The sequence below is a fragment of the Diadema setosum genome, chromosome 5 (assembly GCF_964275005.1).
Source record: "Diadema setosum chromosome 5, eeDiaSeto1, whole genome shotgun sequence".
NCBI classification, from domain to species: domain Eukaryota; kingdom Metazoa; phylum Echinodermata; class Echinoidea; order Diadematoida; family Diadematidae; genus Diadema; species Diadema setosum.
The window spans coordinates 44,482,160-44,626,338 of NC_092689.1; the positions used below are offsets into that span (position 1 = coordinate 44,482,160).

Genomic DNA, 144,179 nt, shown 5'->3' on the forward strand with positions numbered 1-144,179 from the left:
TTGATTTGATTTGATAAGATTAAACTTCAATTAATTACTAGGATGAAGTAAACTCAATGAAACTGATGGACTGGTCATATTGCTACCAGAACACTATCTACAGAATAACAACCATCATCTGTAATCAAAATATTCAATCCATTAAATCAAAGAAGTACAGCATACCATTCTTCATTATATTTGAAACTGCAATCAATTGACAATTCATGTAGAATACAATATCTCAGACATTGCTTTTACCAGATTGCTCATAATTTACACTGGAAAAAAAAACTAATAAAACTGGATGATTATACAATCAAATTTTGTAAGGTAAGCAGGAAAGAAGGAAGTTACACAAACTCAAATGTCTATCATAAGGATGTTTCTCTCTTTTCTATGCATCTGGCTCCAGTTTGTCTAGTAAATTCATGAATGAAAAGGGATTGTAACCATTTCATCAGGCATGTATCAGATACAAAATGTCATTCTGGAGTGACAACCTTGGTACGGTATGGGTATAACAACCAGAAATTTTCGCAAGCATTAAAACTTTCTCAAATTTCATGAGCAGCCAAGATCAGTGAAAGTAAAATGCACAAACAAGTGTCTTTTCTATACAGTCCATTGTAATATACCAGTGGCGATTCATGAAAGTTTTATGCTGTGAGAAAGGCCGTCAGCTCCAACTGGTCCACTGTTCATCACGCAAATGTTTTTGGTTTTACAGCTAGTACATTACACTGTGTTGTAGCTGCATGGTACATGTATAGGTCTGTTATGGTGTTTGTGTTCATCATCAGCCATCATCAGCAAACACAAACTGACACTGTACAGGTGAGGGCAGTGATGGATAAGCCATGGCCCGTGGAAGTGACTGGGGTCAGGTAGGGATGAGAGATATGAAAGAGGTGTGGGGAAGATAGCGGTACAGTATGCATCTCTCTTCAACCCCTGCCCCCCATCAGCTCCCCTCCCCTCCCTCTCCATCTTCTTCTCTTTTTCAGATCTCTCTTGCCTCCTATCTTTCTCACTTTTATCATCCCCCTCTCCCTCTTTCTTTCATTCATTTGTTTTATTTTTTGTCTGAAATGCTCCAATCTCCATGATTCTTGGTACATTATTGTATCTTGGGATTCATTCACTTGGGTCCATGCTATCACACTATATCAGTCTGTATCTTTTAGTAGCAAGAATACAGTGTTGATTTCTTACATTGTATGTCATTAACCTAGAGCTGTACATGCAATATTGACCTTACTTCTCTTGATTTGTCTTGAGTCTTGATTGAGTAATCCCTATAGCAGACTGCAAACACAGCTAGACTGGGCACTTCAAGCACTTTTTCTTTCATTTTTTTTCTTTCTCCGTTTTTCCTACTCATATAAACACCATAATTTCTTCATTTCCCTGAGAATATCTCAACACTTTCCAGTGTTTTTTTTTTATATTTTTTATTATTTCATCTCCATCTCAATCTATCTAACAGATATAATGCTAACCATCTTTCTTTGTCTATTGTGTTAGTCTGGAATTTATTTACTTCTTCTTTTCTGATCAAATATGTTTCAGCACAACACATACCATAAAAGAAAGGTAATCGTGTAGAAATGCACACCTACCGTTCGCTTCGCTGTTTGTCAATCAAATTTTGTGCAGCTATTGGAGATGCTAAATTGAACCATATCAGAGAGTTTTCATGGAATTAGAAAGCCGAAAAGGTAAGAAAAATGAGAAATCGGAGTTGAAAAGTACGTCGGTCGCGAACATAGTCTCCGACGTAACTAGTGCACCGATTTCGCAGAGAACGATGTCAACGATTATAATCGATTCTGGTAGTCTCTAATTAGCCGCTTACTAACAATATCGAACTCGACTCGTGCAATACGTGTAGCCCCAAGGCCCTACTTTCTTTTTCGTATTTTTTTTTTCTTATTGTTAGCTCACCCGAGTCGAAGCAGGGAGGCGTGGGACCACCTCCCTGGTCGAAGGCTCAAGTGAGCTATTGTGATAGTTCTTTGTTTTCATTGCCACTATCATGATTACCACTATTCAAATTATTGATACGATTATTCATACCAGGATTAAGACATCGATCCTTTCTTTAAAAATTGTGGCAAGTATTGATTTTATCAATGAAAAAGTTGATAATAATCTAGATTAAATTATTCAATTTGAATAGTATTGAAGGGAATAGAATGTGGTTGAAGGAAAAGTGGAAGAAAAAAGGTTGGGCTATTAGAGAGAGAGAAAGAGAGACAAAAGAAGATGAGAAGGAAGTTGAATTCAAAGGGGATTTGTTTCTAGTAATTTTCATCATTCATAGACCTGATTTAATAAATTAATGAGAATAGTATTACAAAAAGTGTATGTTATACAATCATGTATTAATATTCTGGACTTCTCATAAAGTGCTCATTTTACCTAAAAAGAAACAGAATATTGAAATTGAAATGGTAATATGTTTTCGATTGATAAGTTCAACTTACAGTAGAAAGTAATTGTTTTTATGATAGTATTTATTTTTCCATTTCATTTTTTTATTATGTATACAAAAACAGCAACCCAGTATTTGCTTTTGTTTTGTAGTAAAAATCCATTTTATTGTGCAATATTCATGATGGATAATTCCCATTTTTTCATATATCTTTTACTGTTTTGTACACATTGTCACATATTATCCGTCCATCATTTAGTCAGCGAAAAATGTTGACAGATATACAGTCACATGCAGGAGAAAATGAACTAAAACGATAAAAAAAAAACAAAGAACAGACGCATCAAGATTTCTTTTTTCCACATTACTGAGTATACTGTCGAGCCGACGTAATTATTGTGGTTAAACACCAAACAAGCGGCTGTATTACAGACTACAACGATCGATTATTCTCGTTATATCACTCTTCCACATAATCGATCATCCATCATGCTACGCTGAGACAGTCGTCGATCGGCGTACTTTCGAGTCAAAATTAGCTACTTTTCTTCTGTAATTGACTATGAAATTTCATGAAACCGTCAGATATGGTCCATCTTGACATTTCTGATAGCCAAAAGAAGTTTTCATTGACAAATTAAGGAAGGAAATGGTAGATGTGCATGGTGTGCATTTCTACATGATTACCAAAAGAAATACATTGTAGAAATTAAATAATTCAATTGCTCGGTCTCAGTTTAAAGTGGTTCATGTTGAAGATGTTCCCCCCAACCCCCCCCCCCCCCCCCCCCCCCCCGAAAACAGAGTGAACAGGGAACTTTGAGGGATTGGGCCTATGTGTATCACTATCAACAAAGCATTTCTATCCGAGACATTATTGAATGGCTATTCAGACGTCCTGTTTATTGCCCAGCAGTACCAAGCGGTACAACAAAAAAAAGTGAATAGCAACAATTATTTTATTCTCTGAAAGTGAACTCTGATTGAACAATAATGAAGGCTAGCTGGTCTGCTCAACAATGTACATATTATGTTATTAGTGGTATAAAGTGCATGGTAAGAACCTTTCAATAGTCTGTCTAGAATCGTACAGGTTTAGAAACTAAGTTAAACCTCAGATCATGTCGTACATATGTTGTTAGACCGAGTAACTTGACAAAACTCATCAACTTTCTCAAGTTTATTGAAGTTTCATACCTTGTAACATCTGCTCCAGTTTTCGACGATCTACGCGAAAGCGTTCCTCCACGCGATCGGGGTCGCTGGCTGCCGTGTCTTCCGCCTGATCCTCCGGCGCGGTATCTGAGCATGGGCCGTTCTCGGACTCATCCGAGTTCGAGCCGCAGTTGTCCTCCAAGGAAACCGAAGGCGGCGGAGAAGCATTTTCCTCTGCAGAGTCTCTCAAATCGGACACTGCGTCGTCAAAATCAGCCATGACTACACTTAAATTTCACATCTACCAACTTACAATGACTGAAAGTTAAACATACGATCGAGGCACATACACTGAGACATCAGTTATTTCTAGCCCAGTGGCCACGCGCTTGATGCACGAGTTCTCTTTTTGGGCCGAAGATGAAGGTGTCTTGGAAGAATGGAGCGATCTTTTGATGGATGTGTCTCCTACGCTACACACAATCCCTCTGCTCTGTTTGCCCGTGGTCAGGCTACAGGTAGTTCCCCTACAGCCTCTCTGATCCCACCTCCCGCAGCCAATGCAACTATTGTTTTGATGTTTATTTTTGGAAGCTACTGCGTGGAGGATGCGGTGTGGCGATTACAACAGCAGCGGCGACAGTCATTGCACTCAGCTCAACTCACATCATTCACACATACACGAGGTATCTTTGCGTTGTGGAGCTGCGTAGCAGAAGCACCTTTTGATGAGTGAACTAAAGAGGGAGGTATATCGTTTGAGAAGTGACCAACGTTTTCGACTTTGCACTTTTATATTTTTATACCGAAGATATTTTAGAGTTATTTCAGTTAAGCGTCTTTGATTTATACGATACAAAATGTGGAGAAGGCCTACCAAATAATGCAAAGTGTGATGTCACAGGCATTCATCGCCATGGAAACTGGTTCTAAAACAACCTCATCTGACCAGAATATATATCTGTGATCATGCTCGCACCCTGGTTCCAACCTAAGCTATAACAAAAGAATGTGAAATCATCACTTCAGTACTCTATTATAATACTTTAAGAAGAGATAGATAGAGAAGATAGGTAGACCGATAGATGGTTAGTATAGCTATCTAGCTAGATGGATGGATGGATGGATGGATGGATGGACCTTTTTCATGGATGTAAGTTTTACATAAATATCAATAAATATCTCTGCACAATCTCGCACTATTTAAGGGCCATTCCATCATCGGGAGCTTCATTCGCCCGAAGAAGCCAATTGATAATTGGCGAAACGTCGCAACAGTGAGTTTATTTCCAGTTTCTTGATTCAACTAATCTTTGATCTTGTACTTCGACTGGATGAATGAGAAGAATTTACATCAGTCTATCTCTCAACATAGTCTCATCTCTCCTCGACTTACCTTTCCTTCGGGATTATTCATCCTTTCTCCATTTGATTCTGCATTCCATAGTCCACATTGTTCGCCGACATCGTTCTCTCTGCTTTCATGAATCTTTACTTCTCTCTCCTATCTCCATGATTTTCCAACATTCAACTCCTCTCTCTTCCCCTTCCCTTCCATTTCATTTTTCTCCTCCTAACGATGTCCGAACATCTTACTTGATTCTCACTCTATTCCTCCTAACCACTCTCTCTGTTCCCTTTTCTACCGTCCCCACTAGTGCAACTTCAACTTCCAGCCCAGTACTGTACCCCACTCTTCACTATTTGCCCTCCTTACAACCCCCATATGTCACTTCCCTCTTCAATTCTCCTCTTTCTAGGCTCTTCTTCTGCCAAGCAACAATCCGGACTACATACTACATAATACATAATAATGGTGTTACCGCAAACCTTTTTCTCTCATCCTTTCACCTCTCCCTCGGTAATTCAAGCTGAAAACATCATCACAGTTTTCTTTTTCCACATCACCATCACCACAATCCCATAATGTGGGAATCCAGCTAAAAATTAAGAAGGATTTCTTGATATAATTACCAAATGAAACAGGCATCATCTACAATGCATCATGATTATTTGTGTTGTTGGTCTTTTTTTGATATGTGTGTCAGTATAAAATGTGGGAAAAAGGTTTGCGGTGACATCATGTGTATGTAGTCCTTAACCGGATCGGGCTTGGCAGAAGAAGAGCCTAGAAAGAGGAGAATTGAAGAGCGAAGCGACATATGGGGTTTGTAAGGAGGGCAAAAAGCGAAGAGTGGGGACAGTAAAATGAGCTGGAAGTTGAAGTTGCACTAGTGGAGAAGGTAGAAAAGGGAACAGAGAGAGTGGTAAGGAAGAATAGAGTGAGAATCAAGTAAGATGATTGGACATCATTAGGAGGAGGAAGATGAAATAGAAGGGAAGAGGAAGAGGGAGGAGTTGAATGTTGGAAAATCATGGAGATGGGAGAGAGAAGTGAAGATTCATGAAACCAAAGAGAGGAACTAAGTTGGTGAACAATGTGGACTATTGAATGCGGAATAAATGGAGAAAGGATGAATAAAAAAGTATAAAAAAGAAAGAATAAAATGCATTTTAAATTGTGTATCATGTTAATGGACCCCAATCACAAACTTTGCTTCTCAGGGTTCCAGAATCATCATGCACTTGTCATGTAAACATGCATGTAGTGCAATTAATTAGATTGTTATTTAATACTATTCATAATTACCTCCAATAAGGAAGGGGGTTATGTTTTCATCTGCATTGGTTGGCTTGTTTGTTAGCTTGTTTGTGGGTAAAATAACTCAAAAAGTTGAGGACAGATTTGTATGAAACTTGCAGGAAAAGTTGATGATGACGCAAGGAACTGATGATTAAATTTATGGATTTTTGAAGGATTTTTTTATCTTTTTGCAGTAATTGCAGAAAGGGTCAATAAACTTATGAGTTCAAGCTGCATGTATTTGAGGTTTGCATATTTGCTCTACAGCATAGGCTTTGCTTGGGCAAGGCACCGCACAGCTGGAAGCTGATGACATAAGCAAAAGGCTTCTATATTGGAAAACTGGAAATTTTTCAGCATGCACTTGGTGGAAATTAGCTGCTTGGCAGAGGTCTGCACTCTCAAAGTGCTTTTTTTAGCTGTTACTTGTATTAATCAACGAATGACTGGTACAAATAAATTGGACTAAATCCACTATATCATCATTCCTATCTAGTGAACAGCAACATGCTCCAGACATATAAACAAGGCACAAACACCAAATAGTTACCACACAAACAAATAAAGATCAGACTTGTATCAATCTCCTTTTCTACACATATATATTTTTGTCTGCATCATCTGACACTTTGTACACAGTAAATCTCAAATGCTGTTTCATTGCACAGAACACCAAATGCAATTTTAACATTGTAAACATAATTACCTAAACACAATCCACACCAACTTTGATAATAAATCAATTGTTAATGATGACATACTATTGCTACATGGTTTTCTTTATCATATCACACAAATTATAAAAATACTTCTCAAGATAAGAGATAAGATTCTAACATGGTGTGACAAGGTGCATGGTGCAGTGCAGACTTCATTCTGCAATATTTGACTGCTACGGCAATTACTGCAATGAACAGAATCTGCATTGAAAGAAGGTTGCCAAGCCAAAGAAGCTGTTTCTAGAGACACTGTACTGGATTGGTTTGATTCCAAGAAATTCAATAAACTGGGAAAACATTCTTTCAACATATATATGTGCTTTGAATTACTTTCTCCTTTTTGTCAACTGTCTAGGACCTTTTACAGTTCAGGAATTTTTGGAGTAACAAACAATTTGTTTGAAGGGTTAGAAACAGAGAAAGTCAAATGTGCTCATACTAGAACTTTGTAGTGAGAATTTTACACAAACCTCATAGACAATGAAAAAGTGAAAAAAGCACAATCTTTCAAAACGGTTAACATAAAATATGGCACACATACAGATAAAACTAAATTATCAACATCTTTCAATATTACATTTAGAAATATACACTGTAGTTCTATATTTCTTATACAAATAAAGGTGAATGAACACAAAAATAAAAACATACCATAGAAACTTGAAAATTTATGTGGCCTCTCTATGAAATACGAGCCCCATTTGGTGTAAAATGTATAAATAATCTGCATTTGGGGAGATCCAACAATACAAAAAAGATCAGGATAGTACAAAAGTATGCACACCATACAATATGGATTTTTTAGAATACTTTTTTGAATTGAGGGTTATTATTATCTCCTTTGCAAGATGCATCACAAGAGCAAATGGACAAAGATAACAAAGAGAGATCACCAAAGATTCATCCGATATGTGGCTCTCTAGAAAACGTCATATATAATTCTTGTAAACTCCTTTAACAATTAAAAAATATAATAATAATAATAATAATAATAATAATAATAATAATAATAATAATAATAATAATAATAATAACAATGATAACAATAATAATAATAATAATAATAATAATAATAATAATAATAATAATAATAATAATAATAACAATGATAACAATAATAATAATAATAATAATAATAATAATAATAATAATAATATTATTATTATTATTATTATTATTATTATTATTATTATTATTATTATTATTATTATCATCATCATCATCATCATTATTAATAGCAATAATCATAATTGATAATAACAACGATAATGATAGTAATAATAATTAAAAGACTTATACCTTTGACTTGTTTCTTCCTGAAACATTCAAACTGAGAAGAAAGAATAATTTGCAGGGGACAGAACTATCTATCTACTTTTCCCAATCAAACACTGCCCTACGATTGGATGAAGTGCTGCTTGAGCAAGAAATTGAAAATTTAATCAAGGCCTAGCAAAAAATGTAAAATGCAGAATAGCAACTGTTACCAATGTGAAGCAGGAGATAAGTCTTGAGTGTGTTCAAAATCTCATGATCATACCTCAGCTGTTGCTATAGCTACAACCATTCCATACTGCATCAGAATATCCAACACGTGTTTACAGCGGCGGCCCATAAACCATCACAAGATACACGAAGTACCATAATTGGCAACCATGTTTTCTGTTTTTGTTCACATAATCTCCATTCCTGCTAATGACGTTCGATTCTGAGTACAAAAGCCATATATTGACAACACATGTAAAGATTGTTAGTCATTGGATGTTATTTTCTCACAGGAATTAGAACTGAGGAATAAACAGATGCAATCACATAAGCCTGTTACCACATACACAGTAGGCTCAACACACAGAAAAGCAATTTACGATTGTTTAATGCAAATCCTCTACAATCTCAAGGATTAACTTGACCATAGACTTGACTTGACATATGAAGAATATTCCTCTCTCTTTTTTTTTTTTTTTTGGCAATTACTGATCATTTGGTCACTGCAATTGATAAAATATAATTCTTTAGAGTACTGTACGAGCTGAAATTTTCGCGGTGGTTTTATTTTCGTGAATTTCGCGAATCACCTTTGAACCGCGAAAATAACAACACGCGAAAATAACAACGCGCGAATAACTAAGTTATTCACGCGTTCAGTTAGACCCTCACAACCATGAAATTAACAACCAAGATTAACATTAACCTCCAAGTAGCAATTCGCGAAAATATCTGTACGCGAAAATTTCAGCTCGTACAGTACTTGATTTGCAAATGACATGGCATCAAGCATACTTATGACATCAATACCTATATCACATCTAGTTCTGAAATATAACAACTTACTTGGTGCCATACCAGTAAAACAAAAACCTACAAATTTAAACAGCCTTCACAGATTTACTTGTGTCAAGAGATTCAATTCATCCTAGAATTCCCGTTCAGATATTGCTTGCTATTCTAATAGGGTACAAAATGTTCAGAAATCTCTTGTTCCTGGCTGTCATCAAAACAAATTATGAATTCTTTTCTCACAGAACAGTCAGAAAACAATGAAACACAATGAAAATGAATGTACTTGAAAAGACAGAAACATCTTTGTGGCCACGTGACTTCAGCCATCTAGAGCAATTTAAGCAAATATTTTATCCCATACTTTGTGTCCTATTTCTACACTCACACCCAAGCATTAACACAGCCACACAAACATACACCCACATATAGCAAAATATACTTGGTATGCAGTAAACGTGTTAGTAGCACTGTTTGAGTTTCCTAGCTGCAACCTCACTCTCCTGCATATCAAATTACATAAAATGGATACCTTTGAATTATTTTCAGCTAAAATGGTGAAACTCACACACAGAGATCTTAATGTAATGGATATGAGCCAATTACATGATAAAAGGTCCTTCGATAAAAAGAATAGAATGGCATACATACAACACACATCATTACTTTGACTTCTTAAAATCTTTCAGACTTCAAAGAGATTTTTTTGAAGACTAACTTCATTCTTACGAAGGACAGTACTCACATGAATTATGGCAAAGCCTGCCACCTTGTCTAAAGCAAGCTTACAACACGCAATGAGCAATGGAATTTTGAGATAGTGGTCTTAACGTATGATCTAATGGAGAGATGTGGTAACATTAGCAGGAGACTGAAAGATGGCGTCAGCTGAATGAGTCTCCATGGAAACGGTGATCCATTGATTTCATGAGATGAAAGTGCATTGGCCTTTTTCTTTATAGAGTCTAGTAAATCTCAAAGCTGGTCAATGAATTCAAAAACCTCATTTGTCAGCGCTAACTGCACAAATTATAATGAACAAAACTATCAATTGCTTTATCATTTGAGCTGGGATGACACCATGGTAACACACTTATACCATCGCACTGTGAGTCACAAACCACGTTGAATAAACACATTTTTCTTCCCAACTATCTCTGCCATCAATAAATATGCAGCATACACTTTACTCAAGGAAACTTATATGAATCACTAATAGACACATATTGATTTTAAACAAAGGCAAATCACTAAATCAGAGAATTCGATAAGTCCCTCTTTTTTTTGTGTTAAAAACAGAGACAACATCCACCACCAACACTATATAACTCTGGATTGTAATACTGTTGTCTTTTTTTTTTATATTTCTGTATATTTATTCCTATAAAGTTATTGACGAAAGACAGACACTTCTATACAAGAATGACATAAATGTAGAACAACGCAAATATGTCTACAAACTTCAAACAACAAGCACAAATATAGCTCACACTTGAATTCTTGCAACATGTAACAAAAGAAATCATATCAATTTGTGTTTTTTTTTTCTGTATTCTGTACAATGCAGACACTAGACTGACTTGTACAAAATGCTTGAGAGAAAAAAACAAACAAACAAGTGTTCATACATGATCCACACTCCAGCGGCATATTGATTAAGCCTGATGGAAGTAGCACATTGTCAAATTTTGACACATAGGAAAGTCCACAACATATCTTCCAATATGGACCAGGCAGATTCATACTCAACTTTTAATATTATTATTATTATTATTATTATTATTATTATTATTATTATTATTATTATTATTATTATTATTATTATTATTATTATTATTATTATTATTATTATTATTATTATTATTATTATTATTATTATTATTATTATTATTATTATTATTATTATTATTATTATTATTATTATTATTATTATTATTATTATTATTATTATTATTATTATTATTCTGAGACACCAAAATCATGAACTTGTTTCTGCTCTTCTGTTCTTACAAACTAACGGATGAATGTAATGATTTGTATTACTTCAGAATACTTCTCTCAGCTTTGTTTGAATTGAGACACTCGCCAAACAACAAACTGCCAAGCAGCAATGCGCAGTCACATACATTGTTTCCAGCACATATGAATCACCATTTTGATATACCGGTATATTACAATATCATATTTTTGGGGGGAGTTTTGTGGTTCTACCTACTGGAATCTAAGCCTGCTGTGAGTTCAGATTATATCCACATAAATACTCTGATAATAATTACTTTTCTTCTCATACACACTTCAGTTCATATTGACAATTTTTCCATGTTTCTTAAATTCAAATCCAAGGAGAATTCAAATCTCTTGTCTTTAAGAGACACTCTCTGTCTGTCTGTCTGTCTGTTCTTACCTGTCTCTGACTGTCTTTAGGACATTATTATTCCTTCATGTCTGTGATTCAACAGGTTGTTTTTTATGTGCAGGATCTTTGCGCCAAAAGACATAAATGCTTTACAAATTCAGAGCTAAAACTCACCTATTGAACACAGCTAAAACAATGATTCAACATACATCAACATATTGTACAATGATTAATTTACAGCGTGCATACTTATCAGAATTCCAGAATAAATCTCCAATTCAGCATATATGGTTTACCCACTGAAGACAGCTTGGTTTGCTACATCATACATTTTCCACACAGCCTCCCACATGCGTACCGATACTCAAGATTTTGCTGAAACAGAGGCTAGCAGACTATATTAACAGAAACACATGAAGCAATCCCAGTAAAGTCCATATCATTATTTTTAATCTAAAAAGAAATTATTCAGCATCTTCCTACGTGTAAGTTCCTATCCACATGCCGAGTAAAATTCAGAACAATTTTTTTCACTGTCAGTAAAAGCCACAAATCTCTTTACAATGATGCCAGCATCAAATAGACATAATGAGTTCGGGCCATAAATACATTTTTTTTTTTTTAATTCTTCATAATTACTCCTTTGCATTGTAGGGATAATTTTTTCCCCATCCTGACACTCAAACCACTAAAATATGAAATGAAAGTCACATGAAACGAGTGGACATTGTCCCTTCAATATTTAGCGTACCATGATATCTGCATTTTGTACAAACAATCAAATCAAACAAAAGGGACTAAATCTTTGGACAAAATTTCCAACCATCACACGCAGGTGCATTAAAAAAAAAAAAGTAGAATTAGCCAAATACCATGGTAAACAACACTCTTCTTGAGTGTGACTATCACAACTAGCCGCAGAAAAAAGAAAAATCACTAGAATTTGCCAATCAGGAGCATTTTGTAAGAATATTCTCTTTATAGAATGTTCGCAATCTCTTTGTGATACCTGCCTATGCAATCTGTCATGAAGGAATTAAAATCAGAATAATGATATGCACATTTGTAATACAACATGCCAATGAATAAGCATCCGTTTCATTTCACAGTATATGTTATATATGTTGTAACAAAATAATAAACTCCACACCTATCTTTGCAAGATAAATAACCCAGAAGTATCTTACCACACAAACTTTGCAAATATGGACATTTTTTTACCCTTTGTGAGTTTCTTCTTCTTCCTGGTGAGTGACCAAAATCAACTAGATGATTATTATGTCACTTTCAAGCAGGTCAGCGTTGTACAATGCAGTAACTTATCTTCTAGATAACTTACATCCTTGTTTGATGATAAATAAATAAATCTGCTTTGAGTGCCACATGGCACAGAAAACCCCACAGCGTCGTACACACTGTGCAAAGTTGTTGGCACAGAAAGGGTTAATATGAATAGTCAAACAGACTTGTGAATGAAGGACAAACTAATATATATATCATGGCAGTACACTGTACATACTGTGAAAATTGTGAATAACAGCCTGTAAAGTAAATTAAACCCTGAGTGGTAACAGAGAAATCTTAAAATCCATTTAAAATAATTACCATAACATCAGTAACTCAACCTTTCCTAATCATAATTCCACAAGCATGACTAGAATGAAAGATAACTGAAGTGGGAAATTAGTCAGTTCTTTTGAGATGGCCTTTTTATTTATTTATTTTTTTTTTATGGGAGACCCTAAATAAGTGCTTTAACCCTATTCTAACTGGGGGAGGGGGTCAAATTGACCCCCCCCTCGACGTTTCGCGCCACGATTTCGCAACGCGCAAAGATTTTGCCGCGTCGTTCCACGACTTTTTTCATTTGAGTCTCCCGCATATTTTGAGACCAAATTTGCGAGGTCCGGATACACCGTTCTGAAGTTATGCAATGTTTTGCATATGCATGTCAACCCGAAAACCGCTCAAATTCATGATTTCGTGTGCAAATCCAATGCAAACTATGGTTTTTTGTTTAATTGATATAAATTAGATTATTTCAACTTTTAGCCATTGAAATAAATCAATTCTAATGTAGATAAGCTTGAAAAAGTGCCTCCAACAAATTTTGGCAAAAAAACAATAGAAAACAAAAGAACGAAAAAACAATAAAATACATAAGAAATTAACAAAACAATAAAAAACAAAAGAAAATGATTTTGATTGCGCTATTTTTGTACAAGAAAATTGTTTGATGTGTCTAGAGGAACTTTGACACAAAAATTTAATAATCCTTCAGTCTTTTTGATGGAGTTATAGGTGAAAACATGATTTCATGTGTTAATTTGCATAATTAATTTATTAAAAAATATGAAATCAAAATTTTTCTATTGTATGACCATGTAATCTTGTAGTTGACATCCAGCTCTATGTTCAGGCAAAATTTTGCGGCGATCGCGTGATCGGCGGCCGAGATCTGAAGGGGGGGTCAAATTGACCCCCCCCCCCAGTAAAAACTTGGTCTCAAATAGCCCAGTTAGAATAGGGTTAAGGAATGACAGGTGCATTGATGGGTAACAATACATTGCTACATCACTATTTCACTCACTTATTGCTTTCTGCAATACCAAGTAGTTATTAGGGCTACATAGCAAGTGTAAACACAAAATCCCAGTGGATTTCTGAGCAACTGACATCAAACAAAATTTTAAGCTGATGAAAAAACAGAAATAAAAAGAAAAAAAGAAAAGATCCATAATGAGTTTATTGATTCGCTGTTCAAAGAGGCCATTTGCACACAATTCAACACCCATATTGCACCAAGAGACATGTTGCTGTTTGATGTCCCTAATGTTGTTTGGACGATAGTTTGTTGTGGCTGGGGCACCACAATGTTTTCCACCTGGCACGGTTAATACTGAGTAGCTTCAACAACTACGTCACGTTTTCCATCAAACACACTTGACCATCCTGTCGTGAAGGCTTGCGTAATATAGCTTTGCAAAAACATGTACATGGCTTCAGGTACACATTGATACATCTGTAATATAACTCTGGCAGAACCTCTACTTCTACAGCACAGGCTCTGGCATGCACAGTACTTTTATCTTAGTGGCATCAGACATATTATATTTACACATTCCCACATCCGTTGACAGTCATCTTTTGCTCTTGGACAACACACATAGATCTAGACTAGTCTACTTGTGGAGTACCCACTGACACAGCTTGTGCACCTTTGACCTGTCACCTTTGACCATTTCACAGACTTTGCTGCTCCTCCCATGGTTGCTGCCTTACAGCTAGGACAGCCCTGCCTTTCAGCCCTGCAAGAGACCTCTCTTCTGTAACTGTTCCTGCAGCTGGTTGAAGATGTCGAGCTGTTCGTCAGGGGAGAGCTGCAGAATCTGTTGGGTGAGTTTCTGTGGGTTGGCAGTTCTGAAAAATGAGGACAACAAGAGTAACGATACTGATAACAACAGCCATGATTATAGAATTCAAAACATTATTGAATAACTATTTTATCCCTAAACACTCATTTATGATAAGCTGTCATGAGTAACAAAACATAGGCATATGCAAAGCTCAACATTAGCAGTGGCCTGATGGCCCTGGACCACTAGAAATAGATGTCAGGCCACCATTATTCAAAAATTGATAAATTTTAGTTGCGCCAAATGTCATTGCTGGGCCACCAATCAAATTAAATTTTATGATTTGGTCGCTAAAATAGGCCACTCCAAAAAAAAGTTAGTGTGGAGCATTGTTGTGTGGTGTATAAAAGAAAATTCCTGTACCCCACAGAGTAAAAGGAATTATGATATTACTGTTTTTTCTCACTTAAAAAAAAAAAAAGATAAAAAAGTAATAACAAATAAAATGTCTAAGAATATCAGTGATGAATACAGTTCTATAAGTGAAAAATTATGTTAACATTTTGTAACAATCACAGTTTAATAGCTGGATTCCATGTCACGTTTGTGTCATCTTAGAAATGACTGAATTATCTTACATACACGTAGGTCTATAGCACTGTGTGGTCTGTCACCAATCTCTCCATATATTAAGACGGTGTCTTCGGATAGGTCAGAGCCACTCATTAGCCACAGTCACACTGGCAAAACAGAACTCGTTGCGAAGTTTGCTCATCCGTTCACAGGCGCAGCCAAACTTCTTAAAGTTTCAGTTCTCAAAATCAGGGTCACTGGTGCGCACGTGCAACAAAGAAGAAAGTGTGCACTGTCTTACAGCTAATGATTGATAGACAATGCACACACGAACATCCCAAGGATCCCAAAGCCTGCTTCAGAGGCACCACAAACGGGCTGGTCAAATGACAACCTTCGCGAAGTTTCAGCTGCAAGCATTCAAACTGCACAAACTTAAAAGATTTGCCAGAGATCAGGAAATTTCCCTACTCTGAGGGGATATTTTCGTGAGAAGTTCTGCAAGAAATTTTGGGAAGTTTGCAATCACGCTGGCAAAACTGCAGGAACTTGGAACTTCCTAAAGTTTTGCTAGTGTGACTGCGGCTAGTGCGTGGCCACGCCCACTTTGTCTACTCACTTGAGAAACGTCTGGATGTAGACGTAGAGGAATGATGCCATGAGAAACTGACAGTCAAATCTGTCCATGATACCACCATGCCCTGGAAACACATCTCCAAAGTCCTGAGCAAAATGACAATAAAATTGCAACTGATTGGCAAACTGTCCTTCGGCAACGTAAATAAGCACCAATTATTTAGTGTTTTAGTAGAAGCCATGATTAAAATCATGCACATACATACTCAGCTTGGACTCAAATCTCAACCTCCTCAGCTGTGGGTTGTAAACCTACTTGACAGGTCTGTGTTTGAAAGAGTTGATGAAAGATAAAGGTTGAGGCTGTACGAAACACTGAATCTATCACACTACAATGGTCAAGGCTTGGACATACTGCATCACCATATATTTAGTGAGTCTAAATTTTGTGAGTGGTTAAATTTGCAATCGCAGAGTACAGTCCTGAATGGAGAAAATATGCGTGCACATCACATTTATGTCGGGATTAGAGTCAATATATTTGTGTGTCTTTAAATTCAAGAATAGCACCTAACTCGCGAAATTCAGGAAAATAAAAACCTCGCAAAATATTTGGTGTATATAGTACATGGAAGCATTCCTGCTCAAAGTTGTGTGTACAGCATGTTTCATGTGCATTGACATATGATTTTTAATCTATACAAATGGAAAGGTTTAGTGTGAAAAATGTCAAGATAATATTTCATAGTGTAAGAATCATAACATTTCTTTCTCTACTTTCACTTGTACAGAGATTTCAACTATATACATATGAACATGCAGGGAGGGGGAAAAATATTTAAGCAAATGCAGAGAAAATGAAGCTGTTTTGAGGACTTGATCATGTCATGTGCATTTATACCACAGCTTAAAATGACATCAAAATGCCACACTAATTTGACCTGTCATTCATTGATACATTTATTGATCATACTATTCAGCTACACATCCAGTCAGATCTGTATTAATTACTGCATTAAACTTCTCATCATTGGGAAATATATTTGAGTACGTCATGCAAAGTTTTATACAGAGTCACAGATCTCTGTATACAATGCACTCCCATTATAACGAGCATGGTTAAAACGAAATTCCAGATACAATGAAGTAAAAATTTAGGCCGCAAAATTATCAATTCTCTGTTTTCTATTGTTTATTTGTTCGGTTATAATGAAGTTTGGGTATAACAAAAGAAAACTGCCGGTCCTGAGGACTACTTATAATGGGAGTCCACTGTATTCATAATAAATCTGTGTTCATGTATGAAGTGATTGTGTCAGCATCACCAAACCATGATTCCTCATGCTCTGTTGGTTATCAATGCTCAAAGACCTTCCTACCTTGATTTTGAAAGCCCTCTTGAAGCCACTGGCAAAGAATCCTCCAAAGGGACTGACTAGGGAGGCAAAGAGGGCTATGATGAGGGCGTGGAGCTGGCACGGCATCAGGTTGACTGTCTCCCAATGGAGACCAATCTAGGGGGAACAGTCCATGGGGGTAAAGCAGAGATTAGAGGGGGTGTGATCTTATGGTTTGCAGTCTTCACTGGCAATGCCTCTTCAATAATAGAGCCCAACTTATAATATGTGACCTGCTACAACAAAAGGATCCGAAAGTCGGGGGAGGACAATTTTTTGAAAATGGCATGATATTATTGCCTTACTCTTCTACTTTAATTTCATTTATAGCACGACTCATAAAAGTACTCGCTTGCGGAGATAATGATGATTTTCTCAGCGCATGTCAAGCGGTTGAGGAAATCAGATTTTCGAGAAAAACGCCTTCAAAGTTGTACTTCCGATGCTATCACGGTCATGGGGAGGCGAGACAGTTTTCACCGCTTGACAATAGAAGGCACGCTCCTAGCAACCTCCGCCATGTTCAGTCAAGCTTAGCGCCAGCAGTCTACGCACGACCAATCGGTAATTAGGATGCCACGCACTGACCAAAAAGATCACTCCCTCGTTGCTAGGGGCAGAGTCTAGCTGTGGCGCTAAATCCAAATCTTCAGACACGTTTCTCTTACATTGAAAGTCGGAAAATCATGGCCCAGAAAAATGCTTATTTCTTGCCTTTCCTTTGATCATTTTGCTTCGAAATTTGGGAAGATGATGGACAAAACATTAGACTACAAAATTATGTCAAAAACAAAAATCCGATTGTTCTGACCAATTTTGACGATGGGACTTCAAACGATTTTCTCGGCTCAGCCGTCAGCGACTTAAGGATCCTTTTGTTGTAACGGGTCACATATACATGTGAATCTCTTGTGTATTACATTAGCACTAAGGATGTTTCCTCAGGCTTTCAAACACAGCACCTACGACAACTGAGAGAAACCTAATTTTTGGCTACTTGCAAGAGACTTGATCATATAATGATATGACACAATGAAGCTTATACATAATTCTGAAGATGAAGCAGTACTTTCAACAACAACAAAAAAAGTTTGCCCAGATCATGTGGGGAAAGTTTGACTGCTGTTTCCGAGATATACTTGATAATGCAGCTAAGAGCATAATTTTGATCAAGTTACATGACCATGCTGAAAACCATGGTATAAAATTCACATTCCTCTGTGACTGTACTGCACTTGTCATATGAGTTGATTGCAGGACATTTCCTCCTTTGACAAACACATGTGCATAATATGTTATTGAGTATCTTCTTTCATGCATCTGTGAAATATAAATAAACTGCAATATTTTTTCTCGTTGGATTCCAGAGACCATGCCTGGATGCTGTAACCTCATCTAAATACACAAACAACATCATAATGAGTCACAAAGACTCACTGTACATAAATTTCCGCTCTTACTACGACCAAGGAGGATTTATACATGGAGTTCCAACTGGCTGTAATTATTCAGTTGTCAGATTTCTATTGATGTACAAAAGAATTCCACAGGTGCACTTGTGCCTTTGATGATCGATGTTCCAAGCCGCTGTCTTGCTGAGCAATCTGAAGATTCATTTTGAATGTTATCATAATGTTGGCCATATTTTGCTTATTTATTTATTAAATGAAATGAAATTTCACTTAACAATAAAGCATGTAAAACAAAAGTCAGTTCCGTCCAGAAATTTGCACAAAAGTGTAAATCAGAGCTGTATCATGTGAAAATGTTTAAAACTGTACAATCCTGGAAAGCTGGTTTTATCACTTTTCGGCTTAATTTCCCCCAATTAAGAGTAATATAGAATAATCTTCAAGTATAATTCTTTATTGATAGATATATCAGATTAGTGCCCGCATATGCCCAGTCGAGTAATTTTCATCTTCATTTCAGCATTTTTCCCTCAATTTCTGTTCGCGTATCCTCGTGTCTGTACCACCTACCTTTTATAAGAAGGGATAGCGAAAAGAAATTACCATCACAAAGACATATATCTTCCTTTGAAAGTGGCTGGTGATTATGCAATGAGACACGAGTCAATTGTCTTCATATCGGCGTGGCAGATCCTGTTTGGCACATGCTTCAAATATTTTTGAGCGGCGGCTTTGAACATAGATCAAAGGGAATAACTCTGTTGTTACTCCATCTCTTCAACCTCCTTGCTACAACATACACATGAAATCTACAAATTGATTTCTTGCAGCTTTCATGAAATGTGTATATATTACACTGTAGTTGCTATGGAGGTTATCAAATCTAAGGCATTGAGTGGCCGACCAATGAAACTCACCAGACTCAGACCATTCTGCATGAAGCCGGGCAGAGTGTACTCCCTCACTTGGAATGTGGAGCTGGGCTCACAGCTCATTACAAACACCATGTTCTCTTGGTCATACTGGAAGGTCAAAGGTTAAAAGGTCAACATATATCAAGTGAGTAGACTCAAGGGGATGCAATATTTTACAGTATATCAATATATCCAATTGATATGCCTCCACATGGATACTAAGGTATGTGTACTACATTAGCAGAAATTGATATTTGGAAAAAACAAACAAACAAACAAACTACAAGTTAACTGCCCTAAAATATTACACATCCATGTACAACTCACTAAATATCAAGTTCAATACTTCATGTTGTCAATTTGACACTAATCTCTCACCTCAGTCATTAACAACCCAGTGTCAAGATTTTGCCCTGAAAATTATGTCTGAGGTATAAATCAAAGAATCTATATATACATTACTTTGAACACATTCACTTCATTCTCAAGTTAAGGACATAAGGTAGAAGTAAGGTAAATGCTTGCTTTGATTTGAACAATGTGAATACTACAGTGCTCACAAATAGTATAAAACTCTAAGTAACCTATGACTTCAACTTCTATTCTTTCAAAAATGTAGGAAATACTTGGTGTGCACTGCAAACAATATGAAACCTTACAAATAGTCACAAATGAAATGTGCATTAACCAGTTTCAAGGACTAGAGTATCTACGTCATATCATATACATAGCTTTTGTATACCATAATTGCCCAACAGCTCGAATCATTTCATTCATTTTTTTTTTTTTTATAAAAATCAGATCACTGCAGTACTTACTTCAGCTGGACAAACAAAGAACTCAAACTGAGCCAGAAAGCGAGCCAGCTGGAAGAAGAGGAGGAAAGATCAAACAGATTGGGTTACATTCACCACAACTGTGTCTAGTTCTATTTGGCAAACAGGGTGAGCTAAGACCTAGATTTTAACAAAACAAAATAATCTGAGTCAACAGCAGCAGTTCTTTATTGTATGAATGGTGCAAACACAAACAGTGATTATTACAAATATATAGCTTGAGTTGACAAATTAAACTTTAAACTAATATCATTTCTCATTGCCAAATAGGTCGAGGAGGCTGATTTAATTTGTCACATAACTCTAAAAGCAATCACAATCTCTCATTGAAAATTCAGAAAATGGAATGCAATCAGCACACAGCCATTATTTTTCATGGCCCTATCAAAACTTGGGAAACATAAAATTGAGATAATTTCTGCAAACTAATTTGTAGCTTAGGATGTTATGCAATTGTTAAAGAAATCAAACTGGCAAGGAACTTTCGTAATAGACAGGGCAGCACACATCATGACATTGATTTTATACAGAGACTTCTCTGTCTTCATATCCAAGAGAGTTAGCTTTGAAGTAATCTGTAAAAACTTAAAAGTAGAAAAGTAATCAGAACACAACTCACAAAGAAGCCATAAATAACAGTTGAAAACAGAGCACCAATAAAACCCTCCCACGTCTTCTTGGGTGAGAGCTTGATCAGTGATGTTCTACCAAAGAAGAAACCTGCAAACACAGAACACATAAACAAAATGTCAAAAAAAATATATAGGACACAAAGATATCTGCAGATATAAGCATTCTAGCTGAGTTATCTGAATATCAAACAGCAATGTACAGTCAAACCTGCCTCAGCAGCCACTGTCTATAGTGGCCATCTACCATATATGGTCACTAATATATTTCCTGTCGATTAACTTTTTTGTTAACGTTTTTGTTAAAACACTACCATGCACAATGTGGTTGCTAATCTTATTCACTCTGTTGAAATGAATACCAGGCACGACAGCGCAAATAAACTATCTATACCCAAAAATGCATTCAAGAATCACAAATAATGACTCTACTCTTTATTGAACATCCAGAGGTAGAACAATGTCTGACACAGTCAACTATGGTAAAGCTGATAAGCTCTACTATTAGATTCTTTGGAACAGTAGCTTAAAATGTTGAATGAATAGGACGGCTATCCCATACAATTTCAGGATTTAGGATTATCAAATGATTTCTGTGACGGACAATCTTATCCAGTTAAAATCAGGTGCGATGGTGCCTACCAAACATGTACGCCATGATGTCATTACAGATGACACAGGTGGTGGAGACAAGGAACCAGATCATCCCTTCAAACAGAGTCTGGACAATGAGGTTGGACTGAGTGACCACTATCAGCAGAGCTATGTGGGTCCAGCCAAACTGGAGGGAAAATAAAACACAATGGTAATGAGGTCATCAACATGACTATTGATTCAAGACTCACTCTTAACATATGACATGGGAGAGCCATTACAACTTTGATTTCAGGTCATCTATGTCCTCTTTGTTATCATATGACAACTACAGATTCATATCAAAGGTAAAGTGACATGTGAACTAAAAGAATTCAGCCATCATATCTTGTAGTCTCTTACTTCAGTTTGGTTTGGCTTCAAACAAAGCTTAAAGGACAAGTCCACCTTCGTATACATATGGATTGAGTGAATGCAACAATATAATTGGAACACATCAGTGAAAGTTTGAGGAAGATCCGACAATCCGTTCAGAAGTTATGAATTTTTAAAGCATCTGTGCAATCACTGCTGAATGAGGAGACTACTACAGTGTATGATGTCACATGCGTACAACGGTATAAGGAAAATAAAAAGAGAATCTCACAAAACTTTGTTTTTTGAATAAAGTGCACATTTCTTCGACTGGTTACTGACATATGTTATGGGAAATATTATTTCCCTTGCCTTCTGAAAGAGAGAAGTCCAGTGTTCTTTTGTTATGCGAGAAAAGTGAAAATATGTTGAAATTTCTTTATACTTTCTTTATATCGTTGTACTCATGTGACATCACAAGCTATAGTAGTCTTCTCATCCAGCCGTGACTGAGCAGAAACTTCAAAAATTCATAACTTTTGAACGGATTGTCCGATTTTCCTCAAACTTTCAATGATGTGTTCTACTAATATTGCTGCATTCACTCAACCCACATGTCTATGAAGGTGAACTTGTCCTTTAAAGACCCAGTAACGTGGGGATATCATGGAGCGGGAAGAATGGCCCGCCTCGGATATATTCAAGAATCCATGTAAAGATTGTGTACAGCTTTATCACAGATCTCTCTGCATGTACACACAGACAAAGGAGTTTGACTGAAGTCCACAACTACTGATGAGTGTATGCTTCAATGCACAATTTGCTGAAGGAACATTCCTGGTTGTGGAATGTACCCCGATGGACAAAAAATGAAGATTAATTCAACTGGACCACCAATGTTTTCCCCCGCTACTGGGTCTTTAATGCAACAGTAATCAGGTGATTAACCCGTTGAGGACGAGTCCCGTGTATTCTCGGGCAGGTGTGTACAAGAAATGTGTGTTGTAGCAAAATCAAACTGTCCTCAATGGGTTAAGGGTTGGGAGATCGATGATAATTTGACATGAGTAGTTTTGACTTATATCCACCTTTCTCCTGAAATGGCCAACAGGATTAAGAAAATAAAATTTTTTAAAATCCCTGATTTGAAAGACAGGAGAAGTATATTATTTCATTTTAAGACATCAGTGAACAACATTTCCAGTCAACCTTGCTTATTTAAGTCGACCTCGCATAAGTTGAATTATTGCCTACGTCGACGGTCTTTCGAAGTCCTCTTCCCTTTATATTCTTTTGACTTTAATCCCTCATAAGTCAAATTTTCTCCCAGTCAAAGCTATTTCTTCAGTCCAAATAGACTTGACTTAGGCCAGACTTAGTCTTGACTCAGACCACTTAGGCGAGGTTGACTGTAGCAGTACATCTCTCTGCATGGAGAACTGATGACAAACATATGAGAATACATTTTAATCCATACAAATGACAAAATCAGAGCAAACGATTATTGACACTGGAAGTTGACAGGTCTGCAGTTACACTAAAGCAAGAGGAAATACATACATGCACAGAAAAACAACCTCATTTCCAATGATAAGAAATATGGTTCACACTCTTAACCACCAGTGTTTACTGTGAAGCCTTCCTTGACTTACCAGAGTGAATTGCACAAGGTACTGCTTCTTCTGAAGGGACAGCACAAACATGATGAATCCTACAATGGAAAAAAAAAAAAGGTAAACAATTCTGAGAAGTGCAAATTCAAAGAATTTTGATATGGATTGGATTCCTATCTATTTATTCAATACTTCATAAAAACCATATACACAACAGAGAAAATACACAACATATCAGTACAAATACATTACATTCAGATTCATGTCGTCACGTGTTATTGACATGTCTGCAATGGATACAAAATATAAACATCAACGGAAGAAATTATGAAGCATTAGGAACTATCTAATGCTTCCCCAATCCCTTGCCTATTTGTTTGTAGAAAGAGCTGACAGGAATAGATTGGAGATCACCGCTAATTTAATCTACTGACTGTAGGAACCTGAGAGGTCTGTAAAAAGCCTATGAGAATTTGAAAGTCTGGTAGGGAACTGGTTAATTCTTTTCATTTTACTACTTAAACAAGTTTGTGCATGGTGCATGTGTGAAAGTGTTCATGCGCTTATGTGTGCCTTTGTATTTTTGTTTTCCTAAGGGATCATATTATGAAATTCAATCACATAATGTGCACAATTATCCCAACATTTGTCTGTGTGTACCTCTCCAATATGTGTTTGGTAAACTTGGTGTGAAATACCACTTCACTGAATTGCACTCAGATTTACCAATAACCATCATTATTCTCACACATATATTTAAAAACAAAAAAAGGAAGGTATAAGAGAGAGGAAGATCAAATGAGAACCACTTTGATAACTTTGACTATCTTATTAAAGCTACAATAATGGCAGAAATGCCTGTGAAATTAAGCCCTGATCACATATCATTTCAAGTATTAAAGTCTCTACATTTTTTTTTCACAAATCACATCGAAAAAGTCAATCATTTGAAATGAGTGAACTGAATACAGTGCTAGTTACAGATGGCATCAACATGTTTGCATGTACAGTTCCTGTGTTTTAGGGGCCAAATGTTAAAAACACTGCAGGTGATTTCCAAGAGCTGCATTTTATACAGTAATCCACAACTTACCCAGCACATAGAGGCAAAATGAGATGAATCTGTAATAGTCAATAAAGGGTTGCAGGGCCACCTGTGCAGAGAAGAAGAAACATCACATGAATGGCAAGAAAACAAATTAAAACAATTCATTAAGCAGTTCTTATAATTACAATCTCAGACTCTTTCAGTCTTCAAACCCCATACACCTACAATCATGTATTAAAGATTTATTTCTAAAACACTGCAAATATACAACTCCAGATTCCATACTGAGAAGTGAGTTGAGATTTTGATTTAGCAATCACTGAAGTAAGGCTGCGTTTATCTAACTTGAGATAGAGAATCACGTTTCAAAACGCGTTTGGAACGGTGTTTGCAAAGGTGGTTTGAAACGCGATTCTCAGGGAGCCACGTTTGTCTAACCATCACACAATCGCGATACGAGTGGTGTCACTGCGCAGCTGCTTTGTGCCGTTTGACCGGGGAAGTAAAGGTCAACTGCATACCACCAAACATGCCTCCTCAGTCACACACAAATAATGGGTAGAGAGCACAACCGGAAACAGCTGGGATTTGACCTTGAGATATAAATGCTTTTCAAAATGGCATTGCATTTATCTACTCACAGAATGGCGATCGTGGTCTCAAATGCGTTTCAAAACGCCCTTTGAAAGGCGTTTCAAAACGGCATTTCTTAACGCAATTGAAAACACGGTTGCGTTTTTCAAATTCATGAAAATTCTTCCGTCGAGGTGTTTTCATTGCAACTGATTGACAAATTGCCCTACATCGACGTAAATAAGCACTGAATTGATCAGTGTTTTAGTAGTAGCCATGATAAAAAACCATGGGCGTACATACTCGAGCAGGATTCGAACCTACGACTTCCTGATCACCGGACAGGCGTCATCTCCACTAGACCACCGAGCTTTCGCCCGACAGCAAGTGTTGGTTCTAATCCTTATAGCATGCAGCGGGTACTGCTTTTGTTATTCAAATTCATGAAAATTCTTCCGTCGAGGTGTTTTCATTGCAACTGATTGACAAATTGCCCTACATCGACGTAAATGTCGATGTAGGGCAATTTGTCAATCAGTTGCAATGAAAACACCTCGACGGAAGAATTTTCATGAATTTGAATAACAAAAGCAGTACCCGCTGCATGCTATAAGGATTAGAACCAACACTTGCTGTCGGGCGAAAGCTCGGTGGTCTAGTGGAGATGACGCCTGTCCGGTGATCAGGAAGTCGTAGGTTCGAATCCTGCTCGAGTATGTACGCCCATGGTTTTTTATCATGGCTACTACTAAAACACTGATCAATTCAGTGCTTATTTACGTCGATGTAGGGCAATTTGTCAATCAGTTGCAACGGTTGCGTTTATCTAACCCCAGAAAATGCCTCAAACGCGTTTAGGATCCTGATTCTGCCTCAGAAATTTTTTAGATAAACACAGCCTAAGACACTGAGCACAACTTAAAATGTTGTATAGATGTACGTACACTTTGGATATTTAACCATGAAATCTTTGCAACCAAACAAGGAATCTTTAAATCAACCTTACCAACTCTCTTCTGAGGACGATTCCAAAGTAATCCTTGACACTCTGCCCATAGACAAAGTAGTTGGCACAGAGGAGGAAATACCAGCTGAGTGTGCGGAACCAGGGCAGGTTCTGGGTGCGGTAGACGGCATAGCCGATGCTGATGATCTCTTTGAAACACATAACCTCAATCAAGAGGATCTGGGGAATTCAAATCATCAAATTCAACATTTAGAAAATGGACTTGCTAAAAGTACATCTAAAATATTGCGACTTTGAAGCCACTGACAAATTTCAATGGATAAAATTGCACTTTTGGAGAAACCAAATGTAAAATTTCGTGCATTGGGTCTAATTTATCACCAAAAAAAAAAAAAAAAAGAGACGAGAAGAAGGAATAAGACATCTACACAAGGCACCCCTGAAATTAGTTCTGTGCCGTAAGTACAATAAAATAATCATGCCAATGGAGAATAGCAATAAAAGTTAATAGATGTTCAAGGAGAATGCATGTTTTCCTTTTTTTGTCCATGACACATTGTTCACCTTTTCTATATAATTGTGGAATAAGACCATGCTACATTGTATGTACATACAGTTAAACTCGCCTAAGTCGACATCGCATATGTCAAATAATCGCGTAAGTCGATGATTTTAAAAAGTCCCGATTTTTCCCCATTGACTTACGTGTATTAATTCACTCACAAGTCGAATTTTGTAAGTCGAATACTCGCCTATGTCGATGAAATTCCAAGAACGCTTTCACGGAAAAACCATTGAATTCACTGTGCCTAAGTCGAATAAGATTTTATTGTGTAATAAATCACTGTCATTATTCATTATTTATTACTCATTATTATTTTGTTTGTCAGATGAGTTTGAGGTGACAAAAAAAAAAATGATCTAAAGTATCAAAATTCAAAGCGATCGCATGAACTCGTTGAACTCTCTTCTTGTTTGGAGGTCCGCTGGTACAGCCCTGTCAGCTGCCGCGCTATGTACGTACAGCGACTGGGCTGTGTATTGCTCCACTCGCAGTAAGGCGTTCGTACAGTACATATGCGTTCATTTACATGTACAGTATTGAGCTTGCAGTGTAGTTTGGGCATTTGCATTTGCAGTGCCGTGCAGTGGAGTGGTATGGACGAAGCTGCTGAGTTTTCAAAGCGGAAAGTAGGGGGAAAGTTACGGGCACGGGTAAATCAGAATTGCACCTCTACACGCATTTCAAGCCATGGTATGGTAAACTGGAATCAATCACTGCTCAAATATCGTTCATATTCACTTCCCCAAGGTTTAACAAGGGTGTAAAGTAATCGGACCTGTGCCAATACTAATGCACTGTCCATGCAAAGTTAGCCGCGGCCCTGCCGGGCGACCCGTGCTGCGGCACACCGCTCCAGCTCTCGGCTCCCGAGTAGACAACATACATGTACATTATACATATGTACGTGTGGTGTAACTGTAAGTCGATTTTTTTTTTACTTACGCACAAGTCGAAAATCGCCTAAGTCGATGTGTTTTGCTCAGTCCCGAGAAGATCGACTTATGCGAGTTTAACTGTACACACTTTAACATTACGCATATCATGCTACCAGCCTCTAATGAGGCAATGCACACATCACAGTAATGCTGATATAAATCGGAAAATAAACTCCAATATCAAAAACACATTCTGCTGGATTAGCTTAATATCAATTTGTTCTTTACTCATTAGTTCAATATTTCCAACATCTTCCAGAGACTGACGAGGTAATTTTCACAGCACAGAAATGACAACTTAAAATTACGCCACACACAGGTAGTTCCAGTGAGTGAAATATCTTCTTCTAGGAAACTGTATCTACAATTCATTTGCCTATGAAATCTCTCTTTTTTTTTTTTCACAAGGTTGCCAGTACGTGCCCTTACAAATCAACATCTGTTTTCCTTCCAATTCTTTCAGGAAAAGGGTAAGGGCTTGGCGCCCTTTGGCCCTCAAAAGATTTACACTTTAATAGCAATAGAGCAATTGCAGTAATGACAGGTGTGTCTGTGGATAGTACATATTTCAAAATGACATGTAAACATACATGGTATCTCTGCCTCTACCGGTTCCATAACATTTGCTCATCACTGCAACAATTGCTCCTATGAAATATCTGCATGCTACTCACGCCAAACATAAATTCTACCCACAAACATAACCCTAACCCTAATCCCAATCCGCACATCAAACTAAATCTAAAACCCTATCACAACCCTAACCCTAACCCTAAGTCCTTGGAGAAAATAAGACTGCAGCAATCGTCGCAGGAGCAAATATCATGTCATCGCCTCCTTGCTTCAGGCCATTTTTTTTTCATCGTTCATCTACCACTTCCACACTCGGGGGAAAGACTTGCATAAAATATGAGATTTGTGATAAAATCTCTTCCTCACCAGTCCTGTCAGACCCACAGGCCCCATGTAGATGACAACAGTGTAGAATATCACCATGGCGAACGACACGGCCCCACGGATCACCCAGTTCTGCCATCTGGCGATTCCAAAAATACACAAATATCCCTCATCAAAAAAAAGAAAAAGAAAATGCATATCCTACACACACACACACACACACACACACACACAAAATGTAGATATTCACAACATACAAAGTGACAAAAGGACAATATTAATTTATGTCATGTTGCATCCAATACACATACACATATATATCTATGTAGATATTCACAGCGTTGACATTTTAGATGATACACGGTCAAAGAAAATGAAATAAAAAAAAATCAATTGCACAATGTTTTTGAGATAACACAAGATATTCAGATAACTGTTTCTACGGTGTTCATGACATCATGTCCAAAGATAATAAAAACAAAAACAAAAATGTGTAATGTACATTGTATTTCCTCAGAGTCGTGCTATACACTGTACATATAAGCAATGATGACTTTGTCTTGGAATATACTGTAAAACGAGGAATGTTCGTGTGCATTTTAATTTCGCGAATTTTGCAAGGGCCAAAATTTGTGAAATTAAAATGCACACGAAAGTTCTTGTCTGCACTATATGCATTGAATGTTAGAGGCAACCCGCAAAAATTTCATGCCGCAAAAAAGGCCGTCGGGTCCAATTCGCGAAAATTTCATGCCGTGAAAATATCGTGTTTTACAGCATAATGATCCTTGTACACATTTCTCTGGCCTGGTATTTGAAAAAGGCCCATCTTTTTATCGCACCAATGATTGTTACGTTACACTTGTACGCGTACCTGGGGAGAAAAAGCACATCATCTCCTAATGTGTATGCATGCCACATCAAATTTCATATTTGCAGAGAAACCATTTTCAGAAAGCATTAATTATATTTTTGTTGGCTGTTCTGCAACATGATATGATCACAACAAGATTTGAAGAAGGATAATGTGTGGCTCACCTTGGTGGTAACCCTTTGAGAAAGAAAGGAATGTGATCCTTTTGGGGAGGAATAGGAGGCTCCTTGATCTCAGGCAGTCCAATGTCCTCCGGAGGAATGCATCCTGCCACTGGTTTCTATGGCAACAAGGAGGAAATGTATGCAGGGTGAGAATGCAAGTTGTTAAGGAGACACAAACATCCTTTAACAAGCAAGAACATGGAATGCAAGGCATGTCTAATGTGTTGTTATGATCCAACTGCAAAAAAATAATAATAATTATCTGATAATGGATTGTAAAATGATCCCGCTTACTTCTTCATATATCAATCTTTCTTTCCTCTTTTTTTTGTCTGCACAACTCAAGTTTGCAGAATCTGTTATTCAGATGTAAAGAAGAGAATCATTAAAAAGAAAGATGTCTCATTCTTCTGCCTACCAATACTTGACAGTTTCATCCTTCTAAAATTGAACATGATAACCTGACACTATTTAGCTGGGTCCTAGTCATTTCATTTCATTGATGCTCCCTATGATAACAGTCATCATGTAAAGAGTAACACACAACAAATAAAAAAAGAAGCATTTAGAGTGAGACATTAGCATTCCAGGACTGTATGAATTTCTCCTGCACAAATCATCCTGAAGCAAGAACAGAACCTATGGTGTGTATTCTCGGTATCGCCAATACGTAGGTTCCGTGCGCAGAGCAGCGTTTTAGATGCATTATGGGATAGCTCATGGGACAAACTTGCCCCGGTTTTGGCTGCACATGCACTCAGGTCACGCTATGTCTTTATCCAGAGGTATTTTTTGTCGAAGATTTCTTCGCTTTCCATCATGTGACCAGCACATTGAAGCCTTGCAGTAGTGAACCATGATTCTAGTAACCGCAAATCAGTAAAACTTAGACACTTTCAATTCTTTTATGCTGAATTACAGCCAAGAAAAAAAGGGCTGACAACGGAAATGCAGACAAATAACTCCATTGAATCGTATGGGAACTGCGACTCGCGTGAGACAACCGGAAGTGAACAAGGGCACCGAGAAATCCCACAGTGCATCTGTGACAGAGCTCTTCAGCGTGCGCAGAAGTTTTCTGCGCAATGGCGATACCGAGAATTGTGCATGTACAACACGTACAATGTTGTACATGTTTATGAAACTAGGGGGCATCATTTGATGTGAGATGATTTGAAAGACAAAGACTAGTAGGTATTGTAACAGCCATTCATTGGTTATGTCTCTGGGGAATGACAAAGAATATAATCATCTCTGCTAGTCATTCTAATTAACAAGGATCAAATTAACACTTTATCCCTCATGCATAGCACGGGGGAGACTTAGCGTGTGAAGGAAGCCATAAATGTTAATAAGATGTCCCATCCGACAGACAGCTAAACATCAGCCTCTGCTGAGGCAGACAGGGCTGACAGACACTGCAGTCAAGCGTTAGTAAACAATGCAAGATTCTTTTTTTCAAGGGAAACAGACTCCTCAGCCAAGCCTTGCTAATTTCCCCCAAATCTAAGCTGTGGATGATGGTCAGATGTCATAGATGAGATACATTGTACTGTAAACTGTCTCCCAATTTAAAGGTACTGTTTACCATTGGGAGCAGTGATTTAATCTTTTTTTTTTTTTGAGTTGTCACATTTGATGCATACATGTGTATTTCAGTTGTATCGCAAAGCATCCTACCACATACATGTATTACAATAGCAATGGTTTAAATGAAAACTATGTATACATGTACCAGTAATGGACACCCTAGCTTTATTCACCATTGATGGTATATTCTAGCTTCTTCAGTACTGGCTCAACTCTCCCACAAGACTAGGCTGTGAAATATTCATTACCCCAGCATGGCATCACATTCTTTTACACCTTTTACACCCGAGGCATACGGGGACACTTTTACATTTGATGTCCAAGTGTATTCACTCTGGGGTAGGAATACTGTACGAGCTGAAATTTTCACGGTGGTTTTATTTTCGCGAATTTCGCGAATCGCCTTTGAACCGCGAAAATAAAAACACACGAAAAAAAAAACAACTTGCGAACAGATAAGCACAGTTAGACCTCGCAACCGCGAAATTAACAACACGTGAAAATGTTCTCCTAGTAGCAATTCGCGAAAATATCTGTACGCGAAAATTTCAGCTCGTACAGTAACACTCAAGATCTCCTGAGTCAAAGTAAGAGCTTTGCCCCAACAATATCATGATCCTTTCCCATGAAAGTCTTTTCATCCATTTTAAAGGAACTGTACAGTACTGGTTGAGGTAGAGATTCTTGTTTTGAACATTCCTAACTGAGATAATGAAAAGCCTCTTATGAAATATGAAAGAGCATGTAATTTTAAGAAGGATTCAACATTTATTTGATGAAAATTGGTTTTCAAATGGCTGAGATATCCAAAAAAGTGCTAATAATAAAAGGTGACATGCCACAACTTTATTAGGATCTCTTTGTTTCACCTTGTTTTTGGATATCTCATCCATTTCAAAACCGATTTTCATCAAATAAACTTTTGATACCCTCTAGAATTGCATGCTTTTTGACATCTCATACAGTGGTTTCTGAATACCTCGCAAAACGTTAAAAGCTAAATCTACACCTCTCCCAGAACTGTACACACCCTTTAACCCAATTAAGAGTGTACAAGGTGGACAGCATTGACATAAATGCAAATGTATAAATGTTTAAAAGTCAGTTATAAATTTCCCTCCAAGTGCAAAATTAGCACATGAAAAAAAGTGTTTCAGTCACTTCATTACCATGTCACAAAACTGTCACTGCTTTATTAGATCTATTAAAAAACAGATAATTAGCTTACATTACTAGCTAATGTATATGATTTCCTTTTCAAAATTTGATGTCATGCTTTCCTTAATTGTAAGCCCTGTCCATATAGATATGAAGTTAATCACAAATGGTGTTGAAAATGAAAAATGGATTTGTACTACTATAATAACAGTTACACTGTAAGACGCAATAGCTTTTCAGTGCCAACATTTGATATTTGTCCTTTATGTCCTGTTTTAAATCAGCACCAGCAATGTTAAATACTTGCAATTGAATTATTACTGTTAATGGCATGACACTTGTCACATCATATCAGCCATAACTCCTACATACATCATGAGAAATATGCTGGTATCATTACACTTGACTAAACCACCCTAGTTGTCAGGGAGACCAAAAGGCAAAAATTATGCATAGTACGTTCTTGAACATATACAATGTAAGAATAGAAACATTGTTTAAGTTGGAATACAGCCAAGTTCTGTCCAAGAATATAATTTGATAACATGCACACATACAGTGTAGAAGGACCACTTCCTAGAAATTTCTCATTACAAAGGCTCCACAGCAGCAGTAAGATCATTACAAATTTCTCTTTCCATTTGTGTGTCATGTGCATGTACTACACAACATAGTACTCCCGATGCTGAATACCATGTATTTCATTTTTTTTTTTTAATGTTGCGTGTCAAAAAATTCGAAAATTTAACAACCTGTTAAAAGTATCGCCCTCAAGTTTATACACGAATACTATACATGACAGCAATGTACAATGTACAATTTTTTGCACACTGTACATGCAATGGGTGAGCAGCAGCTGCATAGAGATGCCTAGCCTACTACACTATGTGCACATTGTATGCATGCCGACACAACAGTTTTCTATGCTGAGTGCATGCAAGCACTACGATATTCGCGTTCCTGGTCGCGAATTCAACCATCCGTGAAATTGTCTTATAGCTTGTGGGGCACGAAGTATTACACCTGCGAAATACTTGGCATCTACAGTATAACTGAATGTGTAATGTATGCATACACCTCAGAAATTTTATTCAGTGCATGAGACATTGTCCAGGTGCCTTTTACAAGACGCAATGAAAGCAATTAATCTTTTATTTCCATTCGCAAGATAGATTACATACATTTTGTATTTTGACAATGTTTTATCTTCCCGTACCCTTCCCATTAATTTTCCAAAGAAGGTTTTCTACAATGTACTTTGAACATGTCAAAGGGTTCAGTAATGGGAAGATTGATATTGCTGGCATGAATTGGGATGTTCAAATGGTCCCAAAGCACTGTAATAGAAGCATGTTCACTGCAACTGAATAGCGGGGCATAAAATGTGCCTCATCACTCTTACAGCACACAGCACAAGGTGAGGTGAACACATGATTACAGGTACTGTAAATCTCTTGATGACATAGTCTACAGTGTCTCTTTATCTTTTCTTCAATCTACTGTGTGTCTGGTATCTCATTAATCTCAGCTGTAATACTAGCAGAAGGGTGATGCACTGCATGCAGTTTGCATAATCCTGACTTTGCTATCAATGAACGGTCACTTTAAAGGGTTTACTTAGACTGTCTTCAGTCTATACATAGATGGGACAAGGTGCATCAAAGCAGGGAGGTGGGAGCCCACCTCCCTGGTCAAAGACTGGGGCATAATGATGCACAGTTCATTTTCTACAAGCTGGCTAAGCATGCTGGCTCATACAAAAGCAGCATACACTATCTAGAACCTCAGTGTACAAGACTGAAATTACAATGTACAAAATGTATGTTGGGGTAAAACCTTGTACAACTGTGCCTTTGAATTACAAGCAGGCAGACATGCTGTACAATGTACTTGGCAGTTTGTCAAAGTAGTAATTTGTTGATTGTACTGCACAAAAGTGTCACATGAAATTTATAATTTGCTATCCAGTAGAACCCCACTGTTATGGAAACAGCATGTGACATAAAATAACAACTTTCATGATAGAATTTTTCACAAAAAAGACTATTAACTAAAAATTGTAATTTACATCTTTTCCTCTCTTTTTTTTTAAGGGGGGGGGGAGGGGACACAGCATAAAGTAGACTGGGTACTTAAAGTATAACATTACACTTTCTGTTTACGAGGCAGAGTAACGGTATTCAACACAACTGTACAATTGTATATGTACTGGGGTGTTCTTCATGTCTTTGAAATTCTACACCATACAGATACACTGTATCCTTGATATCTTGTGACACTGTAAACGAGGAATGTTCGCAGGCATTTTGATTTGATGAATTTTGCCAGTGCCAAGATTCACGAAATTAAAATGCACATGTAAGTTCTTGTCTACACTATAGGCATTGAATGTTAGAGGCAACTCACGAAAATTTCATGCCGCGAGAAAGGCCATCGGCTCCAATTCGCGAAAATTTCATGCCGTGAAAATGTGTTTTACACATGTGTTTTACAGTACATTGCACATACACTGTAACCCTCAATATACTTGCACATTGTATCATTTTCCTTCATGAGTGTATCGACCATCGTACATTGTATTTATACTATTACATTACTATCTAAGAATAGATTTTGAGCTCACGACATTCACTTTCATATTCAGGCAATGAATGAAAATGACTCTATAATTTGACTACCGGTATTTATTCCTAATGCTGAAGTACAATTGTATATAACACAACATCATGATAAAACAGTCTTTAAGAAATGTCTAAACTGTGCAGCAATTAAATGATCATGCATGCAACATCATTATCGGTGTTAGAGACTCCCCATATGTTGAACTGCATTTATGCCTAGTGTGGTATGAAGTGTTTGGGGTGGAATTCTGCTTGAAAGAGTCACATGTCATCACATGACGTCAAAGCCAAGACAGGCTAGTGTACTGGCCCCGCCCCCCTATTATACAGCAGGAGGTATGCACAATACCAACAGTAGAAACCATAGAAGCCTGAACTTGAGATTGTCTTGCTGATGGAAACACATTGACACACTGCTGGGTATGCCAAGAATGGCACATTTGCTAATGTATTAATAGGGTGCAGGGTTTATATCACTACTGCAAAACAAAGGAGATGCTCTCTTTGAATGCGCTGCCCAAGGGATTTTGAAACCCCCATAGACTATACACAGAAGTCATCTCGTATAGAAGCAGTGGATTACTGGAGAAGCAGAAATGTTTGCTTGCATTTTAATCTTATGAATCTTGGAAGAGCCAAGATTTGCGAAAGTTCTTCTACACTATTACAAACTACAGGAATCAAGAATGCCAGTGGAAATTTACACACACAAAAAAAAAATTCATGCTGCGAAAAAGACTGTCGGCTCTACTTCGTAAAAATTTCATGTCACGAAGGTCCAACAGAGCTGCCAACTCTCACGCATTGAGCGTGAGACACGCATTTTGGTCCTTTCTCACTCTAAAACGTTATTTCATTTGCATGCATTTCTATTGATCTCACTCATTTTGACTCCTAAATTGATGGCCTATGGGAGTCTCACTCTCAACTAGTTTCCAGTGTTGGCAGCCCTGGTCCAATGTATTTTGCTTTATACAGTAACCTGTGATATATACCTCAGCTGCCATCGATACATTACAATGTGTAATTTTATATTACCTATGTTGTACTACTGTATACAGTCTGTGAATACACAGTACACTGCTAGCACTTGAGTAAAGAGCTTTTAAACATTGTACACAATCACAAACCTCGTACAGTTTATAGTTGATACAATGTAGAAACTCTTGGTTTCCATTCTGTGAACAGCAGTCATTTCTACATATGCACACATATATACACATATTATATATGCACACAGACATTTTGTATACAAATATTGTACATGCATTGTATAATGTACATATTGTACGAATGTAAAATCATCTTGCCTTCATTTCCAGGAAATTATTTCCAAAATGATACCTGAATCAAGACTACAGTGTACACAGACAACAGTATTGGTATTCCAAATTAATCAAATATTAAACAAGCTACAAGTGTAAGTTCGGTTTTAAGTAGGTTCCATCATATTTCTTTAGCATTTATACTTCAGATTACACATTTGTACAAGTTTCACAGACAGACCACCATGTTATATTATGTTTGTAATATTTAATTGTGCACCTAGCCGGATATCCTTAGTTACTGTATATCTTACAATGTATGTATTTTTCATAGAGAAATGTGAAAATAAAATCAAGATTGAAATTGAAATTGAGATGTTTACATCAGTGATGAATTCCTTAGGTACATTGTACAATGTAGAAGCTTGGACATGAAATTGTATATCATGTACCAGTATTGTACGTCAAACATGCATTGTGCTTTCTACACATGTACTGTACTCTACGATGCACAATCAAAATTCCCTCTCTCTCTTCTCTTCAAGGTTTGCTGGTATTTTTAGAATGAAGGAAAAGTGCTACAACCCTAGTAAAGTGTATACTGGCCGTGAAATGGTCTGGACCAATATTAACTGGCTGACAACTGAGCACTACACAGTAGGGAGCAGCTGAGATTGCCATGTCAATATACACAAGTGTAATGACCTCAATCTTCATCACTAAGAAAGTTACAGAGATTTATGGAAATAATAATGATAATTATTGTCCCAGCACATGCAACAGCATGAGTATAGTGTACATCCATTAAATCAGTGTGTCTTCATACAATAAAAGGAATTTCCATTAGTTTCTTCCACTTAAATATTTTCCTGATTCACCATAAAAGCACATGTACCACAAGAGAACCAAGCAATACAAAGTACACAGAAAGAAGCCAATAAATTATAGGTGTATATTCAGTGCGCTCATCATACATGTGTAGGAATTTGGGTAGAAAAAAACAAACAAAGAAGAATAAACAGTGTTTATCATTATACCCTCACAATCTTTACAATACTTGATAGCATCTGGGTAGACCTTTAATGTAAATGATAGATGTCTCTGTCTGATCTGTCTATTTATATACATTGTACATGGTACAGTACCAATAACCAACTCTAACATTTCAGTGTTAACTGCTATAAATAGCACTATGTCTGTATTAAGAATGCCCTAAGGTTGGAATACCCAAGCAATGTTTACACTGTAATCTGCATGCATGGGCCTCAAATCTGACCCACTGTATGCATGATTAAGATTCTCAAGTTAGTAATACCGGTAGGCTATTTTTTGTAAAGTGTAATGATTGAGTGGAATACATACTTGATATATTTACCTGAAATTCTGTACCTTGTATGTGGATTTAGTGAATGTAGAAATATTAGCAGAACACATAAAAGTAAAATTTGAGCAATATATGCAGACAATGTGTTTAAACGTCAAAAAGTTTAAAAGTTTTGCTAAAAATTCATAAAATGAGATAAATAGATAGATCAAGCTACAGTACACAATGTCACATCTGCACACAGATACACACATTGTACATTGTGAAAAGGTCTGCCAGTATGAGAGATAGATAATGAATGAGGGAGGAGAGTACCAACCATTAAAACCCATTATCGGTGATGTGTGTATGGCATTAGCTAATGTGCTTTTCCTAAAATCTCACCATGCCCATCACAGTGGAGTGTGATATTCCTCTTGTGACTTTTCTTTCCTACTCCTTTCTACATGCTTGATTCTAAAGCTTGAAAGCATAATTTACATTCACTGTATCCGCAGGAGAGCACATTAAAAGATTCAGATACTTAACTCTAAAAATACCATTTATATGTGAGATGCAAAATGCATCAAATTCGTTTCCTGTTTAGTTAATGGAAGATTCAAATTATCTTACTTTTCCACTGAATTTTCCCTGCTTCTTATCAAACCTATCATGTTACACTTGATGTGTATGTTTGGGGCTCTAAAACTGTGCAGTTTTGTGAACCATGCTTTGCTAACTCTGGCTTTAAACGAAAGCATCATCCTTTTCCAGTTGGGTTTCACAATTCAAAAAACAGATTTCATCATCATAGTATGATGTGTTCAAAATCTTGTTGTTTTTCATTTCAAATGTATTTCGGTATCAACAACAATTTGAAGAGTCATCTTGACAAGGTCTACTGTATACATGTGTACATGGTATAATAATTTTGTAGAGTTTAACATTCATGTGGCGTATTGTTTTGCAATTTTGCGAGTCGACCAATACTTGCTAAAACAAAACTATGAAATAAACTCGCAAAAACATAGCCTCCTACATGTATTTCTCAAATGAGCTGTCATTTTTGGAATGCATGGATGGAAATCAGTACACGTGTACCTTTTCCTGAGACGGAATAATGTTTATTTCTCTTTCCATCATTCTGATTCTTGATCCAAAGTCAATTCTTCGTGAAATTGTCTTTCAAGAGCCAAATGCAAAATGATATACTGGTGAAATACATGTATACACTGTATGGCATACACTTGTATTATACAGTTTAACTCATGTGGGACCTCATCATGTCTGCAGTGCAATATTTTGTACATGTGTACGTACTTGAACACATAATGATCCTCTCTCACACACCCATTCCCATTGAGCAGAATGTTATACTTCTGTGAACCAGTACAATAAGAGGCTTCTAGACTACACCAACAGCACTGTATTGTACATGTATTGTACAGTACATTTTACTCTCTACAGGACATGCAACGATAAACACTAGAGACCTGTCCTGGATGGGTAGTCTCATCATGGAGGTGTCTTTTCTACCTCCATGGTCTAATCAACGGTTGAATGAACCATGGAGGTAGAAAAGACCTCCATGAATGAACCAATGAAGCATCTGTGGCAATTCAATAGCAACAGCTGCACGGCTAGCCCTGCCGAGTGAGCTGGGAGGTACTGTATCAAAATTTAAGCCGGTCAAACCCACATCTGTGCAGGTTCAAAGTGAAAGAGAAACTGTACCTGCCTGCTAACGACAATACCAAAATGTCATTCTAATTAGCTTAGTCTTCTCCATCAATATGGGTGAAAATGATTCCAAGTGGGCTCTGTTACTAGCCATTTGAAGTGCTCATACCTTACATTTTCAAAAAAAAAAAGAAAAAAAAAGAGGAACACGCATTGAAAAGCAGAAAGTCATATTACGATCAAATGTCAAAGACCTACTGTGAAACTTCAGCTGACACTTAGCATGCTAAAGGTCGCCACAGCTGATTAAATTTGTTGGAGTGTTGAATGGACAAGTTTTCTTCTTCTTTTTAAATTAAAAAACTGTCCATTTCACTTTGCTGGAATGAATGGGGGGGGGGGGTCTTCTTCTTCTCAGGATCCCCCTCTAAGATAATAGCATTCCAATAAATGTATCTTATAGAGTAATTCATCAATTATATTTTGTTTCATCATAAATATTTTTGTGTACTTGAATTTTTTTTAAAAGCTATTTGGATGCACTTTGTCATCTGAACATTAAATTGTCACAATTAAGCCTTTGGCTGCATGGACGTTGTTATCAATACACCATTTCATTTCAATCAATCAATCAATCAGAATAAGCAGTCATAAGTACAGCCTTTGCTATGTTATAAACTCTCAGCTGCGCGGCGCGCCTCGCCCAGCTGCAAAAACTGGAGCACGTACTTTAGTGCGCGTTTGAAAACCTCAGCTTGAACTCCCAAGTTCATTGACCCTACCTGTCAAAATATCAAAAATCCTTCATAAATTCTCCAAAAATTCCTGGATCACTACCAAAATTTAATCATTTGTTACAGGTGCTTGTGTCATTCTCAACCTTTCTTGTAAGTTTCATCCAAATCCGTTAACTACATTTTGAGTTACAGTGTATTTTGCACAGGGACAAACAAACAAACAAACCAATGGTAACGAAAACATAACCTCCTCCCTTGGCGGAGGTAATAATGATAGATCAAGTGATGGAAGCAGTAAAAGAATATGTAATAGCAGGCCTGGTAGTAGTTATATATTGTGGTAGGAGCAGTACTTGAAGTACACTCTTGTTCAACTACAGTAATAACCTAATTCACACAAATTTTGCAAGAAAATGATGCAGTAATCCAGATTTCCCAAGCTCTCTGGTTCTGAATATGTGGCACTAAAGGCATAAAGTTCATTTATTTGTAATGCATCAAATGATACACATACATGCATTAAAAACTTATCACTGGGAAAACAGGTATTTGAAATCATTCTCCTAAAAAGTATCTTTGAAAGGAGAATACTATAAAAACGCTAAATTTCAAATGTTCATTTCCTTCAACACATTGACGACCACTAGAGGATAATGTCTACTTTTGGTTCCCCACCTTTCCTTTTGGTACAGATCTTTAAAGTAAAATCTCAGTTCTGTGGTGAAAGTTGATGTTATAAAATGGGTTCAAGAATGTAGCCAATTGGAAGCGCTGAAATGAGTCACGTGTGCTTGTATTAATTTCTCACTAACATGCACGGCCGACGTCACAATGTTTGCACTAGCAGTGCGCACTCAATTAGTTGTTACAAGTGCGTCGCGCGCTACTATACGCGCTGTTAATCCTGTAAACAACTTCTAGTTCGGGCTGCCGGCCGGCCTTTCTTGTGTGCATAACATGTGTCTTATACGTACAGTACTTATATGTGTGCGGGATTTCCGAGTGCGACATGCGTAAATGTTTGGGACGAACATCTTCGGACATCTTGATCCATAAAGGTACGTGAAAAATGCTGTTAGTTTTTGACCCATTTTATAAAACAAATGATGCACAAGATTATTTCATGGCGTTAGTGGAGATGCAGCTCACTCTCGGGTATTTACAATGTAGTGCAACATGCACTCAGCTTCGCCTCGTGCATGTTTCACAATTGTAAATACCCTCGAGTGTGCTACATCTCCACTAACGCACTCTATCCTGTGCATCATTTGTATATTAGTACACAAGTAATCTTGTTATTACCAGAACAATGAATATTACAGCATGGGTTTGTTCGTTTGTTGGTGTTCTTATGGGGGGGGGGGGGTGTAACTACAAATAAATGACTTCCGAGTAAAATTTGTAGATGTTCCTCGTGGTTGTTGCTATTGGATTTTTTTGTAGAATTCCTAAAAAACCAGTTTAATGACACACGTGTCACTCAGGCAGATTTAGGTTAAATACAATAGTGACCTGCTACAACAAAAAGGTCCTAATGTCGCGCACGGTCGAAGCCATGAAAATCGAGTTTGAAGTCAGAGCATCATAATTGGTCAAAACTTACGATTTTCTTATTTTGACATATTATTGGAGTCTGACATGTCTTCTATCATCTGTCGAAATTTTGAAGCAAAATGATGAAAGGAAAGACCAAAAAATAGCGTTTTTCTGGGCCATGTTTTTGGCCTTTCAACCAAGCAGAAACCGGTTCGAAAATTTGGATTGAGCGCCACAGACAGGCTACGCCCCTAACAACGACCGGAGTGATCTCATTGGTCAGTTTGCTGCTTGCCGCTAACCGAAGCGTGAAGCTCGCACACTTCCAAGTCGATTGATGCGTGCGGGCGGGGTGCGCTATGCCCAGCCGCTTCTCCTGGCATCCTGGTCACTGATTGGTCGGTGAGGAGACCGCCGACGCTGTGCTTGAATAAGCATTTCGGGGGTTGCTAGGGTTTACCTTCTATTGTCCGGAGGTGAAAACTGACTACGTGCCCCTTGATCGCGATTGTGTCGCAAGGAAAACTTTTAGGGCGCTTTTCTCGAAACAGTGATTTCCCATACGTCTCGACATGCTCTCTGTTAAACATCGATATCTCCGCACCCGATTATTTTCATAAGATGTGTTATATATCAATTTAAAGCAGAAAGATTAGGGAATTTTGTCGTGCAAATTTCAAATAATCGACCTCTCCCGACTGTAGGATCATTTTGTTGCAGCGGGTCACAATAGTGCACGGATGGAACAGGGTTGTGTTTGGAATACGGGCACATTTCTAACTTATTGAATTTTATGTTAGCACCTAGCTCTGCCAAGAAGGTTTTATTGGGGTTGGTTGTCTGTTTGTTTGTTTGTCTATGTGCAAAGTGAAACTCAAAAAGTTGTGAACAGATATGGACAAAACTTTAAAGGAAGATAAACCCCAAGAACAATGTGGATTGAGTGAAAGCAGCAACATTAGTAGAACACATCAGTGAAAGTTTGAAGAAAATCGGACAATCGATGCAATTGTTATGAATTTTTGAAGTTTTGGTGTTGGAACCGCTGGATGAGGAGACTACTAGAGGTTATGACGTATGAGCGGACTACAATATCAAGAAAATATAAAGAAAATACTACAAAAATCCATTTTTCATGAAAATTACAAATTCCATCAGCTTGATATTGGCATATGTTAAGGGTAGCAATTATTCCCCCTGCTTTCTGAAAGCGGTTGGTCCACTGCTCTTTCATAATGCTAGAAAAGTGAATTTTTGTTGAATATCCTTTATATTTTCTTTGTATTGCAGTCCACTCATACGTCATATCCTCTAGTAGTCTCCTCATCCAGCGGTTCCAACACCAAAACTTTAAAAATTCATAACTTTTGCATCGATTGTCCAATTTTTCTCAAACTTTCACTGATGTGTTCTACTAATGTTGCTGCTTTCACTCAATCCACATTGCTCTTTGGGTTTACCTTCCCTTTAATACAGAAAAGTTTGATTATGACACAAGGAACAAATGATTAAATTTTGGTAGTGATCCAAGAATTTTGATGAATTTTTGAATGATTTTTTTTTGTCTTTGGGCAGATAGGGTCAATGAATTGTAGGCATTCAAGCTGCATGTATTTAAGGTTTGCATACATGCAATAAAGGACGTGCTCTGATCGGGTGAGGCACCACGCAGCCAGAAGCTGATGACAAAGCAAAAGGCTTCTATACTGGGAAATTGGGCAATTTTCAGCATGCATGTAAACGTACTATGAGTGGAAATCACTGATCTTTATGGAAGAATAAGATCAGTGGTGGAAATGAGCTGCTTGGCGGAGGTCTGCGCTCTCAGTCTTTTCTAACGGTTAGTATCTAATTTTGTAAATACTAACACTCAGCTACAAAACAGAGACAAGCAGTAAGATGACCGGACGACTAGCCCGACCAGACTGTATGCTCTGCACGGTGTCTTCATGCGCGACAGGGCTATGTATACGCTGTAGTTATACAGCAATACCGGATGACCAGATCCCCATAAAAAAAAAAATAAAAAGAATTAAAATGTAGAGTTTCTATTCTTCTTTTATCACTCACAAAGGTCAGAAACAGTCTTTGTGGAATAATCTCATTTTTGTAATTTAACATCACATGGTAGAGCCAGTGCAAATGGTAAGACATCTCAGTAGAGGCAATACCTGGTATTCAGCTGGCAAAATAAATGGGGGGGGGGGGGGAGCATAAGGAAGTCTTTCAACACACATTCTCGTCTCAGGACCTTGACCGAAAGATCGGTCTGTATCTGTCCGTCGGGGAATGTTCCGCGGAGACTACGTCTGGCTTCACGGATCCCCTCCGTATACGGAGGACAGCGTTAATGGCAAAATATAAAAGAGTCCTCCGGACAGACAGATCTTTCTGTCTACTCAGGACCAGGCTAATTGATCAAGATTCTAGCTCAATTCCATCTCCATACACACAACACCTGACTTCTATTTTGCTCCTTGAATTGTGCACTACTATAATAATTCACTAACACGTTAGGGCTCTACTTAGGATGGCTGCAAATGCAAGCGAGGAAGTAAATTTACTGATGCAGTTCTCGTTGCTTAACTGCCTGTGCTGTGGCGGCAGCCATGGACAAGTATCCCCGCCTACTCCGCCATAGGCATAGCGTCACTGAAACCTGGAATACGAGTCCGTACGTACCTCCTCTTCACCGTCGGTTTTGGCTGGTTTCTCTTCAACTTTCTCCGCTGCCTGAGTCGAATTTTCGGCCTTTTGGACCTGATCACCTTCTCTCTGACGCAGTTCACTCATTTTTAAAGGATGACAGCCAACACAGTTGCTCAACTGACGAAATATTGGCGAAAAGATACAGGTACAATGGACGCACAGAGCTACCAAAGAGTGGACAGCAGCCTCGATCTGTGTGATGTATACTGAGAGTACCGGGCATAGATCTATATACGCGCGGTGTACACTCAAGTGTATGGTGTACTGGGTAGTATTTTACAGTGAACTCGTATTGCACTGCACTGCTACATCCACACACGGTAAGAGCACTAGCAGCCACTCAGTTGCAAGTTGCAAATAGTTCTAGCGCCCTCTTTTGCTTCTTCGCCCACACTCTCAAAGCCAGACGGAAGGAGAGGGGTCCTCACATTTAATACTGCATAATCTGTGAAAGTTTTATCAAAATGTATAAATTATCCATTATAAGTCGCGGAAATCAATGATAACTCTCGTTTGATAAAATGGGACTCAGTTTTATATCTCTTTTATCTATCATTTGCTAATCTGTTTGTGAGAGTCTGCTTGCTGCTATCAGTGTTACGGTGATGTGTGGCTAAAAGAAACTCACATTTACAATACCTTCGTGTGAGATATCGCTTTCGGAGATATCATTTTAAGACCAAGTTACTGAAATTGAAGAGTTGCTCTCAAATGAATATGTTCCTTATGAAGAGGACATCGCCCGTCACAGAATCTTCGGAAAGGGATGAACAAAGACCCCCTTTGGTCAAAACAAGCAAAGCCCCAAATCGTCCCTCTACTCCGGTGCCACGCTGGTAATAGACGAATGAAATGTAATACATAAGGTCTTTTGGAACAGCGATGCTAAACTTAAAATACCCACCTGCCAGAGAACTCAGTGTGCATGTTCATGGTCCTCCTGCATGGCCGGCGGAATGGGGGGGGGGGGGGGGGGGGCTCGCACCATTTTTGCACCATACAAAGGAATACATAAGGTGTCACCACTTTGCCCCCCCCCCCCCCCACACACTTTTTTTTTTTTTTTTTTACCCCGGAAAAGCGTAAATGGCAATAGAAAGAAATAGATGGAAAAGTTGAAGCATGAGAGCGGTAAGGTTATGTTTTTGCGCTAAAGACCTTTTTTTTTCTTCTTGATAGCTGAAGAAACCCGGAAGTGGCACCAGAAGTTGCGCTGAAGGCCTTTTTTTTTTTTTTTTTTTTTTTGCTTGCTAAACCCGGAAGTGCCCCCCCCCCCCCCCACTTTTGAAAACGTTCCGCCGGCGGAGTCCTGTTCTTCTGTCCTTCCTCTCTCCTCCATTCCTTGTACTGATCTCTCTTTCCATTTCTTCCTCTGTCTGTCTCTCCCAGCATCTCTCCTTCTCTCTCTCTCTCTCTCTCTCTCTCTATGCCTCCTACTCTTAACAGTTCTGGCTGGAACTTATTTTTCTAAACCTCGAATTTGTCGTTAAGGACACTTTTGCTAATGCTTTGCTGCACTTTTAAGTGATAATGATTATGCTTTATATCCAACGGTAGATTAATTAATTGATTAATTAAATGATAACTTTAAATTGCCTAAATCATTGTCCAGGATAAAGAAAACGTGGCAATGATAGCTTTGCATTGTCAGATTTTTAAAAATAATAATATATATAATAATACTCTGGTACTATATCACTGTCATAGATTATGCAGTTCACGTTAGGAGATTATACGGACATGCGCTATTTGAAGGTGTTGGTATTTGATATGTGATAGGCCTACTAGAAGATTAGTAGTAACTGTTTGATAGTGTAAATTTGTTTTTTTTTTTTATTTGTTTGTGTTAGTCTTATGGATGTAGTTTCGTATTCTTTGTCTTTTTCCTGTCAATTGATTCGCTCTTTGTTTTTCTAAATTGTATTGTATTGTATTGTATTGTATTGTATTGTATTGTATTGTATTGTATGTATGTTGTTGTTGTTGTTGTTGTTGTTGCCCTCGTCGTCGTCGTCGTCGTCGCCGTTGTCGTTTTGCGGGTGCGGGTGGTGGAGTCGGTGCAAAATGTATCCACGTAAATCTGCAAGGAGACCTTGTACCTCTAATGATTACATCAGACGTCTGACCGAAAAAGGAAGCTGTGTAAAACCATCACGAAATAACCATTATGGTCAAGGCACTGACCACAGAGAATGCCCATTCCTAAAAATGTCGCAAGAATGGTCCAAAATATCAACCCATCGATCTGCAAGAATATAACGTTACAAGGTTCGGGGTTAACAGCGAATTCAGAATTATCGAACGACTTTTACATCATCCTCGCTTAGCAACGAACGCAAATTTTGATCTTGAGTCCTCTCGACAGTCAAATTTATGATCAAAATTGACCTCAATACACGTAATAACATTAGCTGTCATCAGAATAGAATATTCTGTCAGGCAGTCAAGTGACACAAGTCCTAGATCGTAAACATCTGTACTTTATGCACACTGACGTAACTCATTATTTTGATGTCAGTACCACATACATTTCCGATTGGCTTGTACATATCTTTTCTCTGGATTTCCTGTTTGACATGTAATCAAAAACTCACGTCAAATCTTGAACTTTTGATATCTATATATAGACTTGTATTAACTCCACAATGATGACTGGAGGAAGGAGGGGTGTACATTTGCCGAACCAGTGACCAAAACACAACGAAACCATATAAAATATGTAAAGTTGTTATAATGATGCCGTTGCATTTTAATCATAATGTATAGTACAGGCGATTCCCGTTAGAACGTATAACCCGTCCTCGCCATACCAGCAGTTTTCTTTATCATATAATCGAAATTTCGTTATATCCGAACAAAATTAATGAAGTGTAAATTAACAAACATGTCGGAAAAAAGGAACCGGTGGGACTCGAACCTGTCATCTACTGCTTTCCGGGCAGCGACACTACCACCAGGCTGTCCCTGGGTTGCCGGCAGTGACACGATGAACATGGAACAAAATACCCAAGCACCTAACAAATTAAATTTGTAGAGGGAGACAAAGTGAAGAAACTCGCATCTGAACCTTCACCCCTCTGAATAATATCTTTCTTTCAAAATTAATGAATATGAAATAATTATCAAGATAATAGTTTTGGGCCCTAAATTTTACTTTGTTGTATCCAAAAATGTCGTTATAACCTTGTTGGTTATAACGGAAGTGCATTGTCACTGTTATGACTGTAGTAAGATTATGTGGAGCCTTATAATTCTCCAGCTTTTATCATCTGTCTGATTGTAATTCAAATTCTACCGCAAGATGTTTGTTTAATTGTATCTTATCATAATACATTGTAGTATAATTGTACCTGGAGTGGACGGTCATTTTGATAAATGTTGCTAGAAATAAATGTTAGAGATAATGCTAGAGATAAATGTTGCTGGAAATTATCGTGAGACCGTTTGATTTTCAAGATACATACTAGAGTTGGTACAATAAAAAGATGAAGCAGAAAGACGGGACAAGATTTGTAACCTCTTACGTACAAGCTTTTATTACTTCTCAATCTAACAGCGCTGCATAAATCAATCAAATCAATTTTCTCTGGTGCAACACGAATATCAATTTTGGTAGTGTTCAAATAAAATGTAAGACACTCAACATGCACTGCGTCATATAGCCAGGATACTTCCGTGATTAGCATACATTATTAACAGCAAGCGGTTATCATGACACACAACTTTTGTAACATACACCACATAAAATGAATGAATACAAGAACAATACGGAATACACTCCAAATGAACAAGGTTAAGCCGAACTTGAGATATCTACCACGCCATACACTGACGATTGTCAAGCAAAGAGCGGAAGATGTGTAAAACTATCATGTTGTATTAGTATTTAATTCTAAGTCGTAAGAGGCAAACACGGGTTTAGCCAGGAAGGTCTTCTGAAGAAGCTGTCAGGTTTTTCCTCTTTTCTTAATATGTTTTGGAATATTTGATTACTTGGTACATTTAAAATTTTGTATAAAAGCTAACTGGGGGACCAGCCATAGTTAAACAAATCTACGAAATTCTAATAGATATACCGTTATAAAAAATATTGCTAAGGCTATGAAACTGTGACACTAAGTTTAAATGATTAAGTATTGTGTCATATCTGGTAAACTCACTTTAGAATGCAACGAATTTCGAACTAATGAACCCTCGGAATAAAACAACATATGTTCGGAAGTACGAACCTTTACTTTTCTGATTAAGGAAGCGTCAGAATAACGAACATCACCCGCTACCGGGGTTTCGTGTTTATCGCTCCTTTTCCGTTCACCGAAGGGAAAATAGCAAAACCAATAGATTACTACTTAGTATGTACTCTTAACGAATCCGAATCAGCGTATGTATGTGAACAAAATTAAGTAAGAAGTTTAATACCCAGGAATGATGGGGAAACAAACAAACAACAAACAAGGAACAAACAAACAAAGGCCACACCTTCGCATGAACCACATACTGGCCATAATTCTATAATGACTTTTGGCAACATTGCTCCACTCACACTTCGCTCTGAAGACACGAATCATGATGATTTGAAGAGCGCCTCCAAAGTTGGAAGCAACAGATTCACAACGAAACGGAAGCTGTTAGTTCTTTAAGCACATGCCACGTGTCGGAACCTCTCCTATAAAAGGAACACTTTAGAGCTTTGACCTCAAACCTACTCTAGAAAATACTGTTCTTCTCTTGTCACTTTAAGGAAAGAGACTGAAGACAAAGAAGAGGAGGAAAAGCGAGAGAAGCAATCGAAGCTTATTACCTTGAAAGGTAAAAAAAAAAAAAAGAAGAAGAAAAAAAAGAAACATGCTGCTGTCAATAATTGCAGATTCATTATGCCTTCCAATTTGGACCAGGAAAATCAAACTAAGAGACAGACAAAACCATAGGTACACATTTAACCCCAGGCATGGATAGACAGTACTTTTGTTCTACATAGGTCATGTTAACGGTGTTACTATCTACCTAGCCTTTTGTCAAGGCCTCTCGCTGTATAGTGAAGAGAGCCCAGCCGAGTGGGCCAGCTTACAGAGAGAGGACCTTGACAAAAGGCTACTCTCTACCATACATCAAAGCCAAGTACCGTCTCGACGTTATGATGACGTCACTCCTGGAAAAGAAGTAGCCTACATCAATTCATACTTGGTTTTTCGAGGAAATTGTTCTGGTAATTTCGTTCATTATCATGAAGACTTATAATCATAACAATAGAACTAGGCTGAAAACAATGGTGCATTTTCTATTACTTTTATCATTATTACTATCATATGGGTTTCGATCCTTATCATGATCACTGTAATTCACATGTATATCATAAGTATTGTCATTATTTTCACCATTAGTAATAAAATTTTCTTTTATATCCAGCCCAGTTCTCATGCAGCAGTATTAAATCGTCAAATTAAAAGAACTATGCATGCAGTGAAAATGCCTGTTGAGTTGTATTGATTCATAATACCCTCATCATTGCCTATGTGGCAAAAGGCATATGTAAATATGTGCCATATATTTTAAAACATTTCTGAAGTTCTTCTTCAGATTGTTTGAATGCTCCACAAAAAGCCCTTCTTAACTAAGATTCTGTCAGTGATATTATTTTGTCAACCATTGCTTCAATAATTACCACAGAACATGAATGATAAAAGACGTTGTAATTTCTCTTCCCCTAGACGGAGCATACAAACTTGCATGTTTCCTTATACCGTCTGTTGTTAATCATAATATGGAAACATGAAAGTTTATTATGCTCAGTTTATAGGGAAATGAACCTTCAAACGTCTTTTGTTAATCATATAACATTGGCAGTACAGATGATGTCACTGATAAAATCTTGGTTGGAAGGCTTTTTGTGAGTGTATCCAGGTAACCTGAAGAAAAATAGCTCGATGTATAAACTTATTCGAGAATAATTATGAGACGTTTATTGAGATATTCATTGCCCTAATAAGTGACGTTGAGGTTATCGTGAATAAACACAAATCGACATGCAGTACTTTTTAATTTCCTTTATTGGTATGGTCTGAGTCAACGAAACTGCGCCCTCTATAGGTGTTCATGAAGAAAATTCACTGAGTAGTTCTATTCTCGCTCGAGAATCGGGACGCAGTATACGATCTCGCATCAGTTAAGCTAGCATGCCGCTCTGATTTAAACACGTAATAATATTCGTCTAGTTTGGGTGCTGCTGCCGAAGATTTTTATGCATAGATAAGGCGTACTACAATTACAGATATTAAAAATTGGTAAAATCCATGGATTTTTCCGGTCCAGTGCTTTCGTAGGCGGGATTCTCGTGTGTGTTGCCTCCGTCACCTTGTACTTCGTAAGGGTTAATATCCTCTACTCCCTCAAAAGGTTGCCGATCTATCTGTGAAAGGTCTCCTTCGAAAGTGAATAGACAAGCAATAGCATGATGAGAATGGGAAAGAACGCTTCATCGTTTCACTTATGTGAAAGACACTTTCAGACGATGGGGATGAGGATTTGGTTTTAACTTTTTGTGAGATACCGAGAAACCACTTATGAAATAGTCCAGACTACAGAGCATACTATTCTAAGAGGAACACAAAGTTTATTAGATGAAAATCGGTTTTGGAATGGCTGAAACATCGAAAACAAAGTAAAACAAAGCGATCTAAATAAAAGCTTGGTCACATGTTTTATTCAGATTGCTCCGTTTTGGATATCTCGGTCATTTCAAGACCAGTTTTCATCAGATAAACATTGAATTCCACCTGGAATCACGTGTTCTTTAATATTATTTTCATAAGAGGTTACTAATTATCTCACCAGAAAAAAAAAAAACAAACTTAGAAACATGAAGTTAGGTCTCAACCAAATCAATACAATCCATTTAACTATAGGCGTCAAACAACATCAAACCATATCAAATCAAATCAAATAGAACCAAATCTAAATTAAGTAGTAATCGTGAGATTAGTCCTCATTTTGCTTCCATTGATAGCACGCCATTTTACGATCACTGGTTGATGTCTTTCGTGAATGAGAAACCTGAGCATTTCAGATGACTCCTGAATATGCGTTTCATTCTGAGACAATCAACACGCAAGCATTAAACTTTGCAAATACATTTGTACTATCATAAGCTTTCTTTGGTCGGTAATGTTCTCATAATGTGATACTGTTGATAAAGATATGTGCGTGTAAAAGTAAGTATCTTGTGGTACACGTGTACTATTAATGAATTTTGTTTTTCCTTTTATTTAAATAAATTAATATATTTATCACCGCAGCAACTAAAAGATAAGAACATCAAAATATAGATCCTAAATTGTATCGTTACAATTTGGATGCTTTTAGAAATGAAATGAATAACAAAGGTTGAATGAAGCCTCTGAAATGTTTTTGTGTTTAATCAGGTGAAATGTTAATAAAACAGAACATATAATGCTTCCTTTAGTGTTGGCTTACTGGAGGCCCTTGGGTCACCGCCGTACTCGCTCGACGTAACGCTGGATGACTCCCAAAACTCGTCGTGGTTTCCCATGAACAATATTTTGAGTTTGGGAATGATGAGCGCGAAGAAGAGGACAGTGGCTTGGACGATGGCGCCGATGCTGGAGACAAGACGGACGGAACCGTGTTCGACCAAGACTAGGGCAATAATCCATCCAACCATGACCACTATGCACACTGTGGAATAACAGTGATAATACTAATAATGATAATGATAATAATAATAACAATAATAATGATAATAATAATAATTGTAATAATAATTCACATTTTTGAAAATATCTAATTCAATGTTGCAGGCATCTTGAACTCAGGGTTGCTAGTTGAAAAAAAAAACCTGTATACCAATGGCTTCCTTTTAACTACGGTAATTATTAATTGTGAGGTATGATATACTAATGCTCTAGTTTTCATAAATTTTGAACCATTGCGTTATGCTAGTTTACCGTAAGTCGGTCTCCCACCTCGACTCTCACAGTATTTAATCGTTTAATGAACTCATTTGAGTGTAAGACAGCAAAATGTTGAGCTTGTAGGTTTAACTAACACACATCATAGTGGTTTTGTCGAAAATAGACTGATATTCTCTTTGATATGTATTATGTGGACGGAGTGAACGCTTAACTATATGTATACATTGAACTATATCAAATATAACGCATACACTTTCGTTCCTTACACCACTGTCTTCAAATAGTTTTACTTTCTTATCAATTAGACAACAATGCTTGAATTCATGTGAAATATACAAAAGTTGGATTTACCACTCAAAGTGATCATGTACACGGAGAATTCCCTACTGAAGACGACTTTCACCGAACACCAGGCTTGAACAGCTGCCCCAAGAGAGAGCGCCATCAGTAGATAAACATAGAGAAGGCTTATTGCCATGTCCAACTGTACATAACCACAGTAAACTTCACCAGCTTGCGAAGTGTCTTCAGTGGCTGTCACCATTTCCTCAACGACGTGCCAGGGAGGCTGCTGGACGAGCCACTGGACGAGGAACACGACCTCGATGAGGAATAAGACAGCGAAGAGCAATGATTGGCTGGCGTTGTTGATCATCGGCGCACGCTTGCCGGTGATTCGCCGCTCGCGGACGCCGATGCGGTAGAGTCGGGTCACGAGGAGGAAGACTGAGCTATAGCAGGTGGCGTAGGCGATACCAGTCACTACTCGCTGCAGTCCACAGACCGCAGTGAGTGCAGGGGCGTAGTAGAGTGGGACGAGGATATAAAGGAGTAGGATGCCGAGGAGAAGAGTGAGGTGGAGGAATGAGGAGACGCCTCTAACAGCGGGGTTGTTCCACCGGACGATGACGACCAAACCCACGAAAGCGGCAATGAGTGCTCCAACCGCGGCGATGATGATCAAAATGTAGAATCCGACACCAGAAAAGTACGAGCGGCGTGCGGCGTAGGACCTAGTCCCGGATGGTTCAGTGGTAGAAAGAGAGGCTGGCTGGCAGAATGAAGAGTCGCTACATTGTGAGCGGGCTGGGCCAGGGATGGAGGCAGACGTGTAGAGCTCTATGTCATCCACTCTCAGCTGTAGGTCTCCAATTTCCCAAGTACCAACCTAAATTAGAGGAAGAAATGAAAACTTTTTCAGACCAAGATGGACGATTGCGATATCTTATGTACAACAGATTCATGTCACGTGTCTCTCTAAATGGCTCCTGTATACAATATAAAACCAATACAAAGCGACAACCGAAAATTATGAATTCAGCAAATTTTAACCAACGAACGTTCAGATAATTGTAAAAATTTGTATCAGTTATAAATTGTTTCTTTCTAGCAAACAGATTTTGTGAAACTTAACTGGTATACACACGGACTCTACAAGATTATATTGAAAATACACCATCAACAGATGGTGTATAAGAAACTGGAAGTCCTTACCCCAGCAAAGTCTATGCTACCCTGAGATTCCTGTCCATTCCATACTTCAAACAAGGGCTCACGAACTTGGTCAACATATCTGACAGGTTTTCCGTCACTACCAATAAATGAAACACCAGCAATAGCATTCCGTAACGATTGGGGCTCAGCTTCCAGAAACGAGGTGCAGAAACCCGAATAGTTGTCCCCACAAAGTTGCCGTAAAAGGTTGTCCGTCCCTCGTGCGATAGTATAAGCCGCATCAATGACGAGGGAAGCCGCAGAGCCATAGTTTTCGACATCGGCAACCGACGCTCTCTCCGAGCCTAGACACGGAGATCGACGCTCAGTATCTCCGTCAGCGTCGCAGTCGTACTTGTCCTCGATGAAGTCAACGAACCACGGGCTAGTGTTCTCATCGTCAGCGCTCAGGGTGGTCACGTACTGCTGAAAATTAGATGGTGATGAAAGCTGGAAGAATGCAAGAGAACCTGCAAATTTCGAGGTAATTTCGGCGGCCGAAAACCTCCTTGGAAAAGCCAAGATAAACGTTAGTCGGCGCGAACCTTGTGAACCATCTGTGGCAGCACTGTCTAGGAAGGACTTAGATAAGGGCTTGTCTGCAAAGACGACAACAACATTGATGCTGTCACTGTTCTGGAAAGCTAGGTGTGCTGCCTGGATGTTATCGGTTGTTAAAGCGATCTCTAAGCCCAGGTAAATGCCCTGGTTGTCGGCAGCGTCCTCGAATGCTGAAGCGACTGTATTTGTGAAGAAGAACAAAAATGTCAAATACTCTCTCGATATGACCAAGATCGACTGATGCATACACAACCCACAAGAGAGACTACTGAGAGGCATAGTCCGTCGCTATACTTATAATATTATCGTTGTCTATCTAAGGAATTACGAGGTTCGCCTAGCACCTCCTTGGTCAATTTCAAACATTATGTGATGCAAATGATACCAGTGTCAATGGTCGTACATGACATACGCAAAAAAGCCTTGTTCCATTGAATCGACTAGTCCTGCTGTTCTCTGAAAATTCATGATATGGTGCCGAGGTTTACAACCAAAACTTTTCATATCTGCTTTCATGCTTCAATGTAATCTTCAAGTTTCACTCATATGAATTATTTTCTATTTCTAATGAAATTGATTCAATATCCGATCCTCGAGACAAAGACGGCATTTAGATAAGCGGAAATGTAGGTCATAGATTCTCATATACAATAATGAATTCGTCGATATAAGTTCCGTTGCAAACGTCAGTCTTGTGGTGTTATAGCGACATGCACTCAGGTGTTATAGTGGCATACACTTACGTTCTCGTTGTTGAAAATCACTTGCGTCGTACACGACACCGACTAGATCCCAGTTGTAGTAAAGTAGGAGATCGGTCAGTGCCCTGGCTTTGTGATTATTGCTCTCCGCTACACTCAAGAGACTGCTCGGATCGTCGTCCGTAGTGGTAATCGAAGAATACGTGGCCTATTCATCATAATTTCAAATATAAACAAAGAAAAGAAGTATTCAGGCGTTTATTCTATGAGGTATTCATAGCTTTTTGCACTTGATACATTCCATTTCGGTCTTCTGTAACTCTCACCCTTCCGTAAAGAGAAACATACTCATTCACATATGTTTCTATTTGGGCATCTTGGTAATCAGTACCGTTCCTCATCGTTGAGTACTGTAAGAAGAGAAATTGATGTACTGAAACTTGAAATTACCGCAACTTTGATCGAGTTATAACAACACTTTCATGCGCACATTTGAAATTATCTCCCAAAACCACTCAATGACAGTAACCATTGACAAAATATTATTCAACCTCTCATACATTCATAACAGCCACCTCCCCGTGGCAAATTCAATTTCTACGCCAAATGCTCAGAACAGCGTAAACTTCTACAGTCAACCTAAGAACAGTGCCTTAAAACCGTATCACCAGCAGCTTATGATGAGGGGTATCCCACTTTGTCTTACCAGTTTTATCAGGTATAAATATCATGTCCATTGATATGGAAGTCAAGGTCAATTCTCTTTAGTGATTCAAAAGACTTGCTGTTTAGTCGATTGGGGTGGAAGGAGTAAACTTCTACAGTCAACCTAAGAACAGTGCCTTCAAACCGTATCACCAGCAGCTTATGATGAGGGGTATCCCACTTTGTCTTACCAGTTTTATCAGGTATAAATATCATGTCCATTGATATGGAAGTCAAGGTCAATTCTCTTTAGTGATTCAAAAGACTTGCTGTTTAGTCGATTGGGGTGGAAGGAGTAAACTTCTACAGTCAACCTAAGAACAGTGCCTTCAAACCGTATCACCAGCAGCTTATGATGAGGGGTATCCCACTTTGTCTTACCAGTTTTATCAGGTATAAATATCATGTCCATTGATATGGAAGTCAAGGTCAATTCTCTTTAGTGATTCAAAAGACTTGCTGTTTAGTCGATTGGGGTGGAAGGAGTAAACTTCTACAGTCAACCTAAGAACAGTGCCTTCAAACCGTATCACCAGCAGCTTATGATGAGGGGTATCCCACTTTGTCTTACCAGTTTTATCAGGTATAAATATCATGTCCATTGATATGGAAGTCAAGGTCAATTCTCTTTAGTGATTCAAAAGACTTGCTGTTTAGTCGATTGGGGTGGAAGGAGAAATAAACTATAGCGGTTCCCAGGAATGTCACAGCAGAAATGGATATCAAAATGGCCTTCAAAAGACGACAACTCAAGTTGACGAACCTGCGTGTATTGATATTGACCGGCAATATCTGCCGACTCAATCGCGACATTCCCTCCGCCGATGACACCGGCAATCTGGAACCACGGCTGATGGTCTCCAGTCGTCGCACCACTTAGGAACCCGGAGAGCAGCCCACTCCAGCGACCTGCGCTCTCACAGGTGTCAAAGGTCACAGTGCCAACAGTGACCCCAGGCAGGAGGCTGTCGTCTTCGTTGATGGCATTAATGGCGAAGAGAAGAGCTTCTGCCTCAAATGCACCCTGGTAGCGCAGATCTCCGCATTCGCTGTTGATGTCGTTGGAAGAACCGTGAGCCGCAAACAGAGCTGGGATCTGGAGTTCACCCTGGCGCTGGATCTTCGTAGTCTGGACTGCAGATGCTGTCGAACATTCGGCGCAGCGACCGGAACACTGACTGACCAAAGAATTCACCTCAGACATACCGTCATAAAAGCGGACTGTATTTGGAAGGATCTGAAGGTTATCGGAGTTCCAGACACCGACCTTAATATGAATGGCAAAGTGATAAAAGACACATGAATTCGCTAAAATAAAACCACGCCAAACCTCTCAATGTGTAATTTGTTGCAATTTATTACAAAAATTACATGTAACATAAACATAAGGGGGTATATTAATATCAAGGAGTTGGATTCCTTTTATATGGAGAGTTAACGCATGCATCAATAACGAGGGTATATTCTACTGTTGTCATTTCACACGCATAACCGTCCAACTTTGATTATCAATTGCGCTGAACCAACCCGAGAGACATAAAAAAAAATGATAGGGCAGTATCCAAACGGGGCTGTGAATATTCATACCTTGTAGTAGGTCAGATTGCCGCCCTCGTCTATTAGGTTTATGACGTCATAGAGCGGTGGTCCATCCCCATTGTCATCAAAGCTAAATAGCGAGCCGTCGGCACCGGTGAACGCGGCCTGCAGGATGTGGTTGTGGACAACCGTTGGGTTGGAGTAGATCTCGTCGCAGCGTTCATAGACGTCAATATCTGGACAGAGGCTCTTAATAGCCTCGTCCAGTCCGATCGCCATTGCTCGGACTGCATTCATGATGTAACCCACTTCTGATTCGAGGGTGAATCTTCCCGTCCAGTCAGGGGCGAGAGGGTAGCAGAAGTTTGGGAAGCGGGTTGGTAACCCACTAAGCTGGCACTCAAATATGTCCATAATGAATCGCCTCCACCAGGGATTGCGGTTATTGCCATAAGGTGTTAGCTTGATGAAATAGTCGTAAAATGCCTGAATTTCTGGATTCGGTAACTCAACGATGAGGGCGCCTCTTGCCGTAGTCATGGCATCCTCCGTGATGTACTCCCGGGACCCCCACGTGTCCCCACCAATCCACTGCAGGTTGTTGACACCAAGTTCTTCTGCGGCATCTAGAACCCCCTTCGTGTGAAAGTCAGAGGTCAATAGAATCACGACCTTGGATTGAGGATTTACAGTTAGCTGATTAACGATCCTTGGATAGTCTACCACCCCAGTAGCCATGACACTGATGGCCATTGCTATGCATATACCCTGTTCCTGTGCCTGCTTTCGGAATATTTCGTAAATGTCATTTCCATACGCATTGTCGGAATAAACGACAGAAACATACGACCATTCGAATCGCCGAATGAGAGCAACCATCGCACTCGCTTGCTGTGTATCCGAGGGAACAGTCCTTAGAAAATAGGGATATTTTTCGTGATCACTGAGCTCAGTGCTTGACGCTCCATAACTGACCTGATTAACCATGAAACTATTCAAGGTATCAGCGATCGCTATCGAGATATCGCTTGTCTGGTCGCCGACGATACCCGCCACGCTGATGCTGGTAGTGAAGTAGCCCGACCGATACTCCACACTGCCGCCAACGAAGTTTGATATTTCACGACGGGCTTTCTCCGCGCTGCCGCAGGTATCGAAGCCAATGCCTCCTAGTTTGAAATTAGTCAGGATCGAGTCATCCTCGTTGACCTGGTCGATGGCGAAGAGGAATGCTTCGACCAGCTGGATGTTGTAGTCGTTGACCGTGTCAGAGCATGTGAACTGGTCAGCTTCAGGCTCGGTGATATCAAAAAATCCTAGACATTGCAATGGAAACCAGATTTTGGATATTAATCAATATTGATTCTAATATCAAGCCTATAGTGGCAGAGCAATGTAACATATTGTGATTAGAAGCTATAACGATGAAACGACTTACATATTATTCTATCAGATTAAATTGAACGGACAGTGGTCATACGCTGCTTGTTACTCTACGTTACGTTTCCGCCTCCGATAAGATGGCTGAAATGGCGTCTGAGAAATCATTTTCAGCCTGACGTTGACGATGTCTAGCCAAAGAAACACTGGATAAGCACTGTTACCACCAACTCCGTTCGAATTACTCAATTTGTGGGAACTTTTGAAGAGGTGACGATGCCTGTGACACAAGGCATGTTGCTTCTGAGAATGTCACCACTAGCAACATTATCACTGCCATTCTATTATACGCGGGGGGGGGGGGCGTGAAATGTGTCAGCCCTTTGGATTATTAAAGCTAAATATTCTTTGCAACTGTTGTTGTTGTTTTGTTTGCATTTTTGATAGATTAAGTATCAGCGAAGCTAGTCTAGGGGTAAAACATATATATATTTTTGTCGACAAATTTCTAAATACACAGTGTATCCCACCAAAAGTGTGCACCGGATTGTTGAATTTCAGTTATAAAATACCAACGCTCTGGTGCTGTGCTGTTATTAAGGTCATGGATGTATACATGCATCTTTTATTTTTCAGTTCGAGGTTATATTTATTTTCCCTTCAGTGTTTTCAACCCCCCCCCCCTCCTCCTCGCACTTTATGTTAAATCGCCGCCCACTCTTCTGAATGTATACCCCACTGCCACTGCTACTTACACTTCTTCTCGGTACCAATCTACTACAGGACAAGCCTATTTGTCAAGGCCTGAACGTAATATCTATCAGAAAGAAATGACTGCAATATAAATACTATCAGCAGAAGGACGCCTCCAGATGGTATTCCTAGGGTCCGTTTCATGAAGTCACCACATAAAAAGTCTTAACATAAATCTCAAAATGGCCAAAGTCGCTCATAATAGTTAGCTATGAGAGACTTTCAAAGAGAAGTAAAATCTATTTCATGAAGTCTCTCATAAGTGTGTCTTGTGAGCGAAAAGTCTCTCATGAGACTTTCATGAAACAGACCCCTGTCGTGTTAGTCGTCTCTTTCAAACTTAGCACTATGGCATAGACTTGTCAGAATATAACAGTAATATAATATTGATAATAATAATAATATATAAATATAATTATAATAATACATGTAATAATACAAAATAAGGTCTCCTTTCTCCAGGGTAGCCTCAGGGTAGCCTCTTCTGTTCTACCACAGGGTCCTGCCATTATCATTACCCTAGCGTTGCCAGGTACCCAGTTATACACCTGGGTCGAGAGGGACATTGTGGGTAAAAATCATCTTGTCCAAGGACGTAAGCACTGGGCTGGAATCGAACACGGGTCCTCCGTTTGGAAGTCGGGAGTCTTATCCACTAACCCACAGCGCCCCTACTCTACTGCAGGATATGCTACAGAAAATGTGTCCAGTTGATTGCAGAGTACCTCCTATCCAGATGTCAGCCTGCGTGGACGAGGTTGCTGTGGAACCCTTGTCGATCTTCGTACACTCGTCGCACAAACCCGTGCATTCGACCACAGGACCGTTGATCCGGGCTCCGTTTTCGTCGACTACCGTGATCTCGGCGGAAGTCTTGACGTAATTATACGAGATGTATGACGCAATCTGAATAACATACAACAAACAAAAAAAAAACAAAACAAAAAAAACCAACGAAATATCATCATTAATAACATCATTATCCTGGTAGCTTTTAAAGAGACCAGATGTGCTTTGGAATTATGTAAGGTCCAACTAAACAAGCAGCACAAATGACAAATAGTATGCGATTGAACGAATCAAAACAATAATTATTTAATCCTAAAAGGGCCGGGCTTTTTTGGCTATGTTAAGACCGGGGGGGGGGGGGGAGGGGCGGATTCCGCCCCCTGAGATCTCGGCCATCGGTGGTGCGATCGCGATGAAATTTTGCATGCGTGAGACCCACGTCATAATCTACAAGATTGTGTCATAAGATTTTTTGAAACAATCAATTTCTAATTTTGATTAAGTAATTATTCAAATTAAGCTCAAGTTTGATCATATTTTAGCCTAATTAAAAGCATCGAGAGTCTAATTTTTGATTTGTAAATCTGTTTAAGCATATTCAACATTTATTGTACATCACAAAAACTTCCAAAACTCATTTTAATTCTTATGTATTTTATTGTTTTCAGATTTTTTTAATGTATTTCTTTGTTTTTCAACTTTTGTTTTTTTCTTTGTTTTTTATTGGAAATTGTCACTGACCACTTTTCTACCATAATTAGCATAAAATTAATCGATGAAAGTGATTAATTGTAAAAATAATCAGGTTTTTATGACTTTCATGACAAAGCATTGTTTTCCATAGGAAATGTACACAAAATCACAAAATTGTGCCCGTTTTGGGGTGACATTCCGTTACAAAAATGGGCGTGGCTTCGCAATAGTATGCGCGGACGTTGCAAATTTGGTCTCAAAAGTTGCGCGAGACTTGAACAAACAAAGTCAAGAAGCTTCGCGACGAGGCCTTCTCACGTTACAGAATTATAGCGCGAAACGTCGAGGGGGGGGGGGGGGGATTCCGCCCCCCCCCGGCCCTTTTAGGGTTAATGTCTGTATAATTGTCATTTCTTTTGTATGGAACAGGTCGCGTCCGACAAAGCACCAAATATCCGTCATTGCTTCCACGAATGTTTGTGTGGATGTTTAATTTGATAGAATGTGTTGTTTTACTTTAAACATATTAATGATAACAAGGTCCTGTTTGCCCAGGGTAGCCTCCAGTGAAAACATCAATTTACCTGACGGCCTTGTCACTATAAGAACTCCAACATCGCCAGCTATATACTGTAGCATACTCATTTGTAGACCCAGGTGAAGAGAGACTATATTGTAAGAATATCTTGTCCATTTAACGATATACTGTATGCAGTGGACAGTTTGATTTCATTCCAACAGTTGGAAAGGTTACTATTCTCATGGTCGATCATCCCGGCATTTAGGAGCGGCTGGTGTGCAGACAAATCAGCGATCGGCGTACACCGAAATTATCTACTTTTTTCCATAATTGAATTTAAAATGCTATGGAACTGTCAGATATGGTACATCTTATTATTTCTGATAGCTACAAGAAAGGTTATTGACAAGTGACGACAAGAAAATGGTAGATCGAGGATTCTGAACGCCGACGCCGTACCGTTCATCTGTATAGATTCGTATACTGCATCAGGCTTGCATACACCATTAATTGCTACATTCACGGCATGCATAATAGCTCAAGCTACGCACATACACTATACAGGCAAGCTGTTTGCTTTCATTCCGTCTACGCCGAAAGTGATGCAAGTCCGACCATGAGAATACCATAATGCTCCAACCAAGAAAAGGTATGACTGAGCTAGCCGCTATATCTACATCAGTTGAAACGAACCAGCACTGACTGCAGTCTGCCGGCTCCCATGACATAGTTGTTGATGTAGAAACTTTCGACGGCATCCCCGATCGAGTTAAAGCGAATTTGTCGCTCGTCACCGAGGGAACTCCGTAAGTTCTGACTGGTTATGAGGCGGAAGAGATCGCTCCCAGGGCTAGTGGTCATCTCAACGCAGACCAGCCCCGCAGCATTGCACGACTCCTCCTGCAGAGCGTTGAGAGCTACGGCCATGATGTATGTTGCATCGATGACGTCACCGATGCCGTTATCGTCGATGTCGGAGTCGTCGAGCGTTTCTGAGCCTGGAGCAAGATTCGATTTGCAACGGAACAATGGTGAAGCATGAGATTCGTCATTACGAGTGTTTTTGTTATAAGTTGGTCGTGAAGAGTTAAAAGTATTATGTATTATGATGTAAATAGTTTTGAACAACGGTGTCCGACCTGGCTCAGTAAGACAGCATACATTCATAGAAATTTAATTCAAATCTTGATATTCTCCCGACAAGTGTCATTCTTAAAACCTTGTTAAAGCATCAACGATGATTTGTATATATTTGTGTGTGTGTGTGTGTGTGTGTGTGTGTGTGCATGTGCGCTCAAACGTAGCGAGAATGACTAGTGAGGGATTCGACAGTTACGTCACACTTTTGCTTTCACCGATTCTAATGAACGGTCCCTCTTCACAGAAACGACACTAAATGTACCCATAACACATCTACATATAGACACAGTACATTCGAAATGTTGTGCCTGGTACAATGTAGGTCTGCCGCATTCTAATGAATAACGAATGTTGTTCGTCCTTTGTTCACAAATTAATTAAAGCCAATATCATGGTTGACGACACACTACAGCAATCATATCAAAATTAATACCGAAATGACAGTGTGGTTGCATCGTGGTTATTTACCTGTACACAGGTTGGTGTATGCAGACTGAGACCCATCTAGACGACACTGGAACCGGTTCATCCAGAACTCCGCAAACCAGGGATTCCTCACATTAGTCTCCGGGCGCAGACCGAGGAGATATGAGCGAAGTGATGAGGGATACTGGCGATCCTGCCTCTCCACGATCGTGATACCTTGAGTCGAGAGGTGGGAGCCAATTTAGAATATTCTCGTGAAAGGGTGCTCGGTACAATTTATATGCTTTGTTCCGATCATTCCACAATGTGCCTTTGAATTCGGATTCAATGAGAACATGTGCTGTACTTTCGAACCGAATTCGGTCTATATTTAAGTTTGTTTTTTTTTTTTGCTGCATAACTATGCCCCTGTAACAGTGACACATGCATACATGTGTATGCAAACGCATAAATGTACGTATCACCTACACGGATAGCTAAGAGAATGCATGATTGCAACACACTGAACTAGGTCTACTTGAGATCAGGTATGATCGTTGTCTAGTTTGACCGTATCTGCGCCTTCAGTTAATTGTTCATACGTTTCTCTCATGATTGTTTTACATATCATCATTGAACTCAACACCATCGCATTTTGACGACAGTAATCTTAATCAATAATCAAGCCTATTTCTCAAAACACTTCATCTGCCTTCCGTTGCACCGGCACGAACCGTTTAGGATCTCGGGGTAGCTTTCGGAGACTTCGTCGAAGGGAAAAGCCACGTTTCCCACGAGGAAGAAGCGTCCAGTAAGGCCTCTGGTCTGTAGCTGGGTAATGAAGACCTGAGCTACCGACGCCTCGGTCAAAATCACCACCACTTTGGCCTCCGGACGTGAGTCCAGCTTAGAGATGACGTCATCCCAATCGGCTTGCGTCGACGTCTCTGACACCCTGAGAGCCTGCGACACACAGAGGTTATGCTGTGGAGGAAGACGTAAAAAACAATAACAACAACAAGAACAACATTAATATTGGTAATCATGATACCACTAGTACAAAAGATAATAACAATAGACCCATACTTCTAAAATGATATTGACAATAAATTATGATTTATATATCCAGGGTGGCCTTGTAGAGGGCTCCCTACAACTGACATTTCCACAGCCAGCAATGCGAGTCACGATTGGGATATCTGGAGCATTAGGGAAACAATGGTTCAGAAGGCTTTTCCAAGAAATCGTGCGTAATCAATGTTCTAAGACTATATAACGCGATAAATGACGCAAAATTGTACCAGGAAGTAACTGAAGTTGGTATTACGGGTATCCGGTAGGAGGTTGATGTTCTTGTTGAGTTTAACATGCAATAGATGTGTACTAAAAAGGAGGCAGTCTTGTTAGAATAATCTACGAAGAATGGAGTAAATTTACTCCCAGGAAGATTCTGATTCCGATGACCAAGTGTAAAACATGTTATATAAGTAAAGGCGTGATGGAAAGACAAACGTTACCAACACTATCATTACTATTATAATCACTATCATCACATTTCAATATATGTCCTTATGATTCATCATGCACACAAATTCTAGTTGGAACAAGTGCTGAAATAATCAATGAGATGGTGTATTTTGATCTCAATTGGTACACAATTTTAATTCTGCCGAATTTTGTGATATCAATGGATTTTAGCTGGTAGACTTACGGCATTCTTATCTGACCTCATAACCCAAGATTTATCATCTTATTTCCAAGATGGGGATTTCATTCTTACTTGATTCCCAATGCTGTTAAATACAGAGGAGGCGGAGCTGTACGAACTGGTGTACACAACCTGCACGTACTTGAACCCGCCCTCGGCAAGTGCCCGGGCAAGCGGTATTGTGTCGGCGTAGTTGACGGCTGTCACTCTGGCGACGTTCGGGTAATTAGTCGAACTCGACACCGTGGTGCTGCTCGACTCGTAGCTAATGATTGGAACCTCGTAGAGCGACAGCACACGACTTGTTGTGATGAGCTCCTGATCGCTGCTTGGCCCGATGACGCCGTACACGAGCTCCTGCTGACCGTCAGCTGTGATACGCTCTCCGGAACCACTCGTCCCGAACTCGGCACTCGTGATGAATCGCTGGCTTGCAAGACCTAACAATAAAGCAGCAAACAAAACAAAAGTGTATGACGTCATGACAATATCTTTCACTAGATAGAAAGACTAAATATACATAACACTTAGAGCAGCAATGACAGAATTGAGTATATGAATATAAGAACGACCCAAGTCCAATTTTTGGCCAAATTTAGTTTGACATGGGAAATTGTAGCTTATGCATAGACTCATCTTGTGTATAAATGATAAATCCTAATTACCCCCGGAAGTGCCTGAAATAAATGAGTTAAATCTTATATGAATGTAAACGTGAAGGACTTGGGTCGTTCTTACATTCATATTATAGTGCCCTCTCTCGTCCTTCTCTCATCTCCATAGCAGAATATCATGTATATGATTCAAAGAACGACCCAAGTCCATATGAATCAAAGAACGACCCAAGTCCATCACACAAAATGGCCTCTCCACAATTAATGTAAATGTTAATTGTCATAATAATATATGTTCTAAATTGTATATACAATGTTGCCTTCCCATCACAGTTAAATAGAATATTATTGGACAAATTAAAAAAAAAATATGAAGTTTTTTTAAGTTTATTTGAAATGGTCATCCATGGACTTGGGTCGTTCTTATATTCATATACTCAATTGCTCAGACACGATGTCTCTCTCCAGCCTACTCACAGAATATTTCAGTTTACTTGAGGTTGCCGGAAGGGAATGCGCCTTCACTTTAATATTTCTACATAAAGAGTGTCCTTCCCATGGCAGTCGGGGTTTTAGAGAACAGAAACGAATGAATGAACAGTGTGGTACTTCTAATTGGTACACCGCGAATTCATCTGTATAAGCAAAGGAAAACAGTGTGAGAATTACGTGGGACATAGATTTTTAGTTGCACGGCAGCGATCAACCTTCTGTAACACTCGCGGGTAGCACTCTGGTTCAGTGGGGATATTGTTCACCCTTGCGATGTATGTACCAACGAGTGTTTGGTTATGGCTGCGTGGACAACGAGCCAAGAAACCAACAAGAAGCTTGCCTGCTTGAAGTGCGTTGGAGCAGGTGTCGAAGGCATCAACACCCAGTGTGATACTAGGGAGCAGATCGTTGTCCTGATTGATTTGGTCCAGTTGGTAGAGCATCGCTTCGAGTCGCAGTACTCCCTCCTGCCGGATCTCACCACAAGCTTCGTTTACTGAGTCCCAATCGTGCACAGAGAACAGACCACCAAGAATCAGGTCCCCGGGCTGGTAGACCTAAGGGGGATGCATTTCAAAGACATCATACAATCAGCAACGGCATGCTACGTCAGTGGTTCATATATTCATGTGACGTAATTCCTGATTGTGAGCTTCGTGTACAACAAAAACAACAACAACAAAAATCGTATGCAGTGCATGTCAAAATACGCGATCACATATCAATAGCTTATTATTGTTGTTGGATTCAGTACTGCCATTAATCAAATCTCAAGATATCGAAACACAATAGTTTGGAATTTATGTTGTAAAGCCTAACCAGAACAAAATCAATGTAGACGAGCCAGGAATTGAACTTCACTGTCTGGAATAGATCTCTGGAAGAGACGTTATATTACCCTAGTTTCATCGACAATGAATCACAGTATAGAAGAAATGAAACGTCGTATGTCGCTTACATTGTCTACGTATGTGTAGGATCAAACTTTGATGCTATGATAGGTAGTCCAAAATTAAACCAATAGGTCATCATCACCATCTTAACAGGAAATGTGAAATTGAGTTATAAGATGGGTTAAAATGTTGTTCTCGTAAAAGTCGACTTAATATCTCGGCATTCGGCATTACCATGGTGTCGTTGCTTGTTGCTGAGACACAAGCTTGATCACGACATTCAGCCCCACAAGTGGATTGGACAGGCTGCACGTTCAAGCCTGTCCACACTTCAACGCCGTTCGGGTCAAAGGTCGACGTGCCGTCTTTCCAAGTTGATACCTGTGTGAGATGACAGACCGGAAGTAGAATCAAAATCAGTAACTGAGTTATTTTCTTCTTCCTCACCCTTTCACCTGTTCTATTACTATTCTATTCTATTCTATTACTAGTGTCTTTTCCGTCATGATCCCATTTTCCTTCAATGCCATTACCGTCTAGTTTTTGTATTCCTTTACCCCCTTCCTCTATCTTTATTTGGTCATTATTGAAGTAAAGTCTGTAAATATCAAAAGAGGTAGAATCATAAGATAAGACAGGCTGAATAAGCCCTACTCTAAACAAATAGCACTTGGTAATCACAGCACCTTACTATTAGTGAATGCAATTTGTATTTGACTTTGGCGCGTCTAAGTATATAATTTAGCTAGAGATGAAGTACCAGGCATCATGGATGATTACATCTTATCGAAGTAACACGTGATTCAAGATTCTTGGACTGTCTTATACCACACCTCTTGAAGGGAGTAGCCGGGTGTCGTTGAGGTCCTCATGTTAACAATTGTCAGCTCAGTGTCCAACGTGCTTCCGTCTGTGCGGAATCCCTCTATGCTAGACTGGGCCTGAAGTCGATACGCGCGTATGGCGTCGAGCCATTCCGTCGGAGAGGCGGTGGCAAAAGCGTCACAGAAGTTATCGCTGCTGCCACACTTTGACAGCTGGAAGATACTCGCGCTATGTCCGGCTATATATGTGGCCGCCAAGACCGAGGACACGTATGGGTTTCTGACGTAGGTGTCGCGATGTTGTTGGACATGCGTCGGGCCGCACTGGGGAGTTGTTCCGCTTGCTGAGCCGATGTTGCAGCCCAGCTTTTCCTGCCAATAGTCGAGGAACCATGGATCTGCCGTGGTGTTGACCGTGTCGGGCGTCAGGTTTTGGAAGTAGGTGTCGAAATTTGTCTGGGTATCGAGCAACGAACTTGGTAACACACCGAGAAGACCACGTGTGATCAAAGGTTGCTGGTCCAAACTGCTGGGATCAAGGAGAGTTCTGTGGCCGGCCATCTGTGTAAAACACAGCGGCAGTAAAGTTATGATCAGGGAAGGTGCATCTTCCATAAAAAGAACAAAAACAAAACAAGGCCTACTTTCACAACAGAAAAAAAAAAATCCGAGTGACACCAACTAGCAACCAGTTCAGATGTTGCCGAGAAATTTTCACAGAAGCAAACTTAATGACCCATGTGAAGATAACATGGTTGGTACTTACCCATTGCAGGTTGACAGCAGGCAGCCGACTGGCCGCGTCGAACAGCCCTCTTGCCAGGTCGGACGAAACGAACAGCACCACGACTCTGAGATTGCTATTCGCAGCGATGTCGGCCAAGGCAGTGTCGAAGTCGCCTGATTCTGTCGTCCCCTCAGCGATGACGTTAAACACCGACACGCATATGCCGTTTGCCTCGGCAACATCCCGAAACGTTTCTCCGGCTCCGTTGCCGTCGGTGGTATCTGAGGTAATCACCGCCACGTAGGTCCATCCCATCCGCTTGAGAACGTCCACCATAGCCTTGGAAACATACGGAGAGATTATGCATTTTACGAGACCACCTGCTTATGCAAATATCTATTATCAACTCAAAATTTGCCCAACATAGCGGCATCATATATTCAAAATCTTCTTCGTCTAATATAGGCCCTACCTTGTTTCCATTAAAATCGAGCACCCAGAGGAATGCAGTTTTGCTCATAACGGGAAAGACAGAAATTTACTATGCAGGACATATGGAGGATATTAACATTAGAGGGGTAAGCATCTAATTGACTGAACCCAGCTGTTCACGTTGCTTTCAAAGTAACGAAATTATTGCAATAACTAAAATCGACTAAACAGAATTATCCAAAAGACAAAAAAAAAAGTAATGAGACATGCACGGAGATATAAGCATATGGTATCGCGGACTAGAAAATAGCAAAGAAGAAAAATACGGGCAGAAAAAAAGAGGACAGACAATGGCATGGTTTGGAGGTAGATATGAGAGAACGAGAAGGAGAGGAGACCATAATACGAAATGAAATCCACTAGAGATGCACCCTCCAACTTAAAGGTATCATACAACAAAAGGAGTGATGGGGAAAAAGAAGACTTGTAATGCTAAATTTTTCAACCATGTTCTCCCTACCCGCGCGATGTCGTCATCTGATGGTATGTTACGGGAGAAGAAGTTGTACTCTGGATTAGCGGTCAGTTCGGTCAGTGTGGCGGCGTAGCTGATGACCGGCACCCTGGCATCGGTTAAGAGAGATGACACAGCAGGGCCAGCGTCGTTTTCCAGCTGACCAATGACAACTTGAAATGGGGTAAGGTGGAAGGATATGGCAGAAAATTGAAATGTGCCGTCTATTGTTTTGTTTTGTTTTCATAGAATACACGTACTCACCATGTTGGCAACAAGAGTATGCTTTCCAACAAAGTTTGAACTATGTTGCAGTGTGAGACTACTATCTGTAATACATGTATTATGTTTCTAGAGTAAATAATTGATTTATAATTATGTTTGCCAGAATATACACTGTAGGACACGTGTTTTATGTGTGTGATTCCTCTGTGTGTGGACTTGCTTGACAAAATTGAATTTTGCAAACTTTCACAGCGAAACAAAACATGTTCCTACCATGAAAATAATGCACTCTAGAGCCCTGCATCACATCGCAGGTATAAGGAATGAATACATTTTTCATCTTATGTGTAAAATCATGCAGCTCAACTGCAAGTTCCTGCAAGTTTGAATTGATTAAAGGCAGCCCTCTGAATGACTTTGCAGCTTGAGCTCACCTGGACGGTAGGCGGCGCTGTCGCACAAAGACAGACCGGACGCTGTTGGAGTCGCTCGCTCCGATAGGTATGCTATCGATTGCTCCACAGATACCTTGGCAGAATTGCACGTGTCCAACACCTCCAGACCTAGGAGATGAATCATTGAAGACATACAGGTGGACAAACTGTCCTGAATACATGATAGCCGTCCGTATACTCATACTGCATCACGAAATTATGTATTATTTCAATGGGTGATTTTGTTGGAATAATTATCAACGTGGAGATATACTCTTTGAAACAAAGGCTCCGTACTTTTCTTTTGAGAATAATTTGTTCTGAATCAAATACGTTTGTATCAACCATGTTGCACATTATTCTCTTTATGTTTCACTCACGAAAGTGTGCTCCTACCTTCTTTTATACGCAAGATTTCTTTGCGGATTTAGTGTTTTAATACTTGATTCACTCTTGATGTTGGGCTCCTCAGGTATATCGAGTGTTAGAGGTCAAAGCTTGTTTTGTAAACCAATTATAAAAACAAGAAAGATCGTGTTTCCTGATTGTCTGACTTGATATGCTTACAGTTATACCTACGCACCTAATCTAGGAATACACGGCGTTGACTTGGGACAATGTAGTCGTGACGAAAGGAGGCATTACCAGTTCGGTGTTAAGTTTTGGAGCATTATTACGTTTAATAATTCCTAAATTATACAAGTAATAAGAAGTATAATTAGAATTCTATTAGTAATAATGAAGTATAAGTCGAAGAGGTTAGCATTTCCCAGGTGTTTAAGGCAGTGAAGTCACATAATGAAATTCAAAGTAGGTAAAAATTCCAGGCAGTCCCAGTTGGCTATAAATACCCGTGTCAGTGAGCAGTAAGCATCTTTTCAAAGGGAATACGGCTTTAAACAGACAGACCAGCAACACCATGCAGTATTGGGTGCAATGCAGACAATTAGCTCACTGGTCCTTCTCATCATACAGACAAGCAATAAATAAAGCACAATCATTGCTGTTCCAAAGGCACGGAGCATTCTTATACGTATGGACATCTCAAGTCAAGCAATTAAGCAGAACATCAGCATACAGTATAAGGGCCCACCAGTTTTGACTTCTGTACAGTGTTGTAAAGGGAGGGTTCAGAACTGAAGAGTATCGATCAAATGAGATGCTGGGTGGGAACCTCTTCGACTTATACTTCATTATTACTAATAGAATTCTAATTATACTTCTTATTACTTGTATAATTTAGGAATTCTATTACGTAATACTCGTATAAGTCTTCAGAGGTTAGCATGTTCAAAGTTCCGTACAGAAGTCAGTCTAGTGGCATGAGTGAGGGCAAGAGGACAAGAAGGATGATGGACAGTTTTCACAACAAGGTTGAAACTTTGGTCATGACTCCTCATGCATAGAGAATGTCTATCGATGGTGACACACATTGTCGCAAACAAGAGAAGAACTCGAGCAAAGTTTGCTTGAGAACCTACTAGTCTAAGGTGCAAGGCATAGGTTTTGAGTATGATATCATTTTGATACCTTGCGTGCTTTAACTGGAGCAGGATTAAGCATGATAGCGCACAGACAAATTAATCAAATACAATGGGCCTCTTGTACCGATTTTCCAATCAAGACATAATCCTAATCATGTTCCTTAATATTCATGTACATTTGAAGGAAGAATTAGACATTAACCAGTTCATACTCGGCATAGTAATATTGCAGCAATAATTAGAGGCAAGTCCATTGCATTTTGGGTTGATATTAGAGTTTAAATTCATCAGTTTGGTGGACCGAATCTCCTAAACGAGTGGCCGAATAACGTGTCGCCATTTTCCAATGCACAACGTAACGTGATTTATGGTCTTGTGTCTTATCTGACTCGTATTATGACATTGTTCTTAACTGAGATATTAATATACAGGTATACACATACTAACACAATTTACATGTATCTTTCTAACTCAGCAGAACTGAGAATTGTTGAACTAATGTGGAATCGATTGTTAGAAGGTAGAAGGTGCAAAATGTACCAGCGTTCGTCCAGTCAGTTGTGGACAAGATTTCATTATGACCTTTATACTTCATGCGCGAAAGTTTAGAAGTTGCGGCGCTTCTGTAGCTATGAGCTGAGAATGTGATACAACTTTCATATTAGCATCCGTGGATGTCTTACCAGACCAGAGTCTGGGATGAACGCGGGATGACTGTGCTCCCAAATCCTTATGTATATGAACACGAGGTACGTCCTGTGGTACCCTATCATACTGATCTCGAAGACAGAACAAACTCGGTACATGTTCCCATAGCAACAATACATTCATACCTAATTGTATGCAGCAGTCAGTACAGTGTACAGGGATGTATACGTACAGCTATTGACAGTATATTAGTTATATTTTAAGTGTTTATACAAGCAGCTGCGAGGGACTGGCTTTCAGCCTCCGCTCCAAGGTGCTTGTCGTCACCGATTTGTTGGGATGTTTCGGAGAAATTATGAGTTTGCTTTCTGAACTTGCTCGTTGGAGATGTTCTGTGCATTTAATATACTCATGAAGAGTTGATCGGAACACAGAGTTTAGGGTTGGAGGTAAAAGAAGGCACTTTAATTACCTGGTTAGAGATATACCTTCCATATCTCTAATGTGCAAACGTGGCATCATCTTCCGGTAATGCCATAAGAACTAGATGTCTCAGCATTTGTGTACGTTTTGCCGAAACGAGCTAGGAAAATTGTTTTTGGCTCAAGGCACTGAAGGAATCTGTAGTTCATAGGTATCTTGAAACGATAAAAAGTGATTCAATACAATTGAGACATCCCAAGTGTTGTTGTATTTAGGCTTGCGAGGGTTAGATACGCCCTTCATAAGTCTGACTATAGGGGCTGTTTGCCTATGTCATAGCTCTCGGTTTCAGGTAGTATGGAAGACCGAGCAGGTCTATGAGTAAAAAAAAATCGTGGAGTGGGCTTTGTTGAAAGCTATGCTATAGGCTTAGATGTTGACAACGTGTTCTGTAGACGGGTTAAAAAGGATCACAAGATTGTTCAGAATACAGACATTGCTACTGTCTTCAAGCACCCTCATTTGTTTTGTTTATTGGTATTGTCTCGCCATGACGATGAAAGGAGTTTTGCAATGTGCTGCGATGTGTCTGCCACTTGTCATCGCTAGCAGAGAGCACCCATGCAGGCGGCTAGTGTGAGCTGGAGGCTCGTCGGTGGGTGAGGGTGTGGGGCAAGAATTTTCTCTTGGAGTAATAGAGGTGGGGCTATTCGCATTTTGAGCGATAATGAGACCCATGGCTGCCGCCACCATTGGGGCAGTGAGGATTGCTCAGGTCACCTTGTTCAGTTGAAGCTTGTGGGGGACTGAAAACATTCTAGGGTAAGGAAAAAGGCATCAAAATTCAGGGCAATAAAACTTGGCTTCCATTGCCATGAGGAGTGTTGCTAATCCATATGTAGAGTTTGTGGGTTGTGTGGTGAAAAACATGTAAAATAGTAATTAGTTGTTCATGTCTCTGCGAGACAAGCAGAAAACTTCAGAATTATCTACATCTGTTGAATGTGAAGCTGATATCCAATTGCTAGACACCAATGCCAATGTTGGCCGTGAATTCGTTCGGGTCAGGTATGCTACTAGCTGTAGAAATGTCTGACCGAATTATGAATAAGCACATTTTTTTTGTACACGAGCCACACAGGGCTTCAAGACCGTTCTGAATTGCAAGAGGTTCACACACATTGCTATGCGGGGAATTCTGTTTGGCACTCCAGACTCTCTGGGCAAAGGAATTGTCATTGTTCAGAATTAACTATTCTCCATACTGAGATGCAAGCATCGCTTGAAATTATCATGCTAATGAAGGTGGAAAATAATTCTTTGTCTTGCGAGACAGCCACCACCAAAGAATGTTTTGTATCGCATGACTAGATAACGACACCAAACTTCGTGTCGATGTCATCTTCTGCTTTACGCAGAGCATTAGTTGATTTATTTTTTCTAGTCCCAAGTGACGAGAATGTAAATTTCTTTGTGGAAGGCATTAAAATCCCGAAATTTGGTTTCGTTGCCATACAAGATTGAATTTCCAAGGGCAGTAACCTTGTCAATCTTGTTCTGAGGAAAAAACTGAAAATCATTTGCTGGGAATTAATATGAGAACCAAGGAAGGTCTCGACGTGCTTTGGGTTGAAACTGGATTTGTCGAAATCCTTACTGAAACTCTTTAAGGGTGACAAGTTGATCATTGGCTTTGTCAAGACACTCTTCTCTGGTGTGAGAAAGAATATGGATATCATCGAAATAGGTGATTGTTCTAATGCCACTACTCACCGAGGCAAAGACAGGTTTCATAACTTTAAGGAAATTCTGTGGGGTCGAATTAAGGCCAGATGAAAGGCACTGAAGGAATGCAGTGAAAATACTACTTAGTATTTCCATTTGAAAGCTTGATGAACAAGGTGAACGGATACGGATAAATATGCACCCTTTGGAGGGGCAAAATTAAGGCCGTAATAAAGCGAAACTGTTCCACTCTGCAGTGTTCGTATGTTACAAATTTGTTCAAGTTTTTCAAATTTATGATTGGACTTAGGCCGCCAGTCTTTGGTAGCGCTAGAATAGAGTTGATACTCCATGTGAGGAATCTCTCTAATAGCTTGCTTTGCGAGAATGTTCGGAGACAATTCTTCATGGGTTGCCTTTTCCTCCTCGGCTAGATGTACACTTTGTAGAGGAAAAATTTATTGGTATGGGGTTAAATGAAATTATTGGCTTCATAGCCAAATATTGTGGCCAATATCCAAGGCTCGGGAATTATTTTGACCAGTCATCTTTGGAAAGCTTGAGATTTCCAGCACTGAACGTTTTTGGACAGTACTCATCCTTTTTTTTTTTTTACTTTTTTTTTTTTTTTTTTTTGCTGGCTTGCGTAGAGACATTCATGACACACGATGTATGCTTATGTGACACTTGTCAATTTTTCTCAGATGTCTTTCTGAACAACTTTCTACCAAGTGGAATCGACTTGCTGCGCAAGTGTTGTTGAGAAGGGTTGAGAAGGGGTTTCAAGATACCTCGATGGTGCATGCTCAGATCATACGATAAGCAAAGCCCGGGAGTGTCAGGCCATCGATGGTGACATGAGTTGTTAAAATTCTCGTTGTGTCAATTGCATGGATGATTATCCGTGCATGATCTGTGGATTTCAGAAAGGATTTATCTATGTGGTAGAAGTCCTTTCACTACATTTTGTTGTAGAAGTTGGGAGCTCACAAGACCCAAGGCCTCGTGAAGGAGGATCGCCCAAATTTTGCTCTTAATTTTTGGTGTGAGAACTGCTTGGGCATTCGATGGCAATTGAGCATTTGCTTCGCGATTTTATAGAGCACTTACCTTCTGATATGGGCAGTGTGACTGCCGTCATTAGCAAATCAGCCAATTTTTTAATTTGGCCCAAATGAGATCAGAATTTAAGTTAAAATCAAATTTGGTACCAGGCTTTGAAAGAGTTTGGCTGTAAGGACATGGCATCCGGATCAATTCGGTTGTCAAAATGACCATAACCACAAGGGCAGAGTCAAGGTCACCCATACAGGGCAACGCAATCAGTTTTGCCAGGAAGGAGGCTGACATGAGAATATCGTCGTCTGTTGAGCTGCCGATGGGGATGGCTAGCTCGCTGAAGTCTTCGATGGGCGGGGCAGCGCCCCTGTCCCCGCGGACATGGCTCGCATGTCCGGACTAATCGCCGGGAGGAGAAGCTCTCCTGCACCAGCTGGCATGGCTCGCATGCCGTTTGTCATTACCACGGTGTGGCTCCGCCATATCCATGAAGCGGGAGAGTATCGGTCTCTCTAGTTGAGCTTCAAGGCGGCCTTCCATGCCCTGATCTCCCCGCGGGGATGGGGGCTGAGAGGTAGCGTCGTCTTCCTGATCACTAGACATTGGAGTTTGAGATGTATAATCAGGGAGGTGTCTCACCTCCCTGGTATAATTCACTGCCGTCACACTTGAAAAAGATGCTTACTGCTCACTGACACGGGTATTTATAGCCAACTGGGACTGCCTGGAATTTTTACCTACTTTGAATTTCATTATGTGACTTCACTGCCTTAAACACCTGGGAAATGCTAACCTCTGAAGACTTATACGAGTATTACGTAATAGGCTAACCTGCTAACCTGCTTTATAGGCTAACCTGCTTTATCAATCACAAGGTTGCAATTCATACGCCTCATCGAATTTCAAATGATGTGTGCAAATTCATTACTTTTCCAGTTATGGGCTATTGATTATACTTTATAATACAAAGCAGACAATGAGACAGATGCACACAGATACACACACACACACACACACACACACACACACACAGATACGACTTATAAAGATTTAGGAAAGAGGGACCGATGTGAACGCACAATACCTAACATACTCAGCCGAAGAGCGGTTATTGCAACGAGTGATTATCATAACAATGCCCGGAGGGATATTCTGATTTCTCAAAATTACGAATCTGAATTTTTCTAAATCAAAACCGGAGTATATATCTTTCAATAAAACGGAGTCTTTTTCCCCTGCGGAATGCTATCATATCGTGCAGAAAAGATAAAACATGACTCAGTCGCTGGAAAAGGAAAAAAAACCCAGACACAATGAAGAGGCACATGTAGGCAAACACGTGACAGATGGAAAGATATGAGAAAATATTTACTGAGAGAGAAAGAAAGGAAGACGAAGAGCTCGAGAGAGAGACAGAGATAGAGGAGACACAAAATACCACACCTATGTTCTGCCCTCCTCCTGAATTGGTTGCGTAGATAGCTGCCTCGATCAGTTGAATTCTGTCCACATCAGAAATCGCCCCATTCTCGTCACAGGATAATCCGTCCGCACTCGGCGCCGTGAACGGGACAAGGAAGCCCACGGTCACCTCGCCCGGTATCACGCCCTTCCTTGCACTCCGACACGGCACGTCTGCATCCACACTGACCGACGATAGGACCAAAATAAAACAGGACACAATCCCAAGCGACCCTCTCCACACTGGAAATATCGTACAGCGCGACTCCATTCCGATGCGTCCATTCAATGAAAAAAGATATATCAAAGAATCTGAAAGCGGATAAATGAGGAAATATTGGTAAGATGAAGCAAGAATTTCAGTGATATTTGGGCAATTTTGGTGACATCATCGCTGGGGCAAGATTCGTGAATCATGCTTGGACAAAAAGATAAATCAAATGAAAGTACAGAACGCACTGTACTACCATACATCATTCTATGTGCGAATAGCCTCAGGACGCAAAAGAGACACGAAGCAAGAGATCACGTGATTACACCATAATATGAATTACACTGAGACAATAATTTCCAGTAGTTCACATTTCCATTCTGCATACCAATAATACACATTCAACATCACTACGCTACACTGGAAAAGGCCTTGATTCATATCTTATATTCCATTTAAATCAGCACTCTGCAGATAACTATATTTCTTCTTATCAGTGGAACAGGTTGGGGGTTTCATCTATTTTACAGGCTATATGAAGCAAGCATAATGATTCTTGAATCACCGTAGAGTCTCTCTCCCATCTCCCTGGTTGGATACTTTGTTGGACATACATGAAAGGGTTGTGATCAAACTCTAAATCCCAAAAGGGTCGCAGAAGTGAAATACCATTCCTTTTTCTCTATTTACCTCACTGCTCTGAACATGTATTCACATACACGCTAAATGTTGCCCACGTACAAAGTCGATCAAACAAATTGCTACAATCATTGATGGAATTGGAGGCATAATATTTTTTTTTGTTGATTAATTCCAGAAAAGATGTCAGTCAAAATGTGCACGCGAGTCAATGGGACACCAGTGCGGCATGAACAATTGATTTGCGCCTGTGACTGGAATCTCTATGTCGCTGTCTCCTGAAAACGTAATATTTTTTTTTTATTTTTTTTATTTTTTTTATTTTTATTTTTTTTTTGGGGGGGGGGCTTTATATCAACTTCTGATACTGCGTTCTGTTTGTCTCATTTCACTTTGTACGTTGAAGGGATGGTATATTACTGGTTAAGGTAAGGATTCAGCCTTTTGAGAGACATGGAAACCACTTAATGAAATGTTAATAAGCATACAATATTCCAAGAGGAATTCAAAGTTTATTTGACGAAAATTGGTTTTGAAATGGCTGAGATATCCAAAAACAAAGTAAACCAAAGCGATTCTAATAAAAAGGTGCACAGAGCCCTACCTCTTATTAGGATCGCTCTAATGTTTTGGATATCTCACTCATTTCAAAACCAATTTTCATCAAATAAACTTTGAATTCCTCTTGGAATCACATGCTCTTTCATATTTCATAAGATATTTCTAATCAACTATCAAAAATCATCATCATCGGGAAACGATGGAAACCTGAAGCCCCATCTCAGCTGAAACAGTATATCATCCCTTTAAGGCAAGTTGAACGGGGCTTGAAGCTATATAGGTAAATCTACTGTTATACCCCCTCAATGGGTTGCGAACTACAGTCACTCACTACCAAAGAATAAATCCGGTAGCCATGAGCTGGCCCTTGAAAGCTGAGTGACATAAAATTCGACATTTTCGTTCTAGATGTTTATCTTATTTATAAACCTCCGTGATCCGTTTTCCTTCTTGCATCCGAACCAGATCGAAAATGGAAAGTCAAGGAAGACGCTTCTTCCTTCCACGATCCTTCGTCATAGGTGATTGTCATCGATTCTTTGACTATATCTTGAAATCACTGTTTGCATTGCATATTTCCTGCACATGCAGTTGCTGCTCTATACAAGGGCAACAGGACGCCCATTAAAGCTTCACATCAGTGAGTCACCTGTCTTTGATTACCGACTCCCTTAACTTTACTTTCTAACCCCCGAAACAAGATAGGACTAGGCTGCTAATGTCAAATTAATACCTGTAAACAATGCAATGACAAAAGCGTTTGAAAAGGGCGCTTCTATTACTTTGGCATTATTATATTTGCTATACAATACACGCATACCACAAAGAGTCATAATATATGAAGAGTTTGTTTGCAAAAACCGATAAGTCCATATTTGCCAAATGGAGATATTTGCGATTAAAGGTGAAGAAAAATATAAAGAATAATAAGACATTTTTTGCTTCTTTTGACCATAACTTCAAAAATGTACGTTTATATGTAGTGACCAATATATCATTTAAAAGGTATTATTTTGTACTTTATGACAGAGACCATACTTCAAAATCTTCAAAAATGGACTTATCGGTTTTTGCAAACAAACTCTTCATATGTTCAAATGAACTTGTCACATTACGTCTTGTCCCTTCAAAGGCAAAAATCAAGCTTTGAATACATAGTTGATATTCAGTATACACGAGTATGAATGAATGAAGAGGGTTTATCTGGACCAAAAAGACAGGAAAATGTATCATCTATTCGATTCTTTAAACTATCATTATTGTGAAGGATGTAACAAGGGCGATAAAACCACAAGCGGTAATTGTGGTGAAGAGTACAGGAAATATTCGTTTCCGAAGTGTGGACAAGCATTAAGTTATCTACCCCGGTTAGCTCGAAAACTAATCACAATGTATAATAATGGTTAGAATGGATCCATGTTCTTCTTTTTAATGCTTATTTGGGGGTATAGTACAACCACAAACAGTCTTTTTCGAAACATATCTCACTCTTGATTGATACTTTGATTCTTAATCACCATAAGTGCATAAATGAATCCATTCACTAGAATCACCTCTGAGTTTGTTGAACTGTCTATTTTCGTATTGTATCCTCAGTGTAAAACAAGTTTCTTTCTTTATTCGTTTGTTTGTTTTAATATGTATGTACTCTCATTATTGATTCTGTGGGAGAGTGGAATTGTGTTGACAACGCTGATTCAAGTCAATTCAATTTAATTCAACTGATTTTATTCCCATGTAAAGTAAAAAATTCATAACGCTCACATGAGTAAAAAAAAAAAAATCAAATCACACAAATTTCGATAATATGCATTACTATCATAACAATTTTGTCTTTATATTTTGGTAAATGAACCAAGTAAGCCATTAGAATTACACTGTTTACACTGCATATGGAAAAGAGGAATTCACAAGAAAAGCAAAACTCGTAAATTTTGAGAATACTCGGATTGTGGGCAGTCCCTTCGGGAGGTTTTTGTTTGTTTGTTTGCTGTTGTTGTTGTTGTTTTTTTGACGTTCTATACAGAAACAATACAATGATTCTGCGACTTGCAGCAAAAACAAATAGAGACAGTTAGTGGTTGAAGGGCAAACTGAACTCTGACGGAGGGGTGATCCATGGGCCATCATAGGTTGTGCAGGGTGCGTTTTGTATATATTGACATCGTAAAACCTACTGTATACATACGTTCTGACTCAGAAATAGTGGTTCGAATAACTGACGTAAAGCCAAGAAACATGTGAGGACAATAACACTCGTCAGACATTCTACTATAGGTTTAGTGGGTGCAGATGAACACAAATGTGAATGGAAAGATGAGAAGGGATGGATAACAAAAGAACGAAAGAGAAAGTCTCTTCTGAGTAAGTCTTCAAAGTGCAAAGTTCAGAAAATATTATTTGGACTGATCACCGAAAAATAAAAGAAATCTACTGTCTACTTTCCGCACTGTGATTACAATGCAAGTTTGCCAATTCTGGCTATTGTCATATTGTTTACCATTTGTCATCCTACAGCTGGTACTGTCCAGCATCTGCAAACATTACAAGAAGTTCATGAGGGCGTTGTTAATCCTAATGTCATTCTCGAAATATGCTGCAAAACTTCTTTGCTAAACTTAGAGGCATGTTGATATTTTCAAGGTCCCACTGCATGCTACAAGGATCTTTGATACTGCGTAAAGACCAAGCTATGGAAAATATAGGAGTGAATATAACCAACTTAAAGTGAAAATCTACGAACTACCGGATTTATCTTATTCGACGTATTCGAAGAAAGTAGTGATAGAATAATCCATTTCATTACTTTAGTAAACGGTGAATGATTTGGGGATATTTGGTCATAAATCACTTCTCAAAAACAGAGTAATTTAGCGATACTTCAAGACCGTAGTCACGAGAAAGCAAAGAAGTACAAATATCTATGTGACATACATAGATGGTATGAGATGACTCACCTCCCTCATGCAGTTAAAACGAACTCACAATGTCAATATGGACGTCAGTGATACAAAGATAATCATGTACTCCTTACTGTACTGAAAGTACATCCATTGATCTAACTCATTGGTGGAACAAAATTCACAAAATATATTCAGGTGATATGCGATATTACACATGATGGCAATCATCATTTCACATATACATAAATGCATCAGATTAAGACGTATTTGATGAAAAAATTGACACCAAGTGATTCTTTTAATGTCTTTTAGAAGTACTGAAGGAGGACATGTTTATAATAATATTATTGCAATGGTATATTCTACTCCAGAGTTTCGGAGTTCACATCCGGAAGGAAGGATTGGTTCACTTGTTCGCATAATGTAGCAGTACGGACTGACAAAGGTGTTGAAATGATCGAAGGCTGCGCGCTTGATTATGTTCATGAATGTGTTTTGGTGCTTATGTCAATCGGACTACAGTCCCAAGCTAAATTGTCACTACCAACTCCACCCCTTACCCCCATTCCCTCCCCCAAGGCCCATTCATTCCTTCATTCTCACCTCTAGAAAGACGTCCGTGGATTTTGTCGTTGCTGTTGTTGTTGTTGTTGTTGTTGTTGTTGTTGTTGTTGTTGTTGTTGTTGTTGTTTGAGGATCCGCACTGTCTTTATTTTTATTTGGATCTATATAAAGTCGCTGAGGCGACAAGATCTCGAATCTACAAAATGTCAAATGTTCACGAGAGCCAAAAGAAACAAGAAAACATGGAAACCAAAGCAAAATATCAAATGGGATAGAATTTCTTTTGACATGCCGTGATAAAAAGCATCTGCACGCGAGCTCTAATAATGTGTCTGTCTATGTGTGTTTGCTTTTTGTATTTGCCAATGCAATGTGCTTCAAGGAAACCACTCAAGTATTACAAGGTAAAATGTATACGGCAAACCAAACCTATCAAGCATAGATAATGAATAAATTATCATGTTTGGAATAGTTCGATAGCATTGTGGAAACGCGTTCATTTGCCCACATCTTTCATGCTCTGCATACTTTTATTATAAACACACAATCATGATCATATTATCCCCGACCCTCTCATTTTGATACCTCTCTCTCTTTCTCTCCTTTTTTCTCACACTTACACAGGCCCGAAACTGGGGCCGTTTCAGATTTTGAGTCTCCTTGGTGTTGCTCGGTATGTGTAAAATAACGGAGAACTTAATATAAACTAGAACTAAAAAGGTCCACTTTTTCTAATTCTGAACCCCCATAAAAAAAAAAAAATCCTAGTTACGGTTCTGTTACACGCTCGTAAACGCGGACATGCATAGACCTACATACACACATACACACAAACGCACACACACACAAACGCACACACACACACACACACACACACACACACACACACACATACATACATGCGCACATTGATTTTGCAAAAACAGCTTTTCCTCCTATTGATCCTATGTATCATCATGTCCGCCAAAATTCCAGTAATCTGTGAGCGATCATTTCTTGACGTCCGCAGTGAAACAATCCCATCGTGAAATCTCGAGTTCATTTCCTTCAAACCTTTCTCGGGCATCCGGGCGGAAGTCAGTGTAGCACATTCTTATCGAGGCTCGGTTGGCTTTGTTTATTTGTCATATAATAATGAGTCTGTCTAGAAAGCAGCAGGCCTACGTCCATCAAAGATTACACAGTACTTACACGCAACTTACTGGGGCGACGGAATACTGACATTTTTTTTATTATTTTTTTTTTAAAGAGGGGGAAGGCTGGGGGCGCTGCGGACCAGGGTAGTCAAGAATCAATGGTACCCATCCCTCACCCCCAGGGATGGGAAGAATCTCCTGACGAGCTCTTGTAATTTTGTTGACTTTTTTTTTTTAATGATGTGATAGATAGGTTGCTATGACAACCAGAGGCAGAAGTCATGTCCAGTAAAGGATGGACTCTCGTCTAGTTTTAATAAGCATTCCCGTTTTTTCATCTCCCTGTGTTTTAGCCAATGAGAAATAATCGCACTAGAGCAAGGGTCTTTCCAGCTTTCATACATTCAGTGACAATCATGTCGATTTTTTGTTGGAAAACAGACATTCCCCGAATTTCTGGCGATTTCAGGATGTAATCCATGAACAGTTTGACGCCGGGTAAGTCGCAAGTTGGTTAGATTTTTTCAAACCACACATTTTCAGAGTTTTGGTTCAGAATCCTGCGATTGTTGCAGAAGTAGATCTAATGTGCTCCTCTTTTGTTGTCTCTGGTTGTTTTTGTTGTAGTTTGCCCATTTTTATGCCATTCTGCTTGTCAGGTTTTTTTTTTTTTTTTTTTTTTTTTTTTTTTTTTTTTTTTTTTTTTACAGAATGGCTCGGGTATCAATAAGCATTACATTTCATTACACAGTGAGGAAACTTATGTACCCTTTTTACACTTCTATAACACTTCATGTATTGATAAGTAAATATGATTATTCCGCAGACCTTCAAACATTTATCCAACAATAATAGGAGGAACCAGGTGCAATGTCGTGTCATTGTCACACGATACTGTCTGTATATTCCTTGTAACAATAACAAAACATAAAACAAAGACGGTCATACACAAGGGGTGAGCGCTTAGCATGCAGTATCTGAGTTATCAATTAGTCAGAATTGTTTATGATGATGGTACATAAGTTTTGTTTTTGTTTTTTCATCCTTCCTAGAAGGACAAAATCATAACTTTATATCGCATTGTCCAATGCCACATTATGTCTTTGGGACAAACTCAAAGAGAACCGTGTCGTTATTGATCAGGACATGCCCACGCTTGCTACTACTTATACTTATACTTATATCACTTATACTTATACTTATACACACACACACACACGCACACGCACACGCACACGCACACACACACACACACACACACACACACACTAACAATAACACTAACACTAACACACATACGCAAAAAGATCGGTGGTGTATAAGTAAGAAAACATAAAGAGCTGATAAAGCAATGCTGTATAAAAGTACTTGTCTTCTACTCCTGCCATTTGGTGTTGCTGCTTCTTGTTCAACGATATTATTGCGACATCTTCTGCTGATGTCATTACAAAAACACCACTTTTTTCTACTACTACTATACTGCTGCTGCTGCTGCTACTACTACTACTACTACTGCTACTACTACTACTACTACTGGTACTACTACTACTACTACTACTACTACTACTACTACTACTACTATCTACTACTACTACTACTACTACTACTACTACTACTACTATATACTACTACTACTAGTACTACTACTACTACTAGCTAGGCTACTACTACTACTACTACTACTACTACTACTACTGGCTACTACTGCTACTACTACTACTACTACTAGCTACTACTGCTGCTACTACTACTACTACTACTACTACTACTACTACTACTACTACTAGCTACTACTGCTACTACTACTACTACTGCTACTACTACTACTACTACTACTACTACTACTACTACTACTAGCTACTACTGCTACTATACTACTACTTCTTCTTCTTCTTCTTCTTCTACCATCACCACCACCACCACCACCACCGCTACTGCTACTACCAGCTACTATCACTTCCACTTATACTACCACCACCACCACTACTACGTCCACCACCACTGCTGCTACTACTACCACTACCACATCACCACCACCACCTCTTTGCACTACTACTATTATACAAATGATACACAAGTATTAGACTGTTCCAAACTTAAACGAGAGCATCCACTTCTCACTGATCCACGAAATAGGCCTGTGCATCATTTGTGTTATAAAATGGGCCCGTAAATTCATGAAATAAAACCATTTTCCTCATCATGCGTCCGGTACACCTATACTACACTATACAAGACGTAAGCCATGCGTTCGGACTTTACCTGAGGCATGGCTAGGTGTGGATCAGTAAAAATCAATGCATGATAACTGACCAATCAGACTGCAGAGACTCTAAAGCCCATTTTATAATAGCTACTACTTATACTTATACTTATACGTATACGTATACGTATACGTAAACGTATACTTATACTTATACTATCACCACCACCACCACCACCACCACTACCACCATTACTTCTACTTCTGCTACTACATATGAAAGTCCCTCTCTATCTCTATTTCTTTCTTTCTTTCTTTCTTTCTTTCTCTCTTTCCATCACCCCCTCTTTGCGTTTAGAAACCTGCTTCTTCCTGATCTGTTGTCTTTCTTATCTACATCTCTACATGTTGCTCTCTGATCAGTGTCCCTTTTCTATTACTTTCTTTCCCTCTCCCAATAACTATCTTTGTCTCTCTTTCTCTCTCTCTCTCTCTCTCTCTCTCTCCCTCACATACACTCACGCAGTCAAACAGACACACACACACACACACAGACTGAAATACAATCAAACGACGTCATGTTCCTTTCTTATAATGTGACTTTGGACAAATCTGCAGTTGTCATTCCCATCACTCGTCCAGACTTTGCTCAGGTACTGGACACCCTCCAATGAACATTCAGGACTGAGCAGATGGGCGTAACGAAACTTCATATCGAGTTGTAATGGCCTATAGAAGAGTCTGTATAAATATATGGGTGTGTGCACCTTTGCATTTAAATTTTTCTCAATACAATCTTGTACTAATGAATTCAAGTCGAAAATGTTATTTCCTTCGCTCATGTTAGAACTGGTATAACATGACAATCTTGACTTCTTATATTGTGAAGTTGCTATGGGGCCTAGTTCTCAATCGTTGCCAAAATTATAACTTTTTTTTTTTTGATGAGAAACTACATGATAGCTACATGGTTTTATTTCCTGCACACTTCTTCGCATTAGTTTATACTTAAAGGGATTGTACAGTTATGGTTGAGACCTAATTTCAGGTTTTTAACATTTTTTGGTGATATAATGAGAAACTTCTTATAAAATGTGAAAGAGCATGTAATTCTATGAGGAATTCAACGTTTATTTGATGAAAATTGGTTTTGAAATGGCTGAGATATCAAAAAAGAACGATTCTAATAAAGTGTGGGACCCACACTTTATTACGATTGCTTTGTTTTACTTTGTTTTTTGATATTTCAGTCATTCCAAACCCGATTTTCATCAAATAAACTTTGAATTCCTCTTAAAATGGTATGTTCTGTACTATATCATAAGTGTTTTCTTGGTATCTCGCAAAAAGTTAAAAACCCAATTCTCATCTCCACCAAAACTGTACTATCCCTTTAAGGCAAGTTTTCCTTGATATCATGTCGGTTGGCTTTGTATGAAGAAGTCTCTCTTCTAAATAGTGGATTGCTAGGAAATTCTACCATAATTCTGAATTGCAAAAAAGTAGGTGTATAACTTGACGAAAATGCTGTTTCAAGCAGCGTCTTTGAAAACGATTAGTTCTAGGATGATTCTGCCTTCTGAAACCACGGACTGAAATCTCCTAAACTTTTGAACAAAACAAATCAAAGCATCGTACGAAGATAAACATCACTATACATAAACATTGTACAGAAATATATCAATCTTACATTTTGACACACATACACATACAGGGCCTACTTTTTTTTATAATATTCTTTTATTTAAGTTTCATTCAATGTGAAATCCATATTAACAATAAAATTAATACATCCACCAACAAAAAAAAAAAAAGAAAGCAGCTGTATTCTTCTTTCTTGTGCTGCTAAATCATTTTTCAAACATACAGTACAATATATTTGATTCTTTCTACCAAATCATACCCTGTTTTTATAAGGGAAATGACATAAAAATCTACATAATTCTCAGAAAAAACACGCACGCAAACACACGCAAACACACGCACACACACACACACAAACACACACACAAACACACACACGGTTACTAGGTTACGACAAAGGTACAAGCACTATGTAAAGACTAATAATGGACACAAAATCAAACTATGCCAAGGCCAAAGGGAACAAGACGGCAAACACAAGAAAGTGGAAAGAAAAACCTAAAATTGGTGTTTATAAGAGCGTGGAAGCCTTGACCTAATTCAGTGTCTGTAATAACAGCCCGCTTAAAAACAGGAATGACCTTTGTAAATACACATAATGGTGTGTGCTTTTGTTGTTATAACTAGAGTCCTTTCATGAAGGAACTCTAGTTATAACTGGTCCAACGCATCCAAGCTAACTGATATTGGCTAAACAACGAATTTTATAGAAAGGGTTAGAAATAGACTTGTTGTCGAATAATTATCATATCTAAGCTTGATATATCACACTTTCTTCAGAATGTATCTATACATCTATCATCTGATGAAAAACGTCGATTTTGAAGAGGATAATCCATATAACATTTCAGCTGTTGCTGCTGCTTGTCATACAACAGATGTACACATAACTGAACCTTGGTCGTGTCGAAAGATTGTAAAATCATCAACATGAAAGTGAAATGATTAATCCCAAATCACATATTATTTCTTCATACTTGGAGATAAAATACCGTTGCTTTGTTCCACGCTATCATTGAGAGGTCTTCGAATTCAAAACAAATTTGGTTTATACTTTTGAAACATTGCATACGGTACTTCTGCATAATTAACGATATCATATTAAGATGCAAGGCATTTCGAATCCACCGTATATTTCAGAAGTCGTGACTATTGGTGATACGCAAGTTTACAAACTTTACTGCGCACGCACAAACTGTACCTAGAAAATAATAATAACAAAATACAGACTGTCAAATTATCATCAGCACTGATCAATGGCACATGGAAAAAGTACAATGCCCTCCATTCGTATTCGCGACATCTGACTGGATTCATAGAAGACATCTGCTAAACACTCATTGACGGACCACTGAATTGACTTGAAGTGAATCCATCGTTTGTTGTCTTTTGGAAATGAAACTTGCACTTGTTCCTTACGAAAACAGAGACATGGTGCACTACGGAAAGTCATGCTCTCTGGATTTATTACTTCTTATTCCCCGTAGGTTCCAGTTAAAGCCTACTTTAAAGTACAGTCGCAGAATTTTTGGATCTAAAAGAAATAAAAAAAGAAAGAAGTGTTTCCTTCCTTTCGCAACAGTAAGATTATCTTTTCACTTAGCGTCACGTCAGATGTCAAAAGCATGTAAACTTTCAAAAAAGTAATAATATATACATACTTATAGGATATAACATAAGATATAAGATATAAAGATGTGAAATTACTCGCTTATGGCAATATACGGGGACTGCAGAACTGGAAGCCACACACTTTCTTGCTCTTTAAAAAAAAAAAAATCGAAAAAAAAAAGATGATCAGAAAAAAAAGAAAAAAACAACCCATGACTCCCCGAGGGCAACCCCTTCCCACAAAAAGACATGGGGATTGCCGCGGCCCCTGATATAGCCTATGTATGTCAGTGACTTGTTTTTGTTTTGTTTTTTCCAATTACCAGGTACCATCTTATAACAGGTACTTTTTAAAGTGTTTGTTGCACGAGCACAGGATGATATTTTCAGAACAATCGGGAAATAGTCTGTTGGTATACGGTGTATATTAATTGACGGTATATAGCGTGGGAACTAGAGAGAAAGGGGGGGGGGGGGAGATGGAGGGTGTCTCACTCAAAAATCAATGGACTTCACCGTGTTCTCATAATGACATAAATTGTCTTCTTCAGATAGTATGCATGCACTGTTCATTTATGGCGGCCTTCATAATAACATCAGCAACATTAACTCACTCCCAGAACGTGTTACTTTGTAGTGAAATACAATGGCTTCCACCCCCCCCCCCCCCACTCTTGATACATGACACTTGCAGACTTTTCAGTCCATTATTATTAACCTAAAGCGGACAGGCGGGGGATATCAAATTCGGACTCCCACTGATACCTCGCTTCAAATAGTACGAATGACAAGATAGTGATAGGTGTAAAAACAGTTGAAGCAACTTTTCCCGTAAGTGAAAACTCGTCGACGAAACAATAGAGAACAAAGAAAAATACAGAGAAAACGAGTAAGAGAAGTATAGTGCAGTAGCAATAAGTGGTAGTATACTAGTAATAAGTCGCCATGAATCACTTACCTGAAGTACGGGGGTCCTTACCAGAGCTTTCAAAGCAAAGCCAGAGAGGATACAGCAGAATTGATGGATAAGTTCTGGGATTTTCACCTTCTAGGGCTACCACGTGACTTGAGAAATGAAGATGTGGATGTTGCCAGCATCCGTTGCAGCACTTCACCTCAACCGTGGTCGTCGAGCCACGGGACGACAACCGTGTCACTGGCTACACCTGTCGAGCAGCTCACAGGATTGCAGATATCAAGTTTGAGTGCTTCGGCTTAGGCTGTGTCCCAGTCTATCGAGCACACAGCATGAACTTGAGCGGGCGACCTCACCCCACACTCTATTGTGTTGCACCACGCAGACCTGTATGGTGCCAAGAATTACCTGACTCTATTATTAATAACACACCCATTTCACACACACACTCACACGCACGTAAATACACAAAAACGCATACTCACACACAATACGTCCCAGCTCCATCAGTATTTCATTTTTTCTCTCTCTCCCTTCCATTGAGCAGTCACTCCGATCTTTATTCAGACCACGAACTCTCTTTAAAACAGTCTGTACCAGGACGACCACTGGGTCCATTGTTATCGATTTCACAATTATTTATCTAAGGTTAGCATGAAAAACCTCCCCTTCTTTGTTCATTTCATACTTGAATATTTTTGTCATACTCTTCGTTTTTTCTAGCTGATACCTGGGATGACATCCACAGTATTTGAAGCGTACAGTCATGCAATGAAAATGGGTTTCTCTTTTATTTCTGTTCTCACTCACTGTCTCTCCCTCGCCAAGTTTAGACCGTTTTCCCACAAGTTCATTGTCAGAAACGGAGATTCAAAGAGTGAGAGAGAGAGAGAGCGAAAGAGAGTGAAAAGCAGGTCTGTTCGCGAAGTCATAGTCATGTTTCGGACAAAAGCTGGCGTCCTTCAACTGAAAGAATGTCGATCACGAGAGGACAGTAGCTGCTATGGAAATGCATGTTGACTTATAATGATAATTCATACCCTCAGCATCACTTATGTTGCCAGATGAATATCAAAATACGTGGCGTATAGTTTATAATATTTTTTCGGTTATTTTTCTTTACATTACTTGGTTACACCCACCAAAACAGCAACAACAACAACAAACAAACAAACAAACAAACAAACAAACAAACAACAACAACAACAACAACAACTTTCCAGACGAAGATTCTGTCGGTGACATCATCTGTCAATCATTGTTGAAGTACATAGACTGTATATGATTAACATTAGGACACTACAGGGATAATAGCTTACAACTAAAACAAAGATATATCAGGTACTGAATGAAAAGAGAAATGAACACCAAAGTAAATAGTTTCTATTAGAATCACAATTATATATTTATTTTCATTCCGGATTGTGTGAGTGTGTTGCTTTGTTCGACGGTTTTGTGGATTCATTTCACTAACACTTTTCATAATATTTACAATAAGAATTATTCTGTGGGGAATAGGTCATATTGTCCTTTCATGACACTTTTTCTGCATCCGAGTTGACCCAGTTTTGAGGATTTTGTTCCCTTTTTTTTCTTTATATTTTTGTTGGAAAGAAAATTTTTGTTGGAAAGAATATTTTTGTTGGAAAGAAAATGAGAATGAAATAAATGAATTGAACTGAATCCCACTGGCGTCCCCTTGCGGACGCCACAAAATTAGCACAAAGTATTTCAATGGGAAATTGCCCATTTTGTATATATATTTGTATGTTTCTTATTTCTTTTTCTTTTTTTTTTTCTTTTCTTTTGAGATTCTGAGGCTGCCATCACTATCAAGCATGTGCTTAAAGACGGCAGGCTCCTGCATGTTTTTTTTTTCCTCTTTATTCTGAAACAAGTGTATCCTCGATTCCTTTGATAGCATTGTTATGTTTAATGACCCTATGAATGTAATGTTTTTTTTTTTCCTATTCTGTTGTCAGATACACGTGTTGTCATTTTTTGTCGATATTTGATTTCCTTGAAAAAAGGCAGAGATAAAATCGAACTGAACTGAACTGAAATCGTGCAGCCGGCTGCTCTCTTTCCATGTTGGCTGTGTTGGAACATCCTGGACAATCACACAGTATACCATGTGGCGGTCCTTTCTCCATCCTCCAGGGATGAGCTGGTGATCGTCATCCTCTCGGCCCACGAGCTGGCTCTGCGTGGTTGGTCGTATCATGGACCCTAGGATCCATGGTCATATCATCCTCGTTAGGTTGTGATTTAGCACACAGGTAGTGGTGATCGATCAGGCTCACAGTCGCAGGGTCGTGCAGGTTGCATGGTTTTCAGCATGACCCTGAATAATATGTTCGTAACCATTCCGAACGCATTCTCCAACACTCTTCGACTCTTCGACAGCCGGTAGGACGGGTGGGGATACGTTCCTCCCTGGTAAGATTCCTGTAGCCAAACAGTTTCTGCTTGCACTGGCAACCCGCCATTACCTAAAAAGACATAATATTGAACAAAATTGTCACATAACAGTTTGGTAAAAAATAACATACCATGGAAAACTGCACAGTTTAAGAAAAGACAGAGTGTTCATAGCAATACGTACCAAAGTAAATGCAATAGACCGGCTGAGTGTCATTCGCAAGCGGTCCTTGCCAGGGGTGTCTGATTTCTCCACACACGGTTGCCTCCTTCAGATCGAAATCGTTCCAGATCTGGGCATCTGATGAACCCCAACGACCTCGGATATCTTTCCAGATTAACGACTTGTAGTCGGCACCTGAACCAGAGATAGCAACACGATGGAGAAGAGCATTTTGGAGTAGAAGTACGTGGATCCAGACATGGGCGGATAACGAGCTGCAGTGTGCTTCCATTGTGACATCCAATGCACCGAGCGTGTGAGACAAATTCCGTTTTGTCAGAGAGCCATCTGCAATGACCCTATAATCTTCCTATGATGTTGGCACTGGCATCAGCTCGTTCATTTAGTCGTCAAAGATCACCCCGCAAACCTATAAGAAAAAGAAGAACAACAACAAAGCAAGAAAGGTAATATTGGAACATCACAACCCCCCCCCCTGAACATCAGCATATTTGATATTGATACCTCTCTCACAATAATTTTACTGAAAGAACAGGATAGAACATTATGTTGAGTCTTGGATCAAATTAAGCTATGAGATGTCATGATCGCGAAAGTGATATTTTCTTTCGTCATACTGATGACGATGGTTCTGCAAATTGTAAACCAAAGAGGCTATACCAATCCTTGCTGTTGGCAGTTTTCGAACACGCTCAAAATGTAGTGTTTCGATGTAATATTGATAGAGCGCCCCCTGACGGCACTAGCATTATAACATCACGGATCGACTACCTTTTGTATAATAATATCATGAGCTAATACCGTAGACGTATTATTTCTAACACCATCAAAGATCTCTTTAGGACGTATAAGATACCTCCAATTTAGAGATCAGTGCTAATCTACCGTCCTAACTGACAAACGCTCCCCAAGCGTTCTCCGGAGACGAAACACAGTTTACAACATTCCACAAAACACGGGGTGAATGAGATGCGTGCACTACCTTATAACTGGCGTTACTCAAAGATCTCCGGGTACGTTACTACTAAGTATACAATGTACTATTGTATACAATAGTAGTGAAATTAGAAGTCTCTGGCCAGCTCGATACTGAGACGAAGATTTATTTTTTTCCCCGTAATTGACGCATTATCACGCCATTGGCATTGCGGTAGCATATACGATTGGGATACTGTGCACATGTGTTCTATGATATGGCCTACAAGGCCAAGCATTTCTTTTCTAAAAAGACGTTGAATTACTTTTATTCCTATAATGTAATTCATTTACCGCACATGCAATTCCATTCCTTAAGGATATCATTAATGAATAAAGAAAGTCGTAAAATCAACAGCTGCAGGGCTTACAATCAGAACGCGAGAGTTGATGTCATGTTAGCGAATTTAACAGTCTGCACACATTATCACTTTGATCATTAGTATTGTTAGGTGGGGGATGGGGAGATGGGCTGATAGTGGGGAAAGAGATGGAGGGAGAGAAGAGGAGGAAATATATAGTACACCAATCTGATAAAGCAGTTATCTCTTATGTAGCTTATATAGTGGATGAAATACCATACAACCATGTCGTGTACTTCCCGATAGAGGGCGACATACCTCAATTTCATTCACTCTCTTCCGTCTAAACGAGCACACGATTGACATCACATGATTGTGAAAGCTAACCAAGCTTGCGTTCTCCACCTCCGGCCTTGATTAAATGCTAATTATTAAAGTACATGTGCATCATCACGGCACATTCGCACATGGTGTCCATGTTTGTGTGTGCGAGACCAAATGAATGTCGCGGAACACGATGAGTCAGATTATTAATTTTGCGGTGACGCAGAACGTCCATGGCATTCGCTAAAACTCACCTTTGAAAAGTCTCTCTGGGTGAACGGTTGATAGAATTAAAGTAAAGTGCGTTGTTAATCTTCACAGGTCCACCACCTAAAATACCCCAGGCATTTCGTTGCCTATAGCAATAGCAGGAATACTAAATATCGCTGGATTCCCACACATAAGACTGAAAATTCATGTCACCAGAAGAGGACTGTCTTTCCTTTAAAATGATACTTATCTCTTATTTATATATTGCTGTTGTTGCATACATTGTCAAAATTATCTGTTTTCAGACGAATATTAGACATTGTATCACACAAATGAGATATAGGCTCTAGATTGCTTTGTCCAGTGATTTTGGAAAATGAGACTTACATCACAGGTAGAATTATAAACCAGGTTGTCATTCATCCATTTATAGACTCACCCCGTCATGATTTCTTCAAGTATTTGCAACTACGAGGAGACTGCGAAGAATGCTCTATTATCATGATTCTTCAGTTACGATTTTCGTGAGAAAGATAACTTCAAGCGTAGATGTGTTTTCTTATTCTTATCTGGGGTATTTCCTTCTGCATATTTGATAACACAAACAGCGATAACAAAAAGGGACCCTTCGGTTATTTGGCATAATCCCAACTCTTAAAAGAATAGATAATAAGTACATTTCATTCCGTTTTCACTTCAATTTATGTTCATATTTCTCACGAAAAAAGCACAGAAAAATATACAATACACGTAATACCAAAATTACAAAGCATAATAGGTAAAACTTCACTGGAATGTGCAACAGTCTGTCTCAGTATAAACACAAAGGTCTGGTTACAATACTGTTGACATATGCTCATACGGAAAGTATGATGGGGCGTACGTAAAGGCAAACATGGTCAGTCGTAGGTCCAAGGATAAATCAGATATCCTCTAGTTTATCAGGAAAACGAATAAAATACCGAAGCAGCAAATTTATTTTTTGAAGGGAGAGAAAGAGAGAGAGAGAGGGAGAGAGAGAGAGAGAGGGAGAGAGAGAGAGAGGGGGGAGGGGGTTAGCTCGGCGTGAGTGTCTTTGGTAACCCACGTGTTTTTAACAATTATTATTAAGAAGGAAATGCTTCACACTGACTGAGAACATGAACACAAGAAGTAGGCATGGCTTTTATATACCAACTCCCTGAACAAACTTCCTGTCTTACTAGTATTACTCGTATCAATGTCTTGTAGTCAGTATGATAGAGGTAACAGATATGCATTGTAATTCAACCTGCCAGTAAATTTAGTATGAGCAGAGAATTGGATATAAGAATTGGATGTATTGGAAAAGATATGATTTGAACAAATGTAAGAATGTATGCTACAGAGGCGCGTAAGTTTTGTGACGGGAAGGTATGTAGACCTATATCAATCGCCGTCTTTCGTTGATAGAAAGCAACGAATTGCACACATATTCATATAGACAACCAAAGCAACACAAGTTTATGCTTTGGTGTTACACATACAATCCAAGTGTGGTGTGATGCGATTCCACTGTGTGTGCTCCTTATTACACTGAGGCGTTACGAGTATTCCGTCTATTCGTCCATCTTGCGAATGACTATACCATGTAGGCTTACAATGATGTATCTACCGGGGATTGGGTTATTACAGATCAGTGTCATTATCATCCTTACCTTCACTTGTTCTTTTTTTCCCCCTTCATTGTAGGGCCTATTGTTGTGAGTTATGCAAAGATTAGATATCTAAGAGTAGCAATAGTTATGATAGGAGTGCTTCCATGCAAAGTTATGACTTTTATGACAACACTTTCCGAAGTCAATGTAAGATATGCTAATGGAGCAGTTATAGCTGGCAGTATTTGATGTGTCACGATTCTGTTGTTTTGTTTATCTATTTCAATACGATTCGAAAAGTTGTAGGGTGTTGATTATCTAGCGATAATTCCTACATCTTCTCAGTTAGATGTAAAGAAGCACATTCCTGACCGTCCCTTACCACCCAGTACTATAAATCGCTCAGACCTCTCGTAGCCACGCGTTTTGACCACGCCCCTTTCCGATCCAGCGGCAGCGCGCAATGGGGATTTCCCAAATCAAAGGTGCGACACCAGTAAGAATCGTAAAGAACAATGGTCAGTACAAGTGTACAACCAGACTGCGTTGATAGGCAGGTATTTATGCAAAGCTTAAAGCTGAAGTCTCGTGTGAAAACAAGAGGGGTCGCAATAGCCTTAGGGGATGCGACCCGCAATGAAATTTGCAACAAATCAAGGTTGCCGGTTTTACTGAGTGCCAGCAGAAAGCAAGTACCATCCCTTCTTTTTCCACTCTCGCATTAAATTACATGGCTCGTTTCTGTACTAAATCTACACACATCATCGCGGTGCGCGGCAACTCAGCGAGCATACGTTCCGTGTCACTGGCCATTTAGCACGCACGCCGTCCAGTAAGCTTCGCTGTAGGTAGAACAACCGTTTCTATTTATCCAACGCTAATGCCATCTCGTAGAGGAGGGAGGACCGCATCGTTCTCCTCCTATCGGCTGTCGTATGAAGAAAGCCTGGCTATCGGGATGGCGTGATAGTCTGTTGGCAGTGAATTCTGCGTAGGTAGGCTGTAGTCAGTTGGAGTTGAAGAGCTCGGTGGAGCCTGTCACCAGGTTACCTCCCAGAACTCGTGGGAGCTGAGGCGACCAAGCTTCGTGCTCCCCTGCAAACCGCTGCCACATTCAGATGACAGATCGGGGTGTGAGGATTGAGTAAGCAAACATCTTCACGCAGCGACGTGTTAGCCTCCCTAACGACTCGCAGCTGTGATGCTGTCAGGTGGTAAGCTGGTACCTGTAAACCGCTACCAGCTTCACTCAACAGGTGAATTCACTTCTGGATTTATACTCTGATAAACTAGCGATCGATATTCTAGCTCTGCAGACGATTTTGGAACCTACAAAAATGGGCAGTTTGATGGAGCTTCAGAAAGTGCTTCGGCAACGCGAGGAGCGCATCGCCGAGTTGGAATGTATCCTTCGGGCCCGAGATGAAGAGCTCGCCGAGATGCGAACAAAACTCGACAAATTCATGTCAGTTTTGCCCACCTCGCCCTCCCTGGTGAATATTTGTCGCCAACCGAGGCTGAAACGCGCCCTGGGGATCTCCGCCGAACCGCAGGCAGAGAAGTCCGTGCAGGAATTGACTGAGCAGCAGTTCAAGAAGTACACCAAGTCAAAAAGGTTAGTGTTAGTCGAGTGTGAAAGATACATTTGTACCGGTAGTTGTGAATACACGGACGATCGGTGAAAGTGAGTTTATTGTGTAGCGTGCGCCTGAGTTGATCAAGGTCTCTTTGCCTTCATATCATTTGATAGAAATGAACTGCACATATAAAATGGAGATTCATGCACCAACATTCTTCAGATTTGTGTGAATCGGCAACTGCTCTTATACTCTACAGTAACCAAGATGTGGATTGCTCAAGCATTGGGGTCAAGTAATATCTATTTTTTTGTTTTTTTCATTGATGTTGAATGGTGATATTGTGGACCGGAGTATGTTATCCATGATAAACTACATTGTATAGACTATCTCTACTTGAGTAACAACAAATGTTGTTTGGATTGTCCTGTTTACTCAATACACTATGTACACAGTCTCATCGTACAGTTTAAAGGGGAAGGCTAGTAACTGATCAGTGGGAATCAGTGGAAATGCTGGGAGATGATTGTTCCAATCCTTACGGGATTCATTCAAGAGTTCATTGTATATCTATTGTTGTGTGAAAATGATTTGCTTCAGAACGGTCTCATATTCAAGTAACGTGCAGATTAATGCTCCGTCACTGACCAGGGATGCTAACCTGGAAGCATTAAACTGCACATTACTTGAATATGAGACCATTCTGAAGCAAATCATTTTCACACAACAATAGATATACAATGAACTCTTGAATGAATCCCATAAGGATTGGAACAATCATCTCCCAGCATTTCCACTGATTCCCACTGATCAGTTACTAGCCTTCCCCTTTAAATGTGAAAAGTCAGTACACATGTGTAACCAGCCTGTCTGATTATCTGTTTGGTAAAATTGATGGTGCAACATAATTCCTTTATGCAGTATCACATTGTTTTTGATATCATTGTGGGCAAGCCGATTGGTGATGTTTACTGTGGGTTTGCAGTCTTTCCGCTACGTGTGACACTAGAGAAAGAGAGAGTGAGAAGAGAATGGAAGAGATAAAAACATGTAATGTTATAAGAACAATGAATGCAGCCATGTGATAACTGTAGTCTGTCATTGATTGGCATCTCGTGTATCATTCAAATGACAAGTAGAGAAAGTGCGGAAGGATCGACTCTGTGAGTCAAGAATAAAAGAAAAGAGATTGGAAAACGAAAGTGGTTTTAGCTGATTATTTCTGTAGTTGTGGGTTTGATGACTTACATGTAGAGTCATTAATTTTGTTTTAATGTCTTAACAAACTAAACTGTGAAAGTTGTTTGGTATGAATGAATAATCATAAAATGATTCTATTTTAAGTGAATGAAACACACTGCCTACATTCCTGCACCATTATATGTTACATGTAAGTGAATAGTGATAGTAAATTGTAGTGGAGATATTTAGTTTTGGATTGAAAATAATTTGTTCATTTATGCTTGTGCTGTGATAGTATGATAATTATGTACAGTACATGTAGTAATTCGATAAAGAGACAAATGAAGAATGTAGTGTAGGATTCCAGCTTTAGTTTATAATATTCTTTTGTTTCCCTTCACTGGAGCCAGCAGGGGCAGATCCAGGAATTCCATAAAGGGGAGGTACCGTTACAAAATTAAAGGGGGCACACGCGCCCTCCATTTTTTTTTTTAATATTTCTTTTAACAAAAAATAAAGAGGGGGTGCGCGCCCGGTTCACCCCCTCTGGATCTGCCACTGGTATGGTTTGAGAAGTAACTGTGCTTGAAGAGAATGAGGCACACTTCATGTGTCTTATAATCCATTCAAGCAGTGTGGCTTTTATACACATGCAGCCAAGAAGTAATGTATACAAGGATTATCAGCTTTCACTGATAGGAAAGAGTTGCCCATTGTGCTGTTGTTGTAGTAATCCAATTCCTCTGCAATGCTGCCAACTTTATCAAGTATTCAAGACACATTGTATTACTGTTTAACATAATGAATATGACAGGTCTAACCAGTTTCCTCCAATTCATATCATATGCATAACATATAATTCTGATGCATGTTACATGTCTATCTGTGTGGTGAGAGAGAGAGAGAGAGAGAAAGAAGGAGAGATTAGGTAGGTATTACACAAAATATTAGCATTTGCTCTTTATCAAAATCACTGTGTGTCTCATTAGAAGTACTGTTAAAATAGTTATTTTCGCGAGGGTTTAATTTTCGCGAATTTCGCGAATCACAGTTGGATCGCGAATTACAGTTGGATCGCGAATTCAACAACACGCGAAAATGTCTCCATGTGCTTTGTTAATAGAGTATCAACTTCAGCGTAGGCGGGAATTCGCAAAAACAACATCTCTCGAAAATATCTATGACCTCGTCACTCGCGAAAATATCTGTATGCAAAAATAACAGCGTATACAGTATCTGGCTCAAATACGTTTGTGATTGCACTTTCTTCAGCGTTTCAGAAACACGTTTCTACAGTGTAACCCCATAGTAAAAACAGCTCCCCAAATCTCTCTGAAAGTTGTTTAGGCACCCCAAAAGGTGAGTTGATAAATACACTGGAGTAGACAACACAACATGACACACCGTTGTCCATCACTCAAATGAATACCGGTAAGTGGCTTGACCTAGTTAGGCTGGTCATGCGAGTCCCATATGGAGGACACTATGTCGTGCTAGTAGACCAGCACTTGTCTAATGTTGCCTGAATTCACCTTCCACCCAAGCAGCTAACTGTTGTTTTTGTCAGTCTAAGGCCATAGCTGGAGGACAGATTAACTCTTAGCATACCTGATTCTTGATTCCTCATAGACTTTGTGCAAGATCTGTTACATTTCGGAAAGCAATGGGTGAATGCAGCAGGCAGGTGGGCTCTATTTGCTTACACTGATGTGGAGCATGCACAAGTTTTCTCCAAATCTTGTCTAATTGATTTTACAGTGGAGAATAATAGGCCTACCCACAGAACACGGGGTAGCCGCCAAACACCTGGAGAACATTGTTACCTTCTGTCTCTTTAACCTGCTGAAGACGAGTCCTGAGTATACTCGGACAGGTGTCTATGGGAAATGCGTGTTGTAGCAAAATCAGCCTGTCCTCAATGGGTTAAGATGAAAGACATGGGGACAGTCTCATGGTAATCTCTGGGTTTACTTTTACCTTAACCCCTTGAGGACGGACTGATTTTGCTAGAACATGCATTTCTCATAGACACCTGGCCGAGTATACTTAGGACTCGTCCTCAAAGGGTTAAACCATCCAGGGTAGACTTGGGGTAGCCTCCGGAGGCCACCCAGGTAAGATGACGTGTCTGTTAAGATGCATAAAGGTAAACCTTACACAGAAAAGCAAGGTGATGTCACCTTGCCAGAAATCTTGATACAAAAACCAGCAGGCGAACTACATGATTTGAGTTGGCTCCACCATCATGTTCTGGTCATTAACAATGTTGCTGATTTTATCATTTACTTTCCTTTTAAATCTACTCATGACAAGAAATGAAATGCTCTAATAAGGTAAACATATTTTAACCCATTGAGGACGGGCTGATTTTGCTGGAACATGCATTTCCCATAGACATGTGCCCGAGTGTCCTCCAGACACGCCTTCAATGGGTTAAAGGACAAGTTCACCTTCATAGACATGTGGGTTGAGTGAATGCAGCAATATTAGTTGTACACATCAGTGAGAGTTTGAGGAAAATCGGACAATCCGTTCAAAAGTTATGAATTTTTGAAGTTTCTACTCACTCAAGGCTGGATGAGAAGACTACTATAGCTTGTGATGTCCCATGTGTACAACGATATAAGGAAAGATTAAAGAGAATTCAACATAGTTTCACTTTTCTCGCATAACAAAAGAACACGACTTCTCTCTTTTAGAAGGTATGAGGAATAATATTACCCTTAACATATGTCAGTAACAAGTTGATGAAATGAACACTTTATTCACAAATTTAAGTTTTGTGAAATTCTCTTTTTATTTTCTTTATATCGTTGTACGCATATGACATCATACACTGTAGTAGTCTTCTCATCCAGCAGTGACTGTGCAAATACTTTAAAAATTTATAACTTTTGAATGGATTGTCTGATTTTCCCCAAACTTTCAATAATGTGTTGTACTAATATTGTTGCATTCACACAATCCACATGTATATGAAGGTGGACTTGTCCTTTAAGAACAAAACAGCACACTGCACATTATGTGTGCACAGTGTATACGTCAATGATGACTCTGATTCAGGGGTCACATTTTTCAGGGCGGGGATGGGGGGGGGGGGGCTGCAAGACTTGGAGGGGGTGAAGGTCAGTCATATAGTTTACACAACATTCAGATGATATCTTGACCAGTTAGAAATAAACATCATATAGAAGCACAGTTGTCCACTACTCATGTTGTTATGGTTGCTGCTAACCCCTAGGGTTGCCTGGCCCTCATCCATGAAGCGAGTGCAATATGACTTACGGCGAGCAAGTTGAGTAAGAGGTTTTGTCACACATTCATGTTCAGTCCTGCTCAGTTACATGTACTGTTTTATGGTTGCTATATGTTTAGACACTGAAAGGAGACCAAATTCTAGTTCAAAATGATGCTCTTACCTTCATTTTGTATACGAGGTCTTGTTTGTCAGTGCTCAGACACATAAATCCAGTGTATCGCTGTAATGTTTTGGTATAAATTTTTATGTGTCTGGACACCCTGCACTTTGTCTGGCTGGCTACAGTGAAACTTTAGTTACTCACCAACAGAATGACCCGTGCTGGTAGAAGAGGGCTAATTTACAGTACCATTGTGAGTTGGCCAATGGGGTTTATTGTGTAATCTTAGAGGAAACACATTAATTCATCAGTCAGAATGGAAGTTAGGCCTCCCCCCCCCCCACCCTCCACCACCACCATAGGTCTTGGGAACCATGTAATGCATAATGTTTATTCATTTTTTTTTTTTTTTGGGGGGGGGGGGTGTGGGGTGAGGTAGGGCTTGCAGTGCTGTGTCATTATTGCCCTCAAATTTAATATATTTGATTTTTATTTTTGTTAATTTGTGTTTATTACTGTTTTTGAAGGCTGTTTTTATTATTTGTCTTTAAATTCATTTGCATACTTTGGTAATCATACTCTATTCAACTATTTACTTATAATTAGGGGTTGACGGAAGCACTTAAATGTAGTTCCTTATTCTGTCTGGTTTTTCTTCAGGGTGCAACAAATTCACTAGCCTTTTCGCTAGGATTAAGCACATAGTTGTCCATGCCTGTTATTAAAGGGAAATTTAGTCCACCCTATATGTTGCTTTGTATGAAAACAGTAAAATCAGGGAAGTAAATCAGTGCCAGTTTGGGGCAAAAGAGATCAGATGCACAAAAAAGTCATGAAATGTATTCAAGTTTAGAGAGTGAGATAAATTGGCAACTGCTGTGTGATGTACATGTACTGTGTATACATCAGTTTTTGAGTTTAGATTAATTTGCATGTGAAAATTCACCAAATTTTATTTTTATCTAGAGACAAATTTTCTTTTGCACTTTTATTGGTATATGATAGGGAGTTTTATATATTTGTGTGTCTTCCTTTAGAGTGGATAAGGTTTGCCTGTGCCTAAGTATTTGAGAAAAATTAAAGCATATTATTAGGGAAGGGATTTTTCTTTAACCTGTTGAGGATGGATTGATTTTGCTACAACATGCATTTCCCATAGACACCTGCCCGAATATACTCATGAGGGGTTAAGGATTGGAATTATGGGGGCCCTGATCTGAATCCTATTTTGGGAAGTGGGTGAAATATCTTTTGTGATGTTCTGCTTTTTTTCTTGTAGTCCTGTAGTCAGACAGCCATGGGGCTGTGGATTTTATTACAAATGATATGATCCTCCATGGAGCTCGTTTGGTTCGTACAGTTTATGTCTGGTGAGGAGAATGTTCCATTTTAGTAGCCCTGCTGTGTCTATAAAGTTCAATAGAAATTGAAGCTCACTTCGTCTTTTAAAGTAGCTCCGTGGTTAGACATGTTGTCAATGCCTGGTAATAAAGTAGATTTCTCTTACAGAGAATGGATTCACAGGGTGCACATTGGAGGACTTGAGCACAAAAGCCCATCACCTGAAATAGTTTCCATGGTCTGTAGGAAATTTAAATATACAGGAACATATGTAGTAAGAGGATTAGCCAAAAGAGTCCATAGGATACTGATACAGTGTATTATAAACACCTCTTTTTATGTGCTCCATTGTACACAGTTATACTTCGTGTTGGGGCCAGTCGCAGTTATTTTTATGTGTTTGGTAGTGCCAAATATCATCTGAACACTTCTGTTGAAGATGTATTTGTTGCATATAATGGGTTTTGCTGAAAAGGGCCATTACCCTTTAGTTCTAACTTTTATCTTCTTCATGCCTCACAGGTATACTGCGGAGGATTAGCTGCCATATGAGTGCATAAACCAAACAAAAGGGTTAATTCATACCAACTCTTCTGGTGATATTGAAGGGTCTTTCAGAAGCAATGAGGCCCAAAATCACTTGTCAGGGATCAGAGGAGCTGCTCAGTCACAGACTGGCGGCCCTATTCCCCAAAGTACAGGGTCAGGTCAGTGTGTAGTGCCAGGCCTATCTTGTTACACAAGAACACTCAGCGGTAAACAAATCACTGGCAGTTGATCCTGATTTATGACCTAAACTTGGTCCTTTATTCCCCTTCTATTCTCTTCCTAAAGAATGCGCCAATTGTTGATGGGTGTTGTGCTGGAATGTGGGTGGATGTATATAATATGTGTGTGACTGTGAGTGTGTATGTGTGTGTGTGTGTGTGCCCCAGAGTGTTGCCCCAGAGTTTGAATGGTGTTTTTCTTTCAAACTTCATATTTCTAGAACTTGATTGATATACCACTTTTGGAGTCTCCTGCAGAGGAAGTGTTTAGGTGTGTATATTTTGTCCAAACTCATTGTCATGGTTGTAGCCTTCTTGTTCTAGTAACCATACAGGAAAGAATTGCACTTAGTATTTTGCATTGTAATTTTAACTTGAATCGTTTGCTGTCATCATTTTATGCAGTGTTTTGTGACTAAACAAAATTACTTATAACCATCGTAAGGAATGGATGAAAAAAGAAAAAACCAACAACCAACCCTGAAACAAAACAAAACAAAATCTACCGGTATGTTTAATTCCTTATTGTGTTAAAATGTAAAAACATAATAGATATTGTGTTTGTGTGTGTGTGTTTTGTCTTAATCCTAAGAAAGTAGGGAATAGCAAAACTGTTGTGAGTCAAACCGTGTCAAATGATGTGTAGATAAACTATTATCAGAATACTTCATCACACCTCTCAATGATCAAACATGTGGCCCTTTCACACACACCCAAAATTCAAAATTCAGAAGTCAGTTTTTGGCAACTTGATGTGAAATACAATAATTTTTGTGAGCCAACACACACACACACACACACACACGCAAAAAAGCCCTTTTATTATTCATCATCTATCCTGCAAGGAAATATAAAGGAAAGAAAGAGAACTAAAAGGGGGGAAAAGGTCAGTTGGTAGATAGATGGAGAGAAAAATATTGGAGAGAAAAATATTGGAGATGTTAATATTATAGAGTGAGAGATAGACTTGGAGTAGAAAAGAGAAAGATGAAATAAAAGGGGAGAGAAAAATACTGAGAAAGGCAGAGGGAGGGAGAGAGAGAGAGAGAGAGATGTGAAATTGATTAGAGAGAGGGAGAGATGGAGGTAGAAATTCTCTACCAGTCTACTGTGTAGGCTGGGAAATGATCTGAGAGGAAAAAAAAAAAGGATTTCCAAAGTTCAAGTGCGATAGCAAATATTATATTTACACACTTGGCAAGGGATGACTGAAAAGGGGAACAGCGATCTGAGCAGTGAAGATTGTGCTCATTACACAGAAAAGCATACATCAGCTTAGTGAATCCACTCTGTAATATAATGAATACTTTTTGTGCATAATGTGTGATAAAAAAATCCAATTATCCTGAGAGTGACTTTACAGATAAGTATCTCTTGGGCCTGACCCAAAGAGTCATTTGAATTTTAATTGGATTCTGAAAAAAAGAAATAAATGTATAATTTAATTTTGATTCTGAAATCTTCATTCATACATTCATAACATTCATACATGTTGTGTGCAGATATGTGATGTGACAGGGAAGTCATGATGGAAAAAAAAAATATTGTTTGTCTTTCGCACCTGTAAGAATTTCTGTGTTTTACATGGAAAAAGTTGTTTTACCAGTTTTTTCCACATATTTTCAAGACAAACTAATGCTCACAGACAAACTGTCTTTATGCAATATACTGTTTCAGTTCTAAAAACTCAATTCCCATGTGAAATGACGAATTGTTTTTGAACTTCAATCCCCTTATATTGTTATTGAAGCTATCATGTTGTCAGAGAGCTAGAAAATATTTGATGAGATAATTATATTTGCTCCCTTTTCATTAAGATTTGATATTCACCAGAAAGAAATAAGCTGTAAAGCCTTTTGGGGACTTTTCATCTTGCTTTAATTCGATATAATTTCACATTGCACAGAACCTTGTTTGGTTGAGGATGATTCATGTTATGTTACTGGTATTTTAAAAAAGTATTTGTTTTTATCTAGATTACTGCATTTTGCAACAAAACTCTATTTGAATCAGTGTAAAAGAGGAGACATAGTTTCTCATATGACTGTTACAGATATGCAGCATAAGTGTTAGTTTGAACCTCCTCAAGTCATGCTGCGAAAGAGGTTAAAGTACCAGTCAGTCTGTGAAAATTATAAAGACATAGCGACAATGGCCCTCCACGAGAGACCAAAATGCAAATATAACCTGCAAGTTTTCTCTGTAAAGTGATCAGCGCCGGATCAGGTTTCCTGCATGCTCCACACCAATCAATATCCAAGATTGATGTTAATCTGGCGCTATTCCGGTTTGACCTCAACAGGAACTTGCTCTATTGCATCGGGCGTGAAATATAAAACAGACTGATATACCCACCCCCGTACCAGGAAGTGAAGTATGTTTCTCTTTGAACGACAGCATGCTCTAAATGGTGATGAAACCATGCCGATTATGACCTGTGGTTGCATACTGGGATACTGGAGACTTGTCCCTTAAAGTATAATGCTTTGCTCTCTATGAGTTGAATTTCATTCATGGAGTATCAAAATCATATAGACACGTAAGAAATCAGACTGTACATATTAGAGCATTTAATGTTAAGCATGTCTGTTTGTGCATAATACATTTTCCTCAAAAATATTTCCACAAAACTGTTTTTATAGAGTTTTTTGCCTTATGATAGTGATTTTAGTCACAAACACGTACATATTTCTCTACAAGGTGAGTATATCACCTTTCAACTCTGTTGTTGGTTTGCACATAAGAATGTGTTCAGAGATTATGCTTTTGTTTGAAAAAGCTTCAATTAAAACATTTTACTCAGTATAGCCATCATTATGAGGTTATTACAATACCAAAGTAATTCATTAGGAAGAGTATCATTACTCATGATTCATTAAATCATTGGAATTTAGTGAAAACATATGAGGCACTGAAATCATCACTGCCCTTAATGTGTACATTGCGTGCTTTTGACCGACATTGTGGGTTTTGTGAAATTGTACAAAACTATTTGTTGTATTTGTGAAATTGTACAAAACTATTTGTTGTATTTTCTATAAGATGTGAATAAAACTCTCACTGTTCTGTAAATTGTCTTATTTACTTCTTCAAGTCACCCTGATCTCAGAGTGGAGTATCTCTTTGAAATGAATTTCTCCCAATCCACTTTATTCTTCAGCTCAAAATAGGGGTTTCAATGTAGATGAAGCCCTTCTGTACATATGATATGGATGTAAAGATATAATCCAGTATGCAGTTTCCAATGTCAGCCACAATTATAAAGTATGTAGGATGGCAACAATCATTATGTCACCCAGCAATGCCCTTACTTTTGAAGCTCAGGTCTGTGGTGAACCTTTAACCTGTTAGGACGGACTAAATTTGCTACTCCACATGCATTTCCCGTAGTCACCTGCCCGAGTATACTTGGGACTGGTCCTCAACGGGTTAACAATGGCTTCATCTTTGATTAAGGCAAGAGCTAAATATTGTATCTTTAATAAGCAAAACTCTCTCTTTGAACAATCAAAATGGATAGGACATAATTTTGCAATAATACGTTGATATAGGGAATTATCATGCAGTTTTTCACATCTCATACCTATCATTCTTTGTGATAAAAAAAAGAGAGTACCGTACCACATGGTATTCTAACGTGTTTGCAAGGCTCATAAAACTTCACTTAAGTCAATATTTATTCCCATTACTTATGACTTGATATAATGCTGAAAAAAAAGAAGAATTGATGATAGAATAAAGGGCATAAGGTATATTCAAAGTGCACATTGAAGCCATCATGTCTATATTAATATTTGGAGTATCGCACACATAGTGCTAAATTTGAGACAAGATCGTAAAGACGAATCACCAGAATCATGATTTACAATATTTACCAAATTCCGCATTCTTGCCATGTGAATACACAGTGGAATCGTGGAGTGTGATTTGAATCGTTATTGCAATCCTGTTTAAAATGAAGGTGTTTTCCAATCACGATTTGCCAGAATTGTGGAACAAAACAGTTTTGTGGATGAATTGGCCTCTAGATTGTGTTTTTGGGGCAGAGCTTTTGGTGAGCTTTCGACCACCTCCGCAGAAAGAAATTCGCTCCTCAAATGCTCGCACTTCAGTCAAAACCCGCGCTAGAATTTGATGGGAACTCAGAAAGAAGCCAAACCTCCCCTCCTCACTCTGAAATTGAAAAACCACAGAAAATGTGAAGCCTTCCTTGGTAGTGTGAACGGAATATAATTTGAAGATAACTTCCAGTTGTAATTGTAATTCAGCATTAAAAATTTTACATTTGACAATTTGCATGAAAACAGTGTTGGAATATTTAGGGTCTTTCTCTGTATTTTTTATGCCTCCGCCATGAAGTGGTGCTGGAGGCATTATGTTTTCGGGTTGTCTGTCCCGTACTTCCGTCTGTCCTTCCGTCCGTCCGTCCGTCCGTCCGTCCTTCCGTTCGTCCATAATGGATTTTGTGGACAGCATAACTCAAAAACCTTTTGAGGTATCGTAATGAAACTTGGCATGTTTGTGTATTAGGGGATGAAGTTGTGCCTATCAACTTTTGGGGCACATGCTCAAGGTCAAAGGTCAAAAGGTCAAGGTCAAATGCTTAAAATTTCACTATTTCCCTCATATCTATGCAATGCCTGAAGATATTTTCTTTAAACTGAGTGTATACATGTATTACCCAATTAAGATTCTCTGGTGAAAGTTTAGGGTCATGAGGTCAAAGTTCAAAGGTCAAAAGGTCAAGTACAAATGTTAAAATTTCAATTTTTTCTCCGTATCTGAAATTGTTCAAGGTATCTTCATGGAACATAGTATATATGCATGTACTGACTGGCAGTGATTATCCAGGGAATTTGGGGTTCATGGAGTCAAAGTTCAGGGGTCAAAGGTCAAGGGCAACACTTCAAAATTTGCTATTTCCCTCATATTTATGCAATGCGAGCAGGATTATTATTATTTTTTTTTTAAGCTTGGTGTATGCATTACCCAACAGAGATTCTCTGGGATGTTTTTTGTTTTGTTTTGGGGTTTTTTTTTTTTTTTTTTGCCAAAAGGTCAAAAGGTCAAAAGTATCAAGTGAAAGTACTGAACTTCTTCTTCCATATCTCAGAAGTGGCTCAAGTTATCTTGAAACTTAGTACTTATTTATGCATGTTCTGCCTGATAGTGATTCTCTTATGAATTTTAGGGTCAAAGGCCAGATGACAATGGTAACAATTTACTATTCAATACAGAAATAGCACTTTTTTTACATACCATGATATTACTCAATGCATAAACTTATGAAAGGGTCAAAGTGAAGTTGAAGTCCTTAAATCCCCAAATACATGCTCTCCTATTCATCCAATTAATCCTAGGTCAAGGAAGATGAACATTCAACACATTTGTGACAAACATGCCATTTTAATATTTTGCCAATTTTGTGAAAAAGTAATCACACATATTGTCCACATGTACTGTAGACCTATTAGGAGAATCATGCATTATGGCGGAGGCATACCAGTCGCCATAGCAACATATCTAGTTTTTTTAACCTCCTGGTATGAGATTGGTAGTTGCTTGCCTCAGATATTTTTCTAACTCCCCACGGAGCTAACAAATTTCACATCCGGTTCCATAAAGGAAATGGCAGTCGCGTCTGTACAAGGTATATTGCCTTTTTGTGGAATGCCCCAGGGAAGAAGCTCATTGTTACATATTATATGGCTACATTACCTTTGTACATGTTCCCTGTCAACTTCATTTATTTTTTTTTCAATCAAAATTGACATTATACAGCATTCTTGTAGATAATGGTAACTGAAGTGATGTAGCATAGAATCTGTCTTAACATGCCTTAATTTCTTTTCTTGCTGTTTTGTGTAGTGGGAGGAATTATTGGCGGTTGTAACAAGAAACGGTGAAAGAATCACGATAGTATGCATCCTGTGAGCAGACACGGTCATGTGTAGATTCACCCCGAGGGCAGCCTATTTAGCGTTAACGCTCGTCTTGTTTGCATGTTCTGTTAGGTCTCGTTGAGCTGTGGCGCTCTGAGGCTGTTGAAAAGAGGTTAAATTTCATTAGGGTCATGCACCATAGCTGCTAAAGCAACCACGTGGGCCGGACTCCTCCTTCTCACATTATGTTGACACGCTTCATCTCTTAACAAGGGAATGATAAGATGATTTCCTAAGTATTCTTTGTCGGTCATGTGCTTGGAGGAAGGGGAGGGGATGCTTGAGGGTATCACAAGTCAAAGGAGCTAGGTTTGGAGACATTTGGAACCTAAAAATGAGAGGCAGTGACATGGGGGTCATGGTGTCAGCTCCATTGTGAGGGTTGATGACTGATGACTTACGCCCCGCAATATGTCATGACTTTTGAGGTGTCACGAAGCAATTTATTCCCAGAAAGCTCCTGCCAAGCTTTGCTTACAGAATAGGGATGTGAGCCAAGATTGGAAGACGGCTCTTAATGATGTGGGGTGATGGATGGTGGTGCGGTTGATATGAGGAACACAATTTTCCATGCTTTGGAAGTGGGATGTGTATGTTTAGATTAGTAAATGGCTTTGATAGGACAATCGCTGCATCATTTGTCAGACTTCACATTTCAAGCGAGGCAGCACTGATTATGTGGACCACACACAATTCTTCATCATTGTCACTGATATGTCTCGCATCAATTTATTACCTTCTGATTCATCTGGCATTTAAATACAAGCATATATGGGGGTACAAATTGGCCAGTTAATGCAAAGAAAGCCACCTGATGTGAGGTCCTTGAGAGAAACTTCCTATTAAGATAGGAGATTAAAACAGGTAATAAGATGAGGAAGAAAAGATACAATTGTCATTAACCCTTAATGTGCTTTGATTGTCAATTTGCACACAGACTAGGGTCCTTCTTCACCGATTAGCACAGATGTCTGGAAACTGATTGCAAATGAATAGAGGTTTACGATAATCCTGATAATTCCTATTGTGGCACCATGGCCTTCCTGTTGGACTAAGACACACCGCTACACCTGAGCGGACTTGCTAACTTTACAACTAGGTTAAGTTTGGATGAGTTAATAAATGTTGATGGAAAAGCCTGGTATGTAGTTACAGATGAATGAGCGGACATGACATGAAGGGTTTGTCGGAACCTCTGTGAATGCTTCAGCCTCGAGAGTGCAGAATACTTACACTTGACTGATGAAAGGGAAAGATTTGTTATGAAACAAGTGATAATATGAAGGGCCACAGTTGAAATCCTTCCCATATAAACTGAAAAATAAAATCTTTTTAGAGAAGTGGCAACACTCCTGATTTTTGGCAGTGGTATCTTATCTTCTTGAAGAGTTGCACAGTTTTGTACCCGAGGTTAAAATATTAATGTCATGAGTGATCATTCAAGGTGGGATTTGAATTATATTTCCTCAACATAGTCATGGCAGAAATTTCTAGGACAGTTGGTTAAAAAAGATAGATGTTCTCATGACCTGTTTTATAAACTTTACTTCTAGTAACACATTACTTAGAACATAGCTCTTCAAACATGCTATGAAAAAGGACTGAGGTATGCTGGTTGAAATGAAGTTGAAAGGCAGATAAGAATGGTGTAACCAAACATGCTGTCTTTCCTTGCAAGGTTATGTTAATATTTTGAGATCAATACAGACCCAGCCATCACCATGCAGTAGGGGGCAAACTTTGCTTGACATGTCTACCCGTGGCCTTTTTCACACCAATCGAGAAACATAATTGCTATGCCGAATGACAATTATAATTACAATTACCACTAGAATTATCATGCATTCACATGGCCGAGGAAGGCTTCATGGATTCTGTGCTTTTGAATTTCAGAGCGAGAAGAGGAGGTGTGGCTTCTTTCCAAATTTCCATCAATCACTCTTGAGCGGTAAGAAAAGTGCACTTTGATTGCAGTTCGATCATTTAAAGAGTGCTGTTTTCTGCGGAAGTGGTTGAAAGGTCACCACGAGCTCCGCCCCAAAAAATATGATTTGGACATGGCTGCTTTGTTCCATAATTATGGAGAATCATGATTGAAAAATACCTCCAGACCGTCATTTGAATCATAATTGGAACTACGATTCAAATCACCTTCTGTGATTTTAGTTTGCATACACACATCCAAATCGCCTCATTTGAATCATGATTCTAGTGATGGGTCATTAGAATCGTGATTCAAATTACGCACTCTCTGTGAGTGTGAAAACACCCTGTGATTAGTTGATCTGTGAGGGACAAGGTGCAATGAACGACAAACAGTTTGTCCAAATCCATACAAACACCACCACCAGGGAACTGGAGGCTGAATAGCATCAAAGGTGAGATATTACAGACAATGACAGCACAGGATAGTGTAGAGAGGACATTCTTTGTTTATAGCTGAAAGTTCTACCAAAACACCTCTTCAGGTATCATTGTATGAAGCTCATTGACGAGTCTCGTCTGATGACACCAGCATGGACAGGTCATCCCAAAGCCAGGATACAAAGAGTTTACAAAGATATGCTATCTATTCATTCCATGCTACTGCAAGCAGATAAGAGCTTGTATCTCTGTATTGTTTCCTGATGCAGAGTCCTGCACACCAAAATACAACCAAAAAAACAGAAACAGTGTTACAATTTCCCATCTCAGATCGTATGCAGTTAGCACAACAATGGAATCTGGCTCACAGCCTATTGAAATAACATGACATCAAATGCCGTTCAAATAAATAAATACATAACTGTAAAGGTTTTTTTAAAAAGGTTATAATGTTGAATGTGGATAGTCCAACAGTGTGACAGACTACTGCAAAACAAGATATTTTTCCGGCATGAAATTTTCACGAAATGGAGCTGATGGCCCTTTTTGCAGTGTGAAATTTTTTGTGAATTGCCACTAGCAATCAGTGCATATAGTGCAGGCAAGAACTTTCAAATGCATTTTAATTTCATAAATCTTGGCATTCGCCAAATTCGCGAAATTAAAATGCATGCGATATTCCTCGTTTTACAGTATTTCATAGCCTCTGGTTGGCTGATATAATGACCAAAAGGCATTATCCACTAGCCAAATAAATCACAGCTTTGTATTGATGGTCAAAATATCACCTGTTATCAGATAGTCGAGTGTAACAACGAATTGAAAGGCCACTTGAAGATACTCTTACAGACAAATTTAATCTACTCTAACTACTTCAACAAACACTTATTGAACAAACTCTAGTTAGGCCACACCTGATTAGCTGGCTCTATCATGTGCTGTCATATAAAATTTGTTGATCTGTTTCTGTATGGGCTGAAAAAAGAAGTCATCTTTTAATGTGTGAAGAATATACACATATCTTTATTCCTAGGTATATGTTAAAATCCTACCTCATTCATTGATTATGAAATTGGAGAAAAATCATAAGTATCGAGATGTAAAGCAGGATTTTTAATTTTTATTTTTATTATTATTATTATTATTATTATTTTTTTTTTTTTTTGGGGGGGGGGGGGTTTGTTTTATAATTTGTGAAATTCACTTCTTATTGCTCCGAATCATGGATGCTTTCCATGAGTGAATTAATTATAATTTTTTCCCTGTACATCAGTTCATTCTCACCATGCAAGAGTTCAAGTTTCAATGTGGTAAATGCATAGGTGTTTTTTTTTTTTTTTGTCACTGCAATCTTAAAGGGAAGGTAAACCCAAAGAACAATGTGGATTGAGTGAAAGCAGCAACATTAGTAGAACACATCAGTGAAAGTTTGAGGAAAATCGGACAATCGATGCAAAAGTTATGAATTTTTAAAGTTTTGGTGTTGGAACCGCTGGAGGAGAAGACTACTAGAGGATATGACGTATGAGTGGACAACAATACAAAGAAAATATAAAGGAAATTCAACAGAAATTCACTTTTCTAGAATTATGAAAGAACAATGGACCAACCGCTTTCAGAAAGCAGGGGGAATAATTGCTACCCGTAACATATGTCAACATCAAGTTGATGGAATTTGTAATTTTCATGAAAAATGGATTTTTGCAGAATTTTCTTTATATTTTCTTGGTATTGTTGTCCACTCATACGTCATAACCTCTAGTAGTCTCCTCATCCAGCGGTTCCAACATCAAAACTTTAAAAATTCATAACTTTTGCATCGATTGTCCGATTTTCTTCAAACTTTCACTGATGTGTTCTACTAATGTTGTTGCTTTCACTCAATCCACATTGCTCTTGGGGTTTATCTTCCCTTTAACTTCCTTGAATAAACCAGTACCTTGTTGAAGAGAAGCTGGGGGTGGGGTGGTGCTCTGAACCTGCTTCACCCTGTAGACACCCTGGTAGCTAACGTCTTTCTCTTCTCCCAATAAATTACACTGTCACTAAATTACATCCTTCTCTCTCTTCTCCATTCCTTCTTCCTGTCTTCTGTATTCCATGCATAATTAATGTATGCAAGCAATAGCAATATGCAGATTCAGATTCATATCTTATTCATAATGTCTAATTGACTGACAGTCCAATTTACGTGATCTCGTCCACACCGCCCCTGTAAAAGTCGCTGACCATTTGATGCTGAAGAGACTTCTCTTTGGTGGTATTAAAGATGTCCGTCCAAATAGAGCTGGTCATTTAATAGTGACCAGTGTGCAGAGAAACACAACCTTTTGTCTGAAGTCTATGCTCTATACTCTAGTATAGTCAAACCTGTCTATGGCAACCACCCAAGGAGAAGACAAAGATGGCCTTTGTAGACAGATGGCTGCTATAGACAGAGGTTTTTTAAAATGGCTTTTCTCGGGGGGGGGGGGGGATTTTTTTTTAGTAGCCATATATGGCAGGTGGCCACTATAAACAGGTAGACACTAAGGCAAGGTTAACTGTACATATATTTTCCGATTTGGTGTTTTGTATTCTGAGCAACATGTGAGGAACAGAACTTTGGCAGATTCATCATCATTCAAAGTTTCCCTGAAGTTCAAGAAGTGATACTCATCTGAAGACCTCAGAAAGAGATCAACAAGTATATGGAAGCACAGGATAGAAACAATAAGTCTGGTGTGGCCTAATTGAAATTGAGACCAGTTTGAAAGTCACTGATACAGAGTGGATGAGTCGTCCTTGTGTCCTTTTTCGTCTGGCGATTGAAACTGTTTTGATGTAGGAAAGGATAATAAAAAAAAAGGTTGCAGGAGTGTTAGGGTGATTGACAATCTCGTCTATTTCATTAGGCATGGTGCTATACCGCCTGGAAACATTTACAGGTTGGGAGGCAGAACTTTGTCAGGCTCTTTGTCTGCTAGTCATTCATCATCGGCAATGAATCCTAACAAATTGTCAAACTCCATCACCGTCGATCTCTCTCGCCGTTCCAACGCTGGGAAGCTGATCACCAGGCTATGTGGTTGACTTGACAAGGATAGAATAGTAACTCTGAAAATAAATCAAGGATTACTGCAAAGACCTTCAAACTTTGTGTGCGATTGCTTATTCACAGAGAATACTATTCACTCGTCTTTTTGACAACTGTTATACGCATTGTTGTAATTTGTAAGCTACTTTCATAGCTATCACATAATCATATTCACACACACAGATAACCCGGAATCAAGGGAACAGAACTAGCTATGTCAATCCAAACACACATGCTTGCTCATACATGCTGACACATACATACATAAAAAGAACAGATCAAGACAAAAGAAAAAAAATGACCATATTCGTCCATCCTGTGTTGTACCGTGACTAGAGTTTGTGTGATGTATGGTTGCAATGTATCTACCTCGAGTTATTGAACTCATTTTATTATTATTTTCTTTGACTACTTGGGAGGCATTGGCACTATGCCAAGGGGTGAATTGTGTGATTTCTTGTCAGGAAATGATATTTGATACTATAACAATGGATGGAAAGGTAAGTTATCTTTTGTGCATTGCAGTCATGAAGTTTTAAAGCTGAAATCAGCTTGTCTGTTTGCTATTGTTGTTTCTTTTTACGTTTCTACAATCTTTGGGGCTGTAAACTAGCCTTTTTTTTTCAAGAGTACATGTTGTTTATCAAATAAGAGATTCTATTTTGAAAGCATGAGCAGATTTTTTTTTTTTTTTGGATAAATACCATTCACTTCGAAAAAAATCCCATTCTATCTTAGACATTTTCATCATGCAACATTTGTGCAAACAATTTTAAAGAATTTTTTAGTGACAAAGATATTTCATAAGGGCCCAAACTGGAAAAAAAAAAAAATCAGATATATTTTGTAAACAGAAAGATCCACATATGAGAAGACAATCCATAGGCATATTAATCTCTGCCTTGATGACTGCATGTAAATGTACTGGGTAAGATATCTATGGTATTTTTATGTAATAGTCTGTATGGGGCTAAATATGCTTTGAACAGCTTTCTTTCAAATCTTATCTAATTTTGTCTGCACAATGGACCTATTTGTAAGAAGTTTTGCATTCAACCACCTTCAACAGAACTTTGTCAATTCTTAGCCAGATAAATCATAAAAAAAAAAAAAAAACTAGGGGGGAATTAAAAAGAGATCTTTGGAGAATGACTGAATTGAGTTTGTCATCTGAAAAGTGCCGGAGAGTGGTTTTGATTGCATGGCGACAATCTGAGGTTAAATGAGTAAATTTGCGAGGATAGATGCACTCCCATTACGTGGTCGTCTGGAGGCTGAGCGGCGACCTTCAACATTCAGCGACTTTCATCATCCATAATTGAAGAGATTGGATGACATGAAAGTGTCTTCCGAGAATCTCCCCTCAATTTGTGGTCCCATCAAAACGTCCAAGTTAGTAAAAATCTATGTTGGGTGAAGTGCACGTTAAGTAGAATTTACTCTGTCTAGTCTGGCATCTAGACATGAATTTTATAAAGCAAAGTTTAGGGGATATTCTTGATAACATGATGGGCTAGCTCCCTATTGTTGCAGCAGCACCCTGTTCTATTTTCACATAGCCATAGAATGACAGGGTGGAGGCCCTCAAAATCTTTTATCTTATTTTCTGTTTTTGTTGTGTGTCATAGAGGTCAAGAGAAAAGTGGCTTGAATTAAGACTAAGTGCCAAGGGGATTGACCTTTGTCTGCCTATTATGTATTACCATTGAATGATATCTATTGACTTCATCAATGTTTATGAAAGCTTTGTGCTTAAACTATAGAAATGCACAATATTTTATATCTAGAATGTATGCAATGAATATGTACTAAAGCTTATCCATGTTATATTCACTGGCATTTTGTTATCATTCTGTTCATTATTTGCAGGTTCCTTTGTTAAAAAGAAAAGGAAATAAAATCCCAGATTGAAAAACTGATGTCAGATTTTCCAAAGACATTGGGGGTTACTTTGTGTATGACTGCAGGAGAGTCACATATCCCTATGCATGCTTGTAGTCTGTGTTTGTGTAATATTGCACTTTGAATTACCCTTGTAATGATAGTGCTTTTGAAAACTGTCGGCATTTAAATGTGCCATAATGTGTGTGCAATATTATACTTCAGCAGAGAAGTAGCCCCCTAAGCACACCCAACAAGTTCACCCTGCCCTGATTACGTTAAATAAATGATAGTAAGAAACTCGAAATGGGCGATCAGCGTGGCAGGGGTATGCCACATTGACCGTTACTGCACAACATAAGGAGGAGGGGGATGGGTGCGTGGGACGACACCATTGTCATCAATATTACATTTGTGCATGCATGTGTGCACCCTGCTAGCCTTCCTTTAAGGCTTCTTTAGAAGTACCAGTGCATTCCAAGACAAGGCATATATTGAAGCCATCTTCTCACCAACAAGTAATCCACAATTGAGTTCAACAGCCCAAAGACTGAATTATTGTAATTGAGTGATTTTTTAAATCCAAAGTAGTGTTTAACAAACAAAAAGGAAGTCAGAAACCTTAAATTTCTTATCTTGCCCAATGAATTGATAAAATATTGCATTCCTGTAAAAGTGTGTCTGAAGTAATGTAACAAGAGTATTTAAAATGTACTGTGATGTTTATTTCTATAACTATTCAAATTCTACCAAAAGCGTGTACGCCATTAGGCTCCATCACAGCAAAGTTGTTTTGAAATGCTGGGCCTTGTCCATGCCAACCACTGCCAACTAGACATCTCCGCTCCTCAGGTCAAACTGTGCAATGGAGCTGTGCAATGACAAGGCCCGGCAACAACTCAAGAAACACGACCAAAAGTCTTTTGCAAATATTATGTGTTTTGATACTGTGTATGGCAACATTAGGGTGTTCAGATGCAAAAAAATTTATACTAGAATTGTATAGCTATAGATACCAAAACGGTATAGCTATACGATGAATTTATACGTTTGAACGCTGACTAACGAAACAATGTATAACGAAACGATGTATAACGAACGACAGTCAGAGCATCATTTCGAACTAGAACCCGATAACGCATCAGCATTCTGTCGTGTCCACTGTGCGTCTGAACGTATGGCGACCATAGAACAGTATAACTGGGTGGGGCTTAATAGGAGCGCACACGAAAGGTGACCCCATAGCTGTCACTCATGACCATAACAGCATGCTCAGTTGGAAACTTGCACATCTATACAACGTCTTCCAGAACGGTCAAGATTAGTGCCTGAACGGTCTATCGGCTACACGATGATTCTTTATACGTCATTTCTGTATCGAGTTTTGGTATGAACTGGCTTGCGACTGAAGGGGGGGGGGGTGTTTTGATAGTGTGTATTGCAACATGTTTCAAACATGGGAAAGTTGATAAACACTCTCATAGGTGCATTCAAGAGTTTGGGCAATGATTAACTGGTGGTGTGTCAAATTGAATCTTTAAAAAAAAAGTAAACATAAAGACAAAGTAATAATCTGGGTATCCCAAAACATCTGCTGCTTCTTACTACCATATTGACCTTTGTCTACGTCAGGAATCCATTTCATTCTGTGCAATCATACTGATGTTTACTCCTTCATTAGGGCACTGGTGTCATTGGAACATACCCATATAGCAGACCAATACTCAGAGCCATATGTCACAATATTAGGATGACAGGTGCCTTAGATAAGATAGTGTCAAAAGTATAAATAGATCTCCGAGTAGACAAAGAGCATTCCCTTGGTATTCTTGGTCTTGAGATGGCAAACAACGTATCCACATCCAACATCATTTCCAGTAAATCGAGTTCGAAAGTTCGCAAACCTACAGCAATTTTTTTTCTGTTTGAATTTTTGTCATAACAATAACAACATAACTATTACCCTGTATTTCTATCTTTGTAGTAGTAGGGCATGAATATAAACAATCACAGAACATACACTATTGAAGGTTTTCCAGCAAACAGAAACAAAGCATTGCTCCAGCATTTACTGATATGGATTTTTTTCCTCAACCAATGTCAGTACCTATACCTAGCAAAGAAAGCATGAATATTCAAACAGTGAATAAACCCTAAGTAGTGTTGGTCTTTCTATGAATGAAAAACACATGCAATTCTCTGGCACTCACTGAAGTAGAATTGTGTTGTTTGTACAATCAATATCAAATCAAACCTGTAATGTTGGTGCCTATGTTTATCTTTCCAAGTCATGAATATTCAGGTACTAATTGATACTAGGTAGAAGAAAATGTACTGTTTGTTCTTCCGACAATGAAGTAACACTACAGTACGTTCTCAATGCTGCAGAACTAAAACGGTTTTATTCACACAGGTTTGCTGTGCTGGGTAGGAAGATTTTCACAGTTGACTATAGAAGTGAAGCACTCTCGGCACTAGCACAGTGCTCCTTGCATAATTTTGTTGTTGGTCCCTGGCAGAACATTTCTCGCTTGACTGAAGATGAAATTTACAACAGCTAGAGAGACAGAGAGAACGAGAGTTTGTTCTCGTGTATTAAGGCAGTGATGCAGATAGGGCAAGATCAAGAAGCAAGTTTTGATTGTTTGATCATCGGTAAATCATTCAACATGGCATCCTGGCCAATTACCTGACCATGATGTTATTCATATAGCATTCCTCATTAGCACTGAACACAATAGCTGTGAAAGGTTTCCATTCTTATGAATATTCAAAAAAACCCACACATAATATTAAATTTCTTAGACTAGACAGTAGTAATTTGATTTTAGATTGTGTGTGATTTGTGTACTTTGCATATGCAGCAAAGTGAAAATTTCTCCAAATTATTGATTTCAAAATGTAGAGAGGGGCTACCTCTGCCCGTTATTCATTTCCCCATGTTGAATATTTCATGTTCATGAGTGTATCAGATAATCTTGTGCATATCTTTACACAGAGGCAGTCATATTATCAGTTAACAAAATGTGTGCTTTCAAACCACTTCTCCTCAACTCTAATGGTCAGTTAAGCAGTAGACCTTCATAGTATTCTTGCACTGACCTTTCAGGGCCTGCTGAGGTCGAGTGACCTTTAGGAGTATGAAATCTTTGTGTCAGTGACGGAACGTGCTCAACAACCAGAAGTGACAAATGTCAGTGGTTTCTGCCTAAAACAATATCTACTTTAGCCCTCTTCCTTTATGTAAATCTTAGAAATGCAGCATTCACAGTTCTGTTGAGTCAAATACATGAATATGAATTTCCTTTTCTTCCACTGTTTTTCCTATGATTTTGTTCATCATCAGTAAATATTGATTTAGTTCCATGTCACAAGGTTGGCGGGATGTGGATGATGTCATTCATGAAGGGAAATGACTGATACTTTTTCTTTCCACTTTCTTCTACTTTTATCTCTTTTCTGTTTTTTCTCTTCCAAGGAAAGCAGATAAATGATCTTTTTCCATATCTCCCCTGATTTCATTTTGCTCTGATTCAGTGAAAAAGGCAGTATTTTGTTTTCTTTTTATCTATTAGGATTCTTGTATGCCCCTGTTCTTTATTTATCTTTTTTAAAATTTTCCCACAAAGCTGAAAATGATCATGCCTGCCTTATCAACTGTTGATTAAATCTATTATAATCCAACTGGTAGGACACTTGAACCAGCAGTGCTCATTGTCCCCGCCGAACGAGTTCGAGCAGGGGACTATGAAACGGGCTCCATACGTGTGTGTGTCCGTGTGTCCGTCTGTGCGTCCGTCCGTCTGTGCGTCCGTGTGTGATCAAAATGTTCAATTTGCTACTTCTCTGTCATTTATGACCCAATTTTGATTCTGTTTGCCTTATATGATAGCACTACATGGGAGCTTTGAAAGTTCTACGCAGAATTTCAGTTGTGACCTTTGACCTTGACCTTTGACCTTGACCTTTGACCTATATTGTACATTTTGCTTCAAAATGCTACTCCTTTGCCATTTCTAACCCGATTTCGATTCCGTTTGCTTTATGTGATGGCGCTAGGTGAGGGCTTCAAAACTTCTACACAGAATTTTGACCTTTGACTTCTTTGACCTTTGACCTTGATTTTTGACCTGTATTGTACATTTTGCTACAAAATGCTACTCCTTCGGCATTTCTAACCCGATTTCACTTCCGTTTGCTTTATGCGATGGCTCTAGGTGAGGGCTTCAAAACTTCTACACAGAATTTTGACCTTTGACTTCTTTGACCTCTGACCTTGATTTTTGACCTATATTGTACATTGGCTACAAAATGCTACTCCTTCGCCATTTCTAACCCGATTTCGATTCTGTTTGCTTTATGTGTCTCAGGTAAACGTTAATCTTTGATAGTAGCAATAAATCAAAACAAAATTGGCGATTGACCATTGGTTTTGCCTCACATATCTGTACCTCTGAAAACAAGTCCAGGTACCATGTTTTTTTTGTGTTTTTTTTTCAAATTTCATGTGGAGACTTTTTCATAAATAAATAGAACTAACACTCATTTTTTTCTATAATCAAATCTGAATTCAATGTATTTTTCAAACATGACATTTTTCATTCCAATGATGGAAAAGTAAAAATTGACCATAGAAATATGTTGTTACGAAGTACTGTATACGCTATAATTTTCGCGTACATAAATTTTCGCGAATTGCCGCTGTCACACATTTTCACGAGGGGGTTAAATTCGCGATTGGGGGACCAGAGAAAATATGAAGTGGCAAAGAAAGTGTGAATTTTCAACTTACTAGCAAATAAGAATGATACTAGTTATACACTGCATGAAAAAAAAAACTTACCAAACTCTGCGAACTAGTAAGTTAGAATTCAACATTTTTGAAGTGGTTAAAGTCCATCGCGCTAGATTTCTGACGAGTGGTACGAGGGGTACGAGTAAATTCAGCCGCAACCAGCTGGAGCATACGAAGCCCCCGCCCCTAAAGTTGACATACAGAAAGATGTAGCGGCATGCAAACGCAGAGATAACAAAGTACATGTAATAGTACATGTAATCAAGGGTGACCCGCTGCGCATTTGTAACGTTGTGGCTCAAAGAAAAAAAAAAGCAAAATAAAGTGGAATTTCTCACAGAAATAGTATTGCGCCGTCTACTGTGCTCTGCGAATGCTACTTACAGCGACTGGGCTGTGTATACAAGTAGTTAGACGTGGACGTGCTATATGTACGTAAACAAGCTTAGCCAGTATGGTCTGTTCGGTAAGCCGTGACATGGTATACTAGTACTGAAATGTTCGTATCATCAAGGCAAGGGATTCACTTTGGAAGGTAATATTTTCGCGTGTTGTTAATTTCGCGAATAGCTCCCGACTCGCGAAATTCGCGAAAATAAAACCCACGCGAAATATATAGCGTATACAGTACTGCACCAGCAAGTTAAAAATGTGTAGGACTACATACATCAGGAAAATTTTCCCTTTAACATGTTTTTAGGCCACCACCTCCACACAGTGCTAAGGGGCATGAAAGTGTGCTTTGGATACGACTTCTGCATTCTTGGTAATATGAAGAGCCAGTGTTGAAATGTGTGCTATTTCTGTTTGGAATGAGAGATAATCCTCTCTCGTTATTGCACATAATCTCCTCGTCTGCTGGTAGGAGCGACCTTGCCAATTGAAGACTTTGTGATTGGGAAATGAGGGGTAGAATCGCTGGAGCTTTGTGGAGGTAACAACTGCACGCTGAGTGTCATTCTACAAAACCTGTCTTTGGAACTCTCTTTCCCAGCTTATAATAGATTTGTTGGTTGTTGGACAGTTCAGGTAGCTTAACAGATTGGAAGCTGTCTAATACCCCTTTCCCGCTGCCCGTCTCGGTGAACCACCGAGAGGTTCCCCGGTGAATTCACCGGGGAACCTCTCGGTGAAAGTTTGAGTGCCGTCGTTTCACACTGCTCTCGGTGAAACTTTCCCCTAGACGGGTTTTCTGCTCGCAACGTGGGTGATCTTATGTACTTGAGTTTGTTGTGCATCTGCGATTTGTTTTTTTCGATCCCATGTTCAGCAAGTTTTCGGAGGAGGGACTCGTACGCGGCAGCGTCAGCCGACGTCCCGCTCAGTTCTTCGTTCACTGCTGCCTCGCTACGTACTCTCTCTTCGTCTTTGGTCCACACTCAAGCCGTTTGCAAAATTCCCTCAAATTTCAACAGCACAAAACGTCAACGGATTTCTCCTGCACACTGTAAACTCAGCACTTGACGAGAAAAGCACAAAATACCAAAAAATCAAGCAAGAGGCGGACTGTATCAGACTTTACTGAAAGAGTAAAGAGCTAGACACTAGAGGAAGACGAAAAGGGAGGACGCATCAAATCGATCAAGTACACTGTAAACCTATACACGTATCAGCTTTGTATATTATGTATACACGGCGTGCTAATTAAACGATACAATGCACAGCACGATGCAAAACAATGCCGTCGCACTGTGAACGCCACATTGCACACGAAACGACATACAGTACTTTGTATGTAGTGTCGAGTGTACTAGTATGTTTACAAATACGAATTACTAGTACCCTGTACGTGTGGATTTGGGAGGTCGAGTGCGCGCTAGCTAGCTGAAAACGTGTGCATGACCAGAAACAAAACATGACCTTTGACATAATCTGCATATTTTCCCCGGTGTTTCACCGAGACAACCTTTCACGCTGGGCGCTCTCGGTGAACCACCGGGTGATTTCCCGTTGAACTATCGGAGTTTACCCAGGACGCTTCTCGGGTAAAAATTGCCCAAAATTTCATCGGTGTTTCACCTAGGCTTCCCCTAGGTTCCAACCGAGTGACCTTTCACACTGCGGGGTTCCCCGGGTGCCCCCAGGTGCCCCCGGGGAAGATTTTCTTCAGCGGGAAAGGGGTATAACTGAACCTTATGTGATTCGAATGGTACGTTGTTGGTTTGTGGCCTTGGAGAGTGGTTTGGTGTGTCAGAAGCAGATCGAATAGGACAGATCAAGCCAGGGTAGAACAGAATGTGTTTCATGCTTGTTTCATCGTTAGTGTGAAAGCTAACAACAAGCACATTTTTTTTTTCTCTCAAAAGCATTCTCAACTCATTTATGGTCAATAACATCTCCAAGGTATTTTCAACTCCAATCTTACTTGATATTGTAGTGTGTGTGCAGAACTTTGAAACCACACTTGGAGACAACCCTGAAGCTAATAGGAGTAGTCTAGTGTGAAGTGTATCAGCACTGGGCAAAATTTGAAGGTAATAGGCCTATATCTAGAGTGTTTTCCATGCTTTGCTTGGATAACTCAATCTAGATTGAAAGAGGTAAAGAAGCTGTAATATCTCTGCAAATGTTATAAAGGAAATTGCACAGGTACAGTATATGTTATGATCATTGCAATGATAATTTAGTTTCCTCTTGTTTAATCCAATAACCATATTGGCCTAGTACATACTTTGTCTCAGATGTACCAGAGTAACTCTGGTGTTGGAAATAGAACATTTTCTCACTTTCTCTGTATTTCTGTTTATGATTTTGCATGAAATTGTATCAGTATTAAGTTCCTCAGAAGAAGCCTTTCCCCTCTTATGACTGTGGCCAGTGTATATCAAGATCAAGTGATACAGTGTATGACACATTTTTAAAGAGTGACAGTATCTTTTCTTTTATAGAACAAAATATAAAAAAAAAGTGACATTTTATTCACTTCCATTTGAGGCAATACAAAATATATTATGAATGGGCTTCACTGCACAGTCATTTGTCTATCGACAGTTAGAAACTCACTAAAATGCTGTTAGCTGATATTCTGTCATTCAAATTGTAAAACCTTTCTCAGTATTTGTCCTATGTTGGGACATTATTTCACTGGTTTGCTGCTTTTATAAAATGGTTTTCTTTCAAAACAGCCTTTTCTCTTGGATAAACATTCCTTCAGGAGCTATTGCTGGACAACAATACAGGCATTAGCACATTATAAGTAATGTAAACCTGAGACCAGAAATTCGCTTCGGTGCAAAGTGAGACAGGTTTCCTCCTATTTGGGAAGGAGACGAGGGGAATAAAACTAGAATTGGTACTGCCAGATGGAATCCTTGGATCACAATGGGAATGAGATGATTCAAGTAGGAGGGGGGAATTGGATTGGTATAGGAAGAGGAACGAGGTCCACTGCCCCTCCCTGATTGGATTAAGTACACCAAACTTTGTTGGGCTAGGGGATTATGGTATGCGAATAGCAAACATTTGAGAATGCTGTAACCTCAGCGCTCTCAAATGTCAACACTTTTCATCTAATTTGCCTGCCGCAGCCATCTGTGTGTGCTTTGCAAATGCTTGGTAGCTATTTGAGAAACATGAGGTAAATTTTGATTAACTCTTGTATCCTGAGTGTTGTCATGGAAACCTACACATATAGTCTTGGTCTTCAATAGGTTTGAATTGTTTGCAGTATATTGGAATATCAGAATGTGCATTCTGCCAACAATGTAGTGAACCAAAATTAGACTTATGCTACAAATTGTGAATTTATAAGCAGTCAGGGAAACACAGTAAACTTATAGGCCTATAAATTTGCATATTCATTTAATGGGATCGAGGTATGATTTAATAAAAGTGAGTGGTTTTCCGCATCTTAGCTAGTGATGACAAGAACTTGTGCTCATGCTAATTTCACACATCGTTTTGTTAATGCATCTAAAGTACCCAGTATCTGGAATGTACAGTATCATCTAAATGTGTGATTATTCATGGATCGAGTATTGCTGTTGATATGCCATTTACAAGTACATTGAATTTCATTGTCAGTATCCTACTATTAATACAAGTACTAGCCCAGTCTCCAAAAAGTGACTTCTTTTGATAGTTTTTATTGGTTTATTCTAAAGAGTTAAGGTGGTATATCCCTTTTGCAAACGTATCAGAATTTTGCGTGGTTGAAGAATAATGTCTCCCAATATCTCTTACGGTAACACCTTTCAGAGTTTTAAGAAAAGAAATGAAAAGCTGACCCCATGTCACTTGAGAACACACCCCCTTTTGTACCCAGAATAATGTTTTGACTTTTTTTTCAGGGTCTAAACAAAGTCATGTGACAATCTATTATGTAGTAGCCTACATATTGTTTCCCCCTCCTTCATAAAGAAGTTTTAAGTTCCATTATTTTGAGAAAAGGTCTGAATAACTTGCCTGAATAGTATTTAAGCTTATGAAAGAGACCTGATTTTAGGAATTGTGAAAGGAACACACAAACTTCAACCGGTTGAGGACAGGTTGATTCTGCTACAACACGCACTTCCCATAGACACCTGCCCGAGTATACTTGGGGACTCGTCCTCAAGGGGTTAAAGGGGGAATTGCTATATGATAATGTTCAGCTTTGAGAATCCAGCAGTGAAAATGGATCCTCCGTCCCACCCACTCACACACTGTACCCACAATAGCTGTGATTGTTGATGCTCTGGTGCGTGACCTCCGTTGTCAATGGGTACATAGATGACCTCCTGAGTGATACGAGCATCTCTTTTCATGGCAGACATGTTTCCAGTAAGGCAAGGATGCTGAGAATTAATTTATAGGTAATATCTCATCACCTTTCCATGGCCTAGAAATGAATGGCATGGAAGGCGGTTGTACTCAGTGAGAAGACTCTTTTTTTTTTCTTCTTTTTTCTTTTTACTCTTGAGATGATTATGCTACACATCTTCAATGTAACATTTCATTTTCAAGGTGGTAACATCCAACGTTTAAAATGTCACATGATCCTTTAACCTGTTGAGGACGAACTGAATTTCCTATAACACGCATTTCCCATACACACCTGCCTGGGTATTCTCGGAACTCGTCCTCAACGGGTTAGATGGTAGTACATTGTATTGTGCATCACTTGCTTTAATAATGGTAACCATAGATATTCTGCAAAATTACTACTTATGTTTAGAGTCGGATTCATACAATGAAACTGCAAACGAATAGGCCCCACAGTTTTTTATCCCACTTGTTTGAAGAAAGACATTGTATCATGCTTCATATTCTGATTGTTTAAAATGTGATAATACATAAAGTGAGTTTTAGTAATTATCAATTGTGCCAATAGAATAGTGAATATCATGAGTGTTGTTCAAAATCCTTTGTTAATTCAAGCATTATTAAAGGAAGTATAAGAATTATATGCTTAATGTAAATGTTAGTTATCCTGTAGATTGTATTTCCAAATATTTCTGCCACTACCTATTCTTTATCATTGTTTTGCAGAAAAAAAAAGATGTGCAGAGAAGAAGAAAAATAATCAGTGCATAGAGCTCTTTATTTCAACTTTAACACTTACATCTTATATAGTCTGATGTGTTGCAGTGCTCATTTCATCATGAAATATGTAAGGAATCTATATTATTGTAGATCCCATTTTTTCTTCAAAACTGTCAGACAACTGAAAGTGGTTAAAGTGAAGAAAATTTCCTAGGATATTTCTATTTATCATTTGGACATCCAGTTGGAATTGATATTTTTATTTTTTTTTATGTGGTACATGGCATATTTCATTTTGCTGGCATCAACGCATGAAATGCTATTGAGATTTTATTCAAAATTTAGTGAAATTTAGAGTGCTTTCCCAAGAGAGGTTCCAGACTTGTCCCTTTAAGGTATTTTCCTCACGCTGAGTGTGTTTGAAGTTTTGGAAGGCACGTCCTGAGTGGAGTGTGTGTATGACCAACTTAGTAAGCTGACCGCGTGGAACCACTGGAGTACGTTTTACCGGCCGGCTTCAAAGCTAATGTGGAGGAAGAAAAGCAAGAGGTGAGATTGTAGACATGTATACACACAGGTGACAGTCTCTACACAGGCAAGTACCCTGTAGGATCTCATGTTGATGTAGACTTCGTAAATGCACGTTCTTATACTGGAGCAACAGTGAGCATAAGTGTTTTTTTTTTTTTCAAGGTGAATAATATTGCTTGTGGATAGTCCAACAGTGTGAAAAATAAGTATAAAGCAAGATATGCTTTGAATTTTCGTGAATCGCAGCCGCTATCATTAATGCATATAGTGTTGACAAGAATTTTCACATTGATTTTCATTTCACAAATCTAGTCTCTTGCAAAATTTGCGAAATTACGAACATTTCTGGTATTACAGTAACCAACAATCCAGTATGTTGGTGCAAAGAGGGGCCTTAAATTCATCGAAATAATTATCTCATTTGAAAACAAGCTTGCTTCTTTTTTTTTACCATTAGCAGCCACTGACTAGGCTTTCTATAATAAAATAAGCCATGCATTTTCATTATTTCTGTGTTTGGTAATTAATTCAAATAATTACAGATGATGGTATTCATGGAATGTTTGATTGTTTCCAAAAGGTATATTTGATGTATCCACTATCCAAACTTATCAAGTGCAGAGATTTCGGTATCATTTCACAAGTCTCAGAAGAACACAAAAGTAAAGAGAGTAAAGTAAACACATCAAGGAACTGAGGAAAAACAGGCACAGCCATAAAGTCAGAGAAATACTGTAGACCTACATAGGTTTGTGTACTCCTGGTTTTTAATGCCCTTTGACCTTACTGGCAGTATTTCAGATCCGACCATATTTTGTACTGATTCAAGCTGTAAAATGTGAACTCAGCATCGGAGACCCATTCACACATCCACCAATTATTATCAAAATTATTTGCATTGCGATTTGAATGGCAATGCAAAAATTCATCTTTACAATAATGTGAATAGGTATGATATTGATAATTGCCACTACAATGTACTAGTGATATTGAAGTCTCGATCCGCTCACCACTAAAAGTGCACAGTCTCTGAAATAAAGGATTTTTTTTCCCCTGAATAGCTGCAGTTATTTGCAAATAGATGCAAAGTGTGTATGAGGAGTGTGCAAAATTGTGCCGATTTTTTTTTCATCCCATAATGCAAGAGGTGTGTTGGACACTTCAGGACAGTTGGGTCAAAGGTCAAGTTACACTTTGAAGGTCACACCAGCACAGTTTAACCTAGCTCAAACCAGAATGGTAAAGGGTAGTGATTTTCTTTGTGAACTGGTGGATTTAGGATCACATTTTTTTTTCTGCCTATGTGTGAGTAAGAGTGCAAAACAAAATTGAATCGTGATTCAAGTCATGCTTTCTCAATATGTGTGAATAGGTGTCTCGATGATCAAACGTACAAGACTTGTCATGATTTATTTCTTGCCTTATTCACAGGCACATACTGTAAATGTTTAAACTTTGGAGTGGGGGAATTCTTTGCGCAAATATTGACTGTCATTAAGACGAAAAAAATAGGGAAGTTAGTATCAGAAATTCTCAACATGTACCCTGGGATGTTTGCTCATGTGGTCTGTAATGAATGATAAAATATACATTGCAATGTCATGACTTTTTGGCATAGGGGCAGCAAATAACTGTCTGTGTTAAAGCACGGGTGTTGGGATTGGATATCTCTCGGATATCTGAATGTTCCCTTTTTCAGTGTCGAGGAAAGTTTATGCATTTACAAGAAAATTGATTAAAGTAGATCTGTACATTTCTTGAGTCTGCAATCAAATTTCCACAATATTCTACTTTTATTAACAAAAAACTAATGATTAATTTTCATTTTTAATTGTTTCTACAAGAAGATTATAATAATAACCATACAAAATACAAATAATGATATGATAATAAGAATGAGCATGACAATACCGATGATGATGGCGATAATAATAATACAATTATACAATTATATGTTAGCATTATCATAATTGTTATCATTGCTGTAATTATTGATCATTACAATCATTGTTTTATTCAGCCAGAACTATTGATTTTTAGCAGAAGTATTGTTGTTATTTCTAGCATGTAGTAGTTTTGCTCTGGGTGTGGTAGGTGAATGCAGAGGAGAAAATTCCCTTATACTTCCCTCATTGCTGTTGGTATTAATTCATACATCAAGTTTATGAAATTTGTAGGTCACTGAAGTTCATGTTAGTAATTTTTTCTGCTAATTGTAACATCGTGTTGCCAAAGTGAATCAGTGACATAGAAAATCCACTCTTTATTGCAAGGTTAATTTGACATCTACAGATAGCAAAATCAGGTATTCATAAAAGATTAAATCATACATAAAGGGATTTATGTAATCAAACTTATTCAAAAAAAAAAATCATAATAAGCCCCAAAGATTAAATGTAGAGTTTGATCACAAAACAAGCTATCTGCATTCTTGTCAAATTGAGATATTTATGATTAAAACTGCTCAAAACAAAGAAAATGAAAACATTGGGGATATTTAAGAGTATTCCTTTTCATGCAACAAGTGATGTATCATTGAAATGGTTTTATTTTGCTCTTTCTGATGATACGCACATCACCTGAGACGCGCTGCCTTGACGCTTGATAAACAGCAGCAGCGGCTTCAGGGACAGCGCGTCTCTGGTGATGTGTGTCTTTTGCCTGAGACGCGCTGTCTTTGAAGATGTTGTTGTTGTTTATCAAGCATTTTGTTTGTGAGATCATGTTGTTGCCAAATTTTTACCTCCACGAAATAATCCTTATTACTCTAAAATCTCGTTCTTCAAAATAATCCCCTTAATCGAAAAAAAGCTACGACTATAATTTTTAAATCTTTTTAAGATAATAAAGATACCACTACCTTTGGAAATGAATGATGTTCCTAGGTGTACTGGGTTTGTACTTAGCTCTCTTTTGTATCGTCATGTAGGGTAGCCATAATGTGTCCATTTTTATCGCGCGCCTTCGTATCTTGTTATCTACTATCTTTGGTAGAAGTACAGATTTGCGGGCACGCGCGCTCTGCAGTACTTGCGCGCTATCGGTAAAGGTACGGTAACAACGGTACGGTACGGTAAAAGTTGTGCCAACGGTAAGCCCTCTGTTTACATGAGTATTTTCCCGGTAGTCATGTCAGCTTTGCAATGGTTTTCAAACGGTAATGCCTGAATGAAAGCAGATCGGTAAGACAATATTTTACCAGTAAGGAACGGTTTTCCCAGTAGAGCATTTTAATACTTCATAGCGGTAGTGTAGCATACTGTACACATGAATGTATGCCATTTATACATGCATAAAAGTTGCTATATATGAATGACTGCAGATCTGACACCGTAACAGAATGCCTGATCACATTTATATAATCATATATAATAATATATATATTCACATATATATTCATATATTGATATAATCATATATTCATATATTTATATATTCATATATTCATAGTATGGACCTGTTGATCATTTGTGATTATTTGTAATTATTTGTAATTATACAGTTACAGACAAGCTTGATTTCACATAGACCATGTACAAAGTACAGGCGGGCCAAAGGCGGGGCCTATGGCCGGACCCAAGGCCACGGGCCTTAGCCCAGAACCAGGGGCCCAGAGCCCAAGTGGGCCCAGGCCCGGGGGCCCAGTGGCCCAGGGGCCCAGGGGCCCAGGGGCCCAGGGGCCCAAGGCCGGGCTGAGGCCAGGAGCCTAAGTGCTGGCCCAAGGCAGGGGGCCCAGCCAGGGGCCACCAGACTGAGACCACTAAGAGTACCAGTCATGACTTGCTGTGATAATGATGTGACAGGCCTGTGCATACACATATTATGTAAATACACTGTACAGGGCTGTGCATAGTATGTAAATACACTGTACACTAACTATACACAGCCCAGTCGCTGTATAAATCGAGACAGGGCTGTACCTGAGCAGCCCACAACACAGAGCAAACACAAAGCAAATTCTATGATTGCATTTAGTTTTGATACTTGACATCATTTTTTTGTCACCTCAAACGCATCAAAGACAATCTTTATTAATGAGACTTCATACCGTACCTGTTTTCCTGGGGTTATTTGTGGGAATTCTGCGATCTGGGTACTATTCGCAAATCTAACAACATGTGAAAATATCAACTCCTGATCATGTAACGTGCATGTGTACATTTCTGTGTTCACTGCTGTATTCCATGAACATGAATTCAACAACTATTGTTATATCCTGTAATATGAGCTGCCAGGACAAAACTCACATACGCTCTGATTCTGTATAGCAATCACTTTCAAAGCAATGTATTGATACATTGCTTTGAAAGTGATTATTTCATTTTTTATATACATTTTGTCTCTAAATAATTGTATTTTTTAAGGAAAAAAGCTTAAAAAATGGAATTTATGTAAATTTATGCAAATTAACCAAAAGGCATTAATTGCTTTTATTTCTAAATGTGTCCAATAATCTCATTACCCTTGAAAATATCAGGTTCAGCACTTAAATCACTTCAAATGGGTGCGCTAGCAGTTCCAAGACCTTTCTTTGGAGTATAATGCCTCTGTAAAACAAGGAGCTATTGACCCCCTATTCATCGGATGTGCTGAAAATGTATTTTAGGACATTTCTGGAAGATTTCGCTGTAATTCTTTCCTTATTATCATTTCCTTGTGATTATTTCATTTTTTATATACATTTTGTCTCTAAATAATTGTATTTTTTAAGGAAAAAAGCTAAAAAAATGGAATTTATGTAAATTTATGCAAATTAAGCAAAAGGCATTAATTGTTTTTATTTCTGAATGTGTCCAATAATCTCATTACCCTTGAAAATATCAGGTTCAGCACTTAAATCACTTCAAATGGAGAGTTTTATCCAATTTTTTGACAAAAGTCTAGAAGTTGGCGGCCATCTTGGATTTTGGCAGCCATTTTGAGTATTTCTTACTTGTGTGCTTGACACTCGAACCAAAATTGATCTATAGACAATTACCTTTACAATGGTACCAAAAATTAAACTTTTACATCAACTTGAACTGAAAATCAAAAATAACACATGCAAGGCCCCCCACTATGATGGTCTTCCTTTCAACATTTGACAAATGGTACTTAGCCTGTTTTGCAAACGAATGCTTCATATATTCAGCAATATACTGTAAAACGAGGAATTTTCGCGAGCATTTTAATTTCGCGAATTTCGCGAGCGCCAAAATTCGCAAAATTAAAATGCACGCGAAAGCTTTTGTCTACACTACATACATTAAATGCCAGAAGCAATTCGCGAAAATTTCATGCCACGAAAAAGGCTGTCGGCTCCAATTCGCGAAAATTTCATTTTTTTTTTTTGTGGGAAATGACGACACACATAGTAAAGTGGTTCATACATCCATATCTTTGCCATTTTGTTTTTGGCAGAACTCTGCATGGACAAAAGAAGAACTTTCTTTGAGGCACTCATACAAGATGCCAAATATTTCTTTTTCCTAAATAATGGAGACAAAAGGTTGTGTGATTTGTGTAGCCGGCCTCCTTGAACTTGTCAGCCGCTGCAACAAGAGGCAAAGTTAAGTGATGTTACTTGCCACTTTACCTTGTGAGTAAGAGTCAAAGCCATTCATCAGAAAGTGATGCATGAATGGTGACAAGTTTTTCTTATCTATTTCTTGCTGCTCTCTGAATAATTCATAACAGTTGCCTTTTGCTGCGAACTTATTGTAATCAGGCTTTTATCCAGCTTCTTGTGTAAGTGCTAGAGTGACTGTCCCAAAAAGGTAGAGTTGTCTCCATAGGACTTTGGCCTGCCGTGAAATGCAACTTGGTTCTTTGGAGGGGTTTTATGGTGCTATGTATGTCAATTCTAATCAACCACTCCTTTGTGGCATGGCTGGGGGAGGGGAGTTGAGGGAGTTCATGGGCTGCAAGGATAAAGCTACATGGTGGATGGAATGAAGAGATTGAAATATGGTAAGGTTATTTATGCAGGAAGTTATCTGTATATCAACAGTAACCCATTGCCTTCAGGAGTTATATTGTTTCATTATGGTTTACTCTCTTTTTATTTAGCAAGTTTCAAAGAAAAATCAAAGCTTGAGCTGCTGTAATGTAGCTTGAATTTATGTGTTTGATCTGGGGAAAATTTCCCTAATGTAGCTGTTATGAGTATAATTTTTTACCTGTTCTCACCATATTGGGATGACAAAAAAATGACCTTGAAACTAGTCAGAGGAACGGAAGGAATATCTCAGGCAAAGCCTTCATTTTGATCAATGTGAATTTAATGACTTGAATTTCTATACCAGATACCATCTGAGGCTGAAAAATATATGTATTATCCATTAAAAAAGAAGAAGATAAGTTACTGCATACAACTTGTTGGCTATGAAGAGAAGAAACCTTCAGTTTGGGCTCTTCAATGGAACCCCCATGTGAATTAAAATTAGAATTTAAGTCATTGCCTCCTGTAATGTGTTTGGTTCTGTATAATGTCTATGGGGTTGTCAGATTCTGGTAGTGAATGGCTTCAGATATAGTTCAAGGTTCAGAATTGGCCACCTGTTAACTCCGTCAGCTTGGGAGGAAACCGCCCCGTTGAGCACCTCTGCCATCAGAAAGTTTTGACTTGTGATGGACTCTGCAAGTCTCATACCATGATCCGTGGAGACATGAGTTGCAAAGATTCATTGTCTGTCATCTTCCGTTCATATTTCCTGTAAACAACTTGTTTTCCTTTGGTCTTGAATTTTGTTCAGATTCGGCTGACACGTCCTTGAGGAAAAACTGAGGTTTTTCATTCAGAAATTTGCATGTGTTTTTTTCTGCATTGAAACAAATGTAATAGTTTCTCTGAATTCAAAGGAGAACTCATAGAGCCTCTGAATGTGATGCATTATGTAGAGTTAATTCAACTTCAATAGCCACAGCCGATATGTTTATATTGGGTTATTATTGCTGATCTCACAAATTCTTCCCCATTCATTTTAGTATCTCTGACACAACAAAGTGATGAGAGTAAAGGGATGGCTGGATTTATGACACAGGTTTAAGACTTTCAGTGACCAAAGCCTGACCTCTTGAGTTGGAGCTGCCCATCTGTGCAAGGCATGATGGGAAATATAATATGATGTCATACCTGGTCTTTCCACTCAACACACATGTAATGGATCGCAATAACACTCCAACAGGTAACCCTTAGTTAGGTTATACCTGTGACCAACCATCACTTTTCAGCTGTAATTGTATACAATACTGTAAAACGAGGAATGTGCTTGTGCACTTTAATTTCACGCATTTCGGGAGAGCCAAGATTCATGAAATTAAAAAATGAAAGTTCTCATCTACACTATATGCATATGCATTGAATGTTAGAGGCAACTTGCAAAAATTTCATGCCACGAAGAAGGCCGTCGGTTACAATTTGCGAACATTTCATGCTGCGAAAATATTGTGTTTTATTGTGTTTATCTTTAGTATGAACAGACCATTGATAACTCACATCAGCATCATTCACACCTGTGGTGGTTTACACCTCTATTAGCCTGTCCATTAACAGGTTCTCCATTAGTCTCAATTTTGCCAGATACCTGTTACAATTAAGACAGACAATAGAACCCACAAGAGAAAATCATTAGCCAACAATCAGCAGGCTTTTGCTACCGACTCAGAGCACCACTTCATTATTTGCTTAGCAACAGGAGAGTCTGCTGAATCTGTTGATGGAAAGGAGTTATTGATTCGCAGACCTCAGGGAGGTTTCCCTCTTTGCTATCTTCATTAACGATGTGTGCAGAGTACTTAATAGGTACTTAAAAATCCAAGGCTCGCCTGGATTTTAAAGGATACAGGTAGCGGTGATTTGTGCTTACATGTCATTATGGCCCTGTTAATGAAACCATGACAGCCAGGTATATGCCTATTTTTAGTGTCAAATTTTACCTGAACAAAAGACTGTGGGGGGGGGGGGGGTGATCTACAAACCTCTCCTCCTTTTCCCCTTTCTCATGTAAGAATATGAAAAATATGAATATAAAGAAAAAATTAAAAAAGGATGAAAAGAAGAGTGCATGCTAATTTTTCTTTGATATTGAAAAAGATCAAAATCAACCAGCTCATTGTAGAACCAATCTACAACTTTGTCTCTATACTCCTTTCTTTTATCCTTGGCCCATGACAAGGATGGGAATCACGAGGATGAAAGCGAATTATAAAACCTGCATTTTACAATTAAGTTTATAGAATTATGTGAGAGGAATTCCAATGCAGGTGTTTTTCAAAATGATTTAGAGCTTTTGTATAGAAAGACAAAATCTGTCTCAGTTTGCTTATAACCTGTAAAGTATGTTCAAAAGCATTACCACTGTGTCAAATTCCCCAAAGAAGTTCTGCAATGCTACAAAGCAAGATACTGTAAAACTAAAGAAAAGAGAGATACAGAGCAAAAGAGAGGAAAATTTGTAACAAATGTCAGATGGATGAATTGAGAAATGCTCCCTTAATTCTATGATACACTTTGTTGACAATGATTACACATAGATGTTCAAAAGGAAGGATTGTTTTGATCTGCCTGCTGGAGCATGAAGCAGTTTGTCATATTCATAAAATCTACCATGCATCAGTTCTTCCTGGGAGATCAGTAGCGACAGTATTGTGCTTCCTTCTCTTTGCAGCAGGTTCGCAGCCCTAATTAATTACCAGAGTCTAGCAGTAGATGGATGATTAAGTTGATGTGTGTGATGTGAAACTAGTGTGAAACTATTGTGGTTATGTATGGGATATAAAGGTATGCACGTCAAATACAGCAACTCGTCAGATATGTGCAGGCCATGATACATCATAACATTCTCCAGCAATGGCTTTATTATTTGAAAAGGCACCATTTTTGAACCAGTTTACAAAGATACTCTGATGAGTAAATACATTATTTTAACATGAGGATTTTATGCATCACATGATTGAATACTAGCCTATGTAAAATCAGTTTTTTTCTACAGTCTGTAGATGTAATGTCCCATACAGGGAAATCCCTCACTGATAGAGAGAAGATACATTTTGCAAAGTTTTTCATTGTCAGTGATAACATGTAATAGATGAAAAAAAGAAAGAAAGAATGATCTGTGCATCTCTATCTATTTCTTCAAAATCCACTCCGCATAATCAGTCAATCAGATTATTGTAGCAGTTTCTCATACTTTTGTTTTTCTTTTTTTGTGTTTAATGTTTCCTATGACCTTACAGCTGTATTGCAAGTTTGCTGTAGTAAAGAGTGACAGAAGAAATTTGGCATAATATCTCATTTGTATAGTGTTGTGGTGCCCTTGAGCAAGACTATTTGATTTCATGCTGTTCTGGTCAGCCAGGCTGCCTAGGGTGTATGTACCTGTCCTGTGTGAGGGGGTTAAGTGGGACGGGCAGGGGTTCAACCCTAGGGATGTCTGTTCTCTCAAGCCACTTGGTACCATGGCAACGGCATGTGCTACAGTCTAATGGGTCTCTAGTTATCTGTGTGTGTGTGTGTGTGTGTGTGTGTGTTTTTCTTTATTGCTCACCACTAAAAAGCATATGAACACTAGGGAAACTTTCAACATCAAATTTATTTACTCTTCGCAAGGCAGGGCAAATGTCATATTTCTGAGGTGCAGACGTGATTTTCTGAAAAAGCAGGGGCTAGCTTTGTGTCAAGATATATCTCTGTCTTTATGACAGATGACAAATTCAAGATTTGTGAGTGACATTGATATTTGATAGGAATCATGGAGAAGTGTAGTAAGAAAGTCTGAATCATTAGACATCTGTAGTGCTAATATCAAAGGAGTTCAACAATATTGAGCAAATATAATATCTAGATGGCTTATTTAAAAAAAAAAAAAGATTCAAGATGCAATAATACATGTCAACTGATCATTCTTGAGACATAATTGAACACAGGTTTTTGTTGTTGTTGGAATCCTGCGTAGAAGTTTCATGTTAGATGGAGAACAAAAAATGAAGATGATGAATCAGATTACACTCTTGTGAAGCTGTCAGGAAATTGGGGAAGGTTCATCTGAGAGTTGTAAATTTGCACTCAGGTTGCCTAGCAACAAGTGTACGGCACCATCTATTTGCAATGTGATTGGGGCAGGTGTTAAATAGATGATAGCACTCTACCGGTGCTGGGAATGTTTTACTACCTGTGACGTATTTGCAATAAAATGATTATGAGTTGCATTCGTTTCTATTCAGAGGACGGATCTCATATGATATCCTGTTACAGTAGATGTTGATGGAGAGTGTGCATTGGAAGAATCTTCATTCAGTTGAGTTTACTCAGCTTTGACAATATTGTTCGATGGCTCTGTATGCTCAAGTATATTAAGTTGACATTTCTCATTAATGGAACAGCTAGGGCAGAATACTGAAGGTCATATCACTCACTGTGAATGACTTTTTCACTTCAATTCTTACTTTTAGGCCAGCAAAGTGAAGGATATGATGCATATATTCATACATGTGTGTTTCAGTGGAGTGATTAACGTGTGATATGTTTCATTGAATCAGATGACATTGTTCTTGTGACTTCATGTCAGTTGATTACACTTAAAATGGCCAACAATGGCATTCATTGCGAAGTACAATGTAAGTGTTTGGAAATAATGCTTATACATGCCAAGTGGAAATGGGTTGATAAACCATATGTTTACCATTGTAGACATGTGGAGGGCCTGTTTCAAAAAAATAAACATAGAAAATAGAAACCACACTTTCAAGGTTGTAAGAAAAGAGGAAGATTTGTGTGTACAATCTTTTTAATGGTATTGTTAACAAATTAGCTCCTTAGGCTCAACATTGCCATAATGAACAGAGAAGTGATAAATCCAATGTGGAGTTGTTTTGCACCCTTGATAATGATAAAGATGTCTTGCCAGGGCAGCTGAATTAGTTCATGGTCTGTCTTACATGTGAAATACTTGCTGTAAATGTTTATCTTCAAAGTATACTGTACAAGTGCCATGGCTATGTATGTAGCTAGCTTTGTACTGGCTTATCAGATGAAGACAGAGACTGTGTTAGCTCCAAGTCCAGGCACCAAGGAACCAGCACGCATACAAATCAGCTTGCCCAAGACATTATTCACGAAATGAGACCTCTGATTGCAATTCGGACGCAGGAGCGAAGAAGCCCGGAGGCTCTTTTTGGCGGATCCGATGCAGTCGATAACACCGTCTTACATTCCAGCGGAACGAGAATGCAATTTGTGGAAGTAGTTTTGTGTTACAGCATGTTTTATTGTGATGAGGATCTCCTGTTGGCATCTTTCGTGTTTCCACTGCATTAACACACTTCTTTTAAGCCGAAAATGTTGGTAGAGTGAGCTTAGTGTTCGCACTCCTGTTAATTCGTGAATAATTACTTTTGTGCACATGGGACTAAGGGTGATGGCAGACAACAGTTAGTTTTTCTCAGTCTCATTACAAGATATATGGATGTAAATCTATTGCAGAAGGATGGGAGATTTTCAGGAGATCTCTCAAAGAATTGATGTAATGATTACCCGGTTGATGCAATTTTTGTGTCTTGAGTGTTGGGCAAAGACTTTTTGAAGTGTAAGTTAAATTACAGCTTGAATTCCATGTCGTCACTGTGGCATAAACAGTATTCTCTAGGTTAAAGTACAAGTCCAGACCCTCATGTTGGCTTTATTGAAATCAAATCAAATAAACGATCAACATTATAGTGCTTTCATAAAAATTCAGGGTAACATAAGAATGCTGTGACATTTTCAATTTTTATGTTTTTTAAAACAAAAATGTGATATTAGTATTAAAGTATGTACGTTAATTGAATAATGTGATATCATGGTCTCAGAACTCCTGCAATTACCTCCACGGATTTTTTTTTTTAATTTTTTTTTTTTTACATAGTTTGTTGTTTTGGCTTTGACAAAAAATAGATGAAACTTTTATTGTGTGCATTGAGTTTTCTCATGTTGTATTAATGTAGTTTGAATGTGTAAAAGGGATGTGGTTGCATAATTTTAGACCCAAACGTGCCATTTGTATTTTTTTTTAATGAACCAGTGAAAGAGATGTATGTGTAGTACATCATCAATTCAGCTAATTTGTGTATATTATGTAAAATGTAGCTACAACCAATACCACTGTGTTAAATGTGAAAGTATGTGAAACCTTGGTTGCAGTTCGTTATTCCAAAAGTTAATCTTTTTTAAAGGTTTGTTAATCCAAAAATTACATGAGGATTTTTATTCCAAAGGCTTGTTAGTACATACCTTCTTTTGATTTTCGGATAAACGAAGGTTATTTTATTTTCGGATTACTTATCCTTCAGAATGATGAACACCTGTCAAAAATTTAAATGCTCATATCTTTGTTTTCTTTGGTCCAAGTTTGATGAAACTTCTACAATTCTCTGCATCTGATTCCACTCTGTTTATTTCATGCAACTTAGTCTGTCCCTCTTAGCATAAATCCACGTTTACAGCATCATTTCCTGTTACCATGACAACAAAAGAATGACTCTAAGGGTTTTGATAAAAGTGTGATAAATTTGTATGTTGATGAAGATAATGTAACATGATTATGAGTAATGAAGTTTGAGGTTATAGATGCAAGGTCAAAATTAAAAAAAAAGAAAATGAAATAGTGATTGTGCTATTTTTATCTGTTTCTGTTCTTGAGTGTCGAGGACATACTACTGTCTGTTAGAGTGCTACTTATGTGTGTTGGTGGGAAAGTGTACCTTTGAAAGCAGTCCAAAATGAAATTAATAGATGGGTAGCACTTCAGGGTATACATAAAATGATACTCCTGTGTCAATTACCAAGGTTTTTTGACAGCCTCAGCCCCCCTGTCATTACAAGGCCAACCAGTGAAAGTTTTGTTGTGGTTTGTAGGTTCCAGCGACCAGCAAATCTTTGCGTCATTTAGCAAAAGAGATTCATTCCCTCATTACATGCCTTTACATTAAATTTACCTGGTATTAACTTGTTGAGGACAGCTAATTTTGCTACAACACACATTTCTCATACGTCATAGACACCTGCCCAATTAATCTCGAGACTCATCCTCAACGGGTTAAATACCATGGTAATTTGTTGGCATTGTTCTCATTGGTGAAATACCATTACAAAAGGTACAGCAGTAATTCACTGGGTACTATTCTCATTCAACTCAATTCAATTCAGTTCAGTTCAGATCATTTCATTTCAGTTCAGTTCAATTCAATTCAATTCAATTCAATTCAATTCAATTCAATTCAATTCAATTCAATTCAATAGTTTATTTATTTCTATCAAAGGAAAAAAGAAAACATGATTCAAAGCGATACAAGTTGTCGGTTTGACTTTCATTCATCTGATAAGGACAGTTCATTGAATACAATGTTAAGTACATGCACTAATGGTATCATGAAAAACAAGAAACAATGCACACATTGTCATGGTAACAAAAAAGTAAGTAATCATAACAATAAAGAAGAGTATGCCACTAAAAAGCCAATGACAGCACCAATATATACCAATAAAGTATATTCATATTAAATTCATCTATATGCCATTCAAAAAATAGTGTGGTATTTCTGATAAGCAAAGCCCATGGGCATAATCTCTAATGAGAAAAGACACAAAGTATGTCAGGTCACATGAAAAAAATGTCGCCGCAAGGTCAATGGTACAGCTTCGTGACACGATTTACACTCAAATCTTGCATAGGTATCTGGTGCGAAGTTTGAATTGCCACCCTAGATACCACGGTGTTTTGAGATGTATTTTGCTGTGTATATTTGCATTCACATTATGAAGCCTTGTGGTATTTCACTGTAAATGTAAATACACATGACGTATTTAGTGAGCTGGTAAAGTTTGATTCCAGCATCATCGAGGGACTTTCTGCAGTATTGCCTTGAAAATTCTACAAAGAGAATCACAACTGAACAAGTCATTGGCATTTTCTTAGCATGTGATGATAACTTCTTTTTCCTGAGACCTATAAAAGATGATGAGATTGCCTATAGATGATAATTTGATTCCAAAAAGAAATTCAGCTTCTCTATTTATACTCCCAGACTTATAAATAATGCAGGATTCATTCATGCAGTTTAGATGAATGCGGCTCTTATTTGATATTGCATTCAATCACTTCTGCAGCGTGCATCAAATTGTATCCTAGCCTTATTGAGATGAGGGAATCACAAATTTAAGTAGATGGAATTATGTCTAATCATGAATGAAAATGTATGAGGGAGGTTTTCCACATCTCTTGCATTCAAACTATCGGTGCAATGAAAGAGATATTTGACTTTGAGATGAAAATTCATGGCAAAAGTAAAGACTTGCTGCGACTGCGGTATGTTCAATGGAGTATTAGTTATTCATCTGTAATCCTACAATCAAACTATGGAAGGTCATGTAATCTAGATATGTCATTCACCTTGAGGAAAATGTTATTATGCTTTGGACTTTGGTGGCCCATGTCTCCAAAGCTAAAATGTTGGTTCCAGAAGAAACTTAGTTCATCGTAGCTGTCATACAATTCTTGATGAATATTGACCCGTTGAGGACGGACTGATTTGGCTACATCACACATTTCCCATAGACACTTGCTCGAATATACTCGCAACTCGTCCTCAATGGATTAAACATGTCAACATTTAATTCATTGATGATATCTATATGTATGACATTCAGCTGGTATATTTGCTCTCTTGCTCTAGCCTATCCTGTAAATCATTTAACATTTGGTGTGAATATACTTCTGATTTGATATGCACAGTATTACAGATAGGGGAGAAAATTGAATTGAATTGAATTGAATTGAAATGTTTTATTGAGTAAAAACAGTCAAACATAGCAGCCTCATGGGTGAATTTGATTTAACACACAAAGCAAACAGATTAAGCATAGAATACATGAACTGAGAAAACAAAAATTGAAGCCATCCGTATATTTGCGGGTTGAAGGCCCAGCATCCATCCTCGGAAGACGAGTCCTGAGAATACTCGGGCAGGTGTCTATGGGAAATGCGTGGTATAGCAAAATCAGTCCATCCTCAACGGGTTAAACATGTCGCACAGAACAGTCGATTACGAACTGCGAAAGCAGGGCATATGTAACAATCACTAAACTTCCTCATTATTTGGGATCTCTTTGTGCAAAGACCCCCTTGTAAAACTTCCAATGAGGCACTTCTATTTATCATTACTGTCAAACCAGACACTTTTGCTTTGCATGAAATGTTGGAATATTTTGCGATGAGTGGAAATTCAAAAATTTTGTCAGTACATGTAGTACACTCATATTTTTTTTTCATGGTTGGTAATTAACAAAAGTTTCATGCTGCAAAAAAAACCTCTCGCCTCCAATTTGCAAAAGTTTCATGCCACAAATGTTTCTGGTTTTACAATAAATGCTTCCTTCAAACATGTGCGTACAAGTGTGTATATGTGTTGCCTAACATACTGCATCATAGATCTGACATGTATTCATAGCAATGGGTTATTCTTTCTCTCTTGCCTTGTTCAGGCTAGCCATTGTGTTGGCCATTTTAGACAGAGATTTTAGTTGAAATTCTCTGCAAAAGTGACTAAAAATCCAGCACTCCTTTTAGTAGCAAATGTAATGAAGCCACTGTGATGTCTGTCACCTATAGAGCTTATGGTTGTCATGGCAACGAGTGTATGATGAATAATTCAGAGACTCTATCCCAAGCATCTGTTAAACTGAGGATTCTCCTGCCTGGACCCCCTAGCAGACTCTGATCACACGAACATGTGCACAATATGCGCGCAACAAGAGCCCTAAGCTTGTGTCCCCTGCGGCTGGGGTCCAGGGCCTGCTCAAGGGGCCCTGGATTCTCTAGGGTTATAGATGCTCTTTGGTGCTAATTTTGCCTCAATTTTTGAACATATATATGACAAGACATAATTTGGGTGGGAGAAAGCTAAATGTTCAGCAGGAGGCAATGAATCTTAAGCGGGAGACACACAGGTAGAGTGGGAGAAATTTAAACTCAAGCAGGAGAATGGGAGATTTTGAAAAAAAATGGCCTCAAAGTGGGAGAGATGAAGTCTCTGTCAATTGCTTCCAAGATGTAGCAATTCAATTCAACACATAGATCACTTGATTCTCACAAGCAATGATATCAGAGAGTGTGGATGATGAGATACTATATAAAATGGAATCATTACAGGGGTCAGAGGATGAAGCAAGAAGCCGAGAGAAAAAAAAAGCAATAACAGCTTGTGAATGGAAATCATGTTTGATATGAAACCAAACATTTCCAAAAAAAATGAATATGGCTGCAGTGATGAATTTTATTTCAGTTTACATCATTCAGCCACAGTATGAGAGACTTTGCATATATATCATATCATATTTCATGATAATTGTCTGAAATCTTGTTTTTGTGTGGCAGACACTTTTTCCATTGTGAGCTGACACAGATAGATCACTTGCATTCATTAATGATCTTCAACAAATAATTAAACCTTCAGCAAGTGAAATTCATGACTTAGAAAAAGCCTCTAAGAAAACAAAGTTGTGGTAGATGTCAGATAAATCTGTTCCCCTACAAGATTAAGAAAATTCATGTAAACTTTGTGCATGAATGACCCACTATTAAAGTCTACGTAATTTCTTGGTTAAAACAAATTTACTGTGCCATACCAAATACTTGGTTAGGAGGAGGACAATATTGTCACAAGCAAAACAGTTCTGCTCCAAGGCAACTATGATTAGGATTTTGAGTGTCTTTTTGGCTGACCTGAAACTCAGCAAAGAATTGAGCACAT

General features: G+C 38.6%; 2 protein-coding genes across 2 annotated transcripts; both read right to left on the reverse strand.

Moving 5' to 3' along the window:
• Positions 1-14,327: 14,327 nt before the first annotated feature.
• Positions 14,328-44,549, reverse strand: LOC140228349 (phosphatidate cytidylyltransferase 2-like). The gene is made up of 13 exons (XM_072308576.1): positions 44,417-44,549; positions 29,845-29,960; positions 28,849-28,945; positions 26,449-26,628; positions 24,915-24,975; positions 23,861-23,919; positions 21,903-22,041; positions 21,251-21,351; positions 20,614-20,661; positions 19,799-19,903; positions 17,452-17,586; positions 16,116-16,219; positions 14,328-14,987 (listed from the first exon to the last, which is right to left on the reverse strand). Exons 1-13 carry the CDS (start codon positions 44,525-44,527, stop codon positions 14,870-14,872), a joined length of 1,374 nt encoding a protein of 457 aa, XP_072164677.1. The 5' UTR covers positions 44,528-44,549; the 3' UTR covers positions 14,328-14,869.
• A 6,052-nt stretch (positions 44,550-50,601) lies between these two features.
• Positions 50,602-89,376, reverse strand: LOC140228350 (uncharacterized). The gene is made up of 20 exons (XM_072308577.1): positions 89,148-89,376; positions 76,700-77,029; positions 69,918-70,046; positions 69,265-69,431; positions 68,352-68,651; positions 67,595-68,146; positions 66,996-67,142; positions 66,209-66,425; positions 64,832-65,199; positions 63,786-64,035; positions 63,115-63,288; positions 62,200-62,504; positions 60,230-60,410; positions 57,420-58,687; positions 56,596-57,099; positions 55,170-55,335; positions 53,866-54,605; positions 52,723-53,539; positions 51,914-52,135; positions 50,602-50,863 (listed from the first exon to the last, which is right to left on the reverse strand). The coding sequence occupies exons 2-20, from the start codon at positions 76,986-76,988 to the stop codon at positions 50,715-50,717; spliced, it is 6,945 nt and encodes a 2,314-aa protein (XP_072164678.1). The 5' UTR covers positions 76,989-77,029; positions 89,148-89,376; the 3' UTR covers positions 50,602-50,714.
• Positions 89,377-144,179: the final 54,803 nt, after the last annotated feature.

Bases quoted from the DNA above. Each gene is read 5' to 3' on its own strand.
- LOC140228350 (XM_072308577.1), bottom strand. From the start codon at position 76,988: ATGGAGTCGCGCTGTACGATATTTCCAGTGTGGAGAGGGTCGCTTGGG. The intron at 52,136-52,722 runs GTAAATCCAACT...GTTATTCCACAG, and splicing joins GTACATGATCACTTTGAGTG to TGTGCATAGTGGTCATGGTT. The intron at 50,864-51,913 runs GTAAGCCAACAC...TCACTTTCGAAG, and splicing joins CGGTGACCCAAGGGCCTCCA to GAGACCTTTCACAGATAGAT.
- LOC140228349 (XM_072308576.1), bottom strand. From the start codon at position 44,527: ATGAGTGAACTGCGTCAGAGAGAAGGTGATCAGGTCCAAAAGGCCGAA. The intron at 21,352-21,902 runs GTAGGCACCATC...CTGTGTTTGCAG, and splicing joins CATCATGGCGTACATGTTTG to GTTTCTTCTTTGGTAGAACA. The intron at 19,904-20,613 runs GTAAGTACTGCA...TTGACCTTCCAG, and splicing joins TCTTTGTTTGTCCAGCTGAA to TATGACCAAGAGAACATGGT.